Below are 140,963 nucleotides of genomic sequence, written 5' to 3' on the forward strand. Positions count from 1 at the left end.
TGCACAGGCTTAACCATCAGACGTATCACTGCTTTACAGTTACAGGTTAGTTTTTAATTAATGGTTGTTATCTATCTATTATCTATCGTTTTTCATTTGTTTCCAGAAATGACATTTAAATGAAATCATGTGGAAAACAGGAAATAAGCCTGGATACACCTGAGTTAATGTATAGATTAAAGAGCAGGTCAGTGTGCGAGTCGAGCGGGTAAATGTTTGTGTTGCCTAGAAACTTTCCAGCTTCAGGCCAGCTACGGCCTCGTACCTACAACCGAATCACAGCCGCGCTGATATCCAGTACTTCAGTCTCTCTTGTGTGATATATTGCCTAATAAATTGCGGAAGTTTGCCACTAACTCAAACCGCTGAAGCCTCAGATTCACTTCAGTGTAACTTATAATACATTTTTATGCATAACAAGGTCTCAACAAGGTGAAATTGCCCCCACATCTCATGCATTAGGTCTTTTAAAGGGAACATTGTGTTACAACCAGAAACTGCAATTTCTGAGGAAATTTGATGGCTCTATAGAACATTAAACATTATTTGTGACGTGCTGAAAAGTCAGGGCGTTAGAAAGTGAGAGGTTCAGAACAGCGGTGAGTCCAAGGAGGAAGGTTGCCATCAATCCTATAATACTCTCTGTCGGTGTTGTCTTCCTGCAATAAAACTGTAGAAAGAATGACTGAAGATGTGTCAGAAACAGTACGAGTGAGATTATGGTCTGATCTTTAAACATGACATTTCTGGTCATGCTTGTTTGTTAGACTTTGAGTTTGGTTTTGCTATGTAGAGGAATGAATAGAGAAACCTGTGTGTGTCCTGTGTGTTTGTAGTTTTCCGTGATGTTTACTGTTTGATTTTCAACACGAATAAAGTCTGACACAGATACAGCGTTTTTGTCAGGGGAACAGAGCAGGCATGTGACTGCTGTTTTGAGATAGATGCAAAAATGTGAAGCCATCCTTTCATCTAATCGAATATCAAATCTATGAATATTGTAACTGCTTGATTGAAGCAGCAAATTAAATTTGAATGTTTTCCAGAGCGAAGCCACAGAGAAGAATAGTGGTTTTCAAACATCTTAGCCACCCCACTTCAAGTGGAGCAAGAGTGAATGTACTAAGCGTCCAAATGCATTTAATGAATCGATAAAGTTCCTTCAGCAAACATATGCTGAGTGTGTAATGTAACGTAGGGGTTAATGTGAATTGTGGTGCATCTTTCAAGATGTTTATTTGTCACCTTGCTGGCCAGTCTTTTTTTCTCTTGACAATAACATGAACACTTTATCTTGATTACTTACAGGAATGCAGCAGTAACCTCAGCTACACAAACAGTAAACGCTTCATGTATGTAGGCGCTGTGGAACTGTACAGCAGTTTTTCCATGGGAAACCAACGTCATCATTAAACTCATTAGCTTAAACCTGATCACTACGTTACAGTGTGTCTCTAAGTGTCTCGATGCAGTTTTCCTCTGAAAGACTAAAAATAACTCACACATATCAGATGACACAGACACAGTTTGATATTACAACCACCCGAACAGCATGATTCATGTTCTGCGTGACGGTTCATGGGTTAAAATCAACACTGGCTGCAACCAATTAAGAAGAATCTATTTTTCCATTCTGCTGAAATGATAACGCAGCAGCCCACAAACAGCAGAGTGACTGTAAATAATTAAATAAGTTACAAACCACTGATGTGTACAGACGACGGAGGTGAAGCAGTGAGTGGGAGAGACTCATCTTTTCACCAAGTCTTTCTGTCCTCATCTGCTGTTTCACAACTCTGAGGCTTCAAAGAAGCTTGAATGAAGTTCCCCGTGTGGCGTAAGACTCTAAATGTTTTCAGTCATTGAGCAGAATGTCACTTGTTTCTGATTCTTAACCTCGTTTCCACTGACATTTTGTTTATTTCTGAAGCATCAGAGCAGACACAGGCACCAAAACAATCAGCACAAACTCCATCTCCTCCCATCGTCGCATGCAGGGCCTCGGTCGCCTGGCTACGTGCCTGTCGCCTCACACTCACACTGAGCTCTAACTCGAAGTGGTTATAAAACAGAGAGACACAGAAAACAGAGATGGCACAGCGAGGGAAACCCTCTGTAGGAGAGAACGGAGGAGACAGGAGATTCATATGAAAAAAGTGAATCACCCCTCATTTTTCGCTTGTGGCCCACACTTTTTCTTGTCTTTTTATTTTTCAGTGATGACAAGATGTGGGACAAACGCCTCCGTTAGGTGTGTGACTAATGAGGGAGTCCTCGCTTTCAGGTGTTTTCCATCAAAATCACGACGAGAAAACACCCAGAGAAGAAAATCAGAAAATATCCATTTACTCGGAGGCTGATGTTACAAAGCGGGAGCCATAACTTGAAGGTTTTTTGTTGTAAGAAGCAAACAAAGAGCTTGTTTCATTTTGAGCTCAGAGGGAAGGGAAGCAGGTGTGAACTCTTCATGAAGGCAGTACAGAGGCAGGCAGAGAAACCTCAGAGAGACACATGAGAAGTGTGCGAGATGTTTGTTTTGTCCTTGTTGTGGTTCATGTCGCTAAACCACCTCGACACCGTGCTTTGACAGTTCTAGTCAATCAACTGCTCCTTGTAGCTGCCATTAGTTAACACAGGACAATATGTCCACTGTCAGATCACCTGATCACCAGAGGAAGAATTTGACTTTTGTGACAACGCTGAAAAATTAATGTTTCAATATGGCACAAGAAAAAGACTGACTTGAATCGACCTTGACGCCCTCAATCCATCGCTGTAGCTTGTTCTCTGTGTTTCTAATTCTACAAAATGTCTCCTATACGTAAACTTCCTTCATCATTTTAAACCTTAATTGGTTGAGCAAGTTTTGCTGGAAAGACACAAACAAAATCCCTGCAAACTAAGACACATTATCTTCTTTTATCTTCTCAGAAACTTTTGTTTGAGATGTGTTAGAGGATTTTTCTTCTTAACTCCCATAAAGCCACACCAGCCCAGCTGTATAGTGGATGTTGTGACAGTAACAAGCCCTGCAGTGGCGTGTGTTACTGACAGTGAGGATAACAATAAGCTTTTAGGGACAGACTCAGACAGACAGAGACACAGGTGTCAAATTACTGTTGTATTGAGTGCAGACGAGACTCTACAGCAGGTTAGGAGCCGAGATAAGCACAAGCAGATGTTTGGCTCCCGCGCAGGTGTACATGGGCTGAGAACATAATAAGAAAATGACTGTGTCACGCAGTGTGTAATCTGAATTGTACACAGGGTGACTGACGATTTAATTTCACCAAAAAAACTCAACGAATTGTGGAATGAAACATAGATTTTTATGTTGAGCGGCGGTTTTCGGCCTGTGGACCCTGACGGACTGTGAAGTGCTGCAAATGATAAATGTCATCATGAAAAGATGTAAAATACAGGTGTTGATTTCTGATAGCTTCATGCACTAGGGTCAGTTGAAAGTGATATCATAAGAAGCAGTTTAATGCACTGCAGCGTTTAGTTAGTATTTCATACGATAATAAATGTTGCCCGTCTCAGAGGTGAAACCTCCACTCGTAAATTCTCCATTTACGAGTTTGTTTGTTAAATCTCCAGACTGCATTCATTTGCTTGGTTAAATCTGATCAGTCTGCGTACGATCACTGCATGCTAATTTACCAGAAAACAAGAAATTACACAAAAACAGCACTGAGTGAAATTATCAATGTCCTCCACCTGTGCAGAGCGTTTGACGGGTTCATCGACGGCAAACTTGCACCTGACCAGAATTTGATGAAACCCACAAGGATTTATTTTCAAATTCAAATTATCTTTGCAACCAAAGATTAAAACACAGGTCTCTGAAGTCCAAAGAAATGTGTCAAAAATGGACCAAATGTTTAATGCAGCTAAAAACCCTGTGTCTTCAATTTGAATGTTTCACTCAGAACCAGTGTGACATGCAAGAGCTTTAATGGAGTGGTGTAACAAGCAGCTGCTGATCATGTTTATGAGGTTATTAACAGTAAATGATGTAGTTTTAGAGTCCCTAAGAGCTAATTCAAGAGTCATATTGTTTTTTTCAGTATTTATCTTAATGGCTTCATCTTATCTTAAGAGTGTTAAAGCAGTTATGAAACAAAAGATTGCTTCTTTTGGATGATGTCTTCTTTTTTCTCATCAGACATGTCACAAATCTCTCCTCAGGACTTTATACAGCGTTACTATTCTCTTATCTTGTTGTTGACTTGAAGATGACAAAGTTGACAGATGTGCGTAGGTCCCGGAGTTCACACACCAGTATTCGCTCTTAGAAGAGTAAGACCATTTTCGAGAGATCTAAACGTGGTAGAGACAGAAAAACTGATGTTGACAAGAACTAAGACAATTTTCCAGCAAGAGACACAAACTATGGTGATAAAATGTTGATGTGTAAAGACGTACACAGGCGCTGTCACGAGTATAGAGAAGATGAAACGTGTCGATGGCTGTGTCTTTTAGTTTTAAAGTGTCCTGATATACCGTATTCATTTCACCATATATGAATATTTAACGTTCATCTCTGTAACATAATCCCAGCAAGACACTTTCCCCCCAAACAATTTATTTTTCGCTTATAGTATTAAGAACTTAATCTGGGTGTTTCTTTTTTGCATACGTTCCAGTTTAAATTTACACTCTTCAGCCGCTGTTGTGGAAATTGGTCCAGCAGTTCATGGCTTGAGTTTTGATACACTAATTATGTATCTAAATCAGCACAATTATATGATCGGGGGGAAAAAATCTACCGAGCAATTATAATAAATTACGACGCAAGCCGACCGTGCCGACGTGCTTAAGATGCATAAAGAGTCCAGTTAGACTCTTCTCGGATTTTGCAATATAAGTTATCCAGCAGAAGCTCAAATAACCATTTAGCCAATTAAGATTGCTGTTTATTTATATTTCTGTTAGAGACATTAAAAAGTAAAAGCGTATGCAGATGATAAAAAAAATGCATTTTAATCCACTGATTAAATTATGGCAGCATTACACTGCCCAACTGATGGGTTTTGTTTCTGTTTCATTTAATGTTTTAATGCAGCGTAAACATTTTTGTCCTAAAAAGAATAAGTGATAAACGGTTTTAAGAGAGTTAAGAAAAGTTTGGTGTGGCGATCTTGCCCTCTTCCTCTGTGACAGCCAATCAAAGGTCATTATCCTGACTTTGGGTTTGATCAACAGCTCTGTGTTTTGTTTCCAGACCAATCGGTGGCGAGGGAGGTGCATCGGTGCTTAAAAAGGCTTGTTTGATAAATATTCGGCACTTCCTCCTGACTCCAGATCAGTGAACGCAGAGGGACGTTTCAGCTCTCAAAGACGATTGTAAGTATACTGCAAGTTTGTTGCTTTTAAATTTCTGCTAAATATACATATAACTCACAATATAAAAACTTTTACCTGTTAAATATCAGTGTCAAATGTTTTCTCCTACACGATCGTATCATAAACCTGTGTGAGCTCAGCAGGCCCAGAGGGGCCGATGTCTTTTATTCATACAGCTAAAAGACAAGATGTGTGTGAATCAACAACACACACTGATCCTTTGAGTAAAACGGGAAGAAATGCTAAAATATTACATATCAAAATCATCATCATAAAAATATTGTGATAAAAATGACAATACATACCGAATCGTTCTAAAATATCTGATTGCATTTATTGTATTTCAACTTTATTGCATTATGTTGGTTGAAAGGTGTTTCACCAGTGGGCCGCTGACCGGCAACTTTCATTTGAATTCTCATAATAAAACAGAACATTTATTTTACACAGACCTTTAAATGCAACATGACAATATAAACTAATTGAAATGTAAAGTTACTTTTGGCGTTATTTGTGCATCTTTAGCGTTGATTTTTTGGAGTAATGAGCAATTAATTTCTGGTTTACGTAGGGCCGTATAATTTATTTTGGAGGACTTTTAAAAAAGTAAGAAGATGTTCACTTCAGTGCCATGGCAGCATAAAGCAGGACATTAAATAGATTTACATACACTTCGGTCATATACACTATAATCCTATCCATTCGTACCATGTCCTTCGCCTTGGTCTGTTCGCTCTCCTCCCCTCCCTCACCTCTCCACTGAATTTGGCCTCCCCTCCCTCCTCCCCCTCCCCCCCTGCTTGTTGTTGAAGCTCCATCCTGACTGTAGATGATTAGTCTAACTCGGTTTCTGGGTTAAAGCTCCACAGGTGCGATGACTTTGAACATGTGTTTATCACCAGTTTCACTCCGGTCCCCTTGCCTAATTCTTTTCTGACACACTCTGATCTCAGTTCTATCAAATTATGCAACATCTTTTATTTTGTGTCAGATCTCATCAGATGGGTTGAACCACATATTCATATTCATATTCATATTCATACAGTCCTCTTTGAAAGATACATAAACCCACCAACCACTTTGAGACTTTTCCCTTTGACGCACATTACCTCACAATTTATGTTTCATGCTGGTTTTCTTGAGGCTCCTCTTTGAGTTATGTAGTGAAACAAAAACATTTTAGTTTAGTTTTTTTGTTTTTTCTTTCTGTAGCCTCCGTATAAAATGCAACAATTCTAAGTGTGAGGCCTCAGACAGTTGATATGACAATTTAAATGATTGTATCCATGTGTTGTGTTTATTGTTAGTTGAATAAAGTACAAAAAAAATACTTTGTAAGAAGTACTTTATGATCATAGTAAATTTGAAATATTTATCATATAGCTTTTTTTATTGATGGTTTTCACACATTTTCACAGGGCGTTGCATATCTTTTCTCAACAGATTTCACCTAATAAGGTGAAACATAGAGATATGCAGACACATTTTTTTATCAGACAATTTTGGGTCAAGAGAAACTTTGGGGGGAGCCATCCAGCGACTGTGACCATGAACAACCAGGGACACTACATTTGTGGTAGACGCCGTAACCGCTCGGCCACCAGGGTGCTGCAACTTTAATTTTTTTTTTTTTTAACTAACTATATATTGGACATTAAGCATTAATTTAATTTGAAATATACCCAAAGTTCTTGTTTTCCCATTTCTTTCATTTTATTAATTACTCCATAAGAAGAACTAGAAGTCAGCGCTCATCTTCACTTATTACAGATTAATGCCTTGAATCTTGATGCAACGATAATAAGCTGTGTTTTAGATTTTCAGTATTACGTTATGTTAAGTTTTATTTCTTCTTGACATCAGAATAAAACCTTTGTTCATAACTTAAAATGAAACAAACCACAGTTGGTATAAACAATGGATATATTTTGGCTTTTAGTCAGTTTTTAATTTTTAATTTTGGGGGGAAAAAATTAGAAAAACATTTTTTTCTATTATAGGGTCGACTCACTGCAAGAGCAGCATCAAATGCCTTTGAGAAGATTTTTAGTGCACAATCATGACATACTGTATACAACACAGAGTAGAGGGGGGGGGGGGGGGGGTTGGCAGAGAGATAAGTGAGTGAGAGAAAGAGAGACATCTACCTTAAACCACAGCCTAGGTGTGCTGCCGCTGCTGTGGTCTCTTTATATCGTCTTTATAAGCGAGGAGAGATCCGTCTTTCGTGGAACTGGGGAGGAAGAGAGGGGGTGTGAGAGGCAGAGGGGGGAGCAGGGGAGGGGGACGACTGGGATAAGAATCTGCACCTTCACTAAATCAAGGCCCACCACAACCCAGCGTACGCTCAGTGTCTCTTCCCCTCCAACCTTTGTCTGCTTCTAAAGCCCACCACAGGCCGCCTACTCTCAGCTCTCTCAACCCTTCCACTTTTATCTTCCTAAATCTGTCTAAATCTGAGACCACCGCAGACCCCTCTCTGTTTCCTGCAGAGCACTTTCACATTGCAGCAACATTTTTACAAACATACAAATGAAGATAACAAAATATAAATGTTTATTTAATGGAATGCTACTTTTCAAATAGCCACTTTAAAAATAAAAAAAGTCAGTAAAATATATAAAATATCAAGTGTTCAAAAAACATTTCGACAATGTTTTTTAAAATATATTTTGGAGCTTTTTTGCCTTTAATTGAACTAGGGTCGCCTGCAGTGAAGACTGTAGCCTCAACACATGGGGCGGGTGCTCTACCAACTGAGCTAAACACCGCCCCCATTTTGATGAAATTTAATTTGATTTTTTTTTTTTTTTTGCTTACTCTCAGTTATAAGTTTTTAGACAGACCCATACAATCTATTGATGAAAAACAGTTCTACAATAAATGCTATTTGTCTCTCATCAAGTTGATGTTGCTACTTTGACACTAGATTGAACAACCATACACTGACAGTTTGTTCTAATTAGCTGATACACGCATGTTTATGGAGGTATTTGACATATTTTTAGAAACAGTTTAATTTTATAACAACATCACCAACAAGACAAAACAAAAAATAAACCTCATATTTCAGCAAAACAACCAAAACTGTGTTTAGTTTAACATTTTTAAAGTTACTTAATTTTTTTTTTTTTTTTTGCATCAGGACTCCATAGACACACACTCCACACACTTCTTTTCCATTTGTAGGCCTACATAAACATACTATGAAATGTATTGCTATGCAGATGACATACAACAATACTTACGTTCATGTCCAATGCATCATTTACCTTTCTTGTAAAACATTTTTAATTAACTGCATTGTTTATATAAAAGCTGACAAACACATAGTTTCAATAAGACTATGATAATATTTTTACCTCTGCTCTTCTAAAATTACAGTTTTTCAGTCCTGTGACCGAGATGAAGCTCTTAATTCAACTTGTCCTCATTCTCATAGCTGTGCTGACCTTGACCTCAGGTAAGATGCTCTTGTTACGTTTATTTAAACTTATGGCTGGACGTTTCCTTTTGCACATCAACACATGACATCTGTTTCTCTCTCTTAGGTGCTGAGGACGTGATATACGCTCAGGTGGGAGAGACGGTAACCCTCAATTGTGCAGAAACGCATGGTTATATGCGCTGGATATTTACAAGAGGGAAAACCCTTAACCTTGCCTGGTTCAATCACTTTGGCGGAAAGGGCTTTGATGGTAAAACATGCATTGAACTGTTCATACATGTTTTTATTATCTCTTGAAGTAACTGGACTCTACATTACAGGTAAAGTTACTTAAACAGTCAATTCTTGCCTTGCAGCTGTAGAAGAAGAAGGATGGGCTGGTAAGTTCACCTGGGGACAGCCTGGCTCACTGGTCGTCAGTAAACTCGATCACCAAAACTTCGGGACATATCACTGTCAAGAGTCTGCGAATGGCCAGACTAAGACTGTCACTACCATCAAAGTACTCAAACTGGACGGTAAGAGAAAAGTCAGGCCTCCAAGTTTCAGTTCAGTCATGTCACATGTCACATGTCCACCTGCTAAACTGGGGCTGTCATACTTTATATAGCTCTGGAAATATTCAAGAAGTAGATGTGTTTACCTAGCGTGCGTTTGACCAATCGGCTGTGGGTTCAACTTTAAGACTTTCAGAAAAAAAGAAGAAGGAAAAAACAAGTTTTTTTTACTTAACAAAAGATCGATCGTTTGGGATATTTTAACTCTTCATTGGGCAAGTAATGCTTATTTTTGACCAATAAAATAAATCATTTAAGTTTAAGCTAAGTACTCAAGTTTAGAATATGTGTTTTTTTTCTGTTTTTTTTACACATTTATCCATATGTTTTAAATATTTTTTGATGTAGGCTATAAAGTTTATAGCCTCCAATATTAGTCCAGGGTTTAAATTTTGAATTTCTAAGTGTTTAAATACCTTATAAAGGGTTAACCTAAATGCTGCAGCATTTGGATTTGTTTTACTTACCATCAAATCATGTTCTTCATTTTCTCCCTGTTTCCTTTAATCTCTCTGTGCTAGTGAGCATGAAGCCATCCTCTCCCCTCCTGCCATGGGAATCCCTGTCTCTGTCCTGCAGTGTGGACACTCAGGGCGACAGCAGTCCTGGCCTACACTGGCTGAATCCCAAGGGAGAGAGAGTGAAATATAACACAGGAAAAGTCGACACAATGGTCCAAAGCCAAGAAAATGGGGAGTGGACCTGTGTTGTGAGTAAAGATAAAGAGGCCAAAGTTCTTGTTACAGTTATAGGTGAGTGACTGTTTATGCACAATTATGCATTTGTAAGTAATAGTAAGTAGCGTGCCCTCATCCTGAAGATACCATTGTTTCTCTTCTTCTCCTCATTCAGACTTCTCCCCGGCTCCTTTACATCAACATCAGTACATGGCCGAATCAAAGCTTCTCACCATCCCCTGCTCCCTTGCTCCACGTGTCTCCTGGGAGCAGCTCAAAGCTCGAGGCGTCCAAGAAATTTACTGGCAGTTCTTACCTAAACTGTCCTCAGGTCGTGATCCACAGAAGCTGTATGTCCTCTCTATGGAGAATACGCAGGCGTGGAACAACACCGGCCAAAGCAAAGAACTGAAACCTGTGCGAGGCCTCCAAAGTGGAAATCTGTCTCTGACCAAAAAGCGAAGCAAAAAGGAAGACCAGGGAGAATACGCGTGCATCATGAAGTTTAAAGATGGTGCCACTCTGAACAGGACCGTACATGTGGAGATTTTGCAAAGTAAGTCAAAACCAGTTGTTTGACACAGGAACAGCTCTCTGTTACACTCACATCTGAATGATTTTTTAGCTTCTGCCTCAGGCTACTTATCACAGTGTCCTCATTTATCTTTACAATGCCCGGTGTCTTTGCTTCTCCCTAATTGTCATTCACTACGAGTTGGAGACAACTTGTTTATTTGCCACCTTTCTGCTTCTGCTCTCTTCTACCAATGAAAGTGTTCACACTCTCTACTTGGAGTTTATTTGGAAATGTCCCTGGTGCGACATGTGTCTAATTCAGTGGCTAATACACTTGTCGAGCTCCACTTGTTTTAATAGGGTATAACGAGCTACCCCTCCGCCAGAGGACTGTGATAACACAATGAATTTTAATTGGACTCTATGTTCTGAGCATTTGTAATGTAAATATGAGATTTCTCATCTTCATCTGATGAATTATTTAACTAGGAGCTCTGATCTGATGGCTTCATTTTAGGCACTGGGGCATTTAGCAAAAATAAGCCCTCTGATTTGCTTGTGGACCCCTACAGTGATCTCATTTTTTTGTGGTCTCTCTTTGACTTTGCCCAAACCAAAACAGATTTGTGTGTAAAGCTTCAAACAACACTAGGCTTGTTTGCTTTGGTGTCCAAACTAGTTGACATGTTAAACCAACAGAAAAAAAAGTTTTAGACCTTTTTAAAGTTTTAGATGATAAACAGGTAGGTAAAAAATATTAGGTTACATGTAGTTGTGATACTGTATGTATAGTGTTTGTACCTCCATGTTAAAAATGCAGAGAATCATATGACATGGTTGCACTAAATGTGTAGAAATTTGAAAATTGAATTTATCTTCATTTTTATTTATGAAGTCTTGTTTCTAACTTAGAAAGAGCTAAAATTTGTACATAATACTAAGTAGATAGACCAGTTATCCAGCGCAACCTGCATTTAAGGTGATTTATGATTGATCTCATTATTTGCGAGTTATTCTCTGAACTTAATGAACCTTTTATCCAAAAGATGTTTGGAGATAATTCAGAGCACCCTCAAATCCTCAAATGCATTCAGTTTTTTTAACAGTCTAAGATGACAGGCAAGCACATTTGGGGATTTGAAGCCAATGAAAATGTTTAAATGTTTTTTAAAAAGGGATGATTACTCAAGCAAAGCATATTGTTTTTCAGTTGCTTTTCAATCATCGAGTCGACTATGATAGCTCTAATTTTCCTTTAGGCTGTGCTGCTATGCATGATGCTGTGTGTGCTGTGTGCTGTGTGCTTTGAGATTGATTGCTGTCATTTATGGCAATTCCTATTATTTCTGATATTGTTAAGAATAACCGGTAGGTTTCTGTGGCGCATTGCAGTGACAGAGGCCAAAGTCAGATTCAAACAGTAGGCCTAAATGTTAGAGGAAGTTGACAGCTTCAGAAATGACAGCTTTTCTTGTACATTTTCTATTCATTTCAATAAACGTGTTTTATTTCCTTGTTCTCTCTCTTTCTGTCTTTCTTTTCTTCTGTTCTGTCTCCAGTCATCGCCTCCCCACTGACAGACTTAGTTTCTGGCCAGCCACTCAACCTGACTTGCAGCGTTGGCCACCCGCTGCCCTCTGACCTACACCTGAAGTGGATCCCACCACCGCGATCGTCCCAGTCGTCTCTGATATCTGACCACCACCCCGCCAACCTCATCATCCCGGAAGTGGGTACAGGAGATGGAGGAGAGTGGGTGTGTGCGCTGTGGCGGGATAAAACGGAGCTGACGTCGGCTGTGATAACGCTGAAGATCGGTGAGCACAGGAAGTGAGAGGAGAGCAGGAAATATGACTTGGGCATGACCTTGTGGCCACACACTTTTTATGACATAGACTTTACTAGGTTTTACACGATGTGCTCTCAGTACTGCACAGTGTTCGATGACTGTCCCTCTCTCTGTTGTATATGCAGAACCCAAACTGAGTGTGTGGATGCTGGTGATCATATGCAGCGCGGCAGCCAGCGTATTCCTCATCCTCATCCTCGTTTTCATCTTCTGCCGTCGCAGACAAGTACATTCACATTTCTATATTTCTTTATTTCTGTCTGTTAGATGACAGTGTAGCATATTAAAAGTGAACTCTCTGTCTCTCTCTTTGTTTGTCGCTTTTTGTGGCTGACTTCAGCGGAAGGTGAGACACCTCAGACATCGACTCTGCCAATGCAAGAAGTACGTACTAACCATTTCCTGGATTGATGAGATAGTTTCAAACACACATTTACACTCTCACTCATCTCATCAGCTGTGAAATCTAAAGAACACCTTTATGTGTGTGTGTGTGTGTGTGTGTGTGTGCGTGCGTGTGTGCGTGCGTGTGTGTTTGTGTGTTTTTTTATAGCACACACAAGTGAACACCTGCACTTTACTTTTTGTAGACTTTGTGTCTTTTTCCACAACTTAAACAAAAACCTGTGACTTTGTGTTTCAGCCCAAAGCCAAAAGGATTCTACAGGACATGAGATCTCGCAGAAAGACATTTTCAAGAGGACATGGCAGTCGGCTAAATTTCTGTCCGGACACGATGGATTTTTCTATCACATCAGCTAAAACTGTGAACTGTGAAGCGAAATTTGATCACTGTTGAAGTCTTTCAATCACAAAAATGTATTTTACACTTGTATATATATCAGTCAGTTGGATTGTTGGACATGTTGTATTTGTAATGTAAGGGATTTTTTGTGTCAAAAAATTGCTTCATCATTCGTTCAAATATTTTGGAGTTACTTCATTCACACTGTTAGATTCAGTTTTTTTCAGGACTAATTGCCACATTATGTTTATGTGTTTTATGATGCTTCATAATACTGCATTGAAAGCCTTGGTTATTTCTTCTATAAATATTTATGTAATATACTCATTTATATTATGTCTACACAGATGATGACGCTTTATTACTTAAAAAAAAACAGGAACCTTTGAATGAAATTATTTTGATGTACATTGAAATTTTTATTAATAAAGTATCATAACATCATCACATGTGTGTGATGGTCTCATGGTGAGGACGGGGAGGAGGGGAGGTCAGTGGAGAGGGATGGCGTCCATCTGACAGATTCTGGGGTACAAGAAGGTGCAAGGCACATCGAACCAGGTCTGAGAGTGGCTGTCCACCACGGCGCAGTCCTCTCCCTCCGGCCCACCGGACTGGTTGTTGTCTGGCTCTTCTGATTTCACTCTGTTCCAGAAGCTTCACAGCGGGAAAGAAAGAAAAAAAGATCAGTGTGTGAGCAAAGTTTAGATGAACTGTAATTGAAATGGCACTTGTCCACCAGTGTTGAGCATCTGAGCCTCCCCTGATGTTTGTGCACAGTGTGGTCAAACTATTTCAGTAGGGGGCGTGTGCATGAATATGCAATTTTTTCAGGGGAAAACAGCTGATGTGCATCACACATGGGACAGGCACTAACTTGGCCATTTGTTATAATTCTTAGATACAATATAACACTTCTGAACTGATTAGAAAGCCAAGGAAAGCCACATTTTAGCCATGCGTGATTATCAACAATCATCAGGCTGAAATATGTCAGCAGCTACTGGATGAATTGTTTGTTACTCATGGTTCCCAGAGGATGAATTCTGGTGGCTTTTCCTCTAGCACCACCATGAGGTTTTGTCTTGATATGTATTGCATTAATCGTTCTCATGACTATTACACGTTACACTGCCATCGGGTCAAAATTACATTTTGTGCACTTTATTTGATGGCTGAATACCTTTGGTTGGTGGCTGAATACCTGCAAAACTATTGGCACTCACATCAGCCTCAGCTGTAATTTGTACTCAGAACTAGTAAGCAAATGACCACAGCCAGTCACTGTTAGAAATATATGAGGTCTGTATGCGTAAACACACACCGACAAGAATGAGCTCCACAGACGCCCGTGCTTTACACTACACCTGCTCAACAAGGTCAGTTCACATTAATATTCTCTGGGGTCTTGGCAAACTCACTGAACCTGTCTCTGATGTATTTGCATTTTTCTATCCCGGTTTCTGGCTGTATTTCAGATGTTGCCAACGTAGCGATAGCCTTTATTGTAATTCTATCCTGTAACATGAAGATGCACAGAATTAATCTTGTGTAGGTGTCACACTGTATGCTATCTTTACAGTAAGAAACGAGGCCTTTGTTGTAAGTTAATAAATCCTAGATACAGCTCTCAGTCTGTGCAGGCAGCTGCTGCATTTACTTGGCATTTAACCACCATCATGTTGTGCGTTAATCTAGGGACAATAATTAGAATTTTAGTCATTTTATACATACGGGTGTGTAAGGTTTGATTTGTCCACCCATTTCCATTCTCCTTCAGTCTGGATGTCATTCAGTCCAATCCAGTAGTCTGTGTAAAACCCTCCGATCCTTCTGCTTTCTTTCTCCACAGCTTCCTAAAAAATATATTACAGCAGCATTTACAACCCCTTTTCAAGATGTCAAATAAACTGAAATAGATTTTTTTTTAAAACCCACACAAAACACTTACATGCTCTTCTCTGGTGGTTAAGATGGCAAGCTGTCCACCTGATGCTTCACAATCTTTTTCACTTTGATCCCAGTCCTTCTTGTCAGTTCTCATCTCGAAACAGTGATCCCCGACCTGAAACCATTTGGGTGGACACTCGGTGCAAGTGAGCCCTGTGAGGAGAGATGAGCGAGGAGTGATCACCCAAACATCTCCCAGCACACAAAGGAGTACAGAAGGACATGGGCTGCATAAACTAATGATGAACTTTCTACAGAGCCTGGAAGAGGACAGTACAGTACCTGGAGCTGAGCAGTTGCCTGCCAGGTCAGAATACTGGTTGCAAAGATGCTTGTAGCGATTCTTCAAAGAGCTAAATCTCAGCTTCAGAACCTCCAGTTCTTCCTCTGGACTGCATACAGCCTGAGAGATGGCCTCACACACCAACAGGCCAATGAGAACGTAGCGCATGATGTGGCCTTTGTTTCCCAGGGCTCCTGATCGGATGGAGGGTAAAAAAAAAAAAACACACACAGCAGATATAACATGCCAGCAGACACACAAACATAGACATCACTCGTGCATGCTGTATAAGAGGCTCCTACCTTTGGATTTGATGAGATTCATTGTGGCTGTAAGGCTGCAGAATATCCCAAACTTTGGCTTCTCCTCTCTCTGCCCTCTGGGTGTTTTATAGAGCAGTTTGTGTACCAAGAGGAGGGAATGGAAAGTACAGATTGCACAAAATCTACCAGACAGATTGGACTCTTCATGATCATCAAAGTATGTAAACTCAGATGGTGCAATATCTCATAGCCAAACCATTGACGACCTGCCATATCGGATTAGATAAACAAACATTTGATGATGAATCTCTGGCATGCAGGTCTCTATCGTATTTGCCATTTCGTAAGCAAAGTTCCCTCTCGGTGTCATTATTTATTTATTTGTTTCAAAACCGGCCAACATGGAGGTCTAAAAAGTATGATTCAGCACTTATCGGTACAGTGTGTCCGTGCTTCTTTGCATGTATTGAGAGTTATTTGTATTCTCTTCGATGGGAGAGCAGCTGCAGCAATATCACCTCTACACCACACAGGCACACCAGCTGCCCACTTTGTTGCTCCAGAAGACTGTCAACATGTTTTTTTGGTACATGTCCCACTTTTTTTTTTTTTTTTCATTTCTTGGCACTTTATTCCCACAGCCATTGTCAGCTCTTGTACTTCATGAGCTTTTATTATTCAAACCACACTAATTAAAGCAGGAGTGTATTTAGTTTCTTATCTCTGAGAAGGCACTAGTGAGATACAATTTGTGGGTGTATACATCACCATACAAAAAAACTTATCATCTGAATCTCTGTGCTGATTCAGAGCTTGGCCATCCAGTATTTTCTAAAAAAGAAAAAGTCAGTACACACACAGCTCTGACTTGCTTTCCCATCACAACCTTGTCACAGCCCCAATTTTAATTAATGTCACAAAGTTGAAGGTACGCAGAGTTTTTTTTTTTCTTTAAAAAACTTTTCCAGAGTGTGTGCTCTGAGTCACATTGCCATGCACATAATATGCTGTGTCATCTACCACACATCTGTCATTTCCAGAAAAAGTGCTTCACTCCAAACAGAGTGAAAGTGAAGAAACTACTGGGGTTGTTGTGCAATTAATGGCAAGTTGACAGTGAAACCAGAGATCCACCACACAGAGCCAACAAACACAGAAAAGGGAAAAGCAAACTCCCGGATTCGATTAACAGAGTCTCGTCTTTTCCAGTAAACATTTAACAAAAAAAGAAGGAAAAAAAAGGGAGGATTGCATAGTTTAAGCACAGCATTTCTCTGAGCACATTTGCTTCACACTGCAGCGCTGTTAGGAACGTGCCTCGATAAATCAACCAGCAGGGACAAATTTAATTTCATGGAGAAATATTGCTGCTTGGGAGAGGAGATACCGAAGCCTTTAGGGACCAGAGGAGGCGCAGTGTGAAGAGAGACAAAGTGAGAGAGTTAACAAGGACACTGCAGACATGGAGGAGGCAGAAAACTACACCAGCCTGCAGGAGTTCATGGAGGAACCAACACCTGGAGGGAACAGGCCCATCCTCCAGCACAGCAACGGTAGCCTATACTTTGTGTGTATGTGAAATACTGAGAGAGCTCACCTGTGTAAGCAGTGCTGGAAAGTAACTAAGGATATTTACTCAAGTACAGCTTTGAGCTACTTTAGTATTTCAATTTAATGCTTCTTTATATTTCTGTTCCACAGCGTTATAGGGAAATGTTGTGCTGTTTATTTGACAGCTTTCATTTATTTACACAATGGATAACAGGACAAACCTTTAAAATACAACACACTGTTAATGATTAAACCAGTGGTTTCCTGTGTGGCTCCTGACATTGTACAAAAGTCAGAGTGTGGCCTGGATAATACTTCCCCAAATTTTAATTTAAAATAAATAAAAAATGTTCAAGTAATTCAACATCTTACCAAAATTCAAAGATCAGAGAAAGAATCCCCCAAAATGTTTAGTTTAGTTTTTCCTTCATGTCTCCATCATTTCTCCCCTCTTCAGATTAATCTGCTGTCCCTGTATATAAAACTGAATGTACATCAGCTTCACCTCCAGCAGCTACAGCAGAACAATACTGTTACACTGTATTAACAGTATAAAGATGTTATACATTATTATACATCAGTCAGAGCAGCTTTTACTCTAATACTTGGTAATTAGTCATAGTCTTCAGCCAATGCTAATTTTTCCACTGACATTTATTTATAATGGAGCATTTTTTTTGTATTGATAAAGTATCTGAAACCATAGACACCACTGTGAGGAAGACAACTAAGCACCGTGTTCAAGATCTTGATTTAAGCCGGTGTATTACCTCATTGCAACACTTTATGTTCGTCCTCCACAGTCTCTCAGGGGGGAAATTCTGCATTTTCAGTAGAAACTGATTCTAGTGGAGTACATTCACCTGAATTTAAATATAAAAGCTGTGGTGAGATGTTACTGATAATGATTTTACATACAAAGCACATTATCATCTTCATGAAATATGGTGCAGTGTTACAAATTAAATTGCCCAACAGTATGTAAAATAGTTTAAACTGACTTCACCTCTACCAGCCTCAAAATTAAACTGCTGCTCACACTTTGTGCATCAGGGATGATAATATTACAATAGCATGTAAAGTTATGTCTAAGAAGATTAATGATTTTGCTTTTCTACTTCTATAGGGACTATTACTGTTAATGCAGTGTTAATGCAGTGTTTTTCTTCCAGTAGGCTATGATATTATGTAAACTATTATGTACTTGTATGTGTGCATATTTTAACATTTGTGTGTTCATGTGACGCTGTGAGACACATACAGAGATAATCCACTCGACTACTTTCAGCAGACATTTTATCTTTTGGGAACAGTAAATGTTACAAAGCTAAATTCTGGTCAAGTGGTTCAGCTCTGCAATCTCCTCTTACTCAGAGTCTCCACCAGAGGATTAAAAGTAGTGAATTGACAGCTACCATGCTGCGGTCTGTTTTGTGTCTAATCAGGCTCCCTGGGACGGAAGCGGGGCATTGAGTGTTTGAGGAGTCAGACAGCTCTCCTGATGCTTATTGGCTTCTTGGCCTCCATCTGCGCCAACATCGTACTGTCTGTGCTCTGTAAGTATAAACACTGTCTTACAGCCTCCTGTGCTTCCTGCCCTCCGGACTGAGCGTGTATATCTCCCTGTCTGTCTCTCTGTCTGTATGTCTCACTCTATTCCTCACCCTGCCTGATTATTCTCTCTTTATTTCAGCTCAGTGTGCTTTCGGACACCTATAATTGGCAATAAAAAAGATAAAGCGCTCTCTCCAGTCCAGTGAGGGTCATGTAATAGAAAAAGCACAAAAGTCCATAATTGTGAAATATTTTTCCTGCAGGGCCAAGAGTCTCTGGCAGCTCAGCCTGTTAATGTGCTTGTGAGGACACTCTCATTTCAAACAAACACCACTGGGGCCATACGAGCTTGATCAATCACCCCTACCACACACATATATTTCAAGACACTACACACACACAAGCTATTGAGTTCAATTCTAGTGTCTGAAAATAATGACTTGCATGTCTTACAACAAGAGAAGGAAAAAACAACATCTAACTGCAACAAATTGTACAACCCTTGATAGAAAAAAATCACCAATCGATTTTTTTCTACTTTATGAATGTGGTATAGAAGTGCATTTATCAACAGTACCATAAATCACAAGTGTTCCTCCTGGTTTCTGTTGTAGGTAAGGTAATATATAGGCTGTATCATAAATATACAGTCAATATTTACCCAGGTAGGCTCTGAAATGAATGAATGAAACGAAGCACAAACCCTGCGTTGAAAAAAACTCAGCACATTTTTACCATTTTGCAAGATTTTTAAATGGTTTTCACACCTGCTGTGTATCAGGCTGGTTTTTGTGAAAATCATTGTGGTATAAACCACATTCGACCTCTGTACAGTTGCTCACCAGGAAATCACAGTTTTCTCATTTATTTTATTTTAGAAACAGTTCATCAGTAATCACTAACTCTGACGTAATTCTGTAACCACAGTGAATCAGCTTACAGTCAATGAAGTTAAAACACAGTCAATTATTTGCTGAAATAATTACGTAATAAAAGGCAGTTGATCGACTTCCTGTTTTTCAGCAGTAATAGTCTCACACTCACTCTGAGCTGTTGTTTGTGTCCGTTTGTTGTCAGATTGCCAGTCTTGCTTGCTAAAAGCCTAATAAATATATAGCCAATATCTGTTTTTATGATTTACATCACACAATTAGTCTCCTTTATATGGGAATAAATGTTTAATGTCTTAATGGGCAAAAGAGAGGTGGCAAACATAAACAAAGAAAACACGAATGTGGAAAAATATGTGGCAGTGTAACCAGACTAAGTTCCCGTTGTAAATGATAATTTCTTACAGCCGCGGGGGAGCTCATATAAACTCAATTATTCCAGCAACAGCAGCAATAAAGTCGTACAGAGATTCACAAACTGTACAAAGGACAAGCATATTAAATAGGGAAAAGTCGGTGAGAAAACAAGGAAACACAACCATCTGAAACATTTTTTAGTCATTTTTAGTCACGCTTTGGTTTGATGGCAGTGTCACATCAGTTTGGCCCAGACTGAAATATCTCAACAACGGCTGGATAGATCACCGTGACATTTTGTAAAGACATTTATGATCCGCAGAGTCCTGCTGGCTTTGGTGATTCCCTGACCTTTTCCTGGAGCAGGGAAATAACTATTTTGTGGCTTGTCATAAAATTTAGCCCAGGCATTCATGCTCCCCTGAAGATGTAATAACCAATGGTGACCACAATGGTGCGTACTGCGTAGTGAAGGTGCTACCTACCTACCTACCTACCTACCTACCTACCTACCTACCTACCTACCTACCTACCTACCTACCTACCTACCTACCTACATCTATCTATCTATCTATCTATCTATCTATCTATCTATCTATCTATCTATCTATCTATCTATCTATCTATCTATCTATCTATCTATCTATCTATCTATCTATCTATCTATCCATCCATCCATCCATCCATCCATCCATCCATCCATCCATCCATCCATCCATCCATCCATCCATCCATCCATCCATCCATCCATCCATCCATCCATCCATCCATCCATCCATCCATCCATCCATCCATCCATCCATCCATCCATCCATCCATCCATCCATCCATCCATCCATCCATCCATACCTACCTACCTACCTACCTACCTACCTCTCTATTTCTCAGTGTTTTACAGGCCAGAGCCAGGTGCCTCTGTGGACTCGTCATCAGCGGGTCAGAAACTGAAAGCGGTGCAGACACGTTACACCCAGCTGTGTAAAGACTACACCGCCCTGGGGCAGAGCTGTTCAAAGACAGGTGGCAGGATGTAGATCAAACATGTACATGTTCTGCACTTCCTCCTGCCTTTCATTTAATGTTCCCCTCACCCTTTTATCTTGCTCGCTCTCTCTCATTAACAGTTAAGCAGTGCAGCGAGTGTCCTGTAGAATGGCTGCTTGTCGGGGATCAGTGTTACTACTTCAGCAATGACAAGCTGGACTGGTTGAAGAGCAGGGACAGCTGTGGAGAGACGGGTGGCCACCTCACCATACTGCACACCATGGAACAGCATGTGCGTGTGCTAATGTGCGTGTGTGCGTGTGTGTGTGTGTGTGTGTGTGTGTGTGTGTGTGTGTGTGTGTGTGTGTGTGTGTGTGTGTGTGTGTGTGTGTGTGTGTGTGTGTGTGTGTGTGCTAATGTGTGTGTGTGTGCTAATGTGTGTGTGTGGATGGGGCTGAAGTGGACACAACTTATCAAGAGACTTCATAGACAGAAGTGAGCACCCTGCTGACCGGCACAGGTGTTCCTCATTCGCCTTAATTGGGTCGGTTACTGTGTGCTGTCAACAAGACAAGAAAACTCTGTGTGTGTGTGTGTGTGTGTGTGTGTGTGTGTGTGTGTGTGTGTGTGTAGGTGTGTGTGTGTGTAAATGGGCACATACAGACACTTTTGCAAGGCCAAGGTCACTCTGTCTGGTCTACTTCTGCACAGGCATTATTTTAAGATTAGAAGTTAGTGCCATTAGCACAGCAGCCGGTGTTACAATCTAATGGCTCTTTTCTATTGAACTATTCCAGTAAGCCGTGACTGTGAGTCAACATGCTCAATAACAGGAACCTGAACATGAAGCAGCTTTATGGAATCCAGTTATCATTGGTTTGTTTTTGATTTCCAAAACAATCTAGTCAATAATGAACGTGCAAAAGTAAAAACTGTAAAGATTAGGATGGAAACTATTTTACAGTAATTACTAACGCTGAACACAACATCTTTATCTGACTTTGTATAGATGGAGTTCAGTCAAGCAATGGGCCCCTTTTTTCACTCAAAACAAATTGACATGTCGGAGGAGGAGAAGCACAGGGATAAATAATGACATGAATTATGGCTCAGTTACATTTAGCTGCTTCAGTTTTCAGGGTCCTGGTATTGTTTGTGCTGGCTTACTGTGACACTGTGAAGGCTTACTGGGACATTGGATTTGAACAATAGAAGCATTGTTTATGTTGTTGGTAACACCTGCTGGGCCGTGCTAAAGATGTGGGTTTGGTTTACCAATGCTTCTGGAGATCCTCTGCAGTATATGATAATAACAACAACAAAATCATAACAAAGTGTGTGTGATTTAATAGAGACTGCATTAAGATACAAACCAATAGTGTGTTTGTGTGATGCTATAGGACGCTCTGGAAAAAGAAGCCAAGAGAATCGGTGGATTTGATTACCACTACTGGATCGGCCTGTCTGATATAGAGAATGAAGGAGACTGGAGATGGGTGGACAACACAACACTACAGCACAAGTAATAATTTAATTTTTAGTAGACTATCTATTTCTAATAACTAATGCATACAGCCAAGTTACTATATTTCTGTTAATTTAAATAAACTGTCCAAGGAGAAGAGCCTGTTTTACCAGGCTTACAACTATGAAAATTACAAATCACAACATTCACAACATCAAAATGTGTAAAAAAAAAAAAAAAAAGAAAGAAAAAAGAAAAAAAGTCAGGCACAGACCTCACCTCAAACCCCCAGATAAATTGGAGTTCAAACATTTCATCATCAACAAATTGTTTGGCGAGCTTGTTTTTCACATTTGTCAGAGATGTTCACATCTGTTATTTATAGCTCTATCTCACTCTCCTGCTCTCTCCCTCTATCACAGATATTGGGATCAGCAGAGCTCAGAGCCAGATAACCACCAGTCAGGAGGGGAACATGGAGAGGACTGTGCCACCTTGGACAGCCACTCCAGGACATGGTTTGATGTCCCTTGTGATCACATTTATAAACGAATCTGCCAGATGGATGCCATTCAAACTGACTGACAATACTAGTAGAAAATCTGGAAACTTCAGAGTTGTGAAAGAAAAATAATGGCTACATATTTGGGATTACAGAAAATGAAACTCATGTTTACAGACCAAAAAATTACTTTTTTGTGACATCCCCCAAATGTGTGTGCGTGTGTGTGTGTGTGTGTGTGTGTGTGTGTGTGTGTGTGTGTGTGTGTGTGTGTGTGTGTGTGTGTGTGTGTGTGTGTGTATTTTTTTGTTGTTGTCGTTTTTGTCTTTTCTTGAAGTTATAGTAGCTGGAAATCAGCAGATAGAGGTCTGATGTTGTACTTGAGGGAGATAAGCATGGCTTGTCATAATAGCGCAATTGCCTTTTGCTTTAAAATAAATTCAAAAGGAAAAAACAGAACGCACAGGCATTTTAGACAAGGGTGCCAGTATATGATTTTATAGAGACTATGACAGATTACAGTTCTAACCCGCCAGGAAGAAGTCTTTTGTTTTACATTTGTCTTTTCACTGCAGATAACTATAAATAACACTGTAGATTTTATTTTAGTTCGGTTGTTTTCCCTTTAAGATTATCTGTGTTGCTTATTTGCAATATTCCAGACTTGTGAGACCAAACATGTGAAATAAATGTCAATGAAATGATCTTTGTTATACAGGCTACCTTTTGATATACAGTAGGCTATGCTATTTGACATTCACACTTCTGTGCACTGATGTAACTGCATCTGACAATGTTGCAGAAGAATGGGAGCCATTTACTAATAAAACGCCAAGGGCTTTGTAATCTACTGACTTTTGTAACGGCTGATGCTTCTTTATTAATGTACAATAAAAACAACTCATGTTATCAACATATGTAGGCTACTGTATCATGTTTTTGCACATGTCAACAACTGGTCGAACTCTGTATTGGTTAAAAAATGGTAGCCTATCATTGTAAGTCTGCAGTTGTAAAAGTTATAATCATAGTTTATAAATGGGTTTTGATCCATATAGCTTGCAACCCAACAGTCGATTGGAGCGATCAAAGCGTTGAGGAGGATTTCCAACAAGTTTGCAAGCCAATGGGGTTCTTATTAATTGTTAATAACTCATCAGTGATGCATTGGTAAAATATTCATTAACCTTTAGCTGGTGTTTATGGCTAATTACATTATTAATAGATGATGCCCTTTTAGAAGGTGTTCTTGGCTGGGATTAATTTAAAGGAAGTGAGATCCATTGGAGTCATGACTCAAGGTTTTAGTGCAGGCATGTAAGTACAACCAGCCTTATTCGGCAGTTGTTTGTGGGGTATTTAGAAACCAAAGGAAGAAAAAAAAACTGGAATTTTGCTCCATGTGTCAGTTTGTGAGTTTATATAGGCCAATCACAGATTATTGATCTGTCATTGACTGGAGTATACCTCGTCAACACTAGATGACGCTGTTCTCCCTGATCCGCTCTGATCCTAGGATACAGATGCTGATTGACGGCTCCACTTGTCCCGCCCCCTTCCCTTTACCGGCCAATCAAAGGTTACGCTGCTTTGTTGTCATACGTGAGCTGACGTGAGCTGAACAATCGAGAGGGAGGCTACCTGCTAGAAACCAACATAACAAGGTAAATTTGAACCTACACAGCCTTATTTTACACTTTGTGCTAATACTGAAGATTTTTATCTACCCCCCCGTTCATTTATTTGGCGTAATGTTGTGGCATAAACCAGCAGGTCGGTTTTTATTGAACTGAGGCCCAGCACCAACGGTGATGTGAAGCCTGGCGGTTGGCTAAGCGTTAGCAACCGAGCTAGCATGACACATGGAGCTTCAATAATAAACAACAAACACGTTAATGAGGATTGTTACTGTAACGACAATATTTATCTAAAGCATATACGTGTTTTGTACGCTTAGTACTTTGTCTGTCTGTTGCATCAAAGCATGCTGTCAGTCCTTAGTTTTACTATTAGCCGGGTCATTTAGCAAAGTAGCTAACAGGCTAATACAGGTTACACAGCTCTGCAGGAGGGAGCTGAATTTCTCTAATTTCTTGATCACGATTTCAGGACCCCATATCGCCAATGAAGTGTATTGAAACACCACTTCTGACTGTGGATGAATATTTCTTTTATCTGATCTGTTTAAAGGTGACTTATATAATTATAGAGGATCAACCTGACAGTGTTATTATTTACTACATACAAGTCCCCTTCTGTTCTGTTCTGTTCTGACTGCGACTGATTCTGTTACCGTCCGCATACAAAAGTGAAAGTAAAGTCCCTTCTTGTTTGAATTTTTGTATAGTTTTCGGTGTATTCTGTATGTTCTCTTTTCTTAAACAGGATTTTTGTAATGTAGTAGTGCTGCAGACTGCTGGTTTGTAATCCAGGCCATCACATAGAATAGAAATGTTTGTGTATCTGACAGTATAAGAGCCTTTACTTTCTTTGGGAAACCGACAGCTTAGCATTCATTAATGCTTAAATAAATTGAGTTGACTTACCTTGTGCAGTCGAGAAGTTAGGCTAATCAACAACAATATGGTTATTGATTTAGCTAAAGTCTGAATAATTAGTAAGGCTGTGCTGGCAAACATTTCCTGAGCAGCTGCAGCTTTTGTCCGTTTTAGAGCATTTCAATTGAATTAACTAGGGTTTTACACTGTTTGTTGGACTAAACAAGCAATTAAAACAACAGGGAATTTGTTAAGACAATTTCGACTCTATGGATACTGACTATTTATGGACTTATTGATTAATCAAGTAATTAAAAAGGCAGAGTGACGTTTGTGAAAATGATTGTCCCAGTATCATTTATTTCTTAATGCTTGTGAATATTTTAATATAATAACGAAATCTTTGTTGCAATACTTTTTAAAAACCGTTGATATCTTTAAATTACTTTAATAATAATAATAATAATAATAATAATAATAAAACGTTTTTAACCACCTTTTCAGGGCATTGAAATACCTAATACCCACATGCAGTTACAGTAAAACACACAGTTTACCCATTTAGTTCCCTGAACCAGCTTTACAGATATCATTCATTATCTATTACCCCTCACTGTTTGATAAGTATATTCTGTACTATGTACTGCAGTTATATGTAGTGACTGAAGTTTTCGATCAATCAGTGTTTTTAGGGCTTCATCATTTCATCCACTGGAAATATTCTAGTTTCATTGTGTATCATTTTCTGTTCAATTCCCCAAAGTTCAGACTGACATATTTGGAGTTTTTTTTTTTTGGCAGCTTGAGAGCTTCACAAGAATTTTAATGTTTAAACAATGTTTAGTTGCACAGCATGAGTTTGTGTTGTCTGTCTGCAAACTGCTGGTTGTATCAGTCTGTAGTTGACTTGCTCATCAGCAAAACTGCACATGCAGGTACTTGTCTGCAAACACTGCATAATTTAGCATTAAACATATTCAGCATGCAGCACATCATTTCAGTAAACTCAAATCGTAGAAGTGGTTTGCAGAGATCTTCAGAGCCATTTAAAGTCCCCTTTGGCAGAAGAGGATTATGGAAAAAATGGATCATCCACTTCTTAATAGAGCTGAGAGTCTATTGAAGTGAGTGCTTTTTACTGAGTTTTGGGTATGATATACAACAGTGGAAGCTTACAGCTGCCAACTCCAATTTTAAATTGTTTTTCTCCTTGTAGCTTTGTACCTTTTTTTTTTTTATGACATTTTATCCGGTTAGACTCTAACTCCATTTTGAATCCAAAGCTCCTTGTAACATTACAAATAGCAATAAAGCCGTGATGGTACCAAAACAAACCCAACATGTTTTCAGTGGCGGTTTTTGTTGTATCATATGTAAGGGAACAGAAGGCGTTGGGACAAGGGAATGGTTTTAATTTCAATGATTCTCCTTGACATTAAGCTGACATAATACACAATTTAAAATAATAGGCTACTTGAATTGAGAAGAGGGCCAAGCACAAACACTGCTGTCATTATCCATGGTCATTACTGCGTGGCAAAACAATTTATCACAACAAGTAGCTATGCATCCCATTGTGCATTTGGGATCCTTTCAATTATTATTGGCTATTTTCAGTATAAATTTTTATTAATGTTAATATATACATCTTGTGTTTATTTCTGCATCCCAGCGGTCACCAAGGTACACCGTATCCGAACAGCTGCATAGTGCGTATTGACTGGGTCTACATATTTCTCCAGCCATCTGTCACTGAAGTGCAGCCAGTTTTGTCCTTCTTTTAAATTCAGTAGAAAAATGCAGATGGATCTAATCCAGCCTCGGATCCAGAGCTTAATTTGACTTTTAAAAAATACCTGAACTGAAACGAATGCACTGTTTCTGAAACAGAGTGTAGGTTAATTTGTTTGGCTGCGACACATGGCTGCTCATCTGTTCTGCTTACCTGGGAATGTGCTCTTTGGACCTCCTAGAGGGCGGTCCAGTGGGGGAACATATGCAAGGTGTGCACAGCGCTTCATTCATTCAAAATCTCATCAGATGTAGGACCACACAATACATCGGCACCGGCTGAGAACAGGAAGAAACAGTCAGACTGTACTCTTTAGCACAGCAGACTGAGTTGCATTAATTTTAGGAAATGGCCTCGGGTAATGAAACAGATCTGATGCAACTGCAATCTTTTTTTCATGCATCTGTAAGATTTAACTTCCCTCGTGCCCTAGAATGTGTCTGCTGGGATTAAAATCTTAAAATATCCCATCAAAGTCAACAGGACATCTCCTCACATTGAGTTGTCAGTTGGGAGGAACACACAATTAGACTCACACTGACATCCAGATCTGCTTTTTTTTTAATATTGTTTTTGGACTATGTACATGAGATGTTTAGAACAGCTCCTTTGTGGATGTGCGTGTGTGTCCGTCTGTGTCACTACTACTACACTAATTATCCTGGTGGTTGGTTCATGTGTCGACACAGAAAATGTTTTTTGATGAATGTACACGGTCTGCTTCACATCCATTAGACTTGTTGCCCGCATTGGTGCTATCCACTCCTTGAGCAGCTCTCCAGGTAATCTGTGGGTGTTGTCAAGTGCTTCGGTCAAGAGTACTCTGCTGTTAGACGTTAAATGAGGAGGGAATATTGTTCAGTCACAGTGATGTCTTTTCAACAGGCCACGAGTGTTTGGCCCGGTGTTTCAAAAGGCATGGTGTGATCTCTAGATGCTGTGTCCTTGTTCAGAGCGCTGTGATTGTCGCTCGAGTATTTATGGAAGATTATGACACGGTGACTGTCTGTGGATGGCCACTTTTACAACACAGTAATAAAGCGAAAGCCAAGGTTACAACCGAGATGCGATTGCCTTGATTTTATTTGTAGCATACTTGTATTTTCTGCTGCTGCTCTCACAGTATTTGTGTCTGTGTTTAGTCCCCGCAGCCTAACTTGCTAACTGTGTCTCTGTTACCTGTGTCACCCGGCGTCAGATGGAGGTGGAGCAGCTCCTGTCTCTGTCCGGCCCAGCACTGGCCCAGGCTGTCAGCTCTCTGCTGGAAACCCCGGGCCTCTACGTCTTCTCTGACATCCTGGAGCTGCCTAATGTCAGAGAGGTAAACACTCTCACACTTTATCTTCCTCATCCATCTCACTCTCTTGTCTTTTCAGACCTTTTCAAACCTGGCACAAAAATCCATCTTAATCGCAGGCAGACAGGGCAATCTCACAAGTGTTAATGTGTTCAATGCGCACAGAGAGTCTGATTAACCAAACCACACTCAGAAGGTTAATTGGAACCACGAGCATTGTTATCATCGACTCTTGTGAAAGTCTGTGTACATGTGCACCAATGGCGTAATCACAGTCGCAACTCACCTCCCAATTAGCGCATCTATGTATAGAATTCCTGGACGTTGATGCTGCTGTCACTTTTCAAACGTACATTTCCGACATATTACACATGTTGGATGTGAAATGCGCAAGAAAATACGTAGTTAACACCCTATTTTGGGAGTGAAATGCTGCTGTTACAGTAGAGAGTGGTTGTGCAGCCCCATCGATTCAATCTGGAAAGAAGGATGGGAGTATTTACTGAAGCTTTGTGTCTCCTTTAAACACCTAAAACCGTATGTCGTTAATTACAAGGACCAGACCGGCTGAGAAGTGGCACGGCTGCATTGCATCTGAAGTTTATTGCCTGGCATTAAGTCTTGCAGGACAAGTTTTCTTGGATTCACAGAATCGGAGAGAAAAGGTAGAGCGGCAGATGGAGAAAGGATGTGAGGAGATGTCGTCATGGTTAAAACAATTTAATACTTCAGTAACTGAGCTCGATAATATTGCACCAAATTATAAAGATGCATACCAAAGTTACCACAGATGAAAGGACAACAGTGCAACAGTCTGTTAATGTAACACAAAGCTTCAACCATCCATTCCCCTTAGTGGTTTCTTGCTTGAATATGTATGTTTCCAACTTTTAATGGTTCATAGCAGGTCAATGCAGAGAAATATGACTGAAGCAACCAGCAATACTTATTAAGTAGGTCTGTTATTTTTATCTGTTCACAACAATAAATCTAGTTAACGGAGTTTAGAAGTTTTATCAGAAATCTTCCACATTAATTTTCATAACTCGTTCTATTGCTGATCCTGAGCTGATAGCATTGGCTATTTATAATATTTCCACACACACACTCCGCCTTCCTTTCGCACGATGAATAACTACTTGCATTTCTAAAAGCGTCTCCCTTTCAAACATATGTGGTGCAGCAGCAGGGAACATTATCTTTTGCCAATCAGTGCTTCCCAGACACGTGCACGCATAGAAATCAGATGAACTGCCGCTGAGCTCGTGTACATCTTTAGTCTTAGTAGTCTGCTAAATTGAAAAACTGCAGCGGCTTATCTCTCGTAGCTTCTCCCCCCGCAGGTGTTTATTGTAACAGGTGAGAGAGTCGGAGACAGAAGTGCGATAGTTACAGTAGAGCAGCTTCATCAGTCTCAAGCCTTGTGGAATTTAATGACAAAAAAAAAACGACATCAGCTGATTCAAGGCGTCCATTAGGAGACAAGTTTTCCACTAATATTATTAGATTAACGAACAGACGTCTGAAGTCCCATCACAAAGGAACACTGTGCACACATTATGCTGCTGGGTGTAAATATAAACCACCTCAGATGAATCCAAATATGTGTGAATATAAGCAGCCAGGTCTCCATATGGCCCCTCTCTCTCTCTCTCTCCCTCTCCCTCTCCTTTTCTCAGCAAGACCTCTGCTCAGACCTGTTCAGTGTGCATAGATAAAAAGCAGTCGCACAGTTCTTGTGTAGAGTCTCATTACTTCTGTGTTCTGCCACATCATTTTCTCCCTCTGTCTCTCTCTTCCCACTGAACCACAGCTGGAGAACGGCCCTCATGCACCGGTGTACCAGCTCCTGAACCTCTTTGCCTATGGAACCTACTGCGACTACAAAGGTATTGCAGTGGCAGCACAATGTAAATAAGTAATAGGGCAGCCGGCGACTCTTTTATTATGAGCCGTATTTCTTCGCTACAAGGCAGGTACCTTGACACGGAGGATTTAAACACCCTCACCTGAGACACTGCAGGCAGGTTACACGCAGACAAAATAGCTGGGGTACTTTTATCTGCCGGGGCAACTTTTCGCCCGGCGTTACAATTGGCTGCTGATGGTTTTTGTTGCGGCAGCGCTGGCACAAATGGACAATAAACTCGTCTTGTCTGACTTAATTTGCGGTCTGTGTAGCGTGTTGGGAAAGCTTTCAACAAGAAGTGGAATGTTAATTATGTCTAATTTTATGCTGAATATCAACCAATAGCCTGGAAAAAGAATCTAGCCTACTTTTATTGTTCCCTTCCCTTCCCTTTCGAGTCACACCAACGGGGGAGCACATTTACTTTCACAGAGCTGTGTAGTGGAGCCCTTAGAGGAGCTGTCAGAGCTGGAGACTTAGAGGGGGAGTGGGGTGGGGGGGTGAATCCTGTCATCAAGGGAGCAAGGCAGCAGGAGACACAGTCGCTGGAGACCAACTTCTGCTCGACTTTGTTCTCTGACTGCTTAAACAGCTCTACACTCACCTGCACCGTCTCTGTGTGAAGCTGTGCCTCCGTTATGTGTGACTGTTTGACCCTCAGCAAAATGACTCTTACACACTGCCCTGGTGTGTGTGTATATATGTATATATATATATTTATATACATCCCCCCTCCCATTGTGTGTTTGTGTTTTATTTTCTGTTCTTGTTTGCTGCTGTAGAGAGAGCAGCCTCTCTTCCAGAGCTGACCCCTGCTCAGAGAAACAAACTCCGCCACCTGTCAATCATCAGCTTGGCTTCCAACCTCAAGGTTTGTTCTTTTCTCGTCCACTTTTTGTATGTATTTTGTTACAGAAAAATGCAAATGAGCCACAATGTTGTATTTGTCTCAAATGTATCAAACAAACCTAACTCCTGCTGCTGCTGTCATATATCGCTGTAGGCGTCATGCAGCAAGATGTTAATGATGTATCCACAATTCTGCTTTTAAATATGTCATTACTGTTTCATTCAGATGCATAGCCCATGTTTTTAAAAGTTTATCTGAGCTTGTTGCTGTATTAATATCTGCTAAATTAGATCAAAAGCATCAGACAAGCCTTAAAAATATGCCAGCGCCACTACTACTGCTCATGCTATTTCAGATGCCTTACCCCTCCCTCCATCTGCATAAAGTATTAAATGTTCTTTTTTAAGGCATCTCTCATTTGCACCTTCCAACCATGCTGCACCTCTTCTTGTGCCCTTTTCTTTCTCTGCTCCTGATAAATAATTGATTCATTACCCTCACCATCGCTGTGCTTTCCTTTTGCTTTAACGTAATCTCACTTTCCATTACCATTACTTCTTTCGCTCCTGCCCCCTGTTTTTCTCTGCAATATGTCACTGCATGTAGACTTGAACTCTCTAATTGCCCAGTGAGGGATTGTTAAAGTCCAAACTTTCCTCTCATCCTCCTTTGGCAGTGACATTTGGACAAATAAGCAATCTGACTGTAACATTTTATTTGTCGTTTCCCATTAAATCATTTAAGTGTAATTAAATTCTCTGCCTGTTTAGTTTGGTTTAAAAAAGAAGAGAGTGTGAGAGTATTTATTTATTTATTTTGACTCCCCCAGTGCCTGCCGTACTCGCTCCTCCTGCAGCAGCTGGAGCTGAAGAATGTGCGGGAGTTGGAGGACCTGCTGATCGAGGCTGTTTACTGTGACATCATCCAAGGCAAACTGGACCAGAGGAACCAGCAGGTGGAGGTGGACTGCAGCGTGGGCCGTGACCTTGGCCCCAACGAGCTCCCCAACATCGTCAACACGCTGCAGGAGTGGTCAGTGTGTTCGCTGTGCCTCCGTGCACACACTTCAGATTTATGTCTCAATTACGTGTGTGTTCCTAACTCCCACTTCGCCTCCCTCCGCGTCTCCATCTCCTCTCTCTTCTCACTCTCTCACTCTCCCGCAGGTGTACAGGGTGTGAGGCCGTGTTGTGTGGTATCGAGGAGCAGGTCTCGAGGGCCAACCAATATCGAGAGAGCCAGCTCAAGGTCAAAGTCCAAGTGGAAACAGAGGTTAGTCCATCCCTCATCCCATCAGCCAAGAGTCCTCTCTCACTCCCCCATCCCCCAGCGCCCCCCAGAAAATCCAGTAAATGTGACTCTCTCCATCTCAGTTGTTACGCTTCCAGCCACTGGTGGTATTTTAGTTTCCTCCTGAATGCATATTTCCTTCTTTTTTTTTCTTTTTTTTTGCATCCTGTTTGAGTGTAAACTCGCTCAGCAGCATGTCCATATCCCTCACTTAAAAGGAGAGATTCACAGCCTCTCAGTTGGTCTTCAGCTGGAGACTCATGTGAGCATTGAAAATAGGCTTTTGCCTGCTGTAATAACAAGGATGAATCAAGTGTGTATCTTCCAAGGTTACATTCTTCTTACTACTTAATCCCTTCTTTGTGTGACCGTCCTTGAGCTTGGTAAGGAAACTCTGTAAAAAATCACACAGGTATTTTTTCATTAAAAGAACTTTAACCTTAGGAAATACACACTTTATTTTAACAACTCATTTGGACTGGATTTTGTTCCTGTTTTGAGCAGAATGCACAGCTGGAAAAAACATGACATCGTTCATACGGGCAGTTGACTTTGAGGTGGAATTGAACGGTCGTGAATCCATCTTTTAGCTTCTTCTCTTGCTTAACCTTTAATTTTCAATCCCTTCACTTTTCCCTCAGGTTTCAAACCTACAGAAAACGTTAAAGGCCAGCGCTGCATCTCCATCGTCAGGCCCCGCCCCAGCTGGAGCCGCCTCCAATCAGGACGCAGACCAACCTGCCGAGCCGCGAGACCCTGCCTCTTCTCAGGAACCTCGGCAACCAGGCAAAAAGAGCTCAAAGGTGAAAGGGTGAGTAGAGTGATTACCTTCTGTATTCACTGTGGCGAAGCGTAATGGCTACATGAATCCAAACACTGACTGCAGCACTGACTGGCTGTCAGTCATGCAGACAGTATTTGTCTGCATGACTGACAGTGGCTTTGATGTTATAGCTTTTGTATGTAAAAGCGAGCAGCAAGAGTTTGCATAGAAATTGTGTCCTCTTTTTTTTTTTTTTTTTTTTAAAGCAAGAGCAAACGTTTCACAAATTGAAAATATGTTTGGCCATGTAGAATAATTCTCTAAAATTATGTTTTATTCAGGCTTGTTGGTGTGCTCTTAAATCAGGTTTGTGTTGAAGTTTTCTCAGGCAAAAAATGCTATTTATTCCTACAACTGGAACAAAGAGCTGCATGTGGAGGTTCTTTCCATTAAGTTTCTTTTATTGCTTCTTCTTTTGTTCTGTAAAGCACTTTGTAACTGTGGTTTTTGAGAGGTGCTTTTATAAATACAAATTTACCTAGTTATAACCACAGTGCTATAAAGACTGTACTTCAAACACTAAATTAAAGCCATTAGTCCAATGTTCTTGTAGAGCGCAAAGTTAATTCAGCAGAGAACCACTGCTATGTTTCCATTTTTTTCAATAAACATTAAAAAGCCAGCTGCCGATGTAAGTGGTCTGTTCGTGTGTGTGTCTGCATGAAGTAGCTTTATTATCAGATGTACATCAGTGTTTTGCAGCAGTACTCTAACCCTGCTATCAGGGACTCTCTCTCTGTTCTGTTTCCATCCGGCCCAATTACCGATGGCTAATTTCACATCTGTCCTGGATTGTAAAATGTCACTGGATATACAAATGCCCCGCGTGCCTCTCCTCCTGAAAGAACCATTTCCCCCTCCAGTGATCAGACGAGATGCTTTGCTCGTCTGCTGTTTATGTTGTTGCCGCTGAACAGAAAGCAGTGATTATTTTCTGGCTGCCTGTCACATTTTGATGAAGCATAGAGCCCTGTAATTTTCATCACTCAGCACTGCACTTCATTCAAATGAAGATCCACTTAATGTTTTGAAATCCAAATTAATGATAGCTTAACCTCAATCCTCGAATTAAAATGAGTTTTGACACCATTTCTTTATAAAGCTATTTAAAGGATGGTACTGATAGTGCCGCGGTTATTATTAGAAATTGGTTCTTTTCAAAAATTCTTTTTAATTTGAAGAAATGGAAAATCCACCGAGATCAATTTTAATGCCGAAGTACAAGTCATTAGACCTTTGAACACAAAGGTTCTGTAGCAGCCGGGTTAGGAGCAGTGTGCGGGTTCAGTGCACCATCTGTATTTAAAGTTGAAAAGTAAACAAGCAAACCACTTAATGCCTTTGATAAACAAGACACAAATTCAATATTTTTTTTTCATTGTTTACCACTCAGGCTGCGCGGCAGCGGGAAAATCTGGTCCAAGTCTAACTGAGGACAAGAGATAGACAGCTGCGCTGATGGACACTCTCACTGATGAATGGACACGTGGACACGTTAACAGACAAATGGATACATCAGACAATGTGACCGATGCTCACGGACACCACTTAAAAACCAGGACGCTTCATGGGAATTTTTCTTGACACCTAATCTCAACCTTGACGGATTCAGAAACACACACTGGCTGATGGATATGACAGGTGCGACATCCACTCTTGCAGTTGTTAATAGCCTATCAGGCGGACTTTTAAGTGTATACACACACACAAACACACACACACACAGCACTTGTAACACATGAATACAGAGCAGTCTGCAGCAGGAGTCAGTTGCCTTTGACCAGAAACAGGATCAGTGTATTTGAAGCGTATGTGTGTGCATCTCTATTGGTTTGGAATAAAATGTTCTTTTTGGTTTAGGTTAATTCTTTTGTTGCTTTGTATTTTCTTCTCTCTGCTGAGTTGGGATGTGTAAAAAATAAGAATATAAATTGTTGGGAAATAAAACAAAGCCCTGTACTTATCCTGACTGTCTCATTAATGTCACTGTCACTCCTTTTAATAAATGCACTTCAAAGTGCATCTCTGGAGGGTGCACTGCTAAATGTTAACTCACAGAAAGGGGGCTACCCGTTAGGAGGTCAAGACATTAATTAGGGCAAGTCCCCAAAGAGACTAATGTATTATAGAGCTGAGGCTTCCCCTGTGCGCAACCGGCATGGCTTCACACACATCCGCACACACACACACCAAGTGCATTCATATTTCATACGAGTATGTTTTGCCCAGAGCTTCTATTTCAGTGTCAAAATTGCCTGTTGAAATTGCCTGCCATCCTCCCTTGTACCTCCATCACGCACTCAAAATTGCCTTCATCATGCCTGCCCGCTTTCTCACTCTTTTGAATCTGTTTTCTCTAAATTCTCTGCTTTTCATCCAACCTGACATTAATGGCAGCAATTAGCTGACCGGCAGCCACATTGAGAGGGACGTGGACATGGAAATTATGATCCTGTTTCATTTAAACCCTGCATCTTTCTCCTACAACCTTCATACTCCCTCCCCACCTCTATAAATAGTGGTGTTAATTTCAGTCGGTGTGATCAAGCTACATTAGTTCACAGGCTTTTGCTCAACTGCAGCTGTGAATTCTAACAGCTGTACACCTACAGTGTTTGTGAGAGACGCGGGCGGCTGCTGTCGCTGCCGTACGTGTGATTGGGAGAGAAAGTTGCAGGTGTGGCGTGCGCTGTCCGTGATGATGACTCTGCAAACCGCGTCACTCAGTCCACACCTAACTTCTGTGCTGGTGTTTGCAGTTTACAGATTGCTGCACCTGGCTTGCTGTATGTGTCTCATAACTAGACGGCCATTAAAACTTCCTATAGTGGAACCGAGCCAATCAATTACTTTGATTGATCAGTAAAATGCCCAGAGGAGATTGGAAATCACTGGCTGGTGCAAGAAGACTCAGGAGAATCTCAATACACTCGAGTGGCATTTCTCCTCGTGCTCGTCCTGATTTTATTGACATTTGTTTGAAAAACTGTACACACAGGAAATTCTCTCTTTAGCATCCTGTTAATCTTTCTGAAGCGAGCAGAATCCATATGAGGTAAAGAGATAAGGGGGGAAAGCTTCAGACACAAGCAGCCGTCTTATTTTTCACCAGTCTTTTTTAGCTGCTCCTCGTGGTTAAAAAAAAAAAAGAAAGAAAGAAAAAAACATGATCGGCACATGCAGGACTCTTTAATGCCAAAGCCCATGGTTCAAAATCAATGCAAGGCGGTGGACTAAATGTTCACTTCACGGAAGGGAAAAAAAAAAGAAAAAGATTAGGATACAAAGGTAGCTATTAAAATGCACAGTGTAAGCTTTATCCGTCCCCATAAAGCACTGCAGATTCGCACAGCTTCCCCAGGGAATTCATTCAACATGCACAGAAATAAACAGACAGACACAAAGCTAAAACGCCAGTGTTGAATCTTTATTGAACTTCCATGGTACAGAAAAGAAACACACATTTCTACAGGAATGCTACCAAAAAAAACCCACAAGACTGGATATCTGGAGGATTGCACGAGCCACGCATGATGCCACCAGCACTATGTGTGTAGTGGAAATGTGTGTGAGTGGTGTGGGAGGAGGGGGGAAGGGGGTTGAAGGGGGTTCATGTCTCAAAGCTGCTTAGAAAAGTTGCCAAACACAAACTGACATTTGGCTTTGAAAGGTTCTATAAGACATCTCTCACTGATAGATAAAATAGACATTTATAAATAATAGATTTGAAGCAACTCTCGCAGGTTTTCTTACTGTATACATGCAGATTCATTGGAGAGACAGAAATGACGCTCCTTGATGTACTACCTTCCTTTGGTGAACCCATGACAGCTGATAAAGAGTGAGTGGAAAATGATATGAAGCGAAATGATGGCGGTTTTGTTTTCCAGATTTAGTGATACTTGGCTGTCAGGTGGAAGAAAAAAAAATTTCCTGTGTCTTGTTGTTGTGGTAACATCAGTCCTTTTGATCACATGTACAGTTCTCGTTTTTTCATGAAGGCATAAACCTGTCTTTGTTGTGCATCATCGAGAAAAAAAAAGGAGAAAAAAAAGAAAAACAAGCTTTGGGAATCATTGATTTTCAACAGGAATGCCTCTTCTTCCCATTCTGAATATTTTATCTCCACCAGTGGAAGTACTCGATGCTTAAAACACCTCTGCACAGTCCAGCAAGGAACAAAGGGTGTGCTCGCAATGGCTTGACACAGAGGTGAACGTCAGCCAGATAATTAAGAGAACAAATCATGAGGAAAAACGGAAACAACACAGACTCTTCTACACACTGCAGAGGAAAAAAGCCGCACTATTTGCATTCCAGGCGCCCAAAGCGGGGAATAAACAGCAGTTTTTGGAGCGTGACATGTTAAACACATTGCCTGTTGGCTACAGCCGTGCCAAACAGCTTTGTGAAATACCCCATTCGGTGTTTGGAGATGCTGAGAATGGCTTTTTAACCATTTGCAAGCCACACTATAGCCTTCTGAAACGTGAAGCTGAATTTTTGAGTGTCATCTCATGAAACGAAAACAGTCTGCTGGGTTTGATTTAATACTGAACAGCTTCACGTGTGCAGCTGGATCACTGGAAACAGTTGTGGAAGCACAGGTACAGGCCATTTCGGGGGTAATAGGATGTTGCATGGCTGTTTAACTGCATGTTGGTGAATTAGACATGGCAGGTTGTTGAAGCGCAAGAGTGGCTGGGTAGCTTTTGCAGAGCTCGGGGGCCGTACAGAGGAGGAAGAGCGAGGAGCTGGTTACAGTGACGAAGAGACACATTAAAGAAATTTACACCCCACACAGAGGAAGGAAGGAAGGGAAGGAAGGAAAGGAGGGAGGAAAGAAGAAGGGAGCAGCAGGGAGATGAGATTGGGATTTTTAGACCTCAGGGAAGCCAAGGAGTTTTGTGATGGCTGGACACCTGGGATCCCTGAATTCATTTCACAGTTTCAGAGAAGATAAAACAGCACTGCAGGCACATCCTCTGGTCGTGTTGATGCTGCTCCTCAGGCCCCGTAGAAATGTTTACCATATGGAAAAACAAGTCACCTCAGAGGTTCACAACTGGGATCCTGACACAGCAAGAGACACAGACAGAGAAGAGAAAAGTAAGAAAAATGGCAGGAGGGGGTGGTGGGAGGGTTGTGGGAAGCTCGGGAGCTTTGGTGATGGGAGAGGAAAGACAGAAGAAGAAGTGGAGGAAGAGGAGAAGTGGAACAGAACGGCCCGGAGCTGGAAAAGTGGTGCACACGCAAACGGAAAGCTGCATCGCAGGGGGACCGAGCAGGCGGCGAGAGAGGGGGGAAGAGACGGAAGAGAGGGAGGAAGGTGAAGGCAAAGCTGTTGGGAGGAGGAGGGGGGGAAGGGGGTGAGAGGGGAACACTGGAGTACAGCTCTATAATTATCCTGATTGAGATTAACTTTAAATACCCTCGAATAAAAGCATCATTTCACGGACGGGGGCTGGGCGCCTTTTCACAGGCCCACAATGACTCATCTAAAGAGAGAGTTTAAAACACTGATAGGCTGCGTCTTCAGGCAGAACAGCACTCCAGACCTGGAGGCTCCTCAGAGAATAGCACCACGGTCCACTCACACCCCATCTACAGCCTTATCAGGGGGTGATAAGGCTGCTGCTCTCACACACACACACAAGGATGAATCCAGAGGTGCACAGGGAGTCACACATGCACATCAGACTGATAGACTTAAACACACACTGACACAGACACAGACACAGACACACTCAGACTGTGCGAGGCTGGTGGGGCGACTCATTACCTCTCCCTGTCGGTGAAGGAGGAGGAGGCGCTGTGCAACGTCTGCCGGCTGTCCTCCGAAGCGAGGGAACGAGGGAGCGCGAGGGAGAGAGGGGGTGCCACACCACGGGAAAGCGGGGGCGGATGCTGGGAACAGCTGCGATCGTAACTGGGAGAAGGAGTAGAGTCAGATGGAGAGATGGAGAGAGAGAGAGAAAGAAAGAAAGAAAGAAAGAGGAGGAGGAGGAGGAGGAGGAGGGAGGATGGAAGTAGGCAGGAAATTGGGAAAAGAGATGGAGAAGGAATACAGAGTGAAGAGGAGGTGGAGGAGGAAGAAAGAGGGATGAAGAAAGAAAGAGGAGGGTGGGAATTAAGAAAAAAGAGAGACAGGAATAGAAATTTAGATCAAAAGACAAAAAAGGAAAGTTTTGGATGAGACAGATCATAGGTTAGAGAGGGAGAAAATCGAGAGATGGATGGCAGGAAATGATGGAGGGAGGGGTTGGGATGAAGGGATGGTAATCAGATATGGGCAGAAGAGAGACAAAAGAGAAGGAGGAGGAGGAGAGTGGTGGGGTGAGAGAAACATAGTCAGAGAGCATCAAGAACAGCAGAGCCATTTAGCATCAGCGAACACATTACAGTGCCAGTGTGAGGGAGAATTAGTGCACTCATCGGACTCATTAAAGCGCTGTCAGAGAGGAGAGGGAGGCAGAGCGAGAAATGGGGGAAGGAGACAGCCACTGAGGGATGGGGGGGGGGAGATGAGGGGAGGGGAGGGGAGGAGGGGTCAGAAGGGGTGAGGTGCAAAGGATGCAACAAGGTGATGAAATGGGCTGAGTGGTAGTGGAGGAAAGGGGTGTGGGGGGGGGGGGGGGGGGGGTTGGTGAAGCATGACGCATCACTGAGGTAGCGTGCCATTACTCTGGAGAAAGGATGGAGGAGAGTGAGTTATGGTGAGGGTGGGGGGGAGTCACAGGTCCGGGGCTCTTAAGAATACTTCAGACTCACAACAAAGCTGTTCTCACTGCCGTAAAAGCCTCCCCGCACCCTCATCTTCCCTCACTAACACCTGTCCTCTTCTGGCTGACTTCCTCCCTCTCCATATGCACACACACACACACACAAACATATACAAACACACACACACACACACACATATATAAACACACAAACACAGTCACGCTTGACAGCATTAGCCACACTGACAATTTTAGGGCTGGGAAAATCACTGAGCACATATGCCGCTCTTCTATACTCATAATGAACTGGAAGGTGGCCAATTTCCACTATAGGCCTATCATTTCAGTCCATCTGCAACCCCCCCCCCCCCCCCCCCCTCCTCAACTCCCCCTCCTCCATCTGACACATGGCGTTATTTACACATTTATGACACTGAAGCACGAGCCAGTCTATAGAGAGAGTGGGGCTGCTGCCATGTCTTCTTGTTTTTTGAAAAAAAAAAAAAAAAGGCCACTTTGGATCCACCAGCAGCAGTGTGTGTGCGTGCGTGTGTGTTTTTTTTTTTTTCTTTCCTCCGGTGAAGTAAGTTATCGAAACAACAGCGAAGGCCAGTCTCAGGAACAGAGAGAAGGGGGGGGCTTATCGTGTATCAGCTCACGGCAAAGCTGGAGGATTATCTGTGGATCTGCAGCCGGACTGGCGGTGCTGGGAGAGATAGGAGACTGGTGACGGAGATAAGGTTGGGGGGGGGTGGAGGTGGGAAGGGGGGTGCCAGCCAGGCTGTGCAAAGACAGGCGAGGCAACGACGATAACTGGAAGTGAGTGAAGAAGCTGGAGGAAACATGGTTGTTCAGAGAAAGAAAGGGGGTGAAATAATACATGCGAGGCAAAGGGGTTGGAGGCCGGAGTGGGAGGGGAGGGGAGGAGGGGGGGTCTAATGTGGAGTGTGGGAGCAAAATTGAGATTAAGAGAGAGAGTGAAAAAAAGGGATATGAAGGAGAACAAATTATACAGATTCAGGCAATGAAATGAAAAATTATGATACAATGGAAATGTGGGTAAGATGAGCAGATAAGAGAATTACAGCAAGGAGGAGGGGAGTTAAAGTATAACAAGGGTGAGAAAGACAAGGAGAATGACCAGAAAGAAAAAAAAGGGAGAGAGAGAGAGAGACAGTGTGTGTGAGAGAGACACAGGGAGAGAGCGGAGTCCCAGTGGTCAAATAAACTAGATGTTATTGGTTTGATCAGCAAAGCGTGGAAGTGCTCCACTACATCACAGAGATGACTCCCCCCATTTCCAGCTAATGGCCATGTGAGCTGCAAGCACTTCCTACCAGACCTGAAAAACGTAACATATACAGGAACCCCCCCCCACTCGCATTGCCCACCACCGTACCCCCCAGACCCTTCTGTTTACATGCTCTGAGAGGTTTAATGGCCTGTGGTATGTTTAAGTGCCTTGACACCGGTGTGGCCATGTTATGTTATGCTACTGCTCAGGCCCATGAGGCAGCAGATCTGTTTCTGCCTCCCCTGCCCCCACCCCCCCCCCCCCCCCCCCCCCCCCCGTCTCCCATCCTAATGGATGAAGTGAATGTTTAATCATTGCAACTTTAATGGCACCGAATGACACATCTGTGCCCACTGTGACTTTCAGGAACACAAGTGTTGTTAATAAAGTCATTAGTAAGCAATTACTCAGTTCTCATTGTAGAGGGGGTGTGTACTGTAGACTGTTTGTGTAACCATGAGTAACAGGCACACACACACACACACACACACACACACACACACACACAAGACCAGACAGACAAACAAACAGACAGACAGACATGCACATGCAAACACATCTGCAGCTATGGGGCCTCAGGTTTTCATTGAAACATGCACATCCATACGTTTTGATCTTGACCCATTGCTGAGTGAAAAAGGGGCAAGTCTCAACTTTTCAGCACAATATAGAAAATAATAATAGAAAATAATTGATAATAATTGTTGTAAGTGGTTTGTTGACCAGTTCAAATTAAGCTACATACAACCCCCTTTCACCATATCCATATGCCCACAAATAAGCAGACCAACAAAGGGATTTTGTCTTTTTCAAAGATCAAAAGGGGTTCAAATATTTGAAAAAAAAAGAAAAGAAAAAGCCAAGATTAAACTAAAAATGTAAATGTATCACCCGACAATGCCTCAGGTTTTACCTTGTGTCACCCAGATCAGGAAGCCTTCCTCTACGTCTTTCTACAGGCGACCTCAATAGATTCCTGCTTTAACTAGAATATCCATTATTACCCATTATCATAAAAGATTCCACTTTGCAGACTAAATGTAATTCAGGAGGTAGAGCTACAAAATGGTTTCAGATCAAGCACCACATTTAACCCTGTAAGCTTAAAGTGGCCAATTTAGAAAAGCAAAACGGCGTCTTATTAAGGGAAGCATCTCTTTTCTGGAGCTCACACGTATCTGCACCTCGCTGTGTGTGCATTTTCAAATTTAGAAATTGTCCTCTCCAGAACTTTTACCAAAGAAAAAACCCTGAGGTGTTTCAATGTCCGCGAAAAAGAGGAAAGTCTTCTGATCATTCACTCGTATTCGGTGGTGCTCACTTTATATTGATGTGGCCAGAGACACAGACACACACACAAGAGTTTGGAGGAGAGATTTGGTTCCTACCAGAGTTTGGCTATAATGACGACTGCCATCAGGATGAGCAGCGAGGAGATGGTCACGGTGACGTAGAACTGAGGGTCCACTGTAAACACACACATACACACACACATACTCATGCAGTTACTAATCTCAGAGCGTGACTATTTATAATTGTATCACGAACAAAAGAAGAAATCAATGAAGCCAGCTGAAACATGAAATTGAATGTGCAAGACTCTGGCCTCCAACTATAACACCAGTCCGATGACGTCTTCCCTGAATCTCGCAGTCTGACGGCCAATTCCTCCCTGTGAGTGATGAGAACTTTATTAGGCATTCCCCGCCACAGACTCAGCCGGCTGCACGCAGCAGGGTGTCAGCCTTCACCCCGGTGACAGCTAATTCCCTGGAGGACTCCTGGCATGTGTGTGTGCTCACATGAACTGCAGCTCATGGCCACCTTTATTTAGAAATCCTTCATGTGCATCTCCTGATGCCCACCTTCCTCAGGCTCCGTCTCCTCCGCCTCCGTCCCTCCGTCCTCCACTCCCTCCTGCTCCCTGGACTCCAGCGGCGTCTCCTCTCTGGGCTGCACGCTCGCATCGGGGTAAGGCCAGTCCTTGGATGTGGCGGTGCTGGCCTCCTGCTGGTTGCCATGCCGGTACAGGGGGTCCGTTTCCTGGCTGGGGAGGAAATGGTAGGTCTCGTCCTCCAGCGGCTGTGTGGGACCCCAGACCACCGCCCACAGAGGGGTGGGCGTGACCTGGGCTGTGACGGACAGCTGGACCGACAGGGCGTCCACCTGCTCCTCGCCCTCGGTGTCGTCACGATTACAGGTGGAGGGCTGTGTCACCAGAGCAACCAGGAGGAGGGAGACGAGGGCAGCCGGTCGTGCGACAGGAGAGATGGAGCTGGAGGAGAGGTGGAGGAGAAACAATCAGAGGTGATGGAGTGACAGAAGAAGTTATCTGAGAAAATTTACTGTCCACAGGCGCCCTGCACGACCTCAACAGCTCGGACATTTATCCCAGCGCCAGCCATCACTCAGACTGACATTTTATGCATCTGCCCCCCATACATCCCTCCTTCACCTCAGAAACTATCCGTCTTACCATCTCTCCATCGCTTCGCTCTGTTCACTGAGACTCCGCTCCTCCGATCATCTCTCTCTGTAAGATAAGACAGAGGGGCAAGAGAGGGATGGAGAGCGCGAGAGGAAGGGGGAGGGTCCAGCTTTTTTTTCTTCTTTTATGTTCTCAGATAAAAAAAAGCATGTAATCACAGAGACCTGCTATAGTATTAGCAGAAAGCCAACTCTGTCACCTCTTGCAGAATAAAAGAAAAAAAACATACACAGCCTCCCCCTGGGTTTTTTAAATCTAACGCTCAATTATGCACCACATGTTTACACAATCCACATCTGCATGCAAAAACACCAAGAAGTGCACACTCATTGTCTGTTCTGCTCTCTCACACACACTTACAGTGCACACACCTGAGCACAGCACATTAATCATCATTAGCGGCGTCATGCACAGAGCCAATACTCTATAAGGCACTTTGAGCACAGAGAGGTAACTTCCTATCTTCAACTACTGCCTAAATGCCACAGAAATGTCACTTAGAGACACACAAGCGACGCCCGGGAGACGGACACAGACACACACGCACTCCGACACATATCAGTTATCATGCCTACCTCTGGCAGTGGAGAGAGGGAATGAGAGAGGGAGACAGAGAGAGAGGGGGAGATACAGAGAGCAAGTGAGAAAAAAAGCATCGGTTGCCTTAGCGACTGAGACATGTCGAGTCTGCTAGAGTAAGAGAGGGGAGAGAGAGCGATGTAGGGAGGGCAAGAGACTGTAGGAAAGAGATTTAAATGCTAATTATGTGTGTGTGTGTTTTTTTTTAAATGGGTTCAATTAAACGGACACAGAGGAAAATAAATGGATTTGACGAGGCAAACAGAAATGATACTGAGGACAACATTAATAAGATCATTTCGGAGGCGGGGGGTTAAAGAAAAAAAGAAAAGAGCTAAAAAAAACAACAGAAAACTCTTCAATTATGTTTACAAAAACAGCAAGGACACCCCAGAGAGAAAGAGACGGAAAAACAGACAGCAAAGGGGAGGAGGCGGGAGGAAGGAACGAGGGGAATAAAGATGGAATAAAATTTAATTTACATTCATTTACACAGGTTGCAGCGGCAGAGCGGGGCGCTGAACTGGTGTTTCAAGAAGAGGCAGGGTCAGGTTGGAATTAGAAAAAAAAGACAGGAGATGCAAATTTAGAGGTGAGAGTCACAGGGTGACAGCTTTATTGTGTGTGGAAATAATATTTACATAGAAAACAATCTGCCTATCACTCACACATACCCACACACACACACAAACACACACACACACACACACTTTCGCCATCCATATGCTCCCCCTCCGACACTGACACTCAGTCTGTCACACTTCACTCCCCTCCACCCTCCTTTGCTGTCACTGCGCTCCCTCCTTCTCATTTCCTCTTCATGGCTGCAGGCCGTGGTGTCCTCAGTGTGAGAAACCAGCACTCACTGGAGAACGCAGCGCAACCACGAGCCGGACCCCCCGTCCTCGGTGCCGTCGGACCGGCCGTCTCCTCCTTCATCGATGTCATCATCATCGTCAGCCTCGTAATCTAAATTTGACAAGAAGGGGCAGGGGGGGGAGTTGTCTCAACACGCGTCGGGTAAAATTAGCACATCAGTGTAATGTGCAATTCCACGGTTGGTCACTGAGGGTGTGAGTCAATAAATTAAGTGAACTTGTGTGAAATTGTGTGTTTTTTTGTACCGTCGGTCTCCTCGTCATCCCCCGTGTCCTCGTCTGATTCCAGTGAGCAGGAGTCTAATCGACTGTCTCTCTTCACTGTGACGTCACCCCTGAAACATTCACATGCACAATTAATTAGACACCTATTATCATCAGAAGTGTGCGTCACGCTCCGGTGCGTCCAAGTATCCCTCCAGGAAAGAGGTGAGAAAGAAAGTTATTCACGTAAAGAATATAGTTGAGCAGTTCAGACTTTTTAGTCTCTTCGTGTGAGTTGTGTGGACAGGTGTTGTTGCCCACCTCTGCTTCCCTGAGCTGGGCAGCTGCTCCCATACGATGAGACTGCGACCTCCCGTGACCCACCGGTGGTCCCCGCTCCCCGTGGTCCACGCCGCGAAGCAGAGGATTCTGGGAGCTTCGGGCCAGGTCAGGGAGGCCAGGTAGCGGCAGTGAGGCAGAGAGAATACTGGAGGCAGGAGATGGAGTGGGGGGGGTGAAGGGAATGGAGGTCAACAGAGGAAAACAAAGTGGTTTCGATTTTTATCTTAAGTCCTTATCGTGCTGTCACGCTCTCCGAGTGGAGTGAGCAACTTCTGGTTGCACATGGTTTACTCTGGGACTCACAATTTAGCGCGCTGTCTCCATTTGCCAGATCATAGCAGGAGCCAATTAGGAGGCCTCCTGTCTGGTGGACACAATCTGTTACCCCGGTGATGCTGCTGTGATTGGTCAGCCTGGATGTCGTCCCTGTGATAATTGGACAGATGTTAGGTGGAAGGATTATGCAAATGTTCCCACATCTATTTTCCCTTTCCACTCTTCCCCCCCCCAACATCAAACACAAACACACAAACACTGCCCATCCCATTCCACAGCTCACCAGTCCTCCAGTGTAGGATTTTGAGCCAGGCTTGACCGTAACCCAGGAACAGTCTGTCCCCCCGCGGGCTGAGGGTCAGACGCCCACCTGTCCCCCCGTCGCAGCCCGTCACCTGGCCGCTCCAGCGGTGCAGCAGCCTCAGGGGGTCTTGCTTCGAACAGCGGTTCTCCCACACAGACACCCCTCCCTCGGCCGAGCCGCTGAACACCAGCGGACCCTGAGTCTGCGGAGGGCACAAGAGACACGGTTGTCATGGTGATTTGAGTCTTTACCCTGTGTGTGTGTGTGTGTGTGTGTGTGTGTGTGTGTGTGTGTGTGTGTGTGTGTGTGTGTGTGTGTGTGTGTGTGTGTGTGTGTGTGTGTGTGTGTGTGTGTGTGTGTGTGTGAGGGAGCAAAAGGGAGAGAGAACGTGCGTGTTTGTGTGAAAGGAAAACAAGTGTACGAACACTTTCAAAATGTACGTTTCGGTGCCGCTGTCGGTTATAAATGGATTGTGTGCTTTGCATGATAAACAACAAAGAGGATGACAATGATGCGCTACGCTTTAATGCTCCAGGCATATTTTGATGACTGCAAATTGAAAAAAAAAAATGTGCATTTGCAGCTGTGGATTTCAATATTCATAAAAAGCCTTTTTGCTCAAAATATGTACAGTATGCTCTCTAAAATTGGCCAAGCTTACCTCCCAACAAATATCTTTGATTTCCATTTGAAAGCAATAAACAAGGAAAGCTTGTGTGAGGGGAAGAGAGTGCAGAAATACAGCCGTCTGATTTCCCAAGAAGAGGCTTTTTCACAAATTAGTAATCAAGACTTCTGAAGCTACTTTGGACAGCTTTTACAGAGAGAGAAACATTAGTGTGTGTGTGTGTTTTTTTTCCTGTGTGTGTCAGCCATTGCATTTTTAAAAATAGGCTGCAAATGAACAAACAGTTTGAGCGTCCTTCGGGGGCGGACGGTCGTGTCGGGGCCAGCGGGTGAGTGACCCACCCACCTGGATGGAGGTGACTGCTTCCTGATGAGCGTTGATTGACTGGCAGTTTTCGAAAGTGTGCCAGCTCCAGGCTTGAACTTTCCCTCCATCTGCGGGATGACGGAGTGTGAGGTTAACATGTGCTGACAGGCGGCTGGCAGTCATTATTGTTGGTCACGGTCGACCCACCTGAGCCTGACTGCCTAAACTGTTTGCCTCCATCTCTCGGCTTCACCCTGATAGCCCTCTGCTACACTCACTAACTCACTGGCAGATGATACCACTTGTGTCAGACCCTGCCTGCATTATTAGCAGTGCACACTGGTTTGAAACTGGTGCGTTCAATTTAGGATGCATCTATACAGTACGGAAATAGTTATCAGGTCTGATACGACAACATGCACTTAACTATCCCCACCTGATCCGGTAATGATGTAGCCGTCGTCCTCGGGCACAAAGCAGAGAGCAGTCACAGCGTTGAAGGTGTAGATCGACTTAACACATTGCCCTGGAGGTAACGGGAAAACACTAATTTAATTGACAGGACACAGACCGGCAGTCAACCAGGCGCACATTGATTACAACTCACACACACACACACACACGTTACTCAAACAGAGCCCTCAGGCGGCTTCTACCTTAATATATATATTTACATATCTCTGAGTGCATGTTTGCGCGTGTAAGCAGCATACCAATGCTCAGGGCCCAGATCTTCACGTAGCAGTCTGCAGAGCCACTCAGGATAAACCTCTCCTGGCTGGACAAAGACAGGGACCAGGCTGACGAGGGGACAAAGACAGACAAAAGACCAGGAGGGGAGAAAAGAGGAGGAGGAGGAGGAGGAAGGAGCAGGGATCAGAAAGAGAGAGAGAGAGAGGTGAAGACAAAAAGATTAAGCTGAGAGGAAGCTGTAAATAGGTGATGATGCACAAAGTGAAAAAAAAGAGGAAGCTCACAAGAAAGATGCAAAAAGAGAAGAATATACACGTTTTTAAAAAAAAAAAGGAATAATAATTAGCCAGTGAGTCCTGTGACTTAAGTTCACTTGAGCTGCATCATTTATGCACGGCGCCTCTAGACTCTGTATTTTAAGTTAAAGGGAAATCGTATGTGGAGTGTGTAGGAGAGGAGCCAGTGGAGGCCGTCGGAGTTCAAGTGATGGAAGGCTGCCTGCTTCAGACAGACAGTGAACTCTCTAAAGTGCCGAGCGAGGTTATCTCTCGCTGGGGTTGATCTGATGAACTGCTCCTATAATTACCAGACTGCAGGACACGGGCATTACTCAGCTGCAGTCGGCTGTGTGTGTGTGCAAGTGTGTATGTGTGTGTGTGTGTGTGTGTATTCGGCTCACCCAGTCTCTTGCAGTACTCGGGGGGAGGCGCAGACAGACAGGTAACCCCACCGGTGTGACCCCCCAGGTTCTTTTGCTCTGTTGCCGTGGGAACGTGCCACACCTTTACCGTCGTGTCTCGGCTTGGAAGATGAAGTTGAGAGAGTGAGAAAGAGGACGGAAGATGGAAGAGAAAGGTCAGGGCGAGGGGGGGGGGGGGGGGGGGGGGGGAGAAGGCGGCGAAAACAAGCAAAGTTAAAAGGCGTTTGACACGAGACACGAGGGAATTGAGCCGAGCGTTCGGGGCGGGTGAAGAAAAACAAATAGATGTCAGACAGGGGAGAGGGAGAGAGAGCGGAAGCGTATTAAGTAATAAATTAGGTGAAATGTTCACTTTGCACATCCATTATGCAAATCGGGGCTTCTTCGCTGCCTTACCTTCCAGAAACCACCAGGTTGTCAACGGCAACCACGCAGGTGACTATGTCATTGTGACCCTCTAACAGCCTCAAGCGAAACTTCGCCTTCTCCCAAGACGCTTTGAGGGATGTAAATTCAGCCTCTGTGAAAGAAATGATTTGTGCAATTAGCAGTTGTTGACTCATCAGCGCCCCGGCTTGTTAATCTACACAGTTCTTCAATATGGATTAGTCTGCCACAGAGAAGTTTGGGGGCTAATTTAGCTCCAAGGATGCAAAACGTGGGCCCTGTCTTCAGGGAAGTGAATGCAGCCTGTTGGTTTTTCATACTGGCAGCCACATGGGTTTGTTAGTACTCCTCGGGGCATACATGTATAATCTGTTTTTAGCCGTTAATAGGAAGTGAAGGCACTGCATTGTGCTTTTAACAGCCCGTGATAAACTGTAATAACAATCTCCTTTGCTACTTTTCTTAATTATCCCACCTTCCTTTCGCAGTTGCTGCTCCTCGTCAAAGTCTGGACAGCCTCCTGACTCGCCTCGGCTGTGATCTGACACCTTGGCCGGCGCTGTCCTTTCCTGCTGTCTGCCCATCTCTGCCGCCCCTCCCGCTGTCTCCCTCTGCCTGGCAGCCAGCGCTGGCGTTGCCCGAGCTTTGGACTCATCTTCTCCCTTAAGGATCTTGGAGGCTGGAGGCGTTTGTGATGGAGGGGCCCCAGGAGCATCCACCCTGTGCCAATGCAGAAAGCGAGAGCTGAATGAATAATCAAGATGCAAACTGCACACGGCCTCCTCTGTGACAGCGGGCGTACCTGTGGAGGATCCCCAAGTCCCATACAAACAAAAACACTACTTCTTAATGAGCTGCCGGTCTGTGTATTAAGAGAGAATGAGTGTTTCATTCAGTTTGATGTTGATATCCTCACAGGCTGATTACAGTAATCTGCTCAAAGGCCTCGAGGAGCTTCAGTATGGGGGGGGTGACGTCCCTGAGTGATGTTTACATGACACATTACGAACAGTAGAAAGTTCCCATTTCCTTACAGCATGACAGAATTTGACCTCCAGTGTGTTTGGATAGACATACAAAAAGATCAAAGGCTTCAAAGTGAATGTTGTTGCTTTTGAAGAATTATGTTTCTCTCCATCTGCACCCCCACCGCCCACCCCCTCTCGCCGGTACCTCTCCCTCACTTCCTTACACTTGTCTTTTCATCTTCTCCTTTTTTCCGTCTCCCACAATCCCCAGAGTTTGCTGCGGGCCAGAAAGCTGCAGCTGAAGCTCAGCCAATCTGGAACGCAGCTCCGCCTTCCTGGAGATCTGAGGGGAAAGAAGGCACGAGATTGGTTGTAAACCAAGCTACTAAATCCACAAGTTGTTTATATGCACAACCAACATGCTCAGTCTGTCTTGATTTATTAGGCTGCAACTGGCAACATACGCTACACTCCTGCCTGATTCTGAGTTATGAAATATGCATGAATGGGGGAATTAAGCATGTCAACTTGATATCAAGTGGCTGTTTCCTTTGTTAAAGGAACATTCCACCAATTGTTTTTAACTCACTTCACTTGCCAACAACCACTGTGTGATGTCTTTTCTGCTTTTATATCAAACTGTTCTGTAGACTGAGGAAATAACCAGGCTTGTGTGATCATGGTTTAGACTAGAGGGTGAAACTATAGAATTTGTCCAGATGTGGACACTGACCAGGCAGAGAGTGCAAAGAAGAGGGGGGGCGGGGGTCCTTTACTGAGGACTAAAAGTCAGGGTATCTGTGGCTTTAATTTTCACAGTGGAGGCAGAGATACTACAATTATAGGCTATATATAACCTGGGTAAAGGTTGTGAAATGCTCCCTTTGATAATCCTGGACTGAAAGTACATTGTATTTTATGGAGAATTTGTCAGGAGATGTGTTTTACTTTTAAAGTTTAAGTATCATAAGAAAAAGTATTTTGTTAACCCCTGACCATGTGCTATTATATTACTGAACTGTATAACTTTGCCGGAGCCGTTTTCAGTTGAAATGAGCTAATTCTAGCAATCTACAGTAAGTCATTATTATTTCATATTAAAGTGTCGTTAGTAATGAACTCGTCATGTTTTGCATTTCAATTTTTTTATCTGAAAAGCCAGAAGTGACTGTATAACTGTAGCTGTCAAGAAAATGTATAAAAGAATTAAAAGCAGTGATTCCCTCTAAAAAAAAAAAGTAAAAAAAAAAGTATCATAAAACAGAAATACTCAATTTATGTGCAAGTATCACCGAGCTGTACTAAAGCACAGAACTTGACAGTGAATATAATTATGGCACATTCAGCCACTATTTGTGAGTCTCCCAACTTCATGGAAATGCAAATGTGGTGAGTCTCAACATGTAAAATCTGCCTAATTTTACTTAAGGTGATAAATGTGCACAGATAACTTTTAGGGAGTCTGCTTTTGTGTCAAAACACTCTCTGGTTAGTTGTGGGCCATTTCATGATAAACTAAGTGCACACAAAGGAAACTGACACAAACGTATCCTCACTAATTCTAAGCATTATACCACAGTAACCCTCACCCTCACCCTGCCGTGCAATCTTCAGATGTAAATGTATGGACAGTACAGTGTGCATTTATATTCTTGTCTCCAATTAGGGATGTAAGGTCAGTTTGGTAGAGGAAAAAAAACACAGTAAAGGGCATGATCATAACTTATAACACTCAGACACTGCCCTTTAACAAACTGAGGCCGTCCTCTGAAGTTCCTCATCATTATTTTCTGATACACTTTGAGGAATGTGTGAACTTCTGAGCCACTAATCATTTGCTTATCTATTTTTCCAAGTTATTCACCAAGTCTTAAGAAGAGGCTTTGTGGTGGAAACCAACGTCTCTGTGGAAACGCACATAACAATACATCAGTTTCATTAAAACATCATCTTTATTTAACCATGTGTGATACTTTATGGACTGTTCTGTGTGATTATGACACTCCACTCTACAAACAATCTGAAGATTAATATCTAATCTCTTTTATTATTATTTAGAGAGAGAGAGAGAGAGAGAGAGAGGTGTGGGGTGTTGTCATTCATAACCTGTTGTTACACCTGAGGGAAATCTATTGAGGATTTGCCAAATTCACACAGAAGTTCACATGAAAAATAAAGAAAGTCAGATTAAGTGTTTCTGTACCTTGAATATCTCCTCTGGGGTGAGACTGATTTTAATTTCCAGATTCTCAATCTGTCTCAACTTCTTCTGCAGCTTCCTCACCTCCCCCATCTGTGGCACTGCAGGGCTCCACTAAAGACTAAAAGCTCCGCGGGTTAATTTCTCTCTGGGCCGCCTGGCTCTGACTCTCCAGTTGTCGGAGAATGTCAAACACGGCACATCGCCTCTTACTGAAGGGCCTGGAGAGCTTTGAATAATAAAGATGTATCACACAGCTCAGCACGGCGGTGGCACTGGGGGGAGACGTGTCGCCGGATGTTGATGATCATGTTGGACGTGTATACCTGTCCTTGCAGCGCCACCGTGTGCACACTCGGGGTATTGCACTGAGAGCTGTTCTTAAATCAATACACTGGGTCCCAAGTGCACAGTTTTAATGTCCCTTTATTTCCGACGACATGGTAGTGTTTCAGAGAGTTAAATATTTCATCCGTTATTTACACTGACACGGACAGAAACGTGACTCATTAGAAAAAGTGTCCACCGGAGGACAGGAGCGGTGGAGCCGTGCTGCCTTCAAGTGCCAGAATTTAGCTTGTATCTTTGACTCACTCACTCATCACTCAGTAAACAGACAAAGATGATAATAAGACACCAAAGAAAATGTAAAAGATAGAATTAAAAAGGCAACTTAAGGATCAGCAAACAAACAAACAAAAAAAGCATTAGCAATAAATCACACAATTGCATAGTTCAGTACAATTTGGGATTTTGTAGTAACCAATTAGCTTGTGGTTGTTAAAAAACAAACTGTTACAGTTACCCTGCATCTAAGTAACATCGTTGACACAATCCACATATTAACTTTGTTCTCGTGACAGAGAAAAAGTCCTTTGAGAGTTTCAAACTGACGCCGACACCAACTGGATTCTGTTATTTCCAACAGGACATGAAGGCATCATTAATGGCCTTCTCGCTTTGACGACCCAAAAGCCCAAATTTTCCTGAAGTAAACACAAATAAACGACCATATCGGAGCAGATCAGTCTTTCTACACATCCTTAGTAACAGCCACCACTAGCCAGCGGCCGGAGGACCGGAGGTATTTAATAAATGTACATTTTAAAGTGTTCAGTGTGTGTGCCTCCGTTAGAGGAAGTGACATCAAAACACAGGCTCCTTTTGTCTGACGACCTTATCCGGAGGAAGTGAAGCTCAGACGAGGCAGCTGCTTAACCGGAGGGGGAAAAAAAAAATCTAAAAAAAAAAAAAAAAAAAAAAAAAAAAAAAAAGGCGAAAAGTAGAAAAAAACTTGAGTGGTTTGCAGGAATTTGGACAGATTTGGAAACCGAGTCCAAATCGTCCCGGCCCACGGGAGTTCCGGGGTGGGAGACGGACTCGTCGGAACCGGTAAACGCCACTATTCTCCATGCAGTGTGTAGTATTTGTGGTAGATTTGCACGACTCTGCTGCCGCCTCTCCGCCCGTCTCCACAGCCGGAAGTCTGTGAGGATGGTCTATTGGTTTTTTTTCTCTTCGCTTCAGTTTTTTTTATCCTTTTTTTTTTTTTTTTTTTTTTCCTTCACTGCTATGCTTGTTATTTTCCCCAAGCAGGAGGGCACTGCAGCCTCACTGTGCTGTCTGCTAACTGTGTGTTAATCAGCACGTCGGGCCTGATTAACCACAACATGCAAGGAGCCGAAATGGATTCCTGCTGTTGAAGCTATCCTACTGTAAACATTAACATACATCGGATTGGTGGCGTTTTTAGTGAACTTAGCGACACATCTGCTTGTTTTGTTTTGTTTTGTTTTGTCTCTGCTAAACCAACTTCTAGCTACCTAGCTGGATGTGCTGTAAATATCCACTCAATCCCCGGCACTTACTGCATGTTCGCGCTCAAAACCCCTGAACACTGTAGGCTACCTTACAGGTAAAGTCCAGTGGAGAAAGTTGACCAGTACATCACATTATCGATGTTATAGCTGATCCAGGAGCAGTACGTTTTAGCACACATTTTGTGAATAACGACTGTATTGAAGCTATCAACCTCAACCTCAGAGACCAACATGTTACTACACGGATGGTTTCACTCTTTGTGTCCGCCGTGGTTCGTCTTATTCGTTTTGTTAATGTTAATATTTATTTTAATCAGATAGCCTACCTCTCATAATCTCGTTAATTATTGAATTATTCGTTAATTGGACTGTAATCAGTAGGATCCTATAGGGCTGCACATCAACATCAATATCAGGGCAAAGGGAAGGGAACACTCAACCTTCAAGAGGCCTTCACTTGGGGCATAATGTGTGGGAATTTAAACTTATTTTCCCTTATTTTTATTATTTTTTTTTGTAGGCTACATGTTACAGCAGTGAGATCACATATGATAATGGCTGCTTCAGTTTCAGTGTCCTGGTTTATTTGCTCACTGTCACATCTCAGTTGTACATTTGAATAGCACAGGGCCGATGTTAATGTTGTTGCGCTTTTCCTTCTTTGCCAAGGTAAAAATATCTGCTGTGGAAACACTGTGAATCTGTCAGGAAGTGTGCACCAGCTCAGTGTGAATTAATGGGTGAAAAGACATGGGTCAAGTTTGACCAGTTGATTGCAGATCTTAAAGAAAGGGCCTTGTTTCCATTATCCCAGATGATATTTTGCTTTACAAGGCACTGTCTTAGTACTGAATTAGGATTTAAAACAATTACCTCTTGGCAAACCTGGGACAATGTGATGGTATAGACAAAAGCATTTGAGATTAAGACTTTGTTCCAGCACTGATAAGACTGATTTTATTGATCTTCAGGAGGGAAATTTAGCACATGGTTGTAGGTGCAGGAAATCACTTGGTGTCATTCAGGTCTTATCCCAATAGACTGCAAAGTAATTGGCCACTTACGCACATATTACTATTTTTAAATGACTTTAGTAGCGACGTGGTGCTCTGGTTTGTAGTTTTAATGCTAGCCACACGTGCTCAGTTGCCAGTTTATCAGGTGTACTTAGCTTAAACTAATGCAGTCTAATACAACGGCTCTGCAATAAATCCGACCTTCATGAAGGTTATAATGCAGTTTTTGTGGAAACTGTTTCAGAGACGTGCTGCTGATTCAACTTTATGGGCATTTTGGCAGCTGTAGTTTGCGGTGCTGCTGAATTATATTGCCATTTACTAAAAGGTTTTTGCAATACATTGTCCACCACATCAGCACAATAAACTACAGCATCTATAATGACCATAAAGTTAGTCTCCATGTGATATAACTCTTTTGGTCAGGGTTGAATTGTGCTTTTTAGCTGCTTCGTTCTGTGTCCTGTTGCATGTGTAATTGCCGCGTTTGTATTTATATGCAGTATTTAATTTTTGCTGTTTTTGTGTCGTTGCAGAAATGATGGAAGATTCTCATTTTAATTCATCATATTTCTGGTCTCCCGTCCCCACTGTGCAAGGACAGGTAAGACTGGACAACACATGGACAGTATGTATTTTCCTTTTTTTTTGCAATCAAATTTGACAGTATGTATTTCAAACTTTAAGTCTGTTTTAAAGCATGCATCCATCTCCAGATCAGAATCAATGTCTTCTCATCCAAAGATGACAAACTCTCCACTCTCCCGACAGATTGAGAATGCCATGTTCCTGAACAAGGTGAAAGAGCAACAGGAGAAGAATGCATCCTTCCCTCCTTCCTCTGCATCCCACTACCAAACAGCTCTTCTCACCATCCCCAATCCTGGGGCCAAGACAGATGGAGGAGCCCAGGCTGGGAATGCGACACACCTCCACCCTCCTCACAGCACCCAGAACATCACGGTGCTGCCTGTCCCCTCCACAGGCATCATGACAGCAGGTGAGTCTGTTTGTGCACAGGGGGCGAGCCTCTGGGTGTTTCACACTCTGAGAATGTTTTTGTTTATTTCACGATAGATTTGACGAGGTGCAACAAGGTGCGATTTGAAAACGGAACGAGACCAAAGGTTTAGGTTGGAAGACTATCGCATGAGTTTAGTTCTGAACAATGAGATAACAGCAGCGCAATAACTGGTCTACTTTATGAGTTCAAATTGAAAAGCACTGAAGGGCTCAGGGTAAAGTTTGCCGGTAGAATGAAGTCAGAGTTTATGCTACAACCTCAGGGGTTTCCTCAGATAGTGTGACAACAACATTGTGCTATCAAACTCTTCTGTAGCATAATGTTAATACTTCAACACAACGCACTTTAGAACAGAATATTGTCTAACTATCACTTTTAGTTTTCTCTGATGTTGCGCTGCCTGCTGTCTCTTTAGTACAGTGTCATTATTCCTCTTTCTCTGTCTCTTTCTTTAGCGGGTCTGGTCATCACGACTCCCCAGGGGACGCTAGTCTCTCCCACCTCCTCTCAGTCGTTTGTGTCTGGTCATCCAGCAACAACCATGATTGTCTCTGCACTCCATTCTCAAGGTGAAACACAGTAAATGACACATTTAGCTTATGATATATCTATTATCTGTTTTCTAAAATGTTTTCTATAGAGCTTTCTTTCATCGGGACTGGGCTTCTTTGAAGAACAACTCTCTCAAGCACACGCACACACACTATTCAGAAGTTATGATTTCAGTACAAAGTTAGATTTAAACAGGGTGCAAGAAAACAGAGCTGATAAAATCACACAAGCTTTGCAGCTTTTAATTTAGTTTTTAGTGGTTTTGAACATGATCAGACCTGTTTACTTTTTCTAAGTGTTGTTTTTCCGAGTGTCCTTTTCATTAGGCCCAGGCTATGAGAGAGAAAATACAATCTGATTTTCCTGAGCTCGCTCTCAGAGATCAAAGCATGTATTGATCTCAGGAGGTACAAACCAAAAGAACCAGAGAATGAAGAGCAAATAATCTAATTTCTTATCCAGGCTTTGTTCGTAACTTGGGATTTTACCTCTTAAAGTAGAATCAGAAATATCTTCCATATGCAGGAGGTGCTGTCGCAGTTTCTCATATTGTTGTGTTTTATTTCTAGGGAGGGAGCCATATTCAGCATTTGGAGTTACTTTTCTTCAGACTCCCACATCAAAATAAAACTTTCGGCCAGTACCCACAAGGCCAAATACACCTTCAATACTAATAACATATGAGGGCAACCATCGCATTCACAATCTTGTTCTGTTAAAAGAAGGTCTTTTACCTGCCTACAGAAAGGGATCTTATTGTACTTTGCTAGAATTGGTCAAGGGAAACTGATGTATTTAAGTCATGGACTATTATCATTTTGACAGTTTGTTTTACCAAACAGGAATACGCCTGGTTTAGTTTAGTAGCTTTTTATCCAAATTCTCTGTCCTTGCTCATTCAAAGGCAATTACAAGTGAAGAAAGCACAAAAAACAATACTTCCTGCACCTCACATGAGTTAAAAAAAAAAAGTCAAAAGTGCTCTGTCCTCTAAACGCTGCTATTTATCTTGTTGTAGACAAAAAGGAAGGGGATGGGACATCCCATGTTGTCGTGATGCCTGCGCCCTCAAAACGAGGCAGGAAGAAGAAGACAACGGTACCCCGGGTCGGACCCGTGGGTGGACCAGGAAATGAAACGCTAATCCTGGCTCATCTGGCATCTGGCGGCCAGGTAGGAAAATAAAGATGTAAAACAGAGACGCAAGCAGATGATCAGATAAGATAAGTTAGAATTTTGTTTCTGATAGGTGACATCTTTGCAGCATCACGGTGGAGATCCGTATGACCTGTCGAATGAAGACGAGGACCGTGGCCCGAAGGACAGCACCAAGACATACAGGTATGGTGGCAAACAAAAATATATAATGCAAGCAACACCTGCTGTGTGTCCCCATTTCTCCTTGCTCTAGCTGTGGAATGCAAGCGCATCTGTTCTTCTGTGTCCTGTCGAAATCAGCGTAGAGATGTCGAGCTTCTATAGATGAACTAGGCGCTGCTGGATAGACACACCTTGACACACACCCAGACACCTCTTCTAAACACACTTCACTGCATGCTGTGGCAGAACGTGCCTGCTTCGTAGTGGACAGTTGATTCCTTCTTTCAAAAAAATGTATTTGACGTACAAATACATCAGCGCTTCATAGATGCTATCTGCGCACACTGGACATGAACCTGCCCTCTGCTGTCCTCTTTGTCTTTATGCAGCATGCTCCTTCAGTTGTGATCTTTCAAGTCCTGCTCTTTCACTTTTTTATAGTGTCTATGTGCCTTTCCCCTTCAATTTTCACTGATATCTCCCTCGACATCTTTCCCTGTGTTTACATGTCCCTGAACCAACTTCTGTCTTCATCAACCTTTCTTTTATTGTTCAAATTTCTTCATTTTTTTTGTCTCATCTTATTTCTCTCTGTGGGTCATTGCTTCATTTCCCTCTCTCTTTCCACCACCCTCTCCTGATTTCCCCCCACTTTCTCACCCTCTCTTGTTTTCTGGTGTCTCCTTTTCTGTATATGTCTCCTTTTTTTCTCCCTTCCCTCGTGTTCTTCCGTCCTGCCCCTGCCTCCCTCCTCCTCCTCCTCCTCCTCCTCCTCCAACCCAAACCCATACCCCTACCCCCTCCCATCTCTGTGTCTCTCCGCCTGTAGGTGCCGGATGTGTGCGGCGACCTTCTTCAGTAAGTCTGATATGCAGATCCACTCCAAGTCGCACACAGAGGCCAAACCTCACAAGTGTCCTCACTGCGCCAAGTCATTCGCCAACTCCAGCTACCTGGCCCAGCACATCCGCATCCACAGCGGGGCCAAGCCTTACACCTGCTCCTACTGCCAGAAATCTTTCAGGCAGCTCAGTCATTTACAGCAGCACACACGGTACTGCAGAACCCCTCCCTCCCCTCCTCTACCCTTCCCTCCCACCACCTCCTCCCCCTATTACCACCCCCCTCCCCAAACCCTGTACCATATTCCCTGTCCTCTGATCCTGTCTTGCCAAAAATTCCTTCTCGAAGCCCAGACTCCTGTCTTCTTCTTCCACCTGGGGAAGAGAGCGGAGCGGCGTGCAGATGCACATTACACTGCCTTGTAGATGTTGGCTCGCATGCTACCAGTTCCACCATGAAGTGACCTTTTTGGAAAATTAGAATTCAGATCGCACCTTTTTAAGTTGGGCTTCGTCCATGAAATGATTTTCCATTATTTATGCACTAATCAGAATGGCAATTTAAAATGCATGGAGCTCTTGTTGTACGAATTGACACAATGAGAATATTTGACCCTTTTATTTATTTTTTTATTTTTATTTTTCCATTTGCCTGTGTGCACACCTCTTGCCTCCCTTTATACTCTTTGCACTGCATCATATATTTTTCCTGCTTTACACACCTCTACGTGTTTCTTTTGTCTGCATGCTCTGTCATCTCTTCTGCCAGTGCTTCTTTCACTGAAACACACATACACATTTAGAAAAAACATGTTGAAATGAAAGTTTTTTTAGGCAGGCTTTGTTCCATTGAGCTTCCCCATGTAACCCATTGTATTACTGTCTCTTATTGGTGCTTTGAATGGTGATGCTCAATAGAAATCCTCTGCTGTCACACTCTGCTTTCATGCTGTTGCTGTTGTTTGTTTCCCCCTTTTTTTTCTCTTTTCTTTTTGGGCGTCCTCAAATCAGTTTGCAGTCATTTCTGGAGGCATGTTGATTTGCACTGATGAAATCCAATCATTAAATTGGAAACAAAACATCTATAACATCTCATTTTGTTGACAATGTTGGGTGTCAATGTTATGCACTTTGAAATGACACACCCTTCTTGGAAAGTGTAAATGCTGTAGGTGTAGATGATGAAGTTAAGATTTATTGTTATATTTATTAATAAGTTATATTTTACCACCCCATACTTTTCTTAATTTGTCTTGGATGTCTTTCTTCAAATGTTTTTTATGGATGTAAGGGTTGTAAAGCACAGTATCATCTTCTCTTACAATCCCATGTTCCTTTCTCTGCCGCCTCCCTGTCTGTCCCCATTAGGAATCACACAGAGTCAAAGCCTCACAAGTGTCCCCATTGTACCAAGTCATTTGCCAACTCTAGCTACCTGGCCCAACATATCCGCATCCACACCGGCGTGAAACCCTACACCTGTTCCTACTGCCAAAAGTGCTTCAGACAGCTCAGTCACCTTCAGCAACACAACAGGTAAGTGAGTCACTGGTGTTGGGTTTCTCATCGGCCTCTGTGTCTTTCTGTGGTCGAGTTAGATCACCATGAAAGTGATGGGAGGGCATGCACGTACATGTATGTGTTTGTATTGTGTTTCTCTACAGGATTCACACCGGAGATCGGCCGTACAAGTGCTCCCATCCAGGCTGTGAGAAATCCTTCACACAACTCTCAAATTTACAGGTGTGGCAGAGTTTACATCTCTTTTCAGACAGTGCATGGCATGCCTATGTTATTTCCTGTATTACACAACCCTACACTATACTGTGACCCTTTTTTTTTTTTGAATAACCATTTTTTCTCAGTCTCACCGGCGTCAACACAACAAGGACAAGCCCTACAAGTGCACTAACTGCAATAAAGGATACATAGACGCAGCAAGCCTGGAGGTGCACATGTCCACACACACTGTCAAACACGCCAGGATCTACTCCTGTGGTCTCTGCAACCGCACTTATACCTCAGTAAGACAAATGTCCATTTCTGAAGAGCATTTCTACATGAAACACTATGAATCGCCTCACTGGCAACAGACACCTGGCAGCTACTTTACACCGTGTAGTCATCATGTGTCCACTGTTTCCCCTCTGCCTATCCTCCCTTCATCTCAGGAGACGTATCTGGTGAAACACATGGAGAAACACAACCCAGACCAGTTGACTGCACCCGCAGTGGTGGCAGCACAGACGACACAACAGAACCAGAACCAAAGCCAGGCCCAGGGCCAGGCTGGAGCTCAGAGCCGGGTAGAGAGTGCAGATGGAGGATCGAGCCGCCCCGGGGGAGCTGGCAGCGGAAGAGCAGGTGGAGGCCAGCAGGGACAAAGCCAGGGCAACTACCCCCAGTCAGAAAACATGCCCTGTCCATTTGACCTGCACCAGTATAAGACAGTGTCTGCCAGTGACATCCAGTACAAACCAGTCAGTGTGGCTGACATTACTTCCCACAAGGACCTCTGTCTTACTGTGTCAGCATCCACCATTCAAGTGGAGCACCTCAACCCTTAGAGGTGATGAAAGGAGGGGTGTATGTGGGGGAGGGCAGGGAAGTTAGAATGAATTCAAGAATACAAGAAATGGAGGATGGAGAATCAAAGGAAAAAAAAAAAGCAATACTATGATGACACGAACTTTGAACATCTGACTGTGCCTGACCGATGACTTGAGGCAGACAGGACAAATGATATGGTGACACAATATACTGAAGGCTATAATTTTGTTTTATTTTTTTTATTTGTCTTTTATTTTCTTTCTGCCTTGCTTGGTTTGTTTTCCTTTTGCCTAGCTATTCCGTCTTAGTAGAAAGTGCATGTAAAGGCTGCAATAAAATATGTATCGGTCCATCACAGTGATGGTTTTTAAGAGAGGAAGAAAGTCAAAGAAACAGTGCTTCAGTCGTTTTATCATCTCCGGCTCTTCCCTACAAATACAGTTTCGGCCGTAGAAATTTATGGTCTCTCTGTCGACAAACTTGGTGGGTAACTGAAGGTAAATTTTTATACTTTAATACAGAGGCTTTCAGTTTTTACTCAGTGTTATTACCTTTACTATGTTGTAAAATACATGACTGCAGTTCATTTTTTTTTTTTGACCTTAAAAGGGATGTAGAGGTTATTTCTTTTTCAGGAAAGAAAAAATATCAATCAAGTATATATATATAGATATATATACTACCAGTTTATAAATAATGATTGTGTGTTTAAAGGATGTGGTAATCCATATAACCTATTTAGACCCATTCGCAGGCCTTCTCATGACCTTCTGGGGAATGATGTGCCAGTTCATGTTTCATGTAATCCTATTGTACTGCTTTGCGTGTATGTCTTAAGAGTAATGTTATCCAAATGTGTACTTGCTGTTATATTTCCACAATAACATTTACAGTACTTTATAGACATACTTAAACATCTGAAAAATTGTGGGTTTTTTTCTGCTTATAATACAATAAATCCTATGAAATTTTCTTATTGGCATTTGTTCTGTTCCAGTTTAATGCCAAATGATTGTTTTAGTGCCATGCATATACTCATGTACACATTTGGCTTTATCTGTCCTGTTGTTTTTATCCCAGTTATGATTTATCACTTTTTTTGTTTGGCAGATTAATCCTAGATTTTAAAGCCTAATAAGGGATGGGGCAACACGTTAGCTTCAGCTATGCCCTATATACATCACACATCTGTTGCATTGCTTATCTGTGTGTGTAACAATGTTCTGTATGGTCCCTGTTAAATAAAGTAATAAATATAATTTCCTTATGTGCCACAGTGGCTCAATGTAGGGACATGCATATAGGACTGTGGCTATATTTTAATCAACCAATTATTTTCTAAGGTAATTGGTTTATTAGTGTATAAACTGTAAAGTTAATATAATATAATAAGGTTCTGACAAAACAGTCAAAACCCAAAAACATTCAATAGCTAATACTGACTTTTGAGAGGCCACTTTTTTGGGGGGAGGGGGGTTTACTTAAACAGTGATCAAATCATTAAAATGATTAGTTATTTAACTTTCTATTAATTTATCAATTCATTGAGGACATTGTCTCATATCTTCCGGGGATATTTGAATGTTGCACACCATGCTGACTGAAGTAGCCTACGTACAAAGGTCTTAATGACACTATTCAATAGTGCAATGCTCCTCAGCGTCCAGGTATATTTATTGTTTCAAGCCATACAGTCGATGTTTCAAGCATGTCTGCTCTGCAGGAATGTGCAAATGTGTGAGGTGTTTACAAAAGTGGGCAGTACCATTAAAGTGTGTGGGGGGGGATCTCCGCCAGATAAACTAAAATGTCCACACTTCATACGTCTTGTGATAGTAGAAGTGACACTGCTTACTAGTTGGAAAGCTAATCCTGAATCCTGAACCTACTTGAAGCCACACAGATCTAAAGTCGGGTAGTTTGCGAACACTTAAACTTGGTTTCGTCCACCATTCTCTGCAGTCTGCAGTGGATATGGCGTCACTTAAAAGTGTAGGAGTCGAGAAACTTCATCCATGTAAATAACGTCTATTAGAAAGCTTTGACACGCTTCAGATAGCAATACACGGTTCTTATATATATATATTTACCAGCTTGTTTTCAATTATGCCGCGGAAAAAGCCATTTAGCAACAAACAGAAGAAGAAACAGCTGCAAGTCAAACGGGAGAGAAAGAGAGGTAACTACTACATTTGCCGTTAGCGTTGCCATGCTAGTAGTTAGCAGTTAGCCACAGCTAACGTAACGTTACTAAACGTAGTTCAGCGGTAAACTGTCTGCTCGTCTCTGAGCCTGCTGTGTAGTGTCAAGTTACGTTTTCATGTCAACCTCAATGACACTTAACCTGGAACATAAACCTGTAGTGTTAGCTGCCCCTATCAAGCGGAGTGTCACAACTTGCCCTCCAACTTGATCAGTATAAATGGCACGACACAGCAACGCAGTCTTGTGTTTGTGATTGGAGCGTCAAAAATAACATTTCAGTGTGGTTTTTTCAGTCCTCAACAAAGACAGATATAACCACAAGTCATCAGGCCGTGAGGTACATAACTGTCACCCATAGGTTACTGACACACAGCTTTTGGTGGTTGCTTCTGGTCAGCTTCTGGTGTTATGATAGTTATATGATTCAGTGTTTCTTAAACTGTAGCTAGTGGGTTTATTGAGTTCTGCATTTATGTACGTATGCTGTCACTGTCTTTTGGAGTTTTTACTTATTATATATTGTTGCATTATGTAAAGCACTTTCCCTTGTGAATGCAATACAAGTAACCTTTCCTTGCCTTAATTGCCACAAAATTTATAATCACTAGAATATCTTTCAATATTTCTTACCATTTTAAAAATTCTAGATGGAAGATTTCACTTAGGAGTTCAAAATTGAATTTGTTTGTTCTAAACACAATTATACCATGATGTGCAAGATGATGGTCTATATAGCCTAATGTTAAGACACACACCACACAGAGTACATCAAACTTTCAAAGGAGCAGTGTCAAGAAGTTTCCTCTCACACATTTCCCAACACAAACATCATAGGGTATGCATTTACAATTATTCTAAATCTACATTTTATTGAAATAATACTAAAATTCTTACAGTGTAGATTAGTAAATCAAAAAGCCCTGCTATCAAGCAAGGTAAAGTCATCAGTGCTTGGTGGTTAATAATTTAATCAGGGCTGCTGGCCACTAAGGTCAGTGTATAATTCCAGTTAGTAAGATCTCAGAATAATTTGAGACACGTACCTATTAGTTTCTACATCAAACACATTTTTCTGTTCATTTCATTTCACGTGGTTGAGGACACCTGATGAGAGACATAATATTGTAGCCTGCAACATACAACTATTTTAATCTTGATTAATCAATGAAATGTCAATAAAATAGTGAAAAGGCCTCTCAAAATTTCCAAAGTAATGTCCTCAAATGTCTTAAATGGTGTCTGTCTAAACTTCTAATTCTAGAAAGTGTAGTGATGTGCGCCTGCGTTTGACTTTTGTCCTCAACTTCCAGGTGACACAGGCTCTGGGCCCAGTAGCCGTAATGCCAGTGTGGAGCGAGGAGGAGAGCGACAGTCAGATACCTCAGACAGTGAGACCACTGATGTAAGGAGAATGAACCAGCAGCCCGGCAGAGAAGGTAGATATGACCCCAACAGGTGAGTTCAGTATCACTGTTCATGCTCACATTGATCGACTTTGATTAAAAGAATGAGGAGGATGACACTTGAATAAGAAAAAAATGGTTACCTTAGATACTTAATTGGAGTAATATGTCAGAGCCTGCAGATAATAAAAAAAAAAGGAGGCCTAGTTTTCAACACTGGGTTTTGGTGACGATATTTTATCAGAAATGGCCTATATCTTGATTACTTAAATTTGTCTGTCACAATGTCCTTGTCCATACTGTGTAATGGGAATGTTCTAATCCAATATGTATCTAAATTAGTAAGTAGATAAGTGAAATCTATATTAAATCATCACTTTTAAGCCATAGTGATGCAGTGTGACAGAATAACTAATGATTTTACTCCTCTCCTCAGGTTCCGACTGCACTTTGAGAAAGAGAGCAAAGAGGAGGTGGAAAAAAGGAAGAAGATGGCCAGGGAGAAGGTGTTGCAGCTTGTCTCAGACAAAGAACATGAAGTCAGCATCGATGACATCTATCCCTCAGAGAAAGGTCTGGCTGTTCCTTTATTTCTTTAATGCTCTTCACATGACAGTCTCAAAATAAGCCAAACAGAGTAAATTAATGGAGTGGGTCACCGCTTGACACACTGAAACTTGATTATCCACTTCCAGGTCTTGGTTTCCCACGACGGCCGCCCTGGAATTATGAAATGACACGAGAGAACCTGCTGAAGAAAGAGGAGAGGTCGTACCAAGAGTACCTAAATGAGTTACACTCCAGAAACCCACCCGGCTCTCTCAGCCACTTTGAACACAATCTAGAGGTAAGTACGTCAGCTGACTAGGTATACCATGATACACACTTTTGATTGTCAACGTTCTCGTGCTTGACTGGGAAACTACTTTTGAAATTTGAATGATGAGATGTCCCGATTTGGGAGTCATTTTTCACATAGCAATATTGTCTCAGTGACTTAAAGTAACTCACACAGAGGTGAAAATAATTAACCAAGATGATTGTAGTATGTTGTACTAACAATCTTTCTCTGCATTAAATCAGCTAGTAAATAATGCAGTATACGACTGAGGATGAGTCACTTTCACTGCTGTCACATTCTACCATGGCATGGATTTTACAATAATGTCATTACTTTATTTCACACACATCTTAGATCTACAGTAGCACACACACAAGGGAGCACTTGGTGAACATGATGCTGGACAGCACTGAATTAATGCATGTCGGATGGAGCCTACAGGTGTCTGCCTTTCCAAATCAGTATCTCAGAGAAGATGGATCAGGGCTTGGGTTAGAGATGATGACAGGCACTAGAGCTAGATTTTAAGTGTTAAACTGAAGGGTTTGAATACTTACATCAGATTGGTATTTACATTTCCCCCCTTTTAATATTGTAATAATTTCTGAAATTCTATATTTGCCTTGTCATTGTCATTGGTTATTGAGTGTAGATAGAGGAAGACATATATTTTTATTTTCCATTTTAGCATAATGCTGCAACATAAAATGTGACTGTACATTTTTGGGCAGCTACTCGTTGCAAAAATGCACGTAAGCCAGCAATATACCCATTTTAATTACTATTTTGAGCCAATAAACACATGTGTTTTTTCGATGCAGACACTAGTCTTTGACGCTCTCTTTTTCGTCCATTTTTTTTTGGCTCAGACCAACAACAGGTTTAGCATGTAGTCATAGACGCATGTGTGTTACATCAGAAAGGTTTTGGTGGCACAGAAGTTCACTTTAGAGCAATAAACCACTAGCACTGTTCCTGTACAAAATGGATTGCCTGTAAACAGATAATTACCCCAGAAACTCGCTTCGCCGCTTTCATCTAAAAGAAATAACAGTTGAGGCTGTTCCAGGACACATCACAAACTTCATCTTGGCAAATTGACATCATGTTGCGATCTGTCAGAATTATATGTCATACCTGCACGTTGCCTAGTATTTTCCACTGGCAATAAAGCGGCATCATACTGCATATAACATGCATGCTGTGATATTGCTCAGACTGTGAAAATGGTACCACTGTTTTCAAAATTAAAAACCCAGCAGATCATTTAATTTCAAAGCGTGGGCTAAGCTCAGGAGGCACAACACAGCAGCTAGTGGTGTAATAAGTGACTCTCATTAATCTAGAGATGATGACTATTTAAACGGTGCCGAGGATCAAAGTAGTAGGAAGAAAAATAACATGAATAAGCTGCTTGTTTGAACATGTTATTTTGAATCTGTTAGTGGATAGTCATTTTATAGCATGAAAGTGAGACTTGCATTAAACATAATAATGAATATTTGTTAAGTTGTTTTGTCCGTCTTTCCTAAGTAACTGTAAACTTATCCATCACTCTATTTTGTTTACAGTATCAATCATAACCATACGCACTCTTATTTTGATTTTGTTTTAGACATGGAGGCAGTTATGGAGAGTGTTGGAAATGTCCGATGTTATTCTACTCATCGTGGACATCAGGCACCCGGTAGGTGGTCTTGTCTGCAGAAGCCTGCTGGATGAAGCAGGCCACCAGATGGAGACACTTTCAAGATCCATCTCAATACCGAATATGATGCTTATTCTGTATCTCTTTAAGTACCCAATCCATTTTAATGTTACAATTGTTGCATGTTTTTGTTTTTATAATCTTATTAGCAGTTGTCTGTAGTTACTAGTTACAGGGAAATATTTCCATTAATTTTGACAACAATGTAAAAGTCTCAATCAGTAGTTCAGTTTTGCAGTGTCTCAAAAGTATTAAACAACGACCATTTGTTCCCCCTCTAAAGTTTTTAAAAATAAATCTTGTATACGTTGCTGCGCTCTTGGTGATGAAGTCAGGGAAAATGGTCATGGGTTACTACTCTTCTTTGTCTACTAGTGTGATTGATTTGCAGCTTATTTATCCAAGTTAAAATGAAACCCAATTCTTTGGATCTAATTATAAATGTCTGCTTCTGACATGCTTTGTCTCTAACGTTCATTCTAACACTTATTTTGTTAACTAATTTACTTCCTCTATTCAGATTTAATGCAAATTTAAAAACAGCGCGCAAGTCAATGATTTGATTGAGTGGTTTATATGTTGGATTAGATCACTGTTAGTATTTTAACAAGGTGTGTCATCATCTATATCTAGGTGCTGCAGTTCCCTCCATCCCTGTACCACTACATCACAGGTGATCTACAGAAACAGGTGATCCTGGTGTTGAACAAAGCTGACCTGTGTCCTCCTCCAATGGTGATCGCCTGGAAACACTACATGACCTCTCAGTTCCCCCACCTGCAAATAGTCTGCTTCACCTCCCACCCTGGACAGCCCTACAGCACAGGTAAGTAGATAGAGGGAGAAGGGGGGAATGGAAAAATGGTGGACACTAGTGACGCATATAATAATATATAAGAATGATGAATATAATTGAAATTAAATCATTTCAGAGCAGTATCACCAGAATAAACTGCTGTGTGTCTGCAGCTCTTGTTGCAGTAAGAATAACTGTCTCCTTCTCTGTTGGCATATAGTGCTCCAGAAAAAGAGGATGAGGAAGAAGGCTAACTGGAGTTATGCAGGAGGTCCTATAGATATCCTGAAGGCCTGTCAGGACATCACAGCAGGCAGAGGTGCGTGTGTGCACGTCATCTAGCATACTTAAAATAAAATCACTGTAATAGCACAGGCATAAAGTTGTCGACATTACCAGTTCGTCCTACTCATTTGTGTTCCCTCTTGTTGTTTTTTCTCAGTTGACTTGTCCAGCTGGGAAAAGAAGATCCAGAGAGATGCTGTTGCAGAGAAATTAGATGTAGAACGCCCAGATGACGCCGCTGAGTCAGTGCTGGTGGAGCATCAAAGTGACAGTGCTATGGAGATGAGCAGTCCATCACAGGAGCTGTACAAAGATGGCGTCCTCACATTGGGCTGTATAGGTAGGACATTTCTGTTTGCAGAGATTCTTAAAACAAATATAAAGAGTGAGATTTTGCCAGTTTTTGGTAACACCGGATAATTACATCACAATTTTCAAATAATAAGATTTACCAGAAACAAGAAGATAAAGCCTTTTGTGTCATTTCAGTGTGTGCACAACAGGCCCCACACTATCTCTTGTCATACTTCCACGAATTACCTTTTGTAAAAAGTCACAGTGCTTCAATGATCTATTCAAGTGACACATTAAAAACATGTCTATATAAAGTTAATAATAGAACATCTTCATATGTAAATTATGGCTTTATTTTTTTTTTTTTTAAGTATATTTTTTGGCGTTTTTGCCTTTATTTAATAGTGAGTGAGATAGACAGGAAAGGGGGAGCAGGGAGAGGGGGAATGACATGCAGGAAAGGTCCACCCGACGCGGGAATCGAACCGGGGACGCCTGTGTTGAGGACTGTAGCCTCTACATGGGGCGGCCGCTTTAACCACCGCGCCACGCACCGCCCCAAATGATGGCTTTATTTAAGGCTTTAGATCACCAATCAAATTTCTAAGGAATAGCACTAAAACTAACCGTAACTAACATGAACTCATTCTTTTTTTCCAGGGTTTCCAAATGTTGGCAAGTCGTCTGTTATAAACAGCTTGGTTGGGAGGAAGGTGGTGAGCGTGTCTCGAACCCCTGGCCACACCAAATACTTCCAGACCTACTACCTCACCCCAACAGTCAAACTCTGTGACTGCCCTGGACTTGTCTTTCCCTCCCGTGTCAATAAACAATTGCAGGTACAAACTCACTTTTTGCGTACTAAAGAGCAAATGTGACTTTCAGTTTGCTCAGTTGTTTAGACTCAGTGGAAACTTAAATGTGTTGGACAACACATTCACACAGCTCTGGCAAAATTGACTATTGATTTGATACATTCCCTCTTGGTATGCTTCAAAGACTCCAGGGTTGTTTGGTTTGATGGCTGCTCAACTTTTACTTTTTTTTTTTTTTTCTACCTTGATTTTGGACCTGTCTTTCGTTTTTTTTTTTTTTTTTCCTTGAACTTTTTCTTCCCCTGGCCTGTTTTCTTTAGAGTTTGCTTTTGTGTTTATAGATCCTGGCTGGCATCTACCCAGTGTCTCAGCTCCAGGAGCCCTACAGCTCAGTTGGATACCTGTGTGAGCGAACCCCGTTCCTCTCCGTGCTGAAGCTACAACATCCCAGTCTGCTGGAGAAGGACCCCCATAACAGAAACCAAGGGTCTGAAGAGCTTAGCTGGACCGCGTGGGATGTGTGTGAGGGTAAGACAGTCCCCCGTCCGTGACACCAGACATTTTAATGTAATTTGAGTATGAGAATGATATGTGCACAGTAGGTTACCACTATTTACCAGCACTGATGTCATGGCTCATAATCAACAGTCAGTACGGCTCTACAATTAATTGAAACTGCTGTTGTTTTTAATGAAGGTTAAATGTGTCAAAATGCTGTACACCTGTGGCACCATAAGAGCATTATATGCCACAGCATACACATCATACCAGACATGAAGGACTTTTTTATATTTTAATGAAAATGAAATTCAAAAACAACCATTCCAACTGTAATCCCAATTGTACCCTAATTGTAATTCAGCAGTATACATCTAAACGATTCACAAGTAAAGAGACAGTCTCCACTTTGAGCCAGTGAGGGTATAAGGATGGTGTTATTCTGTCTTTTTTGGTATTACTTGGAACTATGGAATAAAATGAAACCATGCTCACCAGAGTAAATACTGTATTTTGGGGTGATTGTTTTCAGTCCTCGATTAGTTGTGTCAGTTTATGTCAACAGGGCCATATATGTGACCTTAACTCAAAATGCTAATGTCTGTGCAACCCAGTATCTCACATGGTTGAACATCTAACCATGTACTGAGGCTCCTTGCCTCAGTAGTCCAGGTCTGAGTCCAGCCTTGCTGCATATCTCTCCCCTCACCATGATGTGTTAAACTGTCTTAAGAGACCCCTCTCTTTCCCATATCTCTTTGTATTCCTCAGCCTGGGCAGAGAGGAGAGGATATAAGACGGCTAAAGCAGCTCGCAATGATGTCTATCGTGCGGCTAACAGTCTCCTTCGGTTGGCAATTGATGGCAGATTGTGCCTTTGCCTCAGACCACCTAGCTACAGCTGCCTGAGAGGTAAAAGAGTCTCCTCCATGACTAATAATTTCAGCTTCAAGTGTATTTGAAAAGTTGAAATGGCAGGTGGGTGGAATTAATTTCTTTTGGGGATTATTTATGGTCTACAGGGCAATGGGAAAATCACCCAGACCTGCCAGAGATTATGACCCTACAAGGACGGACGACAGAGGAGGAAGGGACGGGAGACAGGGACGATGAGGAGGACGGAGAGTCCAGTACCGAGCCGGAGGAAGAGAGAGACAGGGATGCAGATGATGATGAGGATGGGGATGATGAAGATGAGGGGCTTGGACATCCAAGACGGGAGGACAATAAGCCATCTGGCTTCACCGTTAACATGTACAATGTCCTTCGGGAAAATGAGTGTGAGTGATAACAGAAGGAAAGATGAGCGGTGATAAGTTGTTTCTCTTCCCTGACTTTTCCCCACTGACTTTTCATTCCTTTTATTTGCCAAAACCTGCATTCCCTCTCATTTTTTGTTGCTTATCCGCCCTCATGTCATTTCCCTCCGTGTGCACAAACACGATCTATCCTAATGAATTCATCTTGTCTCCTACTCCCTATGATATACAGAGCATATTCATGTAATCCATGTTGTGCCTCTGCTCCGCTTGTTCATCCATGAAGCTTGTTCTTTAATGTTGCTTCTACGAATGGGTTTGGGGTGGTTTGGTTTGATTTGATTTAATCTTTCTTTTTGCATGTAGTTCTCAAATACAAATGAACAAGTAACCTCCCTGAGTCTGGAATAATCAACCAACTGGTTTTCAATCTCTATTAATAAGTGACCTCACAGCTGAGATGCCAAAGTTCAGGAAAGGTTGAAAAAAACAAAACAAATCCGATGCACTGTCGATATGATGTCATTCACTGGAGCAGCCAGTCGGCTCTCAGAGCAGCTTGAGATTTAAGACCATCACTCTAAATCTTCTTTGTAGACCATAATATGTCTCAACTTTGCTTAAAGGGTGTGGGATGGGGATGTGAGAGATGAAACCGATATTTCCTCACAGAGTTTTTCAGTTACCAGTATTACGACCCTGTAAGAGATCCATTTATCTGAACTTGGGTTTGATTTAGATGATACTGTATCTGAGAGTGATATTTTACAAGGTGTGCTTCTACACGGGGGGGGGGGGGGGGGGGGGTGAATCCTGTATTCCTGGATGAGGCTGTTTAAAGAATTTAACCTGTAGTGTTTTAACTACTACAAAATGATTCATATATGCTGGTAGAGATTTACAGTATTTAGTGTACGATATAACTACACTCATTCAAGTTATAATACTAAAGGCAGTGGATCCATTTGAGACGCTTTAAAGGTATAGTTTGACATATTTGCATATTGGCTCTCTTGCCAAGATGCCAGTGAGATGAGAAAATTGATGCCTCCAAAGATAATAGACTATTTTGTTTGTTTAAGACGTACAGACACCAAAGTGTGAGGTTATATGATGCATCATTTGTTGATGCCAGGCTACCAGCCTGAGTTTTTGTTTCCTTTGGATGGAGCCAGGCCTGTGTCCACTCTTCATGCTAAGCTAACAGGCTGCAGGCTGTGGCTTCCTATTTGCCATATGAGAGTAGTATCAGTCTTCTCATTTAGCTCTTGTCAAGAAAGTAAACGAGTATCTTAAACAAAATGTCAAACCACACAGAAAGAGAGACTGGCCTCTGTGGCTTCCATTTGTCCTTCATTATAAATAACATCACACACTCCATCAGTGTTGGTTTTATGAAATATAATTATGACCGTGTTCAAACTCAAGACCCGGTCCTATAATGTTCAAACACCTGCTGCAGACATTCCTCATTCTTGGGCATCTTATTAGTATTATTATTATTATTTTTAGATCTAACTTTCTCTTGAAACTGTTTGACCAGTCTCTCTCTCTCTCTCTTTATCTCCGCTATAATCCTGAGTGCTGTATATTTAGTGTGTGCTGCTTCATGTGTTCACTGAACAATCTTTACAGCACAGTGCTGTGTTACCATGTAATACATCACACTGCAGCCACATGCAATCATTTCTACCATTGGTACAATGTGAAGCAGTTACTCAACACTACCAGGATGTTGGAAACAGCAGACGTTTTTGCTGTGTTGATGTGCGTTTTAGTTTTTTTTTGGAAATAATCAAACCGCAGTCATCTGGAGACTGTGGTGTGAAGGCTTGAGGTGTGTTTGGGCTATTTGCTGCATTCCTCATTTCATTCCTAGTATGCCTAATGACGAACTGGACTGCTTTTCTGCAATAAAAGAAAATATTCCTCTAAACTATCTTGGCCTTTGGAAGTGGGTTTGATGACATCTTTACAACATTTGCTTGTAATGTGAGATGATGCATTTGCGGCAGATTATCTTTCAAGGAGGACTGGGAAATCACTATTGTACTGACCGACTGACATATGACGGCTCACAATTCTCCCATCGGTCATTGAGTTGAAGTTTTCTCACAAACTCATTCCTCTTTCAAACTCAACTCTTTCAAACAGTTGCTAGGCAGCCGCACTGCATGTAAAGCAAACACTGAGAGACAACCACTCAAGGTGAGCTTTGAGAATATAATGTATGCCTTTATACACTGATCAGGCTTAACATTATGACCACCTGCCTAATATTGTACTAATACTAATACTGCCAAATACCCAACAAACTGTCATGCACTGTGTTCTGACAGCATTCTATCAGAGCCAATTTGAGCAACAGTATCTCATCTGTTGGATTGGACCACAAGGGCCAGCCTTCACTCCCCATTTCTCTCAATGAGCCTTGGCCGTCCATGGCGCTGTCACCGGTTCACTGCTGTTCCTTCCTTGAACCACTTTTGACAGATCCTGACCAATGCAGACTGGGAACACCCCACAAGAGCTGCAGTTTTTTGGCCCTTGTCAAAATACCCATTTTTCCTGCTTCTAACACATCAACTTTAAGTACAAAATGTTCATTTGCTGACTAATATATCCCACCCACTAACAGGTGCTATGATGAAGTGTTATTCACTCCACCTGTCAGTAGTCATAATGTTATGTATCTACATACACACACACACACACACACACACACATAGCACACACATCGTGATCCAAGTGGTTCAACTCTTGTTTTGTCATTGTTGCGTTAATAACTTTTGAAACCACAAACAATTTTCATCCATCAAAAGAAATGAATGAATTTTTGTTGACTTTTATTTTACCATTGCATCTCTACTATAATTGAACCCTTTTGATCGCAGCAGCTTCCACAACACTGAACCCAAATCAGTGAAGGTCTCATCACTTCAGAGGAACTACGGCGTGAACATGAGGAAGACTGAGGCTCCATCAGAGCTGTGAACCGTAAAGAGAGTTGAGCCGTCTTTAAATTAACTCACAATGCATAAAAAAACACTTTAAGTGCACTGCGTGTGGTCCATTTAAAAAGGACTATGTGAAAACCATCTTGTGAATAGTTATCGTGAATGTTGATTTTTCTCAACGTTTTAAAATCAAGATTTCATCAGTACAGAGAAGCGGCTTCAGCATCTTAATGGTTTGTAGGCTACTCTAGCCACTATTTGATTGTTCTGTCGTCTGACAACAGAAACTGAAAAACATGTAAATGAAAAGCTTTATTGGTAATTAGACTGTATTAATACAGGACATACATTAGCAAAGACAGTGAGAGAGAAACAAACAGATAAAGGGCTGAAACAAGCTGACATGGTCCTGCAATACATTATACATTTTGACCTAACAATGTTTAAAAAAAAAAAAAAGTCACCCACACACCTCTCATCTGGCAATTCCCTATAGTTTCAAATGTACGTAGTTAAAACGTGAACAGATGATGTGTGATCTCTTCCTTTTAATTGATTTGACAAAAGTTGACGGGATGTTTGTGATCAATCGGACAGCCTGGACATGTTTGGATGAGCTTTGTCAGACTAATTACATTTTGTACCCTCCCTGACTGCCAAATAGACGCAGGCATGAATTCACTCTCATGGAGCTTTATGGCTTAAGTTGTCTTGTAATTAGTTTGGTGACTTCCTTTTATTAGTACCAAAGACTGATGATTACAACGATGAGATTCGCTGATTGCAACAATCAGCTGCCCTGAAAACACATCTAATTAAAACCCCTTTCAAACTACTTAATTGGTCGATTTACAAATGGGCAATGTTTGACACAGATAGCATGACATGAAGTAAAACTTACCCAACCACAAAATCATTAAAGAATAATCCAGCCTAATAGCAAGCTTGAGTTTCTGTGGTAGACTATATTTATTTGGAAACAAAAAATTCTGATGATGTTAAAGTAATTATCTATGTGTCTATGTGTAGACTCTATATTGGCTCTGTAATGAGCAGGATTTATGGTTAATGTATTATGGGATAGACTCCAACCTGTAAATGAGGTGTGGAAGATCAATAGTCCGAAATCAAAAGCTATTGGCTTCTGCAACATCTTGAGGCTGAAACATGATATTCCAACAATCCCATAGTTAATTTTGAGACATTCTTGGATGGTACTGTGTGTGATTTGTTTGTCCTCTTAAGAGGCATCTGATCCCTTGAAGAGCAGAGATGAGAATCAACAGTCTTGAAAAGGTGCTGCTCAGGGATATGTTGTGAATCTGCTTCTATTATAATCCTGTTTGTTTATCAAAGCACCACCTATTTCCAATTTCATTCCACCGTATGTCTTACATGACTACACTTAATAAAACAGGATAAGCTTGGGAGGGGGAGAGTGACTTGAGCAATAAAACAGAACTCGGAGCTGTTGTCCACTGCGTCGCAGCTTTTATGAGCTGTGAGTCATATGGAATATATTATCACCTGAATCAGCCTCTAATAAAACGATTTCCATAGTCATCTGTCGAAAATTTGAAACACATCCTGGAGATTTATGTGCTGTTTGAGTGCTCTGTGTCACTGTTATCGTGGGATGACTGTATTGACAGTGTTTGTCTAATTATTCACACTCAACGCCTATTCGATTCGCTTGTCAGAGTAAATCTGGCTGCTGCTATTATCTCATTATGTTTATTGTGACCCATTGGGCACAGTCCATGAGTGAGTTAGGATGGTATGATGATAATCATCACTGAGGGTTGCCATAACCATTATTTACGGTGTGGAAGTGGGCGGAAATCCCCCCATTTCGCATAATTTGGTTTCAGTGCCAACTCGTGTGGTACTCAGAGATGCTATTTGCTGACAAGATAAACTCAGAGGAGGGAAGAGTGGAATCATCTGGAACTGTTTCCGATTCACAGACGGAGCTATGAGCTGCTTAATTTCCCCAGCTAAAGCCCTAACTATGTTGTGGCCCTCAAACCTGTATGGCAGTAATTACGCCCAGACAAAGACCCCAGATTTACTGGTGCATGACACCATAAATTTCAAAACTGTTAATTAAATTCGTCTGTGTTAGGCCCATGTGGTTTGAATTTGATCTTTTCTTTTTTTTTTCTTCCCCCACTTGTTGGAAGGCTTTCTCATGACACCATCAGGTTGTTGTGGGGACGCTCACCCTCTTTCCCCTTCCCCTTCCCCCTCCCGTTGTGTTGTTTGCCCTGGTCTTACTCCCTGTGTGACCCGAGCTAACATTTGGGTGAGGCCCCGCAGTAATTAATTGGTTTCATATGAGAACCGGAGCATAAGCAGGGCCGAAAAATTCATTAGTCTGGTTTTATGTGCTCCCCTGGGCTCTGCATACACACACACAAAGGCACATACACACACACCGGTGAGATAGAGAGTAAATGTGAAGTTGTAAAAAGCTTTCAGGATGAGGGAAAACAACAATAGGTACAAGTGTGTTTGGGTTCTCTTTAATGAAGAAAACTAAATTGAAATCTCCCAGGTGGCTTTATAGCAACAACGAAACTGCAGTAAGTCTCATTAAAGTGAATTATAGCTCTGGATCTGGGCTGGCAGTTAAACCTCAGTGGTCACTAGAGGGCTATCAAAGCCAGCATTAGTATAAGACTGTAGCTGCAGTTAGTAGTCAGGTGTATTGAGCCGATGGTGCACATGCTTCTCATTTGTGGTGTTAACAGTGTTTATGTGCACTATGTGATACATGATATTACAACCGTGTTCAGCTTTATAACCTTTCGAGAAGCGTGTGTCACAGTCTATGCAGTCGCTTACGAACAAGCCTTCTGATCTGTGTATGTCATCAGAGTGTGAGGGGGTCAACGCACGCTGGTTTCACAATCAAGCAGTTTTTTTTTTTTTTTATCTTAGATGTATTCCTGGAGTTTTGACCTCTTGTTAGACAATTCCCTCTCTCTAGATAGAAGAAGAGGTTGTTATAGAAATCCCTACTGTGCTGCAGTTCTGTTGGAAGAGAGACACATTTTTCACACGTATACAGAGACCACACACACACACACACACACACACACACACACACACACACACACACACACACACACACACACACACACACACAGATTTATGGCTTGGGCAGTTGTCCCCCACCCCAGTCGGCGTCCTGGTGCTCCAGCAGCGCTGTGGGGGGTGGCGGGTCCTCGGCCCTGACGACTGGATGTCCTCCTCAGCCTCTTCTCTGCTCAGTTTCTGCTACTATAATCTGCAGTGATGGAAAGTAACTACTGAAAATAGATTAACTGAAGCTCTGTACTGTACAGCTTTGTGCTTCAGCTGTGTATTTCTATTTCTATTTGCTCTACTTTAATTTTCTACTTCACACCAATTCAGAGTACGATATTGCAACATAAGAATACAGTATTTATCTGACTGTGGCTGTTACCAATACACTAAGATTTTACACAGGACAATACATTCTGTGATAAGCTTAAAAAAACAATATACTGTTGAAAAGTAAACCAGTGTTTCACAACCCGTTTGGCCTGTGACCACAAAGAAGAATTTTCCCTCTAAACTTCTTAATACCAAAGAGGAAATATCTACAATACTTCATAAAATAAGACGGTGTTTCGACTCTTAGAGAACATTAGGTACAAAATATTAATATCAGGGTGTTTTCACATATTGTGAAGTGTTAAAGGCTCTCAGACCTTTACTGCTTTGCATTATGGGTAGTTTCATTTCGAACAATACAAGTTAAGCAACTGCTACAGTGGAGGGACCTCAGGCTATAGCTACTCCTTGTCCACCAGTCTTGTTGTTGTAAAAAGCAGTCACGGCCATGTGATCTGTCCACAGCAGGGAAATACGATCACTCATTCACTCAGTCAGTCAGTCAGTCAGTCAGTCAATCAGCAGCGTTCAGGACTGTAGCGCTGTTGTGGTCCAGCCTAATATGGGAGACACCTAGGTCCATTCAGGTCAAATATTTCTTTATCACTCCAGATGTGTAGACAGTAGAAATAGCCTCATTTGTTCACAGCGGCAAGCTCATCATTGCCACAGAAGAACTCCCAGAGGTGGTCATGCTGCTCCCATGTTTTGTAACGACTTAATGCAGTGAAACAACAACAAAAGAAAAAAATCAGTCTGTTAGCATCACTTTACTTCAGGTGATCAACACTTGGCAAACTATCCCAGCAGTATGTCAGCGTGGGGTAAACGCAGAGAAACAATATTTGCCACAACAAGCATTCATCACAATGTGTACAGAGCAGCTTTCCCATATTCCTCCTGCAGAGGGTCACAATATGGCAGCTGGGTTTGTTTGCTCAGAGGACTTGTGCTTGAGTGTGGAAAGTGTCTGCTCTCTGTTTGACACAGAGCTCTCCAAAACACAAAGCACTGCCAACACAAACTCAGAGGGATTTAGTATGTTATAGTTCAGACATACTGTAAATAGTAGTGGATTTATGTAATTTAATTGATATAATGCAGCATTGTGTGTATGTGTGTGAATTTTACTCTGTGTGTGTGTGTGTGTGTGTGTGTGTGTGTGTGTGTGTGTGTGTGTGTGTGTGTGTGTGTGTGTGTGTGTGTGTGTGTGTGTGTGTGTGTGTCTGCCTGATGGTGCATGAATGAGAGCTCGTTGGTCACTGGCTTGTGTGTTTGTGTCTGACCCTGTTTGTGAGTTGGGGCCCATGTGTCAATAGGTATTTTTAGCGCCACCTCTCACTGCATTGCAATGGCACTCATTTGCACCCCTCTGAGCCCACCACCCCCTCCCCTCCCCTCCCCTCCCCTCCCCTCCCCTCCCCTCCACACACACACACACACTCCCCCTCACCCTTACTCACCCACCCACCCACCCACCCTCTCCCCAGCACCGTCCAGTCCGCCACAACATTCACTCTCACTGGATGGAGCCAGCAACAGCCTTACTGAAAGTTTTAAAGGTGGGAGGGAGACTTTGAGAGATCCAGGAGCGGAGATGGGGAGGGGATCAGACTTTACGTTACCATAGCAATAAAGTCGTTGAGTGAGGCATTCAAAATTAGTCCAGTAAAGTAGCTCAATTTTGTTTCTCCCTTGGGTCTTGGCCAATTTGAATATTAATTAAGATAATTAAGGCATAGCTATAATTATATATCTTTACAAACACACACACACACACACACACACACACACACACACACACACACACACACACACACACACACACACACACACACACACACACACACACACACACACACACACACACGCACGCACACACACACACACACACACACCCTGGGAACATGACATGGCTGTATGAGACAAAACTTCAGCCAAGTCTAACTATTGTTTAAGCCCAAACATCAGGGGTGTGGAAAGGCTAAACATGTAATTGGTAAAGACAGTAGGGCGGATCATGCTCAAAGCGCTATTGTTAGCAGGGAAGAGAGTTGGAGGAAAAGAAAGGGAGGCCATTCATTCAGCGGCTGGCTCGGACAGGTGAGGGGAGGACGGAGGGAGGGAGGGAAGAAGGGAGAGAGGGAGGGGGTGAGGGAAAGGGAAGTAAAATCCTAGAGCTGCTGGAGTGACAGTTTGAACAGAGGGTGACAGTTGTAGAGGAGCCTCCCAAATGCCATAGCAGAGGCAGTAGTCCAACACACTGTTAAGATTTTTTTGTATGTGTGTGTGTGTGTGTGTGTGTGTGTGTGTGTGTGTGTGTGTGTGTGTGTGTGTGTGTGTGTGTGTGTGTGTGTGTGTGTACAGATGAATAGCAGGGGATTTCTGAGGGGGGAAAGAAACCCGACACCCAAAGAGTCTGAATCTCCCTCTCCCCTCCTCCCTCCTCCTTCAGCCAGGAGGAAGAGGAGGCACAAGTGCGCTGCTGCTACAGCTGACAGGGGTCTCCAGGGACTCCTGACTGTGTGAGGGGTCATGTGGAACGCTCATCCCCACCAACACCGGACAATCCCACCTCACCCTCACCCACGGCCTCAGCCTCCCTCCCTCCCTCCGTCCCACTCGCCTCACCCCTCTCTCCCCACATTCCCCTGACAACACTGAGCTCATCGTATACTTCACACACATCCAGCTGCGTGATCACGAGGGCACTCGAGGCAGGATAGGATTTATCTAGTAGCAGATACTGGCGTGGCTTTGAGAGAAGCTGTACGATGTGAGGCCGCAATAATCAATCTTTCCGCTACGGGTGAGAAATGTTTTGGTTTCCAAATGAGAGTGTAATGCTTGAAAGAGATTTCACCTTACAGGATCATTATATCACAAAATTCAAACACAGGAGGATGGATTTTAAGCAGTGGGTAGGCCTACTTATGTGACATAATAAGGATAACACAAAGTCTCAATGATGAGTTTAAATTAAGTGCGTGATTTACCCGATCTCAGCCAGGGTCATGGCTCTGGAGACAACAACTACAACACAACAACTGATTCCGTCTTAGTTATTCATGGTGCTCAGATGACGAAACCATCATAACCATCATAACATCCCCATATCTATGTGATGGATTGAACATTGTATCCCAATTCTCTGCCTTTTTTTGTCTCAGGTAGGCCTTCAAGGTTTGGGTTTTTAGTGCCACTCTGATTATAACTTAAAGTTATTTTTGTGGAGTGTTTTTGCCTTTATTGGATAGGACAGCAAAGAGAGGCAGGAGAGAGACTGGGGGAATTACTCAATTTGAATCTAATCCGGCCATCGACTGCTCTGGAGCAGACAATGCCCATATGGGATGCGCTCTAACAACTTGACCACCCGAGCAGCCCATAATCAATGCCATTTTAATTGGTTCAATACTTTGGGTTATATGACCTGCAAACTAAGAGTAACTGCAACATTCCCGTGGAAAGTGAGAGGAGCTGACACGCCATTTTTTCCTCACTGAACACCTAAAAGGAGAGCTTCAGGGCAGGGATGTACACCGTGACCCCTCTTCCCCCTCCCCAAACCACCAACCCACCCACCTAGGAACCTCCCCCTGGAGCAGACACCGACCCAGCGACCCCTGACACCTCCACCGCTCCCAGATCCTCTCCACGGGCCAATCAAATACAGCCTGCCTCGGGCCTGTGACACTGATATTGACAGAGCACGGACAAGTCACCGTAAACACACATTAGGGGAGCATGTGGAGTTGTACATTTACACAGACACACATGTGCACTCTTTCTCACATGCAGACATGTATGTTTACACCAAACATGGACTTGAAGTCACACATGCGTGTGAAGAAAGAGAGTGTTTTGTGGTAAATGGAGCTGTGGGGCACTCGGGGGATTTCCATTCACCATAGAAAATCTGAGACATTTATTGGTTTTCGATATTCCCAGTGAAAAAGACACTGGCAGAGATGTTTCAAAGGGCAGAATGCTTGGTATGTGGTTTTACGCCAGTTCCCAACATACTGCAAGCTTTGCATTCTGCAACTGATCTGTGTTGTCTGAATCCCGCAGCCCTGCACAGCTGTCAGAGCATGACAGGGGGTGGACAGGCTGCCTGCGCCTGTGTGTACGAGTGTGTATGTTGTCGCAGGAAATGCCTTTGAGTCGAACACTTCCATTTTTAATTCAGATGTTTGTGCTTTTTGACTAAAGTGATGTCTGAGAGGTGATAAATTCAAGCTGTGTATTCACAGTGACAGGCAATAGATCATCTGTCATCCCTCCTGAAAAAGAGGCTCTCGATGAAAATGGTAATTTTCTGCTGAATGCAATAACCTTTTTTAAAAAAGTAAAGCTATTCTTTAACTTTTCTTTTAACTTTTAACATACTTTTCTCCTGTTGAAAACCTCCTTTCTTTGCCTTGACAGATCATTGATGTTCCAGGCAACTCATTCTTTCCCCCTCTATTTATCTTTCCTTACCTATTGCACCAAGTGCTTGCTTGTCCTTGCTGACTCATAAGTGCAGTACAACTTTCTTTCTTTCTCTGTCTGTCTCTCACTGGGTGAATTCCTCACAGGATCAGACCTGCTTTTTAAGCTCCACTGGTTTTCACTCAAAGCGAGAATGAGAAGAGAGAGAGAGAGAGAGAGAGAGAGAGAGAGAGAGAGAGAGAGAGAGAGAGAGAGAGAGAGAGAGAGAGAGAGGGAGAGAGGGGAGGGGGGTGACGACAAACCAAAGTCTATAGAGGAACTCATCGTATTTTGTAAAAATGGAGAAGGAAATATAAAAGAAGCAGGTCGTGGGGGAGTGAGACACAAAAAGAATACGAGAGAAGAGGTATATAGGGAAGAGAGGAAATAATGCTGAAAAAGGTCATAATTTCATGCCAGGGGATTTGCAGTTGCCCAGACAACGAACAAACCAGAGCCAGCTGGACTATGTGCACAACAGAAAGGGCTGAAAAGAGAAGGGAAAGGCTCCGGGGAGCGAGAGAACAAGGGCTGAGAATTAGTGTGCTCGTCAGCAGCATCATTTCTGAGAATCAGTTAACATTTTATTGGTGTACACAATTGATACAAGTGTTAGACATCCAGGGGGACAACATCCACAACTTGAACATACCTTCGTCAATATCTTTTATTTGAACTGCTTTAATAAAAAATCAAGTTCTGAGGGGGGGAAAGTAACAAGAGTCCAGAGAGGCAGAATAGATCTATAAACCATGATAGCACTGGGGCTATACAGCAAGAAAACTCAAAAAGCACAAGGTTATGTTTTGTGTAGAGGACTCAGGAAGGAAAGATAGCTATTAAACAGAGAGAGAGAGAGTGTTTTGATTTTAGTTAGGTCTGAATTGAAAAGTGGTGAGAGAGAGTGTTAATGATATGCAGAGGAAAGGAGGCCAGGCCTGATGAAAGTCCAGCTAAAGTCTGTATAAACACAAAGACTTTTGGAGAGTGGGGGGTGAGGATGGAGGGGTGGGAGTGGGTGAATTGGGGTGAAGTTGGCCTGAACGGTGGTGAAACAGAGAGAAACAGCTCAAGAGCAAAAGTAAATTCAGAAAATCAAACACATTTGATCTCCTGGATTCATCAAATGATATGCGCATACACGCTTGCACACACACACACACACACACACACACACACACACACACACACACACACACACACACACACACACACACACACACACACACACACACAGAGTGAACCTCAGGCAGCCGAGTGTGTCAGTGTCCTCTTCCCTGTTTACCCAAGGTGGAGCTCAGAGTTTGTTAAATGACCTTTATTGTCCCCGGCTGGTGAATGAGCTCCAGCTAAAGTTTCCCTCCTCTCTCTCAGTCACGCAGACAAGAACCAACACATACAGTCAGTGCTGCTCAGCCTGTTTGTTTCAGTCACTTCATTGTTTGACTTTTTGATATAACTCCCAGCACAAACACAGGCACATGTGGCTCTTTTAAAACATGAATTCCCACCTCGCTGCTGCTGCTTTTCCTCACGGGCCCCGTATCAACAGCTCTCCTGCTTTACTGCGAAACCTTTCAACCCGAGTCATTACAGCCCAGGGCCAGTAATGGTATACAGTTACACCGCTGCTGCTCTGTAATAAAGTTTCCTCTAGGGGTAAATACCAAGGCAGGGTGCTGTGGCTCTACATTAAATGGCCTTATCCAGGTGCTGAGAAGTGGGACAGATAATTCAAGAAGTTTACAAGTTTATATTATGAAGGAATGTAGTTTGAAACAATGTGTTACATGCAAAGGGTTAAGGAGGTGAAACTACCTCTCTGCCTGCTGCTGTATCATATGTCATATTCTCCAAATCTCAGTGTTGCTGTAACAAAGACCTCCCACCCTCCTCCTCTCCCCCCAACTTCACATTGGATTTCACTCTACAGTGTTGTTAAGGTCACAGGTCCCGCCCACAGGACTCTCTGATTGGATGTCGACCCTGTTGGGATATTCAATCAGACACCTTGCTCGGCGCTGTGATTGGACACAGCCGGTGCAGTTATGCAAATGAGCACCTGGTGGCGCCTGCTGGCCGGGACTGCAGATCCTGGACTGAGGTTAGAGCAACACAAGCCAGGGTTTGGATTCAGTGAAGGGGCCGACGAAGCGCAGGGACCCCGGACGGCTGGTTTAAAAAAATATATATCTCTCTTATTGTCGATAAGTTTTTGAAAGAGAAAAAAAAACTATCCATCCCAAGAGTGTGAGCTGAAAATCTGGCTGCGGGTGTTACTATATCGACCAGCAAGTGCGGAGTGTTTGGTTGTTGTCTGACTTTGGACAGAAGTCGTCCGCGGAGCGCAGCAGCAGCAGCAGCAGCAGCAGCTCACTGCTCCGGGGCTCGGGGCTTGGATTATTCAGTGGACCCGTGTTGTTTATAGTGGCAAAAAAGAGACAAAAGTCAAAGAAATACAGCTTCTCCTCCTTCACACAGACTTCACGTGAAAGTCTGGACTGCTGTCAAAGAGCTCCTCTGCGTGTCTTTTTAGGTAAGTCCTGACAAACTCCTTAAACCCTCCGCGCGTTTCCTTCCCCCGCGCACTTTCTACTCCATAATAAGCCACTGTAATAATAATATTGCAGCGGATATTTCCAGCTGTCTGTGTGTGTGTGTGTGCGTGTACGTGCGTGCGTAGGCTATCTGTCTGCCTCTCACTCTGTGGTTTGGCGTCTGTGAGTCTCGGTGTGAGGCTGGCACGGCAGCCCCCAGCCTGGACGCTGGCCACGGGGCTGTTTGGGGAAGCGCACACGGTGTGTATGTATAACGTCGCGCCCCGGGGGCTCTGCACGTTCAGTGTGGGGCAGACACGCTGCGGCGTTCACGTAGCTGAAATATCCCGACAGAGTACATCATCACCAGTCGAGTCTTATTGCAAATTGTGCTGCTCAACATCTCGCTGTCCTTGGCAGCAGAAGAAAACACCATTCACAGCCCCAGACTATGACTATTGCTTTCACAATGTTTACATTCACTTAATGTTCCTAATGTACTTTTATTTCTTCCATCCCACCCTTCATCATTTTAAAACCCTCACCAAGGCTCATGGAAACTGTAACCCTCAACTGTGACATGGGTTTAGGTGAAGTTGTCACCAGTCATAATGTTTCACTTCAGCAGCTTTACATCGCACCTCATTCAAAGAACTCCACAAGTTAAACAAAAGTAATTCTTCCCGGCATGTCCCAGCTTTTACAGCCTGCCCCAGCCCTGATGAATGGCTCAGTAAAATGTGTAATGTTTGAGATGACCTCCACACATCCAGGTGGGGGCCGTCATTAACCCTGAGACCTCCCAGCACCACAGGTGACCTCCAGTGAGAGACCATCAGCTCCAGTTTCACTCACCTCTGGCCTTAACATGTGGATGATGATGATGATGGTGATGGTTTTTGGGGCCGAGTGAGTCACCAGAACCAAAACGCCTGAAAACGAGCAAAGAGCAGCTTGGCAACCAGAGACGGGAACACTTCACTCTCTGGGGATGAACTCGCCAGAGGGTTTGGACTTTGAACAGGTTGTCGATGTTTTGTTTTCGTGAGCCAGGAGAAAGAGCTGGTGTTGAGAGCGTCTCAATCGTGTGGTATGATAAATGGATCCTCATCTTTTTTTCCAAGAGCAGGAAAGTTATGCTCAAAAACAGCATATTTCAGCTCCCTGCACTGTTCGTGGTGTAAAATAGACAGAAGGAGAAAGGTGGCATCGTGGGTGTGTGATTGCAGGTGTTCCTGTCACCTGCTTGTTCCCGGTGTATTTGTGCGTGCTCCTGTGCTCACAGGGAGGCGGAGGTGGCCTGATGTAGGAGGTAACAATGGGCTTCAGTGGGTGTGCAGTGCAGCGGCCAGCCACCTTTCACATCCTATGAAAATGGTACGTGTGTGTGGGTAGTTTGTGCGCTGCTGGGCGAGGCGTTAGGGGACTCTAACAGAGTCCACAGGAGGTGTAGCTCTGTTCGAGGTTGAGGGGAGGAGGTTGTGGAAGCTTGGTGTGGCTCAATGTGCTATTTGCCAAAAGATATAGGGAGGCAATAAAAGGCACATTTCTCTTCTCGCCATCCCTCCCTCTTTAGCTTTTTGTAGAAAAGGCATAAAGGGAGGAGGAGCAGTGAGTGAGTGGTATACAGCCCCTCGCAGCAAACACTGGTCTGCTGGATCCCCGTCTAATGGGCATCTGGCTGATTCTCCCAGATCATCCCTCGAGAGCCATTGGCCTTGCATAGCTGCTTTTTATCAGCTGTATAGTCCAGCAGAGGAGACGCAGAATATATGAAATGGTTGGATAGACCAGTTATGTGAGTATAATTGTGAATGCACACACACACACACACATTAGGAGCATTTTTTTTGTGATCTGTCTTTATCATGACAGGTTTTAGGAGAAAATGACGCTAATTGCATAATATGATTTGTTGGGAAATGTGCATAGAGCAAAGTAATTTGTCTGATGGTGTCAGAGAAATGCCTGCTCTTTTTTTTTCTCCGTCTTAAGAGATTTTAAGAATCAGCAGTGAAACTATTGGAAAGCTGCTTTTTTTAATACACAAAATAAAATACAAACAAAGTGAGGTTTTGTAGCATTGCTGCTGTGTTGGGACTGGAAACACACAGATGCCTGCCTGTGTGCAAGCTTACACACAGACACACAGACACACAGACACACACACACACAGCAGTAGGATTTGTTGTCCACAGTGAGAATTGCTGGTTTGCACAGGCTGGTTGATCATTGACCTCGGTCTGTTGTCCCTTATCCGACCCATTGTTTTTTTGTGCTTTTCTTGACTTTGTCCTTGTGTTTCTGGTTGTTGACCGTTCTGAAAAGACTTTAAGCAGGTGGGTATAAATCCAAAAAACCCAAAGGCAATTCCCACACAATGGTTGACCTGCATGTTTTGCACAGTTGCCTGGTCTTAATAGCAATGTGGCTATAGTTAACCACATAAAAGAGCACAATGATGAGAGCGGTGGGGGGGTTTCAGTCCAAACGAAATGTCTTTCATGTGACTTCTCTCGCAGCGATCGTGTTGGGAAGCAACTCCTCTAAAATTGTGTGTGTGGTCATAATTGGCTCCCAACAGACTGTGCAGGAACCTCAAGGCCACTGGAAGAATTCATTTAAGTCCAAAGACACGGCACAGCTACTCGCCTCCCTTCACTACGGCTCGCCTTCTAATCGGAAATGAAACCAATTGAAGGCAGGACTCCGATGTCCACCCCTGTTTTCCTAAACCAATTTCCCCCTCAAGTCTAGACAGCTGGACTTTTCAATTGCATTTGCCGAATGTGTGGTCATGTGCAGAGCGGGCCTGACGTGACTGTCGGAGAAACAAATTCATCGTGTAATGGGCGGTGACACTTCAAAGCGGTATCCAGTGTTTTCTTGTGCTTTGGTTGTCAGCAAGTTCTTGAATCTCTGTTTGATTTCCTCTCGATGAATCTCCAAAGTCCCACCTTCCTTCAGATCAGCCGTGCCCGCCCCCCTCCACTCGCCCCAACCCCCCCCCACCCTGACATCCAGCGTACCTTTTGATCCACTAATTGATCATTCTGGCAATCTGTCTCTCTCTCTCTGCATCTAACATGGTGCACAGATTCTGCTTCTTCATCTTCTATCTTCACATTCCCTTTGAAGCAGCACTAGATGTTCCATTTATTCTGCTCCCTCCTTCCTCGGCTCATCCATCTCATCCTCAGCCTCCCATCTCCTATCGTTCCTCTGACTGCGAGCACAACCTCATTTATCTGTTTGCTCATCCCACTACTGGTTGCCCTGCTCAGATACCAGTGTTGTTGTGTAGATATAAGCAAGCAGGAGTGATGCTCTCACTGCTTCAAAGAATTTCCCACAGTCTCTTATCAAAGTATCTCAGTCAGACCTTGGTTTCATGCTTAATTTTTACCTGAGGAACTGAAATAACTGTATCTGCATATAACCCCAAATTTAAAGGCAGGCTATTTTTGAAGTGCAAATACGAATATGATTTTAGTCATCACCAATCAGAATGAGGCAAAGTTGTTTTTTACAGCAAAAAAAAAAAAAAAAGATTGCCAGTGTTAATACAACAATTTTCTCAACAATGATGAATGTTTAATAACCCAGAAAATACTGAAATACTTTAATTAGAAAACAGCTCTTCTAATTTATTGTGCTCTTATAATATAACACTGTCAGACTTCAATGGTTTTCAAAAAGCGATTTTGTCTTTCTTGCCTTAACTTGTCAAAACCCGGCAGCCACGTTACCCACAATGCAACTTGGTCCGCCAACAGTTTAGTCGAAGATTCTGCATGTCGTCCTAAGCAGTGGCAGAGTGCAGCCTGGAGCCGGTTTGCCTCGAGCACAGGTGACGAGCGTGCAGGTTGGTTAGCTCACTTCTTTGTGGCTCCATGTTTTTCACTTTCAGACATGCAGTCTTTAACCACCATCGCCTCCAGTGACATCACTCGAGGCGGTTTATCAGACTTTGTGCAGCTCCCTCTGGAGCCACAAAAGACTTAACACAACTTTTTCCACACATGCACTTGTGCTCCTGAGGACCAGTAAATAGACTTTACTATACAATCTTTAAAATCCCTCCTTTTTTAGATCTCATAATGTCGAGTTTAGGTAATGATCTCATTAGATAAAGACAATGCTTCAGTGCTAATGCTGAAGCCTGTGGGCTTAAAACCAACCACAAATCATGTCATGTTCCTTCACATGTCTCTCCAGCATCTGGCAGTCGAAGTTATCGCTTCTGGAGAAAGAAAGACAACCCAGATGAAAGATGGAAACTCACAAACCTAAAAGCCAGTGTGCGCTCTGTTCCCCCTTTCGTCTCTTTCTTTTCAGTTTTTTTTTTCATCTCCGTTCAAGTCCTCACACTGTGGTGGTGTTTTCAGCCAAGCTGCCAGCACACACCGTGCCTCTTGTGGCTCACTAATAATTACTAATAGCTCCTGGCCAAGTAAGTGCTTTTTGAAACCTTGGAACATGGAAGAAGGCCGCGTCGCACATCAAAGGTTACCTCCTTCTTCATTATGTCTCCTCCTCGTATGATGAATTTGAGTTGTAACAAAATCCACGCCGAGCGGGGCGGACCTGTCTGCCGTTCACTCAGAGGGGTTTAGAGGGGCACATTAGCATCAGGAAACAGTTGTGTGATGTGTAATTTAGCTCTTTTCAGGGGGCGTTTTTTCTGCTGAGAGGGAGGAGGAGGACTGTAAATGTGATAGAGGTATCAGCCCGTGCCCCAGGCTTTTAACTGTGACGAATGTGTGTGTTTATTTGTATATATGTGTGAGTGGGGTTTCAGCAAATACCAGACTTTATTATTAGTCAGGTGCCACACATTTTGAATGGTAATTTGCTTCTTGTTTTTTGGTTGTTGCTGCGGGTGTTTTTTTTGTTGTTGTTGTTTTGTATTTTATGCCTGGTGCAGAGGCTCAAAGACATATGAAAAGATTTTCTCTGTGCTCAGCTGTCGTTCATTAGGAATGAGGAAAAGACATCTGTTGGAAGGTGGTGTTAGGCCAGACTTTTTTTCTCACTTTGACTCAAAATGCTGAGTCTCACTGAACTCCTTCCCGTTTGACCTGATCTCTCTGGTTTTTCTCTCTGCTGTGTTCTGTTTCTCTCCAGGCCATCCCTCCTTCACTGTGTCCCCCCCTCTCTCTCTCTCTCTCTCTCTCTCTGTTTCAATAGCTGCTCACTGGATGAATAATTCTCACCCTCCTGCGGGGCAAAGAGTTGCCTTTGTCCCACGCTTGCTCTGTCATTTGGAGTCTCTGTTCAAATACTCGAGGGAATTTTCCTCCACTATGGCGTTCTTCTGTCCGTCCGCCCGTCTGTGTCTCAGTCTGTGGTCGTTTTCTCTCTGCCCATTGTGAGAGTAGCACTGTGCTGTCACATGCCTCTCCTTTCTCCTTTCACCTCATCCTCTCCTCTGCCTCTCACTTGTTCTCTGACAGGTGGCAGTGAGACTGTACAAATTGAATTCGGGGAATTGGCTGCCATGGCACTGCAGCCCTAAAACAGCCCTTGGTGTCAAACCACAACCAGAGATCCACATCGTGCACTCTGCTGCTGTGCTGTCATATTAACATGCTAATGTTACCACATGCCCACTAGATTCTCATTATGATTTTTGCACCCACGCTTCAACTAAGGTCACACTCCGGGTTTAATCTTCACCCACTGCAGCGGCGAAGCAGATAACTTGCCTTTTTTAGCACAGGAGAGTGAGGTCTCTTAGAACTTGTTTCACTAGAAAGTGAAATGACACCCCTCTCATTCCTGTTGAATTATATGCAGAGGGAAAAAAAGGGGGGAAGAAAAAGTAGAACATAGTCTCAGGACGTGTGTGGACATGCATGAAGCTTCAAGCCCTAAGAACCAAAAGGTGATCCAGTTGCTGTGAGTCAAAACCAGTTTCCCAGAGTAAATTATAACGCACACACTGTTCTAGTGTTTTTCCTTTGCGTGCACAGAGAGAGGATTAAGTTGGTTCACGTGGCAGCCGACTCTGTTTAGATCATGTTGATTGACAGAGGTGCCAACAAGGCCTTCACATTGTGGTGTTTTTGTGTTGTGCTCTCAGTTTGTCGTCATATTTCAGCTCTCACAGACAGTCTTTTGTTTTATTTCTACTCAGCTCTTAGTTGTCATGCATATACAAAAGGCAGCCCACCTCCTTCTGGGTCGTTTGTTGTTGTTGTGATGTGTCTCTCCAGGATTATTTCCTTTTTATTGCTTCTGCAGATGCCATAGTGTTGTAGCATAACGACGCAGCCATAATTAAAAAACAGTCCAGACTAAATGTTGTATTTGCACTGCCGGCTGGTAGCTACAGGCACAAAGTCTGGGTATACCTGGTTGTAACTTTTTAATTTGCAGCTCACTAATTCTTGCGATGATTGACGGAGGACAAACCTGCAGATGTCACCTTGTTCTTTTCTTTTGTTGTTTTGTAATTGACAAGCTTTTAATTGGAACAAAGGTTAGACAAATCAGCTGTCACACATTCACATTATCAGGAAAACAACGTTGCTCTCCGAGGACAGAGAAATGGTGGTGCAGGCTGCAGCAGAGGATCAGGGTAAACTGTATTCTCCAGGAAACCAATTATAGACAACTAGACCCAGTCTGTGAAGGAGAGGCTGAGATGTATGCATTTATTATTATGTATCATTTGTAGCATTCAGTCTGTTGAAAGCTGTTAATGAGGATGGAGCCTGACCATCGCTGGATTTTTGTGGGTATTAGAAACATCGCATTTTGAAAGTTTTAAAGAATCTGATGATGATAAAAGGACTGATATTCATTTTTATACCACACAAATACACTTTTCTCACAGAAAATCTCTTTTGCATGTAATCCATTTCTTGTCATAATTGGCCAGACCATAGCATAGACTAATATCAGCTGATATTTTGTGCTGGCCGAGTCTAAACTCAACCAGGAGCCATTGAACAAACATACAGTATACAGTACAGTATCACCAGCATGGCCAGAGGCACAGAAAACTGCTCACCTCCACCTGACTCTTAAATAAGTGATTTTAAAAGTAACTTTTGGTTTGGTTCTGCGCACTGTGTGCCTGTGTATTATACATATTTTATGTCCGATTTCGTTTGGTTCAGATGTGAGTTTTAGGCTGTAATTTTACCACCAGCCCAGCACAAATCGAGCTTCTACCATGAAACTTAAAATCTCTGAAATTTGATATAATGTTTCCCAACCAACCCACCAGTCCATTACACCAAAAAAAAAGTAAGGAAGCAAAAGAAAGTGTGTCTGGGTTAAAGTGTAGGCTAATCTTTTGTCCCTACACTTAGCAACAGGCCTGTGAGGCTGCTGTTGATGAGGGCATTCTTCACTTGCCAGACCAACCTGTAGTAATCAGTCACCATTTGTCTCTGTCCGCCATGCAGATATGCTGAGCACTGCTGCTACTGGTGCGGACTGAGGGGACCAGTGAACCTGCTTCCAAGTATAAAGTAGACGGCGAAAGGAAAGAAGATGGAAGTTTCACTCTTTTAGTTATGATTGATTTCAGTTTGTATAGCTGCATGCTAATGAACCCAGCTTACATCCGTTTTCCCCCAGTTTTCCGGCTGTGCTCTCTCTGCTGAACTATCTCTGGTCTTATAGCTCATAAATTATATGTGTTATTTTGTTTTGCACAGCACTGCTTTATGACACTGCTCTGATGTGACTGTACCGCCAGGAACTTGCGTTTTGAATTGGGTATTTTTTTGTGGAAGCTGAGCTGTCATAATGACTCAATAGATGTTAATAGATGTTAAGAGCAAGCAAAGTATTCCTGGAAACATGTTTCTGTTTTACAATCCCCTTACCGAGCTTTCTTTATCATGACTCACCACCTCTTGAAGTCATCCGTCGGTCCGATATGCTGCACTTTCTCCTTTTTTTCCTGTTGCTGCCGTTTAATTTGTTTTTCTGACTCTGCCACTTGCTGTCTCCTCCGTCAGCTCTCATTACCTTGTTTAAGTGACTCATCCATCCTTCCCTCCTGCTTCCTCAACCTGCGGTAAAATTCAGCAAAGTCAGATTCCACAGCTCTGACCAGCACTTCCTCATATAGAGGAATATTGTGATACACGCCGGTACAATTTGATGACCAGTCTGTGACTGATAAAGACTGTAGCCAACAGAGGAGCACATTGCCAAACTTCACCCACTGTTACTGTAGGTATTATTAGGATTGGTCTATAATTTCAATTTAAAGAGCAAACGTCTCCAGCCTGTCTCGAACATCCCCGCAATCTTAAGGGGAGTTCTTGTTGTGGTGTCGTGTTACCTTGTTTAGCATGGGGAAAGTATTACACAGAGAGTGATGTATTAATATTTAACCAAAGAAAGCTGAAGGAAATTCGTTCAAGACGAGAATGAAAGGCACCCTCTCAACAGATTTGTGCAAGCAGGAAACCTCTGCCTGCCCTTGGAGTGGGTCTTCAGTAAAAATAAGGAAACCGTTGCCCCACAGGGATCATCACTTCACTCACACCATCTCTGAGTCACACTGAAAGGAGCTTGTTTGTAGGAAAGCCATCCGAGGACCTTGTTTCTCACCGTTTCAAAGTGTGGCAAAGATTGGAGACTAATTCACACTTCCTTCTCTCCAGGACGCATAGGCTAGCGGTGCGTATGACCTCGACAACTTCCTCACACACTAATGGAAATCCAAAAACAAAGAGCTCACTGCTCCCGACTCCCCAGTGGCGATTAGTCACATCTAAGTGGGGCAGTGTGTTACTCTATCCGGCCGTGATTGGAGACTTCACACGAGGTCTGTGTGGGGAACAAGAACAATGTGAAAGCATCAAAGCTCAGTATGTTGTAAATCATGTGATCACATTATTTCTGTCTTTCCCCCAAAATTACAATTTTTAGATGAGGTTTTAACATGTATTATAAACCAAATAAGACTAAAGGCTGTTTGTAGCTATGTGAGTCATGAGGTAGACTGAAATTTCTCCAGAACTACAGGATGAGTTGTCACAAAAGTTTATTCCGACCTTCCTGCGAAAATTATTGTTCTGAGAGAAACATCACCACAGCTATTTAATGGATTTCCATGAAACGTGTTACAAACATGTTGCCTTCAGCATAACATTGACTATCTGCTCTTCTTATCTGCTTTTCATCTCACGCCATCGTCAGGGCAGTCTCAACTTAATGTTAGCATCAGATCACTGGGAGCAAGTTAGCATGTGATGTAAGCTTTTGTTGCTGACTTGGTTGTAAACTCGAATGAAATGTGAATCAATTTTCTTTTAATCAGCAGTTGTTTTCCATATGGTCCTGTGGTACAGTGGGAATATGAAATTGCAGCTACTTAAAACACTCATGACAACTATCCACCAGAGAAAACATGATAGAAGATATCAAGAAGATGAGAGAAGGGGCTGTTTTCTCCCTCAACAACTCTCATTCAACAACAGTTCATTTGTAAATTGGCTGCTGAGAGCTGCCGCATTCAGATGGTTTGTATTGTAAAGGTAAAACTGAGATAATGAGCAAACACTGCCACATGCAAAAATGTGAATTTGCTGAGGATGCTGCGCAGCAGCTCTGTTAAGTCTCAGATGTTGATAATGCAACTGTGACAGCTGGGAAAAATGGACTCCATATTGACTGTGATTGATTGCCTCTGTTAAGTCCCAAGCTTCTGTGAGCTGATTTTAATACCACTCTGACACATTGAAACTAATGTCTGTCTGGAAAGGAGGAAAACCGACCCAAAAAAGCCTAAAAGTAAGGATATGCATTGGGAAATGGGCAGCAGTGATGTAAAACATACACACTTTTCAGTAACTGTGATAAAAACTGAAAACCACCTGAGCTTTGCCTTAGGTCACTGTGCTGACATTTGGACCGGCTTTATTACACAACTGGAAAGAACAACGTATGCTAACGTTTGGTTCCAACACGAGGGCCTCTCTAGAAATGACGCTAACCAGCGCCAAGGCAGGGTTGCCATTTTCTTTTTTAACTGAAGCAATCTAATTATAGAGACTCTGGCAGGCTAACTTTAATGATGCAATCACTGCTAACTAAAAAAGTTCTCTGTGTGTCTCTCTGCCCTCGACTCTGCCTCTCTCTCTCTCTCTCGCTCTCGCTCTTGTCAGTCGTGTTTAGTTGTGTGGGACAGAAACGGCAGCTGCTCATGAGTATTCATTAGTCCTGCTCGTGGATTAGCTGAGACAAAATGTGAGAGAGTGGATTGAGCTCCACAGTGCGCTGCCTCCTCCAGAACACAGCGGGTCCTTCTCCCTCTCTATGAGCACTAACCACAGCTGTTCAACAACACTTGACTTTTCCTACAACAATGTTCTCAGATGGCGGCGGGTTAGGGTTCGATCCTGCTCGCCGAAACATTTGTCTGGTTTTTGTTTCATTGGTGTTTGTAGTGTCTTTCTGCAGTGTGGTAGATTAAAGTTTATTCCCCCCCTCCCCTCCCTCCCTCATTGACAAATGGCGATGAAACACTGTCGAGCATAATGTTTGTTGACATCGTGGTGGTTGTTATGGCGATTGCCTTGGAATTGTGGCCCCCAGTCATCAGATTCGCAGCTCCGATTTTTGCACAGCTCAGTCCAGTAAGCCCCATATTTCACCATTTTGTCATCTGGCATACTGTATGTTCACACACACACACACAGACTTGAACGACTTGTGTGTTTTTTTCCTGCAGCTTCTCTCTCTCTCTGTTTCTCTCCCCTCCTGGAAACACATGCACCATGGATCGGTTGCGTTGTGTCTCTCATTCAGGACAGCTGCACTGGCTGGCTGTTTCTAAGATCTCCTCTGTGCCCACATTTGCAGCCCATGTACCCATGCGTACACACACTGTGAGGCCATAAGTCACCCTCTCTACACCACATGTACCCGTGTCATCGCTGCTCTCGTTCCAGCGTCTCCGCCATGTTGTGCCTGAGCTACCTCTAATATTCACTCTGTTTCCATACATTCACCCTCTCTGCCTCCCTGGTCGACCTCCCCCGCCCCGCCCCTCCCCATCCTCCAAATCTCCTGTCACTACAGCTGTGTGTCAGCTGTCGGCCTGTCGCAGTCTAGGCAGAGATGAATCTGAAACACAGAGGGTCTACAGGGAAGACAGCCTGGCCCCTCCGTCTCTCCCAGCTGTCACTCCCACTTCAGACTTCCACTTATCAGGAGGTTTCTTTCCTTCGTCTTGCTCCACCACTGGAAGTCTTCCTCAGACGTGTTCAGAAGTAAAACATGCACGTGGGACAGTGCTGTGAAATATGCATGTTTCTTTTCCATATGATTTATATGTTCATTTGGTAATATTAAACTGGTGTTGTCAGACAAAAAGCACAAAAGATTTCTAGGAAGAAAGCTAATAAATACTGCAGACTTGCCAGTTTATTATGTACGGACTAAAACTAATGAGGTCAATAACAGACTTGCATTAAATTCTAGGCTCATTAAGGCTGTGATGTTGAGGTGCTGATTCATTTGTATGGTCAATTTGGAAGCGTACTCTTTTTTACTCATTTACTCATTTTTTCCACCCCTTCTTTATTTATGTGGGTGAAACAACGGTCTGTATATCATTTCAGCCACACAATAGGATTTACTGCAGGGCTGTTGCATTAAACTGCACTATGTTTTAGCTTGGTGTACAGAACAAACTCACAACTAAGTGGAGGTATTTTGAGAAGCTTTAATCTTTCAAGGATCTCAAGCCACTCAAGAACTCATACAAAACATCTGCGATGTGGTGTCGAGTCAAAAGTTGTTTATTTTGCGCTTCAGCAGCACAGACCAATGTTTGCGTCCCCATTACCTCAAAATACTTTCGACATCTGTCCTTCTCCTCTCTGGCACTCATTGGTTTTGATTTCTCCAATCTCAACGCTTCATCTGTTTGTTATTTATTCCAAACAAGCATCTCCAACTGGGTGCTCCAAATATGCTTCGTCCTATTAAGGGAAACTAGGTTTGAAATCAGTAATTTGGAGAAATGATTGGTATTTCAAATACAGACGGAATAAAATTATCTGGGAGTAAATGGGGCCGGCTAATTATACCATCTTCAATTACCAAGCTGTTTGTACCCCTGCTAAAGGCAGCGAAGTATTAGTGTATCACGGCATTCGGCTGCCAGAGACAAAAACAAATTAGCTCGTGAACGTGGCCTTTGTTATGTGGCTTTGTGCTCCCTCCTCTGGGGTCCAGCCTGAGCTGGGCATGCAAGACGCTGAGAAACAAACGACTGAGACGTGCTACGTGCCTTGGACTAAGAGGATTGGCTTGAGGAGAGTTGAGATATTGATGGAGATGTTGAATGTGTTTGCATAGCAGGCAGAGGCCAGAGCTGCATGAGTAAATGTTTGATGTATTTGTATACCTGACAATGACAAACTTTGTGTTTTCATAGTCCACAGGCAAGAATCCTAACCAGACTTGTATATCTCTGTTTCTGTGACAGGTATGCCTGTGGTCGTCGGCGTGTCTCCGGACAGGTAACCAGGTGCGTTGCTGCTGTCATGGCCTTGCCTTCCCTGCGGCTATTTCCTGTCACTCTGCTCACTGTCCTGGTGGCACTGGTGTCGTCTTCAGAGGAACATGAGTGGCACTTTAACCCAGGTAGGATGTCATATCGAGTGAACATCGAAATTGTGATGGATAAATTGTAATTTTTTCCCCCCGTCGTTGTTGTTTTGCTCCCAAAAAACCTGTCACATTTCATACTGTAGTTGTTGTTTTTTACAGCCCCAAACTCAGACATGATTGCATTTTCAAACCTCTTCCCCGCTTCCTCCCGTTCGCGGACCCAGCAATCTTCTGTCCCATTGCTCCGACATTCCCCTCACATTCTCAGATCAGTAAGGCTCATTCTCCGTCCGCTATCAACAGGCTATCCTGTGTCCGCTCCCTGTCTGCCAGCCGGTCGTGTGTAATAGGAGAACGAGATAGCTGGGCAGGCCTCAGCCGCCCTCCCCTCTCCTCCCCTCTCCTCCCCCTGGCTCGTCAAGATTGCTAATGCACAGGCAGCTCATGAAAGTGTCAGTCAAATGCCGGGGAAGGGGAACGCATGAGGGGTTAGTTAATGCGAGCCAACCAGGTATGACCAGAAGAAGACTGTCAACCCTCTGCCTGCAGCAGCCAGACTGTGAGGGAGAAGGAGGATGTTGTTGTGACTGTTGTTTTAATTATAGGCTGATTCTGCAGTCCATCAATGATTCCTGAAAGCCCAAGGTAACATCTTGAAATGCTTTTTAATCCATTAAACAGTCCAAAACCAAAATACTGTCAATTTTTGATGTTATAAAACTGAGCCGAGAAGAGAAAATCCTCACATTTGAGAAACTGTCAGGAACCAGTGAATGCTTTGTGTTTTCGCTCAACAAATGACTTAAATGACTGAGTGGAACAATAGCTAAAATGACAAAATGAAAATGTGTTGGCAATTATTATGCTGTTGTGGCATCTGCATGGTGCCCTAGTGTCGGTTTGTTGGTCCAGACTGAAATATCTCAATAAGTATTGAATGGAAAGTTGGGAAATGTGGCGAGCTGAGAGGAATTGTAATAACTCTGCTGATCCCTTAATGTTTTATTAAGTGTCAACACCAGCTCAACATTTCCTTTAATCCAATTGTGACCAAATATCTGTGACAATAACAGCATTATCATGAGGCCCAGCTGTGCTTTGTGTGTGGTGCTAATTACCAAATTCCTGGGGGCTAATACACAACTGTTACCCCAACTAAATATCAGCATGTTAGCGTTGTTATCGTGAGCTTGCTACAATGCTGTAAATTAGCATTTAGCATTTAGCTCAAAGTGCTGCTTTTCAGCCTCAAAGAGCAACTAGTATGTCCATAGACTCTTTGTTTAAGAGAAAATGCCTGGAAACCTTTTTAAATTAAGGATTTGCTACGTTCCTTTGTCTAGAGTGATTATACATGTAATATTTTAGGCTTTTGTGCCTTTTGGTTGGACAAAAGTGATCTGAAGATGCCATCTTGGGTTCAAGGAATTTGTGATTTGTGTTTTTTTTTAATTATTATTTTTTAATTTTGTTTTACCATCAAGTGCTTAATTAGAAAAAATAACTGCCAGATCATAATGAAATTATAGACTTGGTTGTTGGTTGGAGGCGGAGCCCTTAAAGAAATTGTTGGAGTAATTGTCTGCTGAATGATCTGCTGATTTATGGCCTGTGCGTGTCAACAAAAAAGTGAAACTGGGATTTGTAGTGAAATCGATGGAGATAGATGGACAGACTTTAGCACAACCCACTGACAAACACAGACACCTACACATTTTGTCTCGTAAAAAAGAGGCGAATGGAGTTTGACAGTGTGAGCAGAAATGTTTTAATACGTGGGCTAAAGTTTCATGAAAAATGACAAAAACAGGAGGTGAAAGCAGAGGACACCGGAGAGGAGAGGGAGCCAGAGACAGAGCTTGCAAAGATTGCAGGTGGCAGGGTGTTGACTGGCAGTGTGTGTTGATGATGATGGTGTAATGAAATTGGCACCTGCCTGTAGGGTATGGATGAATTGTGTATGTGTGTGTGTGTGCATGTGTGAACTGAGGGTGTATGAGTGTGTGTGTGTGTGTGTGTCTGCTGCACCCGTCGGGGTTTTTAGGGTTTGTCATCCAGCCCAACATTCCTGTGCGCTGACTCAACGACAGAAACTGAGTCAGACGCCGACCCCCCGCCCCCGCCTCTTTCTGTCACCCTCAGCTTCCCGTCCATATCACTGTCAGTACCCCTTTCCACTTTATCACTACCCAACCCCTCCCTCAGCCTCTCACCTCCTGCTCCACCACCACCTCCACCTCCTCCTCCTCCTCCTCCTGACTTTCGGAGTGGATAGCTGGGTTGTTGGGTAATCCCTGCCTGGGACCATGCTATCTGGATCATTTGATAATGCTGCCGCTGGAGCGCAGTCAGCACAGATATTCGAGACCTGTCTGTGTTCTTGAGTTCGCCCTTCGTTTCTTTCGCTCCTTTGTTCTCTTCCTGCAAATCCCCAAGCGTTGGTAACTGGAAACAGGGGGTGTGCAGGGTGGCTGGAGACGAGAGGAGGTGGCTTTGTGTGGGATGGAGACAAATGGACCAAAGAATCTGGACTGGTGTAACTGGTGTCTCATAGGACCACTTTATAGAAGAAGCATGCCAATTAAGAATTAATGACAGTCTTTGATACTGTCAGTTTTGAGAGGACCGAGGGGAATTTCTGGAATAAATGATGCAAAACACTGCTATTTAGTTTCACACGACAAACAAATCCTCAGAGATTCTGCCCCAAATTTCGGCAAAGTGGAACAAATTATTGTAGGGTTTTTGGTATTTTCCTCCCTCTTCTCATTGTCTACATGGGTTATGAAGCATGAAGTCCGGAAGTTTTCACAGGGATGACATAACAACATTATGCTCCGTGACCAATGATGGCTGCTGACACTCTAATGGAAATATTAAATTTCTCCTGGGCATGTGCTCCATGAAAATGAGTGTTACTCATGTCTTTATTCGGCCTCTGTCCCCCTCTCTCCTTCCCCCCATCCTGCCCCAACAGCTCAGTGTCGTTACGCCCTGGGGATGGAGGATGGCACCATCCCAGACTCTGACATCACTGCCTCCAGTGCCTGGTCAGACTCCACCGAGGCCAAACATGGACGGTAGGAAAGTGTGTGTGTGTGTGTGTGTGATGGAAGGATCACTTGTGTTTTTGTATTGCTTGACGTTTACACTTTTGCCATGATAAAGATGATACATCTATACATGTGTAACAGACTGTTCTGTGTTGTTTTCCTATATCAATACAATATAGGCGAACCCAGAACGCTCGGCTACACATGTATTGAACATATAGCATTGTACCATTTTTGGATGCTTTAAAGATAGAGAGATAGATTTCAGGAGCCATTTTTCCTGTAACATACATTTTCCAGGTGGTCATTGGTTTGTTGTTGTGAGATAATTCAGTGCAGGCTGCACACATGACCATGTAATGACATTTTTCCAATCTCTAAAACAGCACAATGATTAGCTTCAATGCAAAGTGTATATTATAGGTTGTAAATGGGTTAAAATATACACAAGCAGTGGTATACCCCTTTCAATTTGGTTTGCCTTGCTCTTTTCAAACCGGCGTACAAAGAAAACATAATCACCACGTTGAGCTGCCGTGCTGAATGGGATGATTGGTTGTGGCTTGATAGGGCATATTTAATTACCTGGTCCCTGAACTCTATAACATCTGCATCTGGGATTTGTTCCGCCGTTCATTTAATGAATAAGGTGTAAATTGGACCAGTTAATCAAGCTGTATTATCTGTGTTGTCATTAAAGCAGCGAGGACCATGATGTCACGTTGACTAGTAACTTAGTAACTCTAAGTCAGAGTGACCTTTAAAAGAGCGGATGTTGTACTTTACTGCAGCACAAGTGATTCAGTCAAGTAGCAGCACTTTTATGAGATATTTTTGTGCTGCTCCGCATGTCATGGACTGATGTGTTTGTCTGCATGCCTTTTTTTTTCAGCATGTTGGCACCACGCTCGAGTAATTTGTCAGACGTCTATTAGATTATGATAGAAGATGATAGTGTGTGTCTTTCTAAAACCCACTGGGTAATTATATTACCACCTTGTCTGTCTGGCAGCGAGGTCAGAGTCACGAGAAGTAGAACATGCAACAGCCATGTGCGCAGGCCTTAGAGGATCACGTGTGTGTGTGTGTCTGTGTGTTCATTTGTCTCCATTGGTCTGCTTGGCAGGGTCTCTTGGCCGAGTGTCTATCCATGTGGAAATGATTATTAGCCCTAGCTCGTTTTAAGATACACCGGGGAGACGCTGAGAGAGAGAAAACAGAGAAAGCAGTGAAAAAAAAAAAGAAAACAAGTGAGAGGTGGATCACTGCTGTGGTGTGCTGACAGTTGGAGAGGAATTAATTTGAAAACAAGGTTTGAGGGAGGGTGTTATGTTAAGGGAGAGATTGAGGGATGGAGATCTGGTAGGTATTATCTTTTTTTTTTCATGGCTGTTCTTGCTCAGTGGGCAGCGATACATCATCACGTTGGTGTGAGGGAGTGGTGCAAAGATGGAGGGAACTGAGAAAGGAGGAAGAGAGAGGAATGAGATTGTGGGCTGGTATTTAAGTTAGGAAGCGAAAGGCAGACTGGGACAAACAGGAGGAAAGAGAGGTACAGTACTTGGCAGAGCAGTGTGCTGTAATGTTGATCCCACTGGCCGCTACACGCCGGGTCGAACTCTGCCCAGTCACATTCCTCCTTCCTCCGTCCCTCCTCGTCCTCTCCTCCCGCCACCTCCCTCCATCATAGGACACTCTGCCGAGCTCTGATGTGTTGATATCATCTCGTGGGTTTCCGGCTCCATGATCTCACCCATCAAGTGGGGAGAGCAGGATGGATTGAAATATTAGCTCCACTGTCAGCGTGACGGGAGTTGATAGGATGATTTGTTTTGGCGGCCCAAGCAGCGGCTTTCGGTTATGAGAGAAGCCCCACAGCGGTCAGAGCAGGGTTGTGGCCTGGCGTCTGCACTAAACACACACACACATATACACACACGCACACACACATATACACACGCATACGCATCCACACACGGCCAAGTTTGTGGTCTTCATGTGGCCAATATGTGGTGGTAGTATGTACTTTTCTTCTCAGACTGGATTGAAGAAGGTCACACTGAGTGAAAATGTTTTAGTAGTGCATGTGTGTGGTCGTATCCCGATTTCCCATCTGTCTGTAGACCCTCGCTCTCTCTCCCTCCCTCCCTTTCTCCCCCTCTCTTTCTATTACCTGCGGCGTGTCTTTAGCCGTAGCCAGGTTTCTGTATCTCTGCATTTCTCTGTTTCAGACAACATTGCCTCATTTATGTGAATGTTCGGCTGCCGTGGAATCCAATATGTACGGTGGTAGAGGAGTCGGGCTGTTTGTATTGAATTCTCACTCGTACCTCTGCATGCTGCCAGCACTGGGGGTTTTGATGTTGTCAGTCGGTGTTGTTGTGGGTGTGTTGTTTGTTTGGGTGTGGGACTGGGATTTTGTGAGCTTTCTCAGTTGGGTTGTTATTCAAAAAATGTCTTTGTTAGTTTTTCTCGATTTGTTATCGAACATTATGAACCAACACCCTCCCTCCCCCCCCCTAATCTGTTTGTTTCTCTCAGGCTGAGCACTGGAGAGGGGGATGGAGCGTGGTGTCCTGCAGGAGCCGTTTTCCCCAGTGGATCTGAATATCTTCAGGTCAGATACCTGGTTTACTCTGCTCTGATCTGTTGTTATAATGAGCGCTCGGTCCAGTTGTGGTTAATTGTGTACCTACAACCACAACTGGTGCGTCATAACTATCAGTCATCATCATCATCAATTGGATGCCGGCAGGATTGTACTGAAAAGGTTTAATTTTTAAACCACATTAAATCATAGTTTAAATTCTGTCGCACCAAAGTTTGAAATGAAGAAAGATTCAATTTAAAGCTCTCTATCTTGAAATTTATAGTTAAGCATGTTTAGTTGGTTGGTTATTAGTTTAGTTTCTATTTAGTTTCCAAAATTGGATTTAATTCTGTTTCAGCTTAAACCTTGTTGGTTCAATCCAGCCACCTTGTTTGTTTAATTTGTGTGAAAAGTGTTTTGTGACAGAACGGGGCCAGCAGTTTCCCTGTGTTTTGATCATGTATTTTTTCTTGCCAACAGGTCGACCTGCACAAACTCCACTTTCTGGCTCTGGTTGGTACCCAGGGTCGTCACGCTGACGGGCACGGCCAGGAGTTTGCTCGCAGTTATCGTCTCCGCTACTCTCGAGACGGAGTGAAATGGATCACCTGGAAGGACCGCTGGAGCCAGGAAGTAAGCAAGATTATTTTCTGTTCAGTTCTTTATAACACAGCTGGAGCTTGCCGCCTCTTCACATATGTGCACACAAATTAAAGAAAGAGATTGTTTACATCTCATTCAATGAGCCTGGAGGAAATTAACCTAAGGAAAACACAAGACTCCATTGCAGATAGGAACCGGCTAATTATCCCGAGTCTGCTGAGTAAAAAAGCAACCTTATTATTCATCTACATTTGATTTATTATTTATTTAGCAGTGAAGCAGTTTATGTCAGGCAACAGACGCAGCCTTCACTGCCTGATTTCTCAACACCAAGCAATGAAAAACCTTAACCTTTTGAAGGTAAAAGCACCTGCTCTTGTGCTACAGCTCTGTACTGTATGTTCACCCACGCTGACATGCCATAGGGGAATATTCAGATATCACACACAGGCACATGTAAATCTTTGAATGAAAGCTGCTCCTGAAGCTCTCGCTCTGAAAAATCCTTCAGTCTGCACACCTTTGAGTATTAAAGAATAAGTTCAGTCAGTTCATTTGTACTCTTCTTAGATTAACAGATTTTGAAGACACACTCTGAATAAAAAGTCAAAGCCTTCAGGCGAGATTATTCAACCTTGCAGATAACGGAAGAGACGAACGATGTACTGTGTGATTGAATATTTGTATTTCTCTCCCCCAGGTGGTGTCAGGTAATGAGAACACCTATGATATCGTGCTGAAAGACCTAGGCCCTCCCATTGTGGCCCGCATGGTGCGCTTCTACCCCCTGGCTGACCGAGTAATGAGTGTTTGCCTTCGGGTGGAACTCTATGGTTGCGTTTGGGACGGTAAGTGTGTGTTGTGTTGCTGTTGTGGCCTACTTAGCTATTCATTTTGTCTGTGTATTCGGAGGCATGCCCTCCAGATCTTGATAAATCAGATCACATCTCATATGGTGAAGGTAAATGAGTTTGCTATCATCCTAGATTTACTTTTGTATGAGATGGAAAACAGGGGTGAGGGCTTGGGGGTTGGGAGGTGGGTGGGGGGTGTTGCATGGATAAAAGAGGCCGCACAGTGATGAATAGTGTTGGTCTCTCTGTTTCCTGAAGCACAACACTGACTAACTGAGTATTTATGACTGGCTCGACTTCTGTCCTGCCCCGGCCTCCTCCTCCCTCAGACAGCATCGGGCTGCCTGTAAATCAGAGCTGTCACTGAGGCTAAAAGCCCCTGTTTCATGGTCTGTGTCTTCGGTGAAGACCACCTCTAAAATATGCTCTCATTCTGATTCTGGGACGGCGCAGCTCCACAAGCCAGACATTACCCTGCTGGATCCACAGAATGTCAAGTTTTACATGCACTCGGTATCATCGAGTGGCGGCGCGTTGTCTTCCCCGTGTTTATTGTTCCACATTTGATACAGACCCGCACGGCCCTCACCCACCCACACGCAGGCACACGAGATGCACATCTGAATGGATAACCACATCCAGAGACACTCACACTGTGCCGTATGGTCTTTTGTGAAGTATTGTTTATTATGAATAGCAGAGTGACGGCAGCGTCTGTGTCGCTGACGTCACCTCTGTTCTTAGGGACTGGGCTGATTAGCTGTACATTGGAGAGCGGAGGCTTAAGTTTCATTGCTTAATGGTGGCTTGGACAGCGCAGGCCTGAGCAGTGGACCTCTGCGTTTGTTTTACTACTTAGAAAGCAGCTGTAGCTTTTTTTCCCCCTGTGGCAGTGATTACTGTTGAGTTCTGGCTCAGTCCACATGTAGCTGCTCATGATTCAAATGAAAAACTTTACAAATGAAAGGTGCATCACATGCAGCTGGTGTGTGTGTGTAAACTACAAAAAGCATGTGTCAGTTCAATAACCACATGACTGATATTGATTATTTTCTGTCTCCCAGATGGCTTGAAGGCGTACACGGCTCCAGTGGGTCAAGTCATGCAGCTACCTGGATTGCCTGTCTACCTGAACGACTCCACATACGACGGGAGCACTGAGCGAGGGTAAGATATTCAGCCGCTCTATGCTTCTTTGTTTTTTTTTGTTTTTATGAGTAAGCATCTCATTTCCATAGATTCCTATAAACTGCTCTCTGTGGACTTTGTTTTCATGGAAATGCACAGACCCCACAGCCTTGGCTGAGCATCGGAAAACACAGAATTGGCAAATCTGATCGTGATAAAGATTCACAAGTGATACAGCACCGTGGCGCTAAATGCGCCTCGATCAATGGGCTCTCCACAGCGCTCATCACGTTACCACAGAGGAGGGGGTCTCGGCCAAATCCTTCCTTGACGAAGTTTATTCTGGGGTCCGCCTAATCGAAAGGGAATGACATTCATTTTTTTTCCCTCTAGTTGCTCGGGGACTTGAGGCGTGTTTCCTGGCTGTAATGTTTTGGCAGCAAGCAAAGGAGGGTGAACTAGGAATTTGTGGGTGGAGGGGGGGTTTACTGGGGTTGCAGTTAATGGGGCTGAAATGTTGTGCTAGCAGGTGAGCTAACAATTTTGATGTAATCCAGATGTATTTGTAGCAGATGTGTGTGTGTGTGGGAGAAACTCAGATGGCTTGGAGCAAAGGGATCTATTCGGTGATCCTGTTGTATTGCTTAACTTGTACTGAGGTCTGTATTTGTATTTGTATGCAGTGTGTGTGTGTGTGTGTGTGTGTGCACTTGTTTGAATGTGTATCTATGTATATATGCTTATTTATGCATCTTTCCATGCCGGCTCATGAATGTCTGTAGAAATAGAAAGTGACAAGCAGTCTTCGGCGTCCAGTATTATTTCTGCACGGAGCAAAATGTTAACGCGCACGGTGCTCTGTGTGTGTGTGTGCAGGATGCAGTTCGGGGGCCTGGGTCAGCTGTGTGACGGTGTCCTGGGAGGAGACGACTTCATACAAACTAAGGAGCTGAGGGTATGGCCTGGGTACGACTACCTGGGCTGGAGCCGGGAAGCCCTTGGGAAAGCGAGCGTGGACATCGAGTTCCACTTTGAGAAACCACGTGTCTTCCACAACATGCAGGTATGTTGTGTGTTTGTGTGTGATGGTGCATGTGTTGCTGACTGTGAGAGGGTTATGCAGGACGTTGTTTTCCCTCTGGCATCTGGTCTTCCTGAAATCGGAGATGTCATGGTGGCTTAAACCCCCGGCTCTTGGTCTGGGTCTGGGTCTTCAGGGAGACCGTCTTTCTAAAATCTGAATCTGCAGACAGAAGGTTGCAGTGAATCTATAGAGGGCACGAGTTTCATGTGCGTTCACTTTTATCTCGTCCTGTATCAGATGTTTTTCCCTCTGTTGCTGTGTGTAAATAACTGTGAGAGAGTTATGCAGAACATCCTTCTCCCATTTGACTCTCTCTTTTCAGGGCAGTAACTCACAAACCACACAAAGGGATTCCTTGTAGCCGAGTATAACTGCAAGATACCATGTTCAATTTCAGCTGGGGGCCTCAGCTGCATGTCATGCATTGTATCCTAAATCATCATGTTTCTTGTTTAAATCTGAAAAGGTCAGAAAAATACCAAAAACTAAACTAAAAAAAAACAGTCACAGTAAGGTTTCCTCACTTGTCCCAGCTTTAGCGTAACTGATGTGATTAGATTTTGCGGCACCTTGATGCATAACTCTGCATATTAATACTGACTTAATCTAAGTCCTCATGAAAAGACAATGAACATGACAGCCAAACCATTTGTTAATTATTAAATTGATTTGGTCAATTAATTATCTCATTAACACCAGACAAACATGTCGTTGTGATTACAGCAGGACATTAGGCTGATTGTTTCTTTTCACGTCTGATGAAATTCCCCAGAAATTCCTCCGACCAATGTTTCCCTTAAAACTGGCCCACCACCAGCAGAGTTATATTTGTTTGTCTGGTTTTTTTTCTGTTATCTGTAATAACTGTTAATCTGCCATCTCACCAGAAAGCAGCGTTTCGACTTAAATAGCTTTGCAGCCATTTAATTAGTTTTAATGTGCTGTTGTTTATCATGGGATAGCGCGCCTGTGCTTGGATGTCTGGGTGCCACCCAGTTGCGTCACAGACTGTGGTTTTTGAGGTTAGTTTGTGGGGCAGCAGGGGGGGTTGATGATATGAAGCAACCCAGTTTGAGTTATAACTGTGTTGTCTCATTGGACGTGGTTTGGAATGTGGGTTTGGGTGTGATACACTTTATCTATGTGTACACCGAACACCGCAAATCCCCAGTTAGTGTGGTAAAATGACTGAGATCCAAATATTCCTGTGTGTTCTCTCACTTCCTCACTTGTGTTTTTTTTTGTCCGTTATTAATATCCCAGCGTTTCTCAGTTACCTTTTTAAAATCTTTCCCAGAGGTATCCCAAGTGTTTTTCCTTGGCTTATCCTGTTTTTCTTGCCTTTTCCCCAGTGGTTTTCCCGCATTAACCTCAGCCGACATGCATTGTTATTCTGGTTTGGCACAGCGTAGCGGATATGTCAGACACACAGGTCAAATAAATAAAGAACTGGAACCTGAACCTCATTCTAGCTCGACTTGTGTCCGCAGGTCAGAGATCCTTAACCTGTGTAGTCACTTCCAATGAGAAATCTGCGCCTTGACCCTTTGTCGGTCATAACCTGCACTTCCTACATTGACTTCTAACAGACGGACTTGGGACACTTCTCTGATCTGCCAGATCCAGTTCTGTCCTCTGGGAATTTATGCAGAACTTTAGTTTGTGAGTGGCGCGCGTGTGCAAGATGAAGCAACTAAACAAAAAGATCAGAGGGAATTTATAATGTAGGTTAGATTTATGATGAAACAAGTGAAATGTAATGAATGCAATGTTACGCTCCCAAATTAAGCTTAGTGCGGGTCACTGGAGCTGCATTCCCAGAGGGAGGAGTGAATTACCTTGGTTTGGTTCTTATTAGACCCCCAGCACCACCACCACCAACACACCCCCACCCTCCAGAAAGAATCAGTTACACGTCAACTTCAGCATCTTGTGCAGCTTTTCCTCCTGCACCTGGTGTGTGTGAGTGATTATGTGTGTGCATTAACATGTGGATTAGGTTAGAGTGGTGGTCCCTGCAATCACTGCCAGGTTAATACCTAATGTGTCGGAGCACCCTTTGCACCTCCTCAGGGGAAAAAAAAGATCTCCCGCCATCCATCCTTCGTTCTCTATCTCTCAAATCTATAGATTTGACCTCTCACTCGCTCTTTTAAACACCCTCTATCTTCCCCCATCTCCTCTCGGCGAGCTCCTCTTCCTCCTCCCAGCCACAATGACTCCTCACATATTAAAGCAGATATCAGCTTCACGGCCGTTTCGGCTAATGCTGCGTTCAAGGCAGGCTTTTGAAACCGTAAGTTACAGCTTCAAGTCACAACTACGACTTGGTAGCGTTCCAGGTAACCCGTAGCTCGTGTTTTTACCATCCTGTTGTCTGTGAAAGTTCCCCATAACGGCCACTCGTAACTTCCGACCCGTGAACTCGTACCAGATCGAACTGGTATGACTTCACAGGAAGGAAAAACACAAAGTACGAGTTTCTTTGAACGCACCATGAGTTAGCAGCCCCCGCCCTTGTCAGGCATCAATTGGTCCTCGTGCTACGTCACCACATTCACGCGCATCCCTTGGCTGCACACACAGCCCTTCATGCCGTTCTCTCTCCTCATTGGATAACACTTGTATCCCACAAGGAAAATTTTCTCCTCGGGTTACAGCAGAGCAGAGTGACGGAGAGACTCGTGTTTAGGCTGAAATACTTCATGTAAGTGATTGCTGACGGAAAATAGGACTATTTAGGACTTATATTAACAAAAACATTCCACTGATATCTGCTTTAAATCAGCTTTTATGGATTCCCCTTTCTTTCCCTTGCCGGTAAAAACAGGAGAGATATATCCCCCGCTCTCCTCCATTCTCTCCTGTCATATACGTGCTGTTCTCCTGCTTCTCTTCTCTGTTTTCTTCCCTGCTGTATTCTAATTTTGTTAATTTGTCGTCCTGCTCAGCTCAGCTCAGCTCAAATCGTGCCAAAGCAATTACAGCAGAACGGGATGAGGATGTGTCATTAATTCTGTGTGTTAATTGAATCTTTCCCCCATTTCCACAAATGCTAAGTGAATAAAGGTCCAATATTTCCCAGAGTTTTCAAAGATGTTTGTGCAGAGGTCGAGCAAATTCATGTGCAGATTGTTTTCTGGTGGATTATGCTCTCTTCCATCTTTCATCTGCCCTCTTTTCTTTTCTTTTCTCTTGTCTGCCCTCACACACTTGTCCCTCCACTCTAGGTGCACAGTAACAACCGGCACACCCAGGGCGTCCGAGTCTTCAGCAAGGTGGAGTGTCTTTTTAAGCCGGGCATCCTGCAGCCCTGGTCCTCCCCCGCCCTCACCCTGCCTGTGCCCCTGGAGGATCTGAAGGACCTCTCCTCACGACCCATCTCCCTCCCACTGGGTGGCCGACCAGCACAGATCCTCCGCTGCCAATTCTTCTTTGCCGACCACTGGCTGCTCATCAGCGAGATATCCTTTCTCTCTGGTAGGAAGCTGAACTGATGTGATAGAAGTTTAAAGCAGAAGTAAGCGGAATGTTTGTGTTAATATAAGTCTTAAATAGTTATATCTTCCGACAGCAATCACTTATATAGAGTGTTTGGTCCGAAACACGGGTCTGTCAGTCACTCTGCTCTGCTGTAAGCCAAGGAGAAAACTTTCCTTGTATCCTACAACCTTTAGTTATCCAATGAGGAGAGAGAACGGCATAAAGGGGCGGTCCTCTCTGTGTGTGCAGCCATAGTCTGGGGCCGTTGACTCGCTGTTTTGGTAGGAAACGGATCCTGGGCGAGAGAGACAGACCTTTCCGTCAAAATAAAAGCACCGAGCTAAGAAAATGCGGTAAAACCCTTTAATTTAAGGAATATAATTTACAAGAAAGTCCCCGAACCAACATTTTTCTTTTATTGTATTACAAGTTAATGTTTATTTTATAAGTTTTATGTTGGTGAACACTTTTATTTTGGTGAATTTGGTGATTTCGGTATCCGCTACAGACAGGAACCAGAATGCAGACGAATTTGGAGGTAACAGACACCAGGCTCTTCGCTTGTCTGAAGAGCCTGGTGATGCGAGGCTAGTGCAGCCAAGGGATGCGCGTGAATGTGGTGACGTAGGGACGAGGGCGGGAACTGCTAACTCCATCGGCTGACAAGAAGTTAGCCAAAACGACCGGATCGCTTACTTCTGCTTTAAGCTAAAGTTTTGCACTCCTAGAAACTACGTCTGGTCTTAGAGGTCCAGTAGATTTTTGAACAGTCATTGAATATAGAGCGTTATTATAAGTCTAGTGAAGTGCAACTTCATTTGATGAGCTAGAGTTTTTCCCTGACTCTATCAGCATTTCTGGCACTCGACAATCATCTAGTCCTTGGCAGCAATTCAACAGAATCATAATACTATATTTTATTGAAGTTTTTGGGAAAACATTAAGACAAATTTTTGCTCAAATAAGTTGAAAGGTGTAGATAAATAGGCTGAGCAAAAACATAGATTTTGTGTTGTTGTTATTCTTTATATTCTCTTCATTTATTTTAAAGTTTATCAGAATGAGAATCAGAAAGTGTTTTATTGGAAAAATGCCCATTACTCGTCTGTCTGCTGTCTTGTCTTCACACTATCTTTCTGTTTACTGGCTGAAACACGCCCCTGCAGGCAAACAGAGATGGGAGTTCGATATCTCCTGTGAAGATAGGATTCATGCCTATCTGATTGGAAGTCAGATAGAGGAACCCTCTGTAGCTCTCCAGCGGAGATTGCTGTGACTAATTAAACTGTCCTCTGTACTCAAAAACACTGTCGGTGGTCGCGTGATAAGAATCAGTAAAATGCCCAGAAGTCCCACTGTTCTCAGGTCTCTGAAATGACTTGACCCAACACTGGTCTGGTTGTTGGACTGGTGCCAGACGAGTGATAAATGTTGCACTAGCGCACTGGTCCAGTTCATGGCCTCTGCTCTTCGAAAATGACCAAAATCATGCAGGTGTCACAACAAACTAAAATACCTGCTACTGCAATATAAGGTTAAAACTTTGACATGAATGTTGAAGTTCAAAACAATTCAGCAATGGTCCGTTAGTCATTTAACTATGGTTAGTGAGCCGACACAACGATTCAGTTCCCATGAAAAAAACAAGCTCATCTCCAGAAATGAGTCGTTTTGTTCGGGAAATAAAACCAGAGCCGCTGTTTCCCAACAGCTGAGGACTGACTCCTACACACGATGTGTTGTGCCTCATCAAAACTCTCTGAACATATAGAACATGATTCAATTTCACTGAATTGTTTCCCGTTTCTTTCTCTTTCTCTCCCCATCCAGAGCCGTTTGAGGAGGATGTCACAGAGCCTGATTCATTTCCCCCTAATCCTCCAGAGATTCCCTCCATCAGTTCCTCTCCTCCTCCTGTAAACCACACCTCCCCCTCTCCCACCTCGGGCCACAGCTCCTCCAACACCACCGCCGGCCCCTCAGGTAAGCTCCTGCTCCTCTTCATCCTCCCGCTCTCAATCTTCTTGTCCCTACTATCCCTCTTTTCACCAGCCATCCCCCCTTTCATCACCCACCACGCTGCTTCATCCACCCCTCTATACTTCTCTCTCCTGGCTATCTAATTCCCCTGATCTCTTACTCATCACCTCTTGTCTCCGTGCCCGTCTTCTTCACTGCAGTTGTGATGAGTGTGAGCATGTCGGCAGTGTTTCCAAGCCATGTGTCTAATGCAGAGCCAAAGGCAGGCCGTGCCAAAGGAGGCCCATGTCTGAGTAGCCGCCCGCTTTATCATGAGCGCTGAAATCCTTTGGATTCGAGCCAACATTCGCTGAAACTAAGTCAATGCCGGATGCTTATCTTTAAGATTTCATTATACTTAAAGGGCAAAGGAAGATATGGCTTAAAATTAAAGGTCAAAAAATGTTAAACTTATAACTCTTTATTTTTTAGAAGCCAGACCGAGATAATGAAAAAACTTAAGTTGGTTGAAACCTGTCTTGGGATTTTCATAGTAATGGATGAGAAGCCAAATAAGCTCTGCTAAACTCTGCTATCCATGATTTCCTCTCCTCATCACTCTCTTCTGAGTCCTCACCATCTCTCTTCTCACACATTCCTCCTTTGTCCATCCCTCGCTTCCTCCAGAACCCCCCACCACCATCACCTTCATGACGGACACCACTGATAACTGGACACTGTCAGGTGAGAGAGAGCAAAAGAAGAAATGGACAGATAAGATGAGCTGAGGGAGGGGAGCTCGATCCGTCCACTCTGACCCTCCCTCAGCTTCTGAAAACCATCCAACTGCTCAGTAGAGAGTGTGAAGTATAATGGAGGAGGGATAACAGGGGCAGGCTTTGGCACTGGGCTCGGTCCCCTGGGCTTGGAGATATACAGTTGTAGAAAGAACACTAACACAGCTATAGTACATTATATTTATGTACAATATCAACTTGGCTTCCTGTGGTCGCACAAATGGCATGTTTTCCTTTCAGGGAACTGGCTCTGTTCGACACAGCTAAACATTAACAGGCTTTTTAAAAAGCTGGAAATGTTTTTGTGGCGTGTATGCTGCTTTGTCCTTGTAACTGGCTGTGGTTGAATGGCTTTGTTTGGGTTTATTTATTGCCTACACGCATGGTGTTGAAGTGACAGAGAAAGAGGCGATGGCTTCTCTTCTGTGGTAACAAAGTGGCATGGAAATCTTCTGCTAAATGAATGTGTGTGAGTGCATGCCTGTAAATGCTGCTTGGTATTTATGAATGTGTTGTGTGCATACATCACATGGACTTAAAAGCACCATGTATAGAATGGGTGGCAGATTTTTTTTGTTTGTTTTCATCTTTTTAACCAAGCTTTTTTTTTTCGTACCACTTACTCTGTTAAAGTGGTTTGAAGAGTTGAGGAAACTCTTTCATCCCACATTTAAATAACATTTCACGTGTCTCTTGACCTTCAGCGGAGAAAAAAATAACTGGATGATTCTGACTAATAGTCGACTACAAAGCTGTTGAGAAGCAGAGCAGTGTTCACATTCTGTTCTCATGCTGCCGCCCCTGAGAATCCCTTTGGTATGAGCGGGCAGGCTGGATGCATACTCTCACAGACAATCCCCATCAGATGTTTAGTAAGCCTGATGAAACTATGCTGGTGTGTGTATGTGTGAGACCTCAGCGACTGCACCGAAACAGCCTAATGCTCAGACTGAACCGCACATTATCTCAATCCAAGGTCCTGTCATACCCACAGATAGAGACAGCATTGAACAGTGTTCTACAGGCGTCACATTGGACGGATACATACAGTACCTGCAGGTTTCAGACAATAAACCGCGTACGCATGCAAACGCCTTACATTTCATTTCCTTTGTTTTTCTCCTACAGGGTCTGAATTTGCGGCCGTGACTCCCAGAGCAGGCCTTCCTGTCGCCAAGGACGACAGCAGTAATACAGCTATTCTGATTGGCTGCCTGGTCGGCATCATCCTGCTGCTGCTGGCTGTGATAGCTGTCATTCTGTGGAGACAGTACTGGAAGAAGATCCTGGGCAAGGTGAGCTCACATGCAGCTGGTAATATTTATGTTTATGTTTTGGAGCCTCATTGATTCACTTCACCCACATTATCTTTCTTATTTACCCAAATGATATCTCTGAGCGCTCTGTTACCACCTTAATACAATGGAGACAGATTAAATTTTGTTTGTATTGATCCAAGCTTTGGAAAAAAGTACAATTTGAGGAAGAAAACAACAAACAACAACTTGCTTTTCCAGACACAATGATCCCAGTTACTCCATAGATCTTGCTGATAACAGTCTCAGTTTCATTAATTGCTTTCTAAAGAACAAATGGCCCTATGTGAGAAATTCTTTTTCTGGTGCGATCAGGCCGAGCTGCCCCTTTATCTGAGTTTAAATGACTGATGGCAATCTGCGATCACAAGTGAGTCTCCTGGCAGAGTGCCACTGTGTCTCCATCTGGATGTGTTTCGGGAATCGTTTGACATTTACTTCCGATTGTTCAAAGATTAGAAGTGGTTCCCAGAGCCTGGTCGCCACCTGCTTTACCGAGGGTGCGTTTTTGTCACCTGTGTTCAAGTGAATGCTCTCTGCCACCACAGGCCCAGGGTAGCCTGTCCAGTGACGAGCTACGGGTTCACCTGTCGGTCCCCTCGGACAACGTGGTCATCAACAACACGCACAGCTACTCGAGCCGCTACCAGCGCATCCACACTTTCCCCGACGACCGTGACCACGACAGAGAGGGAGAGGGAGAGTACCAGGAACCCAGCGCTCTGCTCAGGCCACGGGATCAAAGAGACAGCACAGGTAAGTTAGAAACACACACACACACACACACACACACACACACACACACACACACACACACACACACACACACACACACACACACACACACACACACACATAGACGGTTATCTTATGCCTTGAGTGCATCTATAGATATGTTTGATAACTATAGGGCCTGTGCTTTTATCGTAGCTTAGTCGTGTGACAGAGACCATGAGAACATGCTGACAGGCAGTAAATCAAACCACATGCTCAATACGTTGGATTGATCAACAGTCAACCGCACACATTTATTATGGAGTCAATAAAAACCACGAGACAATGCAGCTGCTCATGTGTTCAGAATTTAAATTTCAACAAACATGTATGTGGTTTGTACAGATTGCTTCATTTGCACCCATGTTCGTGCTTTTGTAACCTCCGCCGATCATATCAAGCAAACACATTTGGAAAAGGGAAACAGCAGGGGGGGAAAAATGCATATGAGGGAAACAGTGGTATGTCAGTGTATTTCACCACACCAAACAAAAAGTAAATCAAACCAAACACCCCACGAGGAAGAGTGCTTCCAAGATGCACAGCACAGAGGGAGCACAGAAGACCTATTGTTCTGAGTTAAGGGAAGAAAAATAAAAACGAGAGGAGAAATAGAGGAGTAAAGAAGGAGAGGTCATTCCTTCACTTGCATCGCACCGCAGGAGGCCTGCATGCCGTCTTTACTGCGCGCCTGTGTGAGTTTGAAATAACACCAGTAACAGAAACATTATTTCATCCACTGGTTCTTGTTTTGTTTGGTTGTGGCCTGTGTTATGTTAACTTTGCCTGTTCTTGCACTGCTCCTCTGTTCTCCATGTGTCAATGCAACCCCCTTCCCCTCCCTCCTTTTAAAAGAATGGATATGCTAACAATGTCACGCTAATGGTTGTTATTGTGTTTTGTTTTGTGTGCGTGTGTGTGTTTTGTGTCACGTGCCACTTTTTATCATGTGTATGATTCATATCATGGTACCTGTGTGTACTCCACCTCGTCGTGTGTGTGTGTGTGTGTATATACTGTATGTGTGTGTGTGTGTGTGTGTATGTGTGCCCTCCCAGCCTTGCTGTTAAACAACCCAGCATATCACCTGCTCCTGTCAGATCACAGAAAAGGCTCCAGACCTGTAGTCGTCCCCAGCACCACTCTGGCTCAGGAAAAGAGCCTCAATGTACCCCAGGGTAAGACACCTTGGACCAGGCCAACACAGTGCGGGAGGGGGTCCCGACCTCACTACCCACCTACTTCTAACTCTCCAGGCCTGGGACATTAGAGGAGCTCTTACAGTCAACTTTAGGGAAAACGTGCTTCTCATTTTGCATGAGTTTGACATTCATCATTCATCCTGTTACTCACATAATTAGTCACTCTCAATCACTCACTACTCAAAATGACTCAAGCTTTGTTTGAAGGGAAAGTTTGGTATTGGGGAATTGTACAAATTTGAAACCATGTAGAGTCTGACAAACTCATGGATGCCCTCATTTAACAGTGCCTGTGCCATGGCTCTGTAGATGCCTTGTGTGTGTCTGGATGAACTGACATGATGTTTTGTAGAGGTATGCCTGAGCTCCACTAGCAGGTCAAAGTTTTCATTTATTCTGTGGATTCATTCAGCAGCTTCTCTATTGATTGGGGTTACATTCACTTTTCTCCGACCTTGGATCTTAATGAATTTGGTGATGTTCTGACTTTTGCACAAGCAGCAGCAGTAGCAGTATGAGATATATATATATATATATATATATATATATATATATATATATATATATATATATATATATATATATATATATATATATATATATATATATATATATATATATATATATATATATACAGTGAACTTAGTTGAAATGAAGTCTCTCTCAGTTGAATCAAGAAGATGCTACTTTAAATCTCTGTCAAATCCTGAACTTGTTTAGGGTTCAGTAGGATAAAAGCTTAATGCAACATTTTTATGAATACCACATAAGCATTAGAATTCAGAATTCCTATTCATGGGCTTTCCACGTGTTTGCATCAGAGTAGACAGGGGAGATACCTATCACCTCCATTATCATTTTAACAAAGTGGCCTTCAACAGCTTAGTATTCAAACACCACACTCCCACCATCCCAAGTCTTTAACTTATGTGCGTTGTCAGAGCCTCATGGGAGATCTGTCTGTGTTGAATATTAAGTCATTATACCTTAGTTCAATTAAAACTTGTGTTTAAAATTCATCAAAAATTTAAGTGACAGATTCTCATTTAGTTTCAAAATAAACAGAGCAGACCGGTACGTCGTCCCTGAAAATGTAATTGTAGAGGTGAAGTGTGTTATATATCGCTGATTTGGACAGGAGTCGCCAGCCTACTTGATACCACAGCCATGAAATGAAATGAATCCAAACTAAGCTAAGAGCAGTGTTGAATAGCTGTCAGACTGTGTATTAAAAGCATTTATGAGTTCGTCTGGATCTTGGTGAGTCAGCACAATGATGGAAAGGCACGGCAGATCATTTTACTGTACTGTAGACAAATTCAGTGTATGTGTATAGTCATCTGGCCAAGGTCTTTTCATATCCCTCATCATTACACAGAGAACTGAGTGACTCAATGCACAAGGTCAGAGAGGCTGAATGAATCTGCAGATAAATATTTTTCCAAAGAATTTGATCATTTACTTTTGCTTTGTTCTATATCTCTGTCGCTCAGAGCGTTTGTTTTTATAATCTTGTGTTTTATTGCAGTCCTTTTTTTTCTGTAAAGATTTTTTCAGTTGGTTATTCAAATGAAGTGTCCCCAGGCCAAACTATCCCTTTAAAACAAGTGTTAAATTCTGTGACAAACCGTAATAAAGTGAAACAAACAGTTCCTCTTCTCCTTAAGTAATCTCTCTCATTTCATCCACCCTGTCTGTCTTTTACCCCTCCCTCCAGCCTGTGGTTTGGACATGGACATGGAGAAGGGTTTCCCACCAACTCAAGAAGAGCCTCCTCCCTACCCCGGCTCCCCTCCTTACCCTTCCCTTTCTCCCCCTGTATCCCCCCCACTTCCTCCCAGCGTCCCTCATTATGCTGAAGCAGACATAGTGAGCCTGCAGGGCGTCAGCGGGAACAACACCTACGCCGTGCCCGCTCTGGCCTCTTCGAGCCCCGGGGCCGACGCCGCCCCGCTGCCCGAGCTGCCGCGCCAGTGCCTCATCTTCAAGGAGAAACTGGGGGAGGGACAGTTCGGGGAGGTGAGAAATTACTTGAAAAAAAAAACGTTTTGGGCAGTGGAAGGTGGAAAAGTAATCATGCTTTAACAATATCCTTTTTTCTCTTTGTTGTTGCCTTTCCTTGAAAGGTGCACCTGTGTGAAATCGAGAACCCTCAAGACCTTCCCAACTTGGAGTTTCCCTTCAACGTGAGAAAAGGGCGCCCTCTTCTGGTGGCAGTGAAGATCCTAAGACCAGACGCCTCCAAGAATGCCAGGTGTGTAACGTCACACACAAATGAGCCTGCACTCTTTCCTTTTTGCTTTTACAGCTCATCTCTTCTGTCAGGTTTCCCACTCATTATGGTGGATTTGATGGATGGTTCAGATGATGGACAGAAAAATCTCCATATCACCTCAGGCTTTGTTTAATTTGGACAGAATTTCACCATGTTTTGAGATTTTCATAGACCACAGAATAAATCAGAAAATGCTATTTGTGATGAAACTGTGTCATCAGTTAATACCAGGAATCTCTCAAAAATACTGAAGATGATTTTGTGGGAAAGTAAAAGGCTAAATTCTTTTGCTGAATTTTTACTTCAAGCTGTGATTTTGAAGTTGGATGTGACCTTTATAGGGCTGAAGGCAGCCTCCAAAACAAACAGAGCAATGAGCCACCACATGCTCTGTAGCTACTGCCTTAGTCACCAATTACCTGATATAGCTTATCTATGACATCCAGCAGAAGTAGAGACAGGATTTATTTCCACCTGTTATTTACTAGTCCAATATTTTCTCTTACTTAACCCCTGGTTTGAACCCTCAGAACTGCGGTAAAATATATGGGTCTTGAGCTTTTCTAAATGTTTGACTCCCCTCAGTGTCTGCTTGTTTACCTTGGCTCTCCACACATTATGCACTTGGCAGATAGAAATGAGTCTGAGCAAGGAGCGGCTCCTCCACAGGTTTCACAGGGAAGGTTAGTGAAAGCCGGTGCAGCTCGTCCAGCGAAACAAATCAGCGAGGTGCAAGGCTGCAGAGAGCTGCAGACCAGAGTGTTGATTTCTTAAGGTGATCAGATACCTTCTCGCTTGAAAGTGAGGGCCAGGAGGGAGCGCAGATTCTGCACGGTTCACACTTTAGTCCTGATTTGTTTTATCAACTCCAAATCCACCAGCTTCTTCTTTTTCTCTACCTCCAACTCTCCAGGGTATCTAACTTTTTCTTTGCTCCCTCCCGGTAGGAACGACTTCTTGAAAGAGGTGAAGATCCTGTCTCGCTTGAAGGACCCGAACATCATCCGCCTGCTGGGAGTGTGTGTGAGCAGCGACCCGCTCTGTATGGTCACTGAGTACATGGAATGTGGAGACTTGAACCAGTATCTGTCCCACCGGGTGCTTCTGGATAAGACGGGGCCTTCACACAACACCCCGACCATCAGGTAGTACAGAAGTGTGCACACACACACACACACACACACACGGAATCACACATATACACAGGTATAAATGCACACACAGTCACAGTTTGACTTTGATTTATTATTCCCTCTATCTGCCATCAGTTACCCAGCCCTCATCTCCATGGCCAGCCAGATTGCATCAGGAATGAAGTTCCTCTCCTCCCTCAACTTTGTGCACCGGGATCTGGCCACTCGTAACTGTCTGGTTGGAGGCGAGAAGGGTGAGAGCGGGGAGGATCGGGGCGGCGAACGTCACATCAAGATCGCCGACTTCGGCATGAGCAGGAATCTGTACGCGGGAGACTACTACAGGATCCAGGGCAGAGCTGTGCTGCCAATACGCTGGATGGCCTGGGAGTGTATACTCATGGTGAGAAGACAGGAATGTGTGTGTTTGTGCATCTGATGATGTGTGATGGTTGGATCACACTCAACTTTTATTTATTCATTTTTGTTCTTGGTTTAAAACAAGAATTGAGTCTATAGGTTTAAATCAAGTTAGCAGCTCGTCTCATTTTACTCCCAGTTTTTGATTTCTTTTTCAATACTGAGTTATACATGCAATAACAGGAGCTAAGTAACTGTAAACTGTCTTAATAATAATGACTGAACTGTACAGTGTGATAGTTGGATACTGACAGAGAGGTCATACTCTCTATCAGTATCCAGTATGTTGAAGGTGAGTCTGGTTGTGTGTTCCCAGGGTAAGTTCACCACGGCCAGCGACGTGTGGGCTTTCGGCGTCACCCTGTGGGAGATGCTGAGCGTTTGTCAGGAGCAGCCGTACTCCAACCTCACGGATGAGCAAGTCATCGACAACGCTGGGGAGTTCTTCAGAGACCAGGGTCGACAGGTACATCACACGGAAACACACACGTAGGCCCGCAGGCACAGGGATACATGACAACCTAGTCACAACAGGAAATGTTTCAGCTGCTGAAATGTTACTTTTAATTTAATATATTTTTTGCCTTAAAGGAGATGCTGTTTTGAGTTATTAATGTTAGTTATTTATCGGTTACCTGCTGTTGTGCAGAAGGAGAGCTAATATTTACTCATATTTTAGCCCTCAGGAAGTTGAGTTTTGCCACTCTTAAATTGTGTGCTCTTAATTAATATCTATAAGATATTTTGTGTCAAAATTAACTTAAGTTCAAATTGTTAATGGTCATGAAGCAGAGTCTAATTTAATGTGAATGCCTTGCTCTCTATAGCCCAGTTTTCCTGAAGATCTGGATTGGTCTTTCTCAGTATCTGCTCCTTCCTTTCTTGAATTGTTCTCACACTCGGCGTTTATCATCTCGCAGTATAATTGACGCAACTGAAAGCTATTAAGTTTTGCTGCTGGAGTGATTACGAGCTAAAAGTTATACATTTATCCTCACAAATAGGACTTGGAGACCTTTATGAGGGCAGTACTGTATGAGGAAGGTCCAACTATGTAACATCCTTGTTTCCTGTTATGTCTCCTCCAGGTGTATCTGAGCAAGCCAGCTGTGTGTCCTCAGGGTCTCTACGAGCTCATGCTGAGCTGCTGGAACAGAGACTGCAAGCTCCGCCCGTCCTTCGCCTACATCCACTCCTTCCTGACGGAGGACGCCATGAACATGGTTTAAAGAGCAAAGTGGGAGAAACTTAAGAAGAAAGGCAATGTTAAAGAGGGGAATTGTCCCGTGCTTTCATGGATCCTTGCTGCAGTGGGGAAGTTTTCTAAATCAATGTGGTGGAGGTGCCGCACAGCAGAGGCAGATAGGAGGTTAACGTGGGTTGCTCGCTTTTTATATTTTGTACTTTTTTGGGTGAATGGGGCTGAGACACCGCTGGTTCGGTTTTATTTCCACTTCAGACTCCAACCCCAAAAGCAAAACTAACCCCAGCTTTAGATAGGAAACGGTTCACGCTACTTTTCAGTGGTTGGTGGTGGGTGCAGTCTGCATAGGAACTTTCTCTCTTCTCAGATACTTGACATATAAGAAGGGGTTTAGGTGACTGGGGATTAAGTGCTGTAGAGTTCAGAAAACAGGAAGTTGCAGAAGCTAAATATCAGAAAACACTCCATACTATGACCATAGGAAAGCTAGAAATTTTAACATGAAATTTCATGACTTTGCTTTATTCAACATCTTGAATGCTACGTGTGGCGTCGCGTAACGGGGTGAAGGTGCACACACTCTGACACACAAAGTTCTCTGAATTCAACACCTGTTGATGAAAGAGATGAAACTTCACACAGGCATTGTCTTAGTATTTATAGTATGCACAGAATACTTTACACATTTAAATCAGCCTAATTCAGACAGACATAACTAAGAAATAATGTTAACATTTAGATATAAACTTGGCTGTGTAGAGCCTGGATACCAGGAGAACTAATCATGCCCCATGTACTCACCATGATCCTTAATCAGTCTTCTATCTCAGCCCCAAAACCTCATATAATAACCCACATCCACGGCTGTGACTCTTAAGTTACTGTGGACTAATGTGAAAATGATGTGGACCAGACAACAGCAACCCCCCTTTCTGCAGTATGATCAAATGAAAAGTGTGCTCTCGATCACCGACAACCAAGTGTTTGAAATGCATCTAAAAGCCACAGAAAGAGAAGAATATACATCCCTGTTGCCAAATAGACGACTCAAACCTGAGGGAGGAAGCACAGAAGAAGAGAGCCTGCTGCCGCCGATGAGATGTGACCCACAAACTGGAACGGCTTTTCTGAGTCGAGAGACAATGCTGCCAGCAGGGGCAGCGGATGGGACGCCTTCAGATGTGCCTGCTCAGATATTTTGAGAGAGATATTGTTTTTGTATCTGGTTTTGACCCAGACACAAAGGATAGATGTAAAATTCCACAACCAGCTGCACTTTAAATCCTACGTGCATATCCCCCCTCCCCCAACCAAGATGAGACTTTTCTCTGCGAGGGGCCTGATATGATATGATTCCTGTTGACGTGGATTCTGGCGCGTTTTACCTGCAGTGATTAAGGTATTTTGCCAGGGGAGATCAAAATGCATCACACATGCATTTCATAAGGACGGCCTCTCCGACAAGGCAAAACCAAACCATTAGATGTAAAATATTATTTATAAAATGGAATGGCGACATCAGTTCATCTCATTTTTTTTAAACGTACGAAAATCTTTTTGTTCTGAAACTTTCAGTGTGTTGAGATGTGTAAACTCATCACACAGTCTGTGTACGCTCATCCAAATGCATTACTGTATTTTTAAAACACAGTTCTAGCATTGCTCAAACAGGGAACGCTGGGAGTAAACTGATAAAAATGGTGAATGTCAACTTCAACTTCTGCATTATCCCATGTTTAGGACATTAAGCTGACCACGGTAGAATCAATACAGCTACCTTACTGATTGTATAGCACTGTAAATCAGTCCTGAGATGATCAACATTATCACGTACCACATGTTTACTGATTGTGAATGGTCGTGTCATTGGAGTCATTTTTGATACACTGTAGTTCAACTAAACCCATATTTTTATATACTGTATGTACTTAGACACTCCTTGATGTCTGATTTCATCCCTTTGTGTCTTTGAAGTTGAACATTATAGTATGTACATATTTTAAGGACAGAAATGTAATTTCCTTTACTAATATATAGAGAACTCTTTGTTACATTTGGGTCTTCTGTATCTCTGTAGAACGCTTGCTACCTTGTTGCCATTGTAATTCATTGTGTTGTCTATTTTTGTAGATGTTTTCATAAAGTTAACCTTTTCAAATAAATCAAGATGTGCTCTAGGGCTGCAACTAACCATTATTTTCATTTTTGATTCATCTGCCAAGTGTTTTTTTTTTTAGTCGGTCAAATATTAGGTGGTCTTAATGCAATCACTCCCCTGAATAAAGCAATTTGATGGTGAAACTAGAAATAGTGCCTCGCGGTTGTATGCCTCCACCTATCGGTCCTTTATCCATGTCAGTCCAGAGAGAATTTGATTAAGGTTTCAAGTGTGCACAAGAGGTGGATCATATAGTGTCTCACTTTTGAAACGTAATGAGACAATTTGACTGGGGAACGCCGTTAATCTTAACATTGATTATGTTGCAAAAGCGACACTTACATCCATGCCTGCCCAGACAGTCACGCATACAGTATAGTGAGGGCTTCCAAGGAATTTAATAAAAAAGTATTACCGGTAGGTGTATTTTGTCATGTTAAAGTATTAAGTGTATATGATAATGGCTGTTGCCACAACAGAGGCAAAAAACAACAGGCGCTAATGATTAAGGTTCATTTTATTGTCTACAATATCTTAGAACATTTCACTACATATAAATCTTCAATACTGGACACCAGTATACAACTTTCACACTATGTAACATTTATTTCCTATGTCAGTTTAAAAGAGACATGCAGCAACAGTGAAAGATTAGTTGCAAGAACATACAAAAGAAGCAGAGACTGATTTGGCTTTTGTCTACAGCTGTCGATAGTGACGGCTAATGGCTTATAATTAATTACTGGAAAGTATTCCCTGACAGAGAGGTGAGACAGATTTAGCTTGAGAAGTCAACTTGACTTGGCTGTTGAAGAGTCTTGACCAGGCACTTCGAGGTCACAAAATGCATAAGGCTAGTTAGCTGGAAATTTAGTGAGGTGGCTGAAGGACTGTTGTTCAAAATCATTGCGAAAGTACAAGACCAACAATCTGCCAAAATCTGTGATAGTCAACTTCATATTGCAACAGAAAATGAGTATAACACAAAAATAAAAACCAAAATATTAAAATCATTCCATCTCTTATGTATAAGTTAAAAATTCAGACAGGTTAGTTGGTTAGTTAGTGATGATGGTCGCTCTTTGTTCTAGCCAGAGAAAAGATCAAGACTCCAGAAGACAATGCAGCAAAGAGTCAAAGTCAAACTTCTCCTACTCCCCCATAACATACTTTCATTGCATTTCAAAGAAAACCTCAATACCTTGTTTCCACCAACCACTTCCTTTCCTCTCAATCTGAAGCACAAAGAAAATTCTCCCACTTGCAGTACATCTGATGTGATTTTGGGCCCAGATATGTAGTCGGTTAGAACCAAGAGATATGTGGAATACACTAATATAAACTAGAAACATGCCATCTTTGTGTGTCTTCATCCTTCAAAAAAACAAAAACAAAGCTAGGTTATAAGTAAATAGTATAAAACTACACTGACAGAAACAATACGCCCACTCACAGTGGTATGAGGTGATGCTGTGATAAAGAGAGTTCAGCAGCATTTAGTGGATTGAAAGGCACTGAACATGAAAATCCGTTTCCACAGTAAAAAAGTTAGAAAACATATTTCCAGCTTTTATTAACCCAGACATTAAGTAGGGATAAAGAGGCTGATAGTAGTAAGAAAGAAAATGAAAACCAACTTGCATACGGAGGGTCAAGTGTAAAAAGACAAAGACAGTGTTTTTTTCTACTGCACTGACAGTCGTGGGCTCCAGGCAGATAAAGTAGCTCCAACAATGACAGAATCACTTGCATCTGCTTTTTGCTGCAGAAACCACAACAGCTCAGATACAGGTCATGACAGCAAATAATGTAAAAACCCTCTTCCACCTAAAGGGAATCGGATGTTAGAGGGAGGCAGAACCAGCAAAAGGGACACACAAGTGAACAACATGCACGCACACAGATAATCAAACAGGACTAGGATATTGGTGGTTGATACAGTGATTAATGGCACAAGAAGATGGAGACCTCTCAATCTGAATATTGGTGACACCTCCTGATAACCTCCACTCTCCCTGTGGTCTTAACGCACTCGGGTGATCTCTCCTCCAACCTGTGAAGTCAATGAGAGAGACATTTAGATAATCACTACATTCACCATCCTTTCAGCCCCTTACCTCATCCGTCAGTCTTTCACACATACTCTGACTAACCTGAGAAATATTAACTCCTGTGAGTTTCTCCACAGTGGCGGGCAGCCTGGTCATGATTTCCAGCACCTCTCCGGCCAGTTTGGCTGCTCCCACCTCCTTGCTGCCACTGGACACCATGGTGACCTTACGGGCCTCCGACAGTGGCTTGCTGATCTCCTCTGCCATCTGCAGGACAAACAAAAGCACTGAAGTCAATACACAGAGGAAGATATTCAACAGTCAGTGTGAACGAGGAAATGTTTTCTTAACTAGTGCTTTGGTTTTTGCTTTTTGGATAAAAAAAATTGGGGGGAAACTGCCAAAACTGGGACTCCCAAAAAAAACAACAACACTTTGTTGAACTCAAACATTGTACCATGATACATCATCATTGAAGAAAGGTATGATTTTCTGTACATTTCAAATTAAGACACACAAAGTTTGGAAAAACACACAAAAATGATCTTAAAAGTATTGTGTACAGTGACTCAAATCCATACTGTTGATTAATGACCTTACAATAATTTAGAGTCAAATCAATATACTAAAGAGGTACAACATAATACTATATTATAACAAGTCATGCTACGTTCACAAGTCTACAAGTAATTTTAAAAAAGCCTGTGGTCTTGATAATTAGTATTTATAGTACTTAAACATACACCTCTAACATCACTTTATTCATCATCCCATCAACTAGTCATGATAGTCAGACTGACCAGTGGCAGTTTCTCCAGCAGCATGTCCACCATGGCTCCTTCTTTGTACTCCTTGAAGGCCTCAGCCTTCTTGGCCATCTGCTCTGCCTCGGCACGACCCTTAGCCTCCACGGCAAAAGCCTCTGCCTCGCCCTTCATCTACACACACAAAGGTTACAGTTAATTTTTATCATAGAGGACGACTAGTCCTTATATATATAAATGATATAATTATCCACAGGGAGTAAATAGCGAATAGAGAAGAAGAGAAGGACAATCATGGCAGTACTCACTTTGATGGACTCGGCCTCAGCCTCGGCCTCCATGATGAGCTGCAGGCTGCAGGAGAGAAAACAGACCAAGTTAAATTGTACACAGGCACACCCTCCTCTGTATGATAAGAGTCAATTATATTAAAGCAGATATCAGTGGAATGTTTTTGTTAATATAAGTCCTAAATAGTCCTATTTTCCGTCAGCAATCACTTACATGAAGTATTTCAGCCTAAACACGAGTCTCTCCGTCACTCTGCTCTGCTGTAACCCGAGGAGAAAATTTTCCTTGTGGGATACAAGTGTTATCCAATGAGGAGAGAGAACGGCATGAAGGGCTGTGTGTGCAGCCAAGGGATGCGCGTGAATGTGGTGACGTAGCACGAGGACCAATTGATGCCTGACAAGGGCGGGGGCTGCTAACTCATGGTGCGTTCAAAGAAACTCGTACTTTGTGTTTTTCCTTCCTGTGAAGTCATACCAGTTCGATCTGGTACGAGTTCACGGGTCGGAAGTTACGAGTGGCCGTTATAGGGAACTTTCACAGACAACAGGATGGTAAAAACACGAGCTACGGGTTACCTGGAACGCTACCAAGTCGTAGTTGTGACTTGAAGCTGTAACTTACGGTTTCAAAAGCCTGCCTTGAACGCAGCATTAGCCGAAACGGCCGTGAAGCTGATATCTGCTTTAAGCTCTAATGCTCACCGCTGTGCCTCAGCCAGCTTCTCCATCTTGTATTTCTCTGCCTCTGCAGGCTTCTTGACTTTGGCCTCCAGCTCCTTCTCCTTGCGAGTAATTTCCTGGTCCTGCAGAGTAATCTGCTGTGTCCGCTCCACCACCTGAATCTGCATCTTCTCCTCCTCAATGCGCTGCTTTGTCTTGGCCACCTGATGAGGGAAGAAGATGAAAGGGAAATTAAGATCAACTACTATATATACACACAACATGGATGGTCTGATGATTGCAAACAAAAAAAAACGTGTGGACAAGATGTGTAGAGGCTGAACCAGACCTTGTCCAAAAATTCTACAAAAACATAGTAAACTTCAAGTATTTTAAAAGAAATATTCAGAGTGTAGCACTGGAAGATCTGATTATGAACATATGGCTGTACCTGAAGCTGATAGGCCATTTCTGACTCTGCCTTCTTGGTGTTGACCTCAACATCATAGGCTGCCTTCTTCAGCTCGTAGTCTCGCTGGGCTTTTGCCATCTCAATTTCATTCTTGTACTGAGCAGACACCTTCTCCTGCATAGCATGAGCCTCCTGTGGGTCGAAAGTAGCAGGGCAATAACAGAAATGTTAGTATTTCTCTTTTGAAATGATGGCTCACTCACATTTTCAGACAATTCCCACAAGCAAAAAGGCAGAATAACAGGAAAATGAAAGGAGGCATTTTACCCTGATGACTGCATCTCTTTTGTACTGGGCCTCTCCAATCCTGGCATCCTTCTGCACCTGAGCTGTTCTGGCTTTACCCAATGAATGAAGGTAGTCCTGCAAGAGACAGATGGGGAAATAGTGACAGTTAATCGTGAGTGGAATTACCACCTCGTGGTTGCATGCATTTGTCAACCAGCCATGATGCAGGAAATATGGTCACATCTTCCCCTTCCTGGGTTACAGTTTGAGTTCCTGCAGAGAATTTTGCAGATGTCTTTGACTCTTTGAATATAAAATACCTACTCTTCATCTTTTATCCTGTTTGGTAATTGTGTTAAATCAAGTCATGAGGGGTCGTCGTATAGCAGCTCACTGGGTAGAGCAGGCTCCCCTTATACAGAGGCTAGAGTCCTTGCTGCAGCAGCCTCGGTTTGATTCCACCCTTCAGCCCTTTGCTGCATGTCATTCCCCTCCTCTCTCAGTACGTTTACATGACAACTGAAAATAAAACTAATTATTGCCTTAATCCGACTATAACTGGACATCTGAAGTGCATGTAAACACGTTAGTCGGACTAATATCGGAGTTCTCCAACTCTGATTAAGACACCCAGATAATGCGATTGGAATTCGACTTTCTTCAGCATGTATACGCTTCGGACTGAAACTGGACAATGCATGTGCGCATGCCCCACAACAGTAGAGATTCAGTGCATTTCACACAGTGCGACCAGCAAGAAGATGTCTTTTATTATTAAAAAAAAATTAAAAAAGAGAGAAGCCCGTGGACCGTCATCTGTGTCCTATTCTCAGCCTGAACCTGGCCCAGATCGGCGGGTCTGGTTGTAGTTGAGAATTTATTAAGCTTATTAAGTTGTACAGTATATTCAGTTTTTTACACAGGGACAGAAAAGTCAACCCGCTAAACTACGCATATCACCGCCTGAGGAGGCGGACACCGTCAATTATTCGATTTTCTCTGTTGCATGTAAACTGGGACAAGCACAGAAGTCTGATTAGACGCCTAAATCGAATTTTGAGCATAGCTCGATTAAGCTGTGCGTGTAAACGCAGCTATCCAGCTATCTAGCTATCCTGTGAATTAAAGGCATGAAAGCCCCTCAAAAATACTTATAAAAAATAAAAAATCAAGTCATGGGTCCTATTTGAATTTTAGAGGTATTTGGTTGGTGAGGTCACAGCGGCCTTCACCTTCAACAACCAAGTTCACATCACTTTGTCCTTGCGTCCAAGTGAATATCTGTACCAGATGTAATAAAATCCCCTCAGGGTGGTTGTGGTATGTTGCAGCCACAACAACAACATGGAACCACTGTGACATTGATCTTAAACCAGCAAAATCTAATCAGGCCATCGTTGAGTCTAAGTAAATGTTTGTGCTGTACATATAGAAATTCTGTCAAGATGTTACTGAGATATTGTGTTTACGAGAAGGGACATATGGACAACTTCAAAACATAATGCATGCAGGCCCTGGCTGTCGCCGACATTGAGGGATGAAAAGGAAGGCAGTGCATTAGACAGACATAAAAAAAGATGGTGTGGTTAAGCACTTAAGGCTGAGGCCTAATTCATCACTAATGCACAGAAGAGCCGTGGTCTGTTGAGTCAGAGACAGAGTCAATACCAATTACCTAAGTGCTTTACTGTAACAGAGGAACTCATCCCAGACTCAAAGGTTACATATGAAAGAGATGTGGGATTACAGTGACACTACAGGTTCCTGCTGCTGCACTGATTAGTGTTCACCATCAGAAAAAAAAACCAGACATAAAATACCTGATCATCATGAACATCTTTGAGCGTGTAGCTGACAACACCAATTCCCATGTTGACCAAGTCGGAGGAGGCAACCTTAAAGACCTGCTCGGAGAACTTCTTACGGTCCTGGTAGATCTCCTGCAAACAGAGATGGATTATTACAGGCACTGCTAACCAGATTTACCTAAGGGTACAAATAAAGCATCCTTGAACCTTGAATTATATTAAGTATATGCAGAGCGTTCAGAAAATATTCAGACCCCATCTGTTTGTTCATATTTTGTTGTGCTACAGCCTTATGCTAAGCTGTATAATGATGTATGAATGGAGGATGGATGAGGGAACGGCAGCTTCCACTAATGACGCTTTTCCACTGGCGTGGCACGGCGCGGTGCGCCTGGTACCAGGTACTATTTTTAGTACCTCCTCGGCCCTGGTTCCAAGCGAGCCGAAGCAATACTATAACGTGACGTCAGCCGCTTGCCTTCCACTGATTGGGCAGAGCGTCAGCGCAAGCGCGACGTCCGACATGAGAATCAAACCCGGAAATTTCAAAAACAGAGCGGCGACAGCGCCAGCTGATCTGTATCGAGACTGTTGTTATTCCTTCACCTGAATTAAATGTTGCTGTGTGTAAAACCACACTGTGGTCTGTTAACGAGGTGCAGATGAGTGAGTTTGGAGCTGACGAGCGGATCGAAAAAAAGAGAGGCGGACAATGCGGCCCCGCGATCGCCTCCGCGATCACCCCTGTGCCGCCCCCGCTGAGGAGGTACTAGAAGAACTCAGCTGTAGTGGAAAAGCACCTTTACCGAGCCGTGCCGTGCTGTGAAAGTGTAGTGGAAAAGCGCCATAACAGTCTGTAAGCCTGAGCTCTTAGTCATCTCGGCCAATCACTCTCTTAATCACTACACAAATATCTATAATATAAGTTTCTTCATCATATACCCGGGTGTCAAGACATAAATGACATATTCCAGTCAGGACATTTACAGTAAAACCAGTGCAGAAACAGGATGCAGATTGTGATTTAGGTCGTGGATTACAATTCTACACAAAAAACATATTCTGAGACCACCTTCTTGCACTTATTTGTTGTTATTTGTTTGACGTTGTACTTACAACTAAAACCAAGGTCTCCTAATGCACTTATGTTAAAATCAAAAAATGTATTTTCACCACCCTAATCAAACTGCATTAAATACTCTGTAATAACAACGTGAAACTAAATTTCATAAAATTTAACAAATCCCTATTAGCTCTGCTTTCTCCCACTGCTCTTAATCATCTTTGAGATGTTTAAACACCACAATTGTAGTTAATTCTAGCATAAGGCTGCTCCATAACACAATGCGAGAGAAACACTTGAACAGTGAGTGATCTGAATACTTTCTGAATGCATTGCAGGGTGAGTTGGTGATGTATGATACATAATGATACATATCATAATGCCTCTGATGGGTGGAAGATGCCAAGCTAATCTATTTGAAAATATCAGTACCAACCTCCACAGTCAAATGGGCAATAATGGCTCTCTGGTGCCCTTCCAGTGTTTCCAGAGCAATCTGGGCGATCTCATGCTCAGACTTGCCCATAAACATTTGGCAGGCGGTAGCCAACATCTCCTTGTTCTGGCCCTGGATCTTCACCTGTATTAAGACAGAAAAAGGTGAAATAGCAGCAGCTTTTAACAAGTGGCTGTAGCAATGTTAGATACTGAAGCAACTTTTTTTTTTTAAGTGTCTAAACGGGGAGAAATCCAAGTTGCAGTTTTATGAAGTTCAAAAGCCGCCACCACCAGATGTTCTTTATCTCTCTCTACCCTCTTCTGTCAAAAAATATGCTTCCATTTACAATTAAGTTCAATCCTTTCCCAATGCCGATGTCACATTTGACCCTGTCCAGCCTGGGAATCTTTTCAAGTGTCATCTTCCTTTCCCTTGTTTACTAACAGTAGATAACCTTCAAACTGAGCTGTACATGATTGCTGTTATACTTAGCGTTAACGAGACTACAGCAAGCTTAATTGTGATTATATTTGCCCTTGTTTCTCCATTATATTAAAAAAACTGAATTACACAGTAGTTACTTGTTGCTACTCCTTAATATGTAAATCAACCAGTGAACCCCAGGCCTGTATGTGCTGTATATGAGCCCATTTCTGTAGTTGATTTCTAGCAGCTGACTTCCTTCTCTGCCTTCTGGGGTAAATATAAAGTATAATATTATCAATATATGAGAATAGCCTTTAAAGAAATTTAAATAGCCTTTTGTGGCCTCGAACTTTCAAAGTGTACCTGTGCAATGCCAGTGACCGAGATAGGAACACCATGACGGGTGTAGACTTTGTCACTCTTCACATTCAGTGTGAGCGTGTTGAGTGTGATTCTGAAGGGAAATGGCACAAAACACAGGGAAGGATGGGAGGCATTAGATGCAATAACAGGCAGCACGAATGAGAAGGCAGACAGAGGACATTGGTTAACCAACCTTTACATTAGCATTTATTTCCCTTATTTATTAACAACTACATCGCGTTAATCAGCTATGTTCTAACAATATGAAATAGAAAAAGGAAAGAGAGAGACTGAAAGGCAAATCACCTCTGAATCTTCTGAACACATGGGACAACAAAAACTCTTCCTCCGGCAATCATTAGAGGAGGGGAGCGGCAAAAGCCTGGAGAAAGATAGAGGAGGGGCAAACAAATATAAACATCACACTATCATTCAGTAACACACAGCTAGTTATTGAGGTCAAAGACAAAGTTCAACAGGTAACCATGTATTACAACAATGTGAGAAATGCTTTGCCTTTGTAACCATTTGAACCTTCACTTTACACCAAGCTGGAAAATTCCTAGCTTACCTCAAACTATACTGTAGGTGTTGCTCAACTCAATCTAATCACATGGTGTGATGATTCAATCAGTCACAGATATACAGGTCCACTGCCCTTTTTTACTGCATTATGATGACATTTTACAATGACTTGTTATAGACTGGAACATTACAGCATTGTGGGGGCTGGAGTGTTTTAATACCCAACAAGGAATCTATGTGTTATCCATGTGTTATCCATGTGTTATTGTGGGAAATAATCAAGTAACAATGAGATAAGTGGAAATAAGTCATCTCACCAGACACCACCATGGCTTCATTGGGTCCACATGTGTAGAACATCTTGGTTCCTTATTAGAGACCTTGTCAAAGTATAAAAATTACAGTCAGCTAAGTACAAATACAAAACAGAGTAACTTGATATGAGACTAGACAACAGGACTCCATACAAAATATCCTGCGTCATCGTAGAGAACATGCACTAGTACTGTCCTAGTGATGGCACCACTGCAACAGAGACTTTCCCACATGTGTTGTTCATTCATACCTAGTAATTATGAAATTCGCACGAGTAGCCTATATTATTGCGAAAAAGAGTTGTTTTATGGTTTTAAAGGTAATGTTAGTTAAGTGCAAAACTGTGACTCACGCCCACCAATCACGTGTTGCTGTCAATCATCATAAGACACAACCGTAAATATTTATACTTTTGCGTCCGTCATCTTAATTGTCCCCTCCCCCTGACTCCACCCTGCTAATGAAACACAGCCATAGACAATGTGGTTGTCACGCAAAAGCAAAAAAAAAACAACAACCCAACAATCAATATGTGGTCAAATAGTTAGAGTAACAAAAACAATCGACGCTCGCAGAATAACGTCTGCTGTGCGGGTGTAAACCGGATAACGTTGTACTGAGAGAGAGAGTTAGCTAGCTGTTAGCCGCTAGCTGTACTGTTATAATGCAGCAGGATCTGGACGGGATCCATAACGATGAAACGTCTGCGGGAACACAGCCCCGTGTTGGTACGACAACAGCTATTCGCCACAATTAAACGCGATGGGAAACGCTGAGTAAATTGATTGTTTGTTTGTTTCACTTACCGACAACAGTCCTGCTAATGTGATAAAAGGAGTGTTTAGGATAAATCCAAATAACTTCCCAGGCGGTCGAGTAGGACGTCGCTACGAGGAATGGCAAAAATGTCTGTTTAGAGAAGGAAGTCTTCGCAGACCACACCCATTCTCCTACAAACAAGAGCTCAGTCTGGCGACACCTAGCGGTCCCAGACCCTCTTGCCCGATCTATCTATCTATCTATCTATCTATCTATCTATCTATCTATCTATCTATCTATCTATCTATCTATCTATGACTTACTGTAAGTAAACTAGAACTCATTAAGGTTAGTTACTTGGATGAATGTTATAATATGCCTGTTTTCTTGTTATTGTACAAAATAATAGCAATAGCCTTTTACAGTAGCTCTTCGATGTGGTTTACAGTCATTATGTTACATGTAGGTCTATCTTTTAAATTTTAATGTGACAGTTTCCTGTTGTATCCACAGGGAGCTCTCAACTGACATCAACACTTAATAGCTCCAGTGGAACAGACCATCGTGACTGGCAGTGTTCCCAATCTCCTTGATTGTACAACACTGGAACAGGCTACTAGCCTACATCTCAACAACATTACTGTACTAGCTATGCCATTTTAAATAAACCAGGTAGAGTGTGGTTCAGCTGAATAATGAAAAAATATAGGTTCATTTGACTTTTTGACTTATAATAACGTGTTATTATTCATTATTGTTAAGTTATTGCATCATATCAATTGATTGTAATGGAAATGACACAGGTATCTCAACATCATATTTTACTTACTTGAGTATACTTGTCACTGACAATGGATGTACTGTATGGTAAATATATGCTGAAACGTGTTTGAGCTGTGTGATGATTTCCATTGACCTTGGTCTTTTTGAATTGCTCGGGGGTCCAGTTGGCAGCTGCCTCAGCAAAGTCTGGTCTATACCCTGCCTGACCCTGTATTCTTACATAATAGGCTACCGTCTACTGCTTTTTGTCCTTTGGTTGCATGATTTAAAATAGAGGACACAGAGTAGTCAGTGTATCTTTTGGTCATTGGATTTTATTTTGATGAATGGGAATTAAAAAACCAAAAATCATTGGTTTATTCTGTTTCCATTTTGAAATACAAAAAATAAAATTAAAACACAAAGCGTTCTTGTTTTAGAGAGTCAAAGAAAAAATAACTAAATTTTAAGAAGTTTGATTTTCATGTTCTATTTCTATTTCACACAAAAATAAAATCACCAGTCAACAGAAACAAATAAACTGACCCAGACCAAAAACACTTTTTTTCCTCCATATTTTGGATGTTGTCATTTTCAAGGCAGGAGTGCCAATGAGCAAAGTGCCTCTGGTTCTGTAGGCCAAAATGTCTTTAGAGCCCTACTCAGATATGATTTCAGATTTCATATGATTTCAGCAAAATGAGGCCTGACATCTACAGCAATCTGTGCACATATAAGGCAAGGCAATTTTATTTGTATAGCCCATTTTTACAAACAGTTTGTCTCAAAGGGCTTTATCATAACAACATCCTCTGCTCTTAGACCCTCACATCGACTGAGGAAAAACTCCCTAGAAAACCCTTTTAACAGTGAAAAATTGGAAAAAACCTCAGGGTGAGCAACAGAGGGATCCCTCACCCAGGACGGCAGACGTGCAATAGATGTTGTATACGGACAAGAAAACAGTTTATAGAATGTGGAATGGAAATGTTAACAAGAGCTGATGGAGGCAGCTTCTGGTGGGAGGAAAGGCAGGGAGAGCAGGCCAGCTTAATGGGAGGACTGGATGGCAGACTGGTTCATGGGAGGGCAGGCCGGTTTAACAGCAGTGGGTCGGGGGGGTAATATATAACACGAAAGTGGGGGCAGAAGAGGATTTTCTGAAAGAAGTTTGAGCTGAAAATGGCATAAGCTTGAGACTCCAACGTACATCTGGAGTTAGAGGTGGCAAAAGTCATAACCAAAGTATGAACCTGCTATCTCCCCTTTTCTCTTCTAGTTCTACTCTGTATTTGGTGAGTGTGCATGTGCGTGTGAAGACTTTGCTTTTCTTCTAAAGACCATGCAGTCCGGCCCACGGCCTTGCCTTGTAAATGACAACTTCCAGTGTAGGAATATGAAAAAAAATGTTAGTTCTTGTTTTGTTTGTTCTTTTGATTATGTCGTCTAGTGATTTTTTTAATATGAAATAGAACATGAAAATCAAACTGTTTTTGAAATAGGCTAGTTAATTGCTCTTTGACACTCAAAAAGAAGAATTCTTTGTGTTTCAATTTTATTTTTTGTACTTCAAAATTAAAATCCAATAAACCAATCATTTTTTGTTTATTTCCCATTCATCAAAAGGGAATCGTGACCAAAAACTGGCCGAAATGCATATAAATTGAAGTAATTCTAGCAAAAGGTAATTTCAAGACTTCTGTAATCCAGTGAGACTGTTCATGGAACAGAAAATCCTCTAGCAGTAGATGTTAGTTCATAATCTATAATCTGGGGCTAACACTCTAATCTGATCGTTTTACAGATGTGGATGGTTTTGCATGTGCTCCTGTTCTTCCTCACTGACTGCTAGGGGCTGGGAACATGGGACTCACACTGAACAGGCTTTACCGTAGGTGTAAAGGTTCCTGGAGATGTTCCTTCCACTTTTTGTCCAGGCCACTGAGTCAATGAGGTGCAAGGCTTGTTAGCAGATGTCTGACAGATATGAGCCAATCCTGACTCAAAAACTTGAAACATATTCCTTCAATCAAAGCTTTTGTTTACTGTCTTCACACACTGTGCATATTACGGCTGTTACAGCTATTGTCATTTCTAGGTGAAGGTAGGCCTGAAACATTAAAAGATTAGCTTTATGCTGCTTAATAAATGTAACGACTTTATTATAAGGCTTGGCCAGATCACTTTTTCTGACAGCATCATATAGGGATAATTAAAATGGTCAATCAATCAGTCATATAAGCTCTGGAGTAGGCTACTCAAGGAAAAAATGAAGCTGTAAGGTACTGTGTCTAATGGGTGGCAGTAGAAGCCATATCAAATGTTTGACCACAGGCCTGTTAAGTGGTTAATACGGCCCTGACATCAAACATAATCATGTCCGGCATTATGACTAAGCAGCTGCAGTGCTAACAGTTTCATCCCTTTCCTTAATATGCAGTGATTAGCCAAACACAGCTACACAAGTCTTACAGAAAGAAAAGCACATCAGCGATGCGATGCACCAGAACCCACAGCAACATGACTCCTGGTTTCCTGATGTAACAGTAAAACAGACCAAGGAACATCTAGGAAATCACAAAGTTAATGTAGTTTGTGTTTTATTTTAAAGGCCAATGACTAAACTAACCTTGTGGTGAGACTGCTTGGTTAACATATGATCCCAGGAATTTATTTAATGCCAAGATGGCCTGATCCATGGGGCTTGAGACGACTGAACCCATCTTGTGTCGGGCTTGAAACTGAAATTTCAGCCATCTGCCCTCTCTGCAGGGGTGGTTATAGTAAAGGGAGAGGGGCATTAATGCTGATTTATAACTCTCATTTCATATCTGAAACAAAAAAAAACCCCACTGTAATACCGATTTTATGGGCGTTTCTGGACACCAGCTGGTTAAAAAAAAAAAAAAAAAAAATCCTGATCAGTCTTCCTATTTAATTCCACTCCCTGATCTGCAGCAGCCACCCTCCTCCTCCCACTGGTTCTGGGTCAGTCTCCTCGCAGAGTCGCAGCCAATCCCCGTTCGCAACAGCTGGGTCTTGGGTCTGGCCACGCCCGCTGCCCGGCCCCAGCCTTGTTCTGGAAACGCTCCAACATTATAAATCCATTGTCCAGCACGCTCACACTAGTCTGCGGTGGGCTCCTCGTGTGGAAGAAGTGAAGCGTCTCTCCTCGTCGTTGTGAAACTTTCGCTATCATAATGAGGGAAATCGTGCACATCCAGGCCGGCCAGTGCGGTAACCAGATTGGTGCCAAGGTAAGACATTAAAATTATTTAAAAGCTAGGTCTATTTATCCCTGTGTAAAAATGATGCTTTCACTTCACTGTCACGCCCAGACTGATTATGCAGGTCACAGACAACTCAGCAGACCTTTAAAAAAAAAATCTTAATGTAGCTGATTTTGATACGTGAAGACAAAGGAGTCCTTTTGTCTCTTTGTGAGTGAATAAAGACTATTCCTTGCATATAACAGTGCATGTTAATACATTATAAACCAAGAAATCTTACTCTCAGATAGTAAAAAGCAACTGTTGGACTGTATTTTTTGTGCTTTTCTGTCTGGATCTTGTGCACTGCGGTAACTGGGAGGTGGGTGTGGAGCAGCGGACCGTGCAGGCTCCTATCGAAATAACGGTATAACGGGACTCTTGTGTCTCGACGGGTTTTGTTCACCGGGCGTGTCTGCGTCTCAACACTGTGGATTGAGCTGACCTCAAGACATTGTCTATGGGAAAAGAAAAGAAGGGAAAAAAATCTATTCTTCCCCTGTCAGAGCCCCTTCAGTCTGCACTACTCTGGGTTCTTTGTCTTGCACAGGCAGATATGACTGGTAATCCAGACAATGAGTGGGAGCTGGGATGGAAGGCCTGGTTATTTTTCTCTAAATGGTCGATGGATCAATAGTCCATATTGATTATACTTTATTTCTGCTGGCTGTGGATGCAGACTGCTGTTTCAGCTGGTGATGAGAAAGCAGGAGAGCTGTGGAAAGGGTGTGGCATGGATAATTTGTAGAGACAGAATATCTCACAATAAAAAGATAATTTTATTTAAATACATCATTAATGCTTTTAAGATTTAAATGCCCATACTGACTTTTTTTCCGTCAATTTATGCGTAATTTTAATTCATTTTAAACTATATTTTACCCAGTGAGACCCCACTGTCTCGCCTCACATCACTACATCACCCACCCAGTCTCACAGCAACAATTGCAGTCTGCTACAATACATGTCCTCTTGGCCCATTATTATCCCTGTCTTATTATCTCCTTTTGTTCTAGAGCTGATTATTTTCTACAGACAGCATATGTTTAAGTGGGATCGCTTGAATGCAGGAATCTTGCCTGGCATGCTCCAACAAATTTTGGAGATCACATGAACAATGGCCCATATTTTACAGGATACATCATTATCGTGGTGATGCTCTGCTGACAGAGATCTTAATGTCCTGTATAGCGGGGCCTGTCTTTGTAATCAATGTCTTTTCTTTCCTAACCAAATTAGGGGTGGGGTGGGGGAGGTATGGAGGAAACAGCTGATGCACAGTGGGTGAAGTCACTGGGTTCTCAATTGATTTAATGTGCAACTGCTGGCAATGTCTTGGCAGAAAAACCATAGGAAATGAACACAACCTATAAACTAACTAATTTAGTTTGGAATTTCTTTGGCATTTTATCGTAGAAAGCTACAATGTGCGGTGGTGTGGTGTTAAAATAACTATTGGTAGCCTGGCACTGAGGATCCACATTTGTTTCCATTCCCCCAGGACTCATTGATTCAGATGTCCAGTGGATATGATTGACAGAGTTGCTGAGGGACTACATTGTGGTGAATTAGGTCAGGGTGTGGCATTTCTTTCCTGCTTATTGTCCTAAATCTTTCTCCACGATTCTTCTCTTGTCACTGATGGCTATCTGCTGTGTCACTGTCAAATGCTCATCATTTTCTCAGCCCCTTATAGCCGCTCCATTCCAACTCTTTGTTCGTCTTTGTCCTGCTGCGCTCTGATCTCCCTCATATTAAGGTCACTTGGTCATTTTTTGTTTTACATGGTCTTATTTAAATGTCATGATACTTAGTCCATAGCTGACTCCCAATCTCTTAAGCACTGAGCTGCAATACAGCCTGCTTATCCAGATTACTCTAAATCCTCCGATTGCTGCTGTTAGCAGAAAATCACAGGCTGTATGACCAAAAAATTGTCTGAGTTGGAAGAGAGAAAAAAATCTGCATGCAAAGATACGCAAGAAGAGTCACACCCACTTCTGGGATTTAATGCACACACACCGTTGAAGACGCGAGTGTTGTCTTTAAAGAGAGAACCAGACATGAATACAGATCTGAAAACAATGAGTGTCTTCAGTGTTCTGTGACTGCCTGCAAATAGAGTTTATTTTCAGCTTTGCCTGTGGAGTGATCTGTAGTCCCTTTGTGCTCTCTCCTTTGCATTTTACATCTGAAAGAACTGCATTCTGCCAAGTCATCAGTTGGCGACTATGGAAACATTAACAGCTGCATTGTATAAAATGGGTTCAGATATGGCTTGGTGAAAGGGGAAAAAATGCTCTCATTTTCATTCAGACTCCAAAAATGCAAACCCTTCTGCTGTTTTTCTCGTTTAAAGTCCACAACCGCATTGCTAATAGACAGATGCATACTTTTTTTCCCTTGCAAGTAACTGCCATGTGATACTTTCTATTTTCTGTCTGCAGTTCTGGGAAGTGATCAGCGATGAGCACGGCATCGATCCCACAGGAACTTACCACGGAGACAGCGACCTGCAGCTTGACAGGATCAGTGTTTACTATAATGAGGCCACAGGTTAGCTGCCTTCCAATCAAGTGATTAACACATAAAGAATATATTACAGATACATTTTTTTTCAAGTTTACCATTTAATTATGAAATATAAAATTAGACATGCTATAACTTTCTCATGTCCTCTGTCATGCATATGTAACATCATAAACTGTGATTTCCTGTATTATTGAGTTGGTATACTTTTTCTCCCTCCCTCCCTCTTCTTATTATTCTTTCTTTTTTTTTTCTTGTGTAGGAGGTAAATATGTGCCCAGGGCCATTCTGGTGGACTTGGAGCCTGGCACCATGGACTCTGTGAGGTCTGGTCCCTTTGGTCAGATCTTCAGACCTGACAATTTTGTTTTTGGTGGGTGGCAATAAAGACATTTTGTGAACTAAATTACTAAAGGTTTTTATGAGCTGGGTAAAAGAATCACTCACCTGAATGTCATTGCTTCCCCTCTAGGTCAGAGTGGTGCTGGAAACAACTGGGCCAAGGGTCACTACACAGAAGGAGCTGAGTTAGTGGACTCAGTCCTGGATGTGGTCCGCAAAGAGTCAGAAAGCTGTGACTGCCTGCAGGGCTTCCAGCTCACCCACTCTCTTGGTGGTGGA

The 140,963-nt window shown here is 42.8% G+C and overlaps 11 protein-coding genes across 19 annotated transcripts in view; 7 read left to right on the forward strand and 4 right to left on the reverse strand.

Moving 5' to 3' along the window:
• The first annotated feature begins 5,148 nt into the window (after positions 1-5,148).
• Positions 5,149-13,325, forward strand: LOC310999234 (T-cell surface glycoprotein CD4-like). The gene is made up of 10 exons (XM_083989558.1): positions 5,149-5,349; positions 8,734-8,812; positions 8,901-9,047; positions 9,154-9,315; positions 9,876-10,106; positions 10,207-10,587; positions 12,107-12,364; positions 12,522-12,622; positions 12,737-12,780; positions 13,040-13,325. The coding sequence occupies exons 2-10, from the start codon at positions 8,755-8,757 to the stop codon at positions 13,068-13,070; spliced, it is 1,413 nt and encodes a 470-aa protein (XP_083845684.1). The 5' UTR covers positions 5,149-5,349; positions 8,734-8,754; the 3' UTR covers positions 13,071-13,325.
• A 211-nt stretch (positions 13,326-13,536) lies between these two features.
• On the reverse strand, positions 13,537-15,808 carry LOC310999115 (perlucin-like protein). The gene is made up of 5 exons (XM_083989439.1): positions 15,677-15,808; positions 15,374-15,568; positions 15,093-15,244; positions 14,876-14,997; positions 13,537-13,798 (listed from the first exon to the last, which is right to left on the reverse strand). Exons 1-5 carry the CDS (start codon positions 15,696-15,698, stop codon positions 13,633-13,635), a joined length of 657 nt encoding a protein of 218 aa, XP_083845565.1. The 5' UTR covers positions 15,699-15,808; the 3' UTR covers positions 13,537-13,632.
• Positions 15,809-16,770: 962 nt separating this feature from the next.
• LOC310999867 (CD209 antigen-like protein C) lies at positions 16,771-23,851 on the forward strand. The gene is made up of 6 exons (XM_083990455.1): positions 16,771-17,190; positions 18,634-18,744; positions 20,878-21,009; positions 21,114-21,265; positions 22,374-22,495; positions 22,861-23,851. Exons 1-6 carry the CDS (start codon positions 17,100-17,102, stop codon positions 23,021-23,023), a joined length of 771 nt encoding a protein of 256 aa, XP_083846581.1. The 5' UTR covers positions 16,771-17,099; the 3' UTR covers positions 23,024-23,851.
• Positions 23,852-24,523: 672 nt separating this feature from the next.
• On the forward strand, positions 24,524-35,362 carry cops7a (COP9 constitutive photomorphogenic homolog subunit 7A). 2 transcript variants are annotated; one of them, XM_083989248.1, is made up of 8 exons: positions 24,524-24,604; positions 28,429-28,551; positions 30,341-30,416; positions 31,219-31,307; positions 32,116-32,318; positions 32,453-32,558; positions 33,218-33,387; positions 34,793-35,362. In XM_083989248.1, exons 2-8 carry the CDS (start codon positions 28,429-28,431, stop codon positions 34,830-34,832), a joined length of 807 nt encoding a protein of 268 aa, XP_083845374.1. In that variant the 5' UTR covers positions 24,524-24,604; the 3' UTR covers positions 34,833-35,362. The 2 variants fall into 2 exon arrangements, with proteins under 2 accessions (XP_083845374.1, XP_083845375.1); XM_083989249.1 differs by having other exon boundaries at positions 33,218-33,379.
• Positions 35,363-38,382: 3,020 nt separating this feature from the next.
• Positions 38,383-43,902, reverse strand: pianp (PILR alpha associated neural protein; the record flags this gene model as incomplete). The annotated part of the gene is made up of 5 exons (XM_083989559.1): positions 38,383-38,472; positions 39,182-39,328; positions 42,804-42,882; positions 43,281-43,690; positions 43,892-43,902. The coding sequence occupies 5 exons, from the start codon at positions 43,900-43,902 to the stop codon at positions 38,451-38,453; spliced, it is 669 nt and encodes a 222-aa protein (XP_083845685.1). The 3' UTR covers positions 38,383-38,450.
• Positions 43,903-45,113: 1,211 nt separating this feature from the next.
• Positions 45,114-53,011, reverse strand: LOC310998993 (uncharacterized protein). Its single transcript, XM_083989277.1, has 13 exons — positions 52,372-53,011; positions 50,393-50,511; positions 49,676-49,920; positions 49,210-49,333; positions 48,793-48,914; positions 48,134-48,220; positions 47,857-47,946; positions 47,460-47,548; positions 46,466-46,688; positions 46,210-46,332; positions 45,886-46,051; positions 45,607-45,695; positions 45,114-45,451 (listed from the first exon to the last, which is right to left on the reverse strand). The coding sequence occupies exons 1-13, from the start codon at positions 52,459-52,461 to the stop codon at positions 45,345-45,347; spliced, it is 1,674 nt and encodes a 557-aa protein (XP_083845403.1). The 5' UTR covers positions 52,462-53,011; the 3' UTR covers positions 45,114-45,344.
• A 570-nt stretch (positions 53,012-53,581) lies between these two features.
• On the forward strand, positions 53,582-62,648 carry znf384b (zinc finger protein 384 b). 6 transcript variants are annotated; one of them, XM_083989841.1, is made up of 11 exons: positions 53,582-53,760; positions 55,741-55,832; positions 55,976-56,204; positions 56,684-56,797; positions 57,799-57,953; positions 58,030-58,121; positions 58,930-59,154; positions 60,311-60,478; positions 60,607-60,685; positions 60,808-60,966; positions 61,114-62,648. In XM_083989841.1, exons 2-11 carry the CDS (start codon positions 55,743-55,745, stop codon positions 61,507-61,509), a joined length of 1,707 nt encoding a protein of 568 aa, XP_083845967.1. In that variant the 5' UTR covers positions 53,582-53,760; positions 55,741-55,742; the 3' UTR covers positions 61,510-62,648. The 6 variants fall into 6 exon arrangements, with proteins under 6 accessions (XP_083845967.1, XP_083845968.1, XP_083845969.1 ...); XM_083989842.1 differs by having other exon boundaries at positions 58,045-58,121; XM_083989843.1 differs by having other exon boundaries at positions 55,741-55,808.
• Positions 62,649-63,468: 820 nt separating this feature from the next.
• gnl1 (guanine nucleotide binding protein-like 1) lies at positions 63,469-72,399 on the forward strand. Its single transcript, XM_083990110.1, has 12 exons — positions 63,469-63,671; positions 65,008-65,152; positions 65,537-65,673; positions 65,796-65,947; positions 67,557-67,628; positions 68,283-68,475; positions 68,666-68,764; positions 68,888-69,070; positions 69,685-69,863; positions 70,181-70,367; positions 71,109-71,249; positions 71,360-72,399. Exons 1-12 carry the CDS (start codon positions 63,599-63,601, stop codon positions 71,623-71,625), a joined length of 1,827 nt encoding a protein of 608 aa, XP_083846236.1. The 5' UTR covers positions 63,469-63,598; the 3' UTR covers positions 71,626-72,399.
• A 12,185-nt stretch (positions 72,400-84,584) lies between these two features.
• ddr1 (discoidin domain receptor tyrosine kinase 1) lies at positions 84,585-122,510 on the forward strand. Of its 3 annotated transcripts, none has more exons than XM_083990096.1 (20): positions 84,585-84,988; positions 97,459-97,616; positions 100,561-100,663; positions 103,178-103,253; positions 103,707-103,859; positions 104,530-104,677; positions 105,748-105,850; positions 106,688-106,874; positions 110,126-110,375; positions 112,209-112,361; positions 113,025-113,081; positions 114,263-114,429; positions 114,999-115,206; positions 116,283-116,402; positions 118,144-118,445; positions 118,553-118,680; positions 119,649-119,846; positions 119,970-120,237; positions 120,571-120,720; positions 121,343-122,510. In XM_083990096.1, exons 2-20 carry the CDS (start codon positions 97,517-97,519, stop codon positions 121,481-121,483), a joined length of 3,012 nt encoding a protein of 1,003 aa, XP_083846222.1. In that variant the 5' UTR covers positions 84,585-84,988; positions 97,459-97,516; the 3' UTR covers positions 121,484-122,510. The 3 variants fall into 3 exon arrangements, with proteins under 3 accessions (XP_083846222.1, XP_083846223.1, XP_083846224.1); XM_083990097.1 differs by having other exon boundaries at positions 116,325-116,402; XM_083990098.1 differs by lacking the exon at positions 113,025-113,081.
• A 1,605-nt stretch (positions 122,511-124,115) lies between these two features.
• flot1b (flotillin 1b) lies at positions 124,116-133,961 on the reverse strand. The gene is made up of 13 exons (XM_083990094.1): positions 133,830-133,961; positions 133,026-133,088; positions 132,490-132,565; positions 132,184-132,274; positions 131,392-131,535; positions 129,905-130,024; positions 128,124-128,219; positions 127,836-127,988; positions 127,427-127,608; positions 126,740-126,785; positions 126,468-126,605; positions 125,770-125,934; positions 124,116-125,669 (listed from the first exon to the last, which is right to left on the reverse strand). The coding sequence occupies exons 2-13, from the start codon at positions 133,066-133,068 to the stop codon at positions 125,640-125,642; spliced, it is 1,284 nt and encodes a 427-aa protein (XP_083846220.1). The 5' UTR covers positions 133,069-133,088; positions 133,830-133,961; the 3' UTR covers positions 124,116-125,639.
• Positions 133,962-137,676: 3,715 nt separating this feature from the next.
• tubb5 (tubulin, beta 5) overlaps positions 137,677-140,963 on the forward strand; it is a 4,404-nt gene continuing 1,117 nt past the window's right edge. The window contains exons 1-4 of the mRNA XM_083989817.1: positions 137,677-137,801; positions 140,261-140,369; positions 140,605-140,715; positions 140,815-140,963. The exon at positions 140,815-140,963 is cut by the window's right edge and continues 96 nt beyond it. Coding sequence (XP_083845943.1) covers positions 137,745-137,801; positions 140,261-140,369; positions 140,605-140,715; positions 140,815-140,963 — 426 coding nt within the window. The 5' untranslated portion in view covers positions 137,677-137,744. The remainder of the gene's footprint in view (positions 137,802-140,260; positions 140,370-140,604; positions 140,716-140,814) is intronic.

This window comes from Trachurus trachurus, assembly GCF_905171665.1.
Source record: "Trachurus trachurus genome assembly, chromosome: 16".
Classification (NCBI taxonomy): Eukaryota; Metazoa; Chordata; class Actinopteri; order Carangiformes; family Carangidae; genus Trachurus; species Trachurus trachurus.

Coding starts and splice junctions, on each gene's coding strand:
- LOC310999234 (XM_083989558.1), top strand. CDS start 8,755: ATGAAGCTCTTAATTCAACTTGTCCTCATTCTCATAGCTGTGCTGACC. Junction 10,588..12,106: donor ACATGTGGAGATTTTGCAAA/GTAAGTCAAAAC, acceptor TTCTGTCTCCAG/TCATCGCCTCCCCACTGACA. Junction 12,781..13,039: donor CGACTCTGCCAATGCAAGAA/GTACGTACTAAC, acceptor TTTGTGTTTCAG/CCCAAAGCCAAAAGGATTCT.
- LOC310999115 (XM_083989439.1), bottom strand. CDS start 15,698: ATGAATCTCATCAAATCCAAAG. Junction 15,569..15,676: donor GAATCTCATCAAATCCAAAG/GTAGGAGCCTCT, acceptor CCATCCGATCAG/GAGCCCTGGGAAACAAAGGC. Junction 13,799..14,875: donor AAATCAAACCTTACACACCC/GTATGTATAAAA, acceptor CCCGCTGTGAAG/CTTCTGGAACAGAGTGAAAT.
- LOC310999867 (XM_083990455.1), top strand. CDS start 17,100: ATGGAGGAGGCAGAAAACTACACCAGCCTGCAGGAGTTCATGGAGGAA. Junction 17,191..18,633: donor CATCCTCCAGCACAGCAACG/GTAGCCTATACT, acceptor GTGTCTAATCAG/GCTCCCTGGGACGGAAGCGG. Junction 22,496..22,860: donor AACACAACACTACAGCACAA/GTAATAATTTAA, acceptor CCTCTATCACAG/ATATTGGGATCAGCAGAGCT.
- cops7a (XM_083989248.1), top strand. CDS start 28,429: ATGGAGGTGGAGCAGCTCCTGTCTCTGTCCGGCCCAGCACTGGCCCAG. Junction 32,319..32,452: donor GTCAACACGCTGCAGGAGTG/GTCAGTGTGTTC, acceptor ACTCTCCCGCAG/GTGTACAGGGTGTGAGGCCG. Junction 33,388..34,792: donor AAGAGCTCAAAGGTGAAAGG/GTGAGTAGAGTG, acceptor TTTACCACTCAG/GCTGCGCGGCAGCGGGAAAA.
- LOC310998993 (XM_083989277.1), bottom strand. CDS start 52,461: ATGGGGGAGGTGAGGAAGCTGCAGAAGAAGTTGAGACAGATTGAGAAT. Junction 49,334..49,675: donor GCAGCAACTGCGAAAGGAAG/GTGGGATAATTA, acceptor TTTCTTTCACAG/AGGCTGAATTTACATCCCTC. Junction 46,052..46,209: donor TGGAGACAGCGCGCTAAATT/GTGAGTCCCAGA, acceptor TCCTGCCTCCAG/TATTCTCTCTGCCTCACTGC.
- znf384b (XM_083989841.1), top strand. CDS start 55,743: ATGATGGAAGATTCTCATTTTAATTCATCATATTTCTGGTCTCCCGTC. Junction 57,954..58,029: donor ATCTGGCATCTGGCGGCCAG/GTAGGAAAATAA, acceptor TGTTTCTGATAG/GTGACATCTTTGCAGCATCA. Junction 58,122..58,929: donor GACAGCACCAAGACATACAG/GTATGGTGGCAA, acceptor CTCCGCCTGTAG/GTGCCGGATGTGTGCGGCGA.
- gnl1 (XM_083990110.1), top strand. CDS start 63,599: ATGCCGCGGAAAAAGCCATTTAGCAACAAACAGAAGAAGAAACAGCTG. Junction 65,948..67,556: donor ACTTTGAACACAATCTAGAG/GTAAGTACGTCA, acceptor ATTTTGTTTTAG/ACATGGAGGCAGTTATGGAG. Junction 69,071..69,684: donor CCTCACATTGGGCTGTATAG/GTAGGACATTTC, acceptor CTTTTTTTCCAG/GGTTTCCAAATGTTGGCAAG.
- ddr1 (XM_083990096.1), top strand. CDS start 97,517: ATGGCCTTGCCTTCCCTGCGGCTATTTCCTGTCACTCTGCTCACTGTC. Junction 103,254..103,706: donor GTGGATCTGAATATCTTCAG/GTCAGATACCTG, acceptor TCTTGCCAACAG/GTCGACCTGCACAAACTCCA. Junction 119,847..119,969: donor CACAACACCCCGACCATCAG/GTAGTACAGAAG, acceptor ATCTGCCATCAG/TTACCCAGCCCTCATCTCCA.
- flot1b (XM_083990094.1), bottom strand. CDS start 133,068: ATGTTCTACACATGTGGACCCAATGAAGCCATGGTGGTGTCTG. Junction 127,989..128,123: donor AAAGAGATGCAGTCATCAGG/GTAAAATGCCTC, acceptor TTCGACCCACAG/GAGGCTCATGCTATGCAGGA. Junction 126,786..127,426: donor AAGCTGGCTGAGGCACAGCG/GTGAGCATTAGA, acceptor TCTCTCCTGCAG/CCTGCAGCTCATCATGGAGG.